Source organism: Leptonychotes weddellii, chromosome 1 (assembly GCF_054177405.1).
Source record: "Leptonychotes weddellii isolate Sample4059 chromosome 1, ASM5417740v2, whole genome shotgun sequence".
Classification (NCBI taxonomy): domain Eukaryota; kingdom Metazoa; phylum Chordata; class Mammalia; order Carnivora; family Phocidae; genus Leptonychotes; species Leptonychotes weddellii.
Genome location: NC_138369.1, coordinates 126,454,634 through 126,564,533, shown reverse-complemented (window position 1 = coordinate 126,564,533; position 109,900 = coordinate 126,454,634). Strand labels below are relative to the sequence as shown.

The following is a 109,900-nucleotide window of genomic DNA, read 5'->3' as shown; positions in this document are numbered from 1 at the left end:
GGGAGGGGAGGAATGAAGCGGGGGAAATCGGAGGGGTGGACGAACCATGAGAGAAGATGGACTCTGAAAAACAAACTGAGGGTTCTAGAGGGGAGGGGGTGGGAGGATGGGTTAGCCTGGTGGTGGGTATTAAAGAGGGCACGGTCTGCATGGAGCCCTGGGTGTTGTGCACAAACAATGAATCATGGAACACTTCATCTAAAACTAATGATGTAATGTATGGGGATTAACATAAGAATATAAAAAAAAAGAAACACAACAAAGTTGGAATCAGTGTGCCATCTCTCTTCAGTTTGTCACTGTGGCCCTGTGGCCCCTGCTGCGGGGAGCAGCTTTCAACTTTGAAATTTACCTGAAATAGTTGATTCCTAATTTGTAAGACCAATGATATGACTTAGCACCATGCCTTCTCTTCTTCATCTTCTTGTGTCTTCTCTTCATCTTCTCTCTTCCCTTTACTCTCCTTTCTTCCTCTCGGCCTTTTTTGTTTCCTCCGTCCCTTCTCCTGTGCCGTTGTTTCCCTTCCTCCCTCTTCCTTCCCACTCAACATCCTCACCATCATGGAAGTGGTCAGCATTTCGCCCCCAGAGCAGGCAAACAGGAGGAGGAGGAAGGGCAGGGGACAGGGAGGGGGGACGAGGAGGCGAAGGAGGGGGAGGAAGAGGAAGGGGGAAGGAGGATGGAGAGCGGAAGGAGGAGGGGGAAGGGAAGGAGGAGAAGGAGGGGAAGGAGGGGAGGGGAAGGAGGAGGGGGGAGGGGAAGGAGGAGGGGGAAGGGAAGAAGGATAAGGAGGGGAAGGAGGAGAGGGGAGGGGAAGGAGGAGGGGGAGGGGAAAAAGGAGAGGGAAGAGAAGGAGGAGGGGGAAGGAAAGGAAGTGGGGGAGGGGAAGGAGGAGGGGGAGGGGGGAATTGGTGAAGGAGCCTAATGATGATGGTCACAGCTTGGGTTTGGGCACACCTGGGTGGTGGTCTGGGATGGTGTGGATCCACTATTTGAACTGCTTAAGCAATGTGCGTTTTCCTGGAACACCTTACTGCCACTTTCCATTTGATGTGGGGAAGCTAAGTAAAGGTTACAGTCCATTTTGAGAAGAGAGTGAATTTGGTGGTCTCAGCATTGAGCCAAAATTCTCACCACACAATCTCAGAGATTGTTTTTTATTCCTACACTAGATAGCCCTCAGTGGCAGCTTGAGGGGTCTGAGCACCTGTAAGAGCCAAAATAACATCCACCAACTTCTACCCCAAACCAGTTCCTTCTCCCACTAAGTTTTTTAAGCAGCACAATTCTATAACCTAGGGGTCAGCCTGCACTGAGTGCCTTGCTGAGCCATATTGCACAAAGAGGGCAGAAATAAAAAATTAGTAAACAAAGACATCTTGTCTTTGTTTAAAAATTTAATATTTTCTATATCATGAATGTTTTGCCTTAATTTTTATTTTTAAAAATATTGCATTAAGGGGCGCCTGGCTGGCTCAGTTGGAAGAGCATGCAACTCTTGATCTCGGGGTTGAGTTCAAGCCCCACATTGGGTATAGAAATTACTTAAAAAAATAAACTTAAAAAAACACATTGCATTGAAATATTTATCCTGATTCCTGAGTTTTTTGACATCCCCTTCAATTTTGCAGGCTGGTCTCAGCTTTGCCTGAGCCCCTCCCATCTCTCCCAGTACAATTTAATTGGTGATTAAGTCCTAAATCCTCCGTCTGTCTCTCTGTTCCTGTCTGTCTCTCTTTTTTAAAGATTTTACTTATTTATTTGAGAGAGAATGGGGGGGGGGGAAACGAATGGAGGAGGGGCAGAGTGTGAGGGAGAAGCAGACTCCCCACTGAGCAGGGAGGCTGATGTGGGACTCAGTCCCAGGACCCTGGGATCATGACCTGGGCCAAAGACAGACACTTAACTAACTGAACCACCCAGGCCCCCTGTCCCTGGCTCTTTTTTTCTGCCCCGTCTTTCTATCTCTGTCTTTCTGTCTCACTCTTTCTCTGTCCCTGGCTCTTTGTCTCTCTATGTCTCTGTCTCTCGGTCTCTGCCACTGTTTCTTATGAGGACCCCTGTCATTGCTAACCAGGACTACAGCAACAGTCCCTTACCTGTCTTCCTGATTCATCCACCCTTACTCCCTTCAGTCCTTTTTCTGCAGTGAGTCCAGGGTGACTTTCTCTCTCTCTCTTTTTTTAAGATTTTATTTATTTATTTGACAGAGAGAGACACAACGAGAGAGGGAACACAAGCAGGGGGAGTGGGAGAGGGAGAAGCAGGCTTCCCGAGGAGCAGGGAGCCCGATGCGGGGCTCGATCCCAGGACCCTGGGATCATGACCTGAGCCAAAGGCAGACGCTTAATGACTGAGCCACCCAGGCGCCCCAACCAGGGTGACTTTCTCAAATGCAAAGCCTCTATTTGACACCTTCCGGTGTCTGCGCACTGCGAACCAAATTCCATCCCCTCATTAGCTCAACACCGAAGGTCCTCTGATGTTTGGCCGTACCTTCACTCCCTCTTTTCCTTCTACTGCTTCTTAATGCATGAAATAGTTGCTTCTCTCTTTCTTGGTTAAAGAGGATGGGACATAGCAAGGAAATCTAACAATAGATCTCTTGAATGAAGAGGTATTTTTGAAAAAGCAGATTAATGGTCAGATAAGTTTGGAACTGGTTTACTATTTCCTCTTCTTGGCAATTCGATATGATTATTAGCATATGAAACCCTCTGAGAAGACTAGATAAAGGAACTCTTTACCTGTAATGTGGCATTTCCCCAAAATTCGCCCATGGAGCCTCTTTTTAACATTCAGAATTAACCTTTTAAGAAGAGATGTTTTGCAGAACAGTTTGGAAAAACAGAATTGGTCTAAGTGTGAAAAAATTTTGGACGACTGATCTAAAAACCAATGTTTTAGGGTTGCCACTGGGGTATCTCTTCATTTATTCCATCGCTCATATTTCATGCATTCAGTTCTGAGTAAACCAAAATGAATATGACATTAAGTTTTTGTCCCCAAGATGTTCACTGGGAAAATTGACCAAGCAATATGATAAGAGAGGTGATAGTGGTAGGGTCAAAAATAAAGGAACAAATTCTGCTGGGGAATCAGAATGACCTTTGAAGAACAGAGCTATTTGAATTAGGTCTTGAAAGAATAAGAGATTGTGTATAGAGAAGGCAAAGAGATATTTTCCTAAGAAAGGGACCAGAGTATATAAAGGGCACAAAATGATATCTTGTATCCCGGAAATGGTGATTATAGAGCATGTGATGGCATGGGGTTGGAGGCGGGGAAAAGAAGTCCTGGAGAGGATGAGGCCCATGTTTCACAGTGAAGAGGGCCCTGTGTGAATGGTTCCCCCTTGCACTGTACAGCCTGATCATGGTGGTCCTGGGGCAAGTGTTAGTGAGTTGAGCAAGGTCACATCCTAGAGGGATGGTAGTGTTGGGACTTGAGACTATGGGTAGCTACGGCCTACCCAGGTAACATTGCTTTTCATTAACTTCTTTAAACCTACAGAATATATGGATTATTTTTGATTTTTAAAAAGTTCAAATGAAATATAAATTCAGAGTTAAAAGCACAAGCCCCACCCTTTCTTTACCCTTACCCTAACCACAGTCTGACCCTCCTTGACCCGCTCCCAGATGACACCTCTGTCAATGGCCGGTATATCCTAGAATCTACATGCATACGCTGGTACACTTATGAATATGCTCGCTAGTAGGTTTTCTACTTGAGTGGGATCATATCCTGCATTTTGTTCTGCAGCTTGCTCTTTTCACTTAGTGACGGGTTATGAAGAGCTTCCAGTCTCAGTATAAGTGGAAATTGATCTCGTTCTTTCTCATGGCTACCATCCTGAATACTGTGGCCTCTGTCGTGGGGCTTTTGTGAATGGGCACAGCCTTCAGGGGAAACTCGTGCTGATTATTTCATGTTCCTGCTGCTTACAGACTTAGTAAATGTAATAAGATAATAGTAACAGTGGTTCTGAGTCCTTATAGTCAGTGTTACTAGGTGACATTTGGAGACATTATTCTGTAGAAGAAGATCCCCCTTACCCCGCTGTACAGTTGACTCTTGAACAACACAGGTTTGAACTGTGTGGGTCCACTTACACACAGATTTATATATATATATAAATATAGTACAGTATTGGAAGTACTCATGATTTTCTTCTTTTCTTTTTTTTTTTTTTTAAAGATTTTATTTATTTATTTGACAGAGAACGAGAGAGAGAGAGAGATCGCACGAGCACAAGCAGGGGGAGAGGGAGAAGGAGGCTCCCCGCTGAGCAGGGAGCCCGACTCGGGGCTCGATCCTAGAACCCTGGGATCATAACCTGAGCTGCAGATGCTCAACGGACAGAGCCACCCAGGTGCCCCTCCTCATGATTTTCTTAACATTTTCTTTCCTCTGGCTTACTTTATGGTAAGAATGCAGTGTATAATACATACAACACACAAAATGTGTATCAATCGACTATTTATGTTATCGGTAGGCTTCCAGGCAACAGTAGGCTATTTGTAGCTATGTTTTGGGGGAGTCAGAAGTTATATGCAGATTTTTGACATTGCAGGTGCCCCTAACCCCTGAGCTGTTCAAGGGTCAATTGTCTCTTCTTCATATCGCCACTATCCCCTGGAATATTATTTATTTATTTCTCTTTACCATCTGTCAGGCTCTCCCTCTACTGGACCAGGAGCTCCACATGGGCAGGGACTCTGTGACTGGGTCGCCACATGCTAGAACAACACCCAGCACATATGGCCTGCTCAGGAAATGTTTGCTGGGTGACTGGAGGCACTGAGGGACTCTCTTAGTTTGGCTGCTTTCACAGAATACCACAGACTGCGTGACTTATAAACCACAGAAATGTATTTCTCACAGTTCTGGGGGCTGGAAATCCAAGAGGTGGTGTCTGGTAAGGACTTGCTTCTGGGTTTATGGAAGATCATCTCCTTACTGTGTCCTCACATGGCAGAAGGGGTGAGGGAGCTCTGGGGGGCCCCTTTTATTAAAAGCACGAATCCCATGCATGAGGGCTGCACCCTCACAAGTTCATCACCTCCCAAAGGCCCCATCTCCTGCTACCATGACATTGGGGGTTAGGGTTTCAACATACGAATTTTGGGGGACACATTGAGACCATAGCTCTTATAGGTTTGTAGTGTGTCTGATCTGCACCCCTTGAAGGTGCAGATCAGGCTGGAGTGTGGTGACAAATAGAGATTGAGGACCGTCTCAGGGTCCTGGCACCAGGGCACAAAGACCTTATCCAAATAACCCTGGGGAATTTAAACAATTCTTTTCATCATTCATTGAACTTCTTTCCAAAAACTTCAAATGCAGAGGTGGAACAAAAGTCGGGGGATTGTTTATAATCTCTGGTCCTTTTTTTTAAACCTCGAAGCCGAGTGAACAAAAACAATGGAGCTCAGCCCAGAAGAATGTCGGAAGTTGCATTTGGCTGTTTCACCTAAGTTCATGGGGCTGTTTAAAACTGAAGGAGGAAATATATCATGGAGTGGCATTAACAAGCACTGGATTACTGAGAGTTCGGCCAAGTTCAGAGGGTATTTGACACGCATGGCTTGCCACCCTCTTCTCAGGACCAGGACAAAGGAACCACAAATATCTCATCACTAAGCCTTAGTCTCCTCATCTGAAATGGAGTGACAAGACCAACCTTGGTGTTTGAGGGTGAAAGGAGCGGGTGAGTCTGAAAGTGCTGGGTAGACCGCCAGGTGTTGTTGGACCAAGTGCATCACTGCATCATTATAAAAGGATCTGAACTCTGCTTGGTAAGGGTGGTATATACCAATAGTGGGAAAATTCCCTGAGATATCCATTTGGAATTTGTCCTTATTGTATTTTCCCCTTCCTCGATCTAGGTAGATAGGCCTTTTGGGTTTCCTTGTTTTAAGACTCCTTGGGCACAGGGTTGAAAGCAGGAGTTCTTCAAGATAATTCTCTCTCCCTTTCTGGCCTGGCTTTGGAGAATATGGTGCTAACCTGGGAAGGAGGCAACTGAGGAGGCTGGGGAGCAGGCACAGAGAGAGAATTCACGGGAGTGGGAAGAAAGTGGGCTGAAAAGGTCCTCCCACCTTAGAAGAGAAGTGGCTTGGGTTCCAGGCCCTGACTCCCTTCCCTCCCAGGGCCCCAGAGTGGAGGCAGAGCCATGGTGAGCCCAGGAACCCGCATCTTCTGCAGATGCCGCAGCCCAGGAGTGGGTGAGCTACTGGTCTGGATAGACCTTGAGGTGCGAGGACATCAAAAGCCAGAGGCCCTTACAGCTACTCCATTCGCACACCTTGGGCCCTTCCATGTCCCCCCTGGGGGGGGGGCGGTGGCGCTGCAGCTTCTTCCCGGACGAGCCCCCCAGTCACTTGTGACTGAGCTGGTGAATTTCTCCACCGACCCAGGCGGGGCACTCCTAATCAGAATTAATTTATTTACAGAACAATCATGTGGCATTTCTTTCGTGCCCACAGTTATGGAATAGCACCCATTACCTGCCCCATATAGATCACAATCCCAAATAAATGCATCTGGAAGAGACATGTCCTGAAAGAACCAGATGACATCAGGAAATCATTGTCCTATTTTCACCTCTGGCACTAACAAGCTCTGTGACCTTAAGTAAGTCACCTCCCCATCTGGGCCTCCATTTAGGTGTTGGTTAAATGAAGGGAACTGGACTGAATTTTGGGTCCGTGTTACTGCAGATTTGGAATGGGTTTGGGCAACACGAAATAGTCATGAAACCATATTCTTAACTAAGGGTACAGTTTAGAAGCTGCTCTGGTACTGTTAATTTCCACTTCAAAAGCAATTGACTTTTTGGAAAAGCACCTTCTGCAATTGCAGAAGAAGGCCCAAATAAATGTGACATTATGTCTGTTACCTGCGTAAGCAACACTTATTCATGCTCTTATGGTCTCTCCATCGGGATTTTGCTCTTCATGGTAATGTGTGCTTCCTGGGATTTTCATTAAAAAAAAAAAAAAAAGTGCCTTTGAGAAAAACCCATCCTTCCATAACCAGCTCATCTTTCACCGGGGCTGGAGCAGTGTAAACATGACCACATGAGGCTCCATGTTTATGTTTTCTCAATGACTTCCAGATCAAATTTGCTGTGTTTACAAGATGGAGACACTTTTTCTAACCGCTAGTACTGCAAATTCAGATAGGGGGGTAGGTGGGGGTGATGGCCCAGCTGGGATCTCTCTGCTTCCAGTTATCCTTGTCTCTGACAATGTCTCCATCGATGCCCCAGCAGGATGAACGCCTAGCTCAGCAGCCAGCCCCCCGTAGACACTGGCTTTTCATACTCAAATCGAACCAACATGCTCGATTATTATTATTTTCAACTTTAAGCCTCAGGCTCAGAGGCCTGACTACAGAGGTAATCTTCCCTGACCCATGCTTGACAATTGCTTTACATTTTCCCTATGTCTCTCTCAATCCTTGCCTCATCCAAAGCCCATGAACCTCATTTTGAAGTTTCATAACAGTGTTAACCTAACTCCCAGAAGCCCCTGGGTGACCATGAGGTTTGCAGGTCATCTGTTGAGGTATCCATTGGTGACCTGCAAAACTTCAAACGTGAAGCCTTTGAATCTTTTATGTTGAAATAGATATATATCCCTTTAAAACAAGCATTTCACTGAAATCCCCTATGTTAGATGTTGAATGCTTATAAGAGATGGCACTTTGACCATGGAGATGGCACCCCGACTAGCTGTCACAGTGTCCTTGTAGGGTTTTCATCAGTGGGCAGCGGGACACACTCTCTGCCGCCTCTCGGGGGTGGGGGGGCACAGCACAGAGAGGAAAGAGTGGACTTGCCATCAAGAGCCTGATTCACAGTCAGGAGCTGATCCATCAGCAGCACTGCCCAGCGGTGTGACCTTGGCCCAGTCTGACTCTCTGAAGCCCAATTTCCTGTTCTGCCCTTTGCCTCCCAGGGATAAGCTGCAGCACCATGGGACATGCCAGGCACAAAAGGATATTGTACCTCATAAAACACCATGGAAGGAAGTTCTGTGACCGTCAGGCTCAAGGTTCTCAGGGAGGTGGCTAAAGAGGATCAGGGATGTTGGCTGTTGCTATGCAACTGAAGTATTTGTAAAAACAAGTTAAATTTTTTTTTAATCATTGACCATCCCTGAAACTCAGACATGAGGTGTCTGGTGTCTCTCCAGCATTCGCCCTTATCTTTTCTTGGACTCTGCCATTAGGTGGCAATTGACCTCTCTCTCTCTGGGGTTTGGTTGTCCTTGTCAACTGGACGGTTGGGCTCGGTGGTGGCTGGGGAGCCTTCCAGCCCCAGAGGGCTGCAGTGTTGCTCTGTGGTTCTCAGGCTGGTGTGTAGGAAGATGTGATAGGATGAGAGGCGAGAAAGGGAGACTCTCTCGTTATACCTTTGCTGCAGGGTTTTTCGGAAATAAATAAGCAAATGAAAATTTTATTACCAGGACACGCAGATCTAAATCAATTTTAGTGACTGTTTTTACTAGAGGTTTTGATTTCACCCAACATATGTATTCTTTGACTAACCCCCCCACAGACCACACAGATGCGCACGTGCACATACACTTACATGCATCATGCATGCATTCTTATTTCTGCTTGCCCACCTTTGTTCCTTCTTTCCTTTATTCCTCCCTCCCTCCTCTCTTCCCCCTCCCTCCTTTCTCCCTCCCACCCCCTTCCTCCTTTCCTCCCTTCCTCCTTTCCTCCCTTCCTCCTTTCTTTCTTTCTTTCTTCTTTCTTTCTTTCTTTCTTGATAGCAAGTGTCTTATTGTATGCCATTTAAAGATTTTTTTTGAAATTGAGTGACAATATTATATTTTTAAAAGCAAAATAAAAGACTTATAAAGGAAGTAGACTGTGTTCCTTTGTATTTTCATTACTGTAATCTTGTTCCTGCAACTCACAGGGCAGGGAGTTTAATCAAATAATATTTTAATCAAATAATGCCTTGACCTGGATCCGGAGACGTTTTCATAGTTCTAGCTCTGATGTTAATTGCTGTGTGACCTTGGGACAGTCACTTCCCCTTTCTGGACCACAGCTGCCTCATTTGGAAAATGAAGGGGTTGAACCATAGAGTCTCTAAGGTAACTTCCAGACTTAAAGCTCTCCATATAGGTGTCTCTCACTTTATGAAACCCAATATCTGAAACAATAAATAAAATCTACCCTCCCCAAATATCTTTTTACTTATGAGAGAGGCCAATAAAGGTAGAACTGCTTGTATTATACAAACGAATTTTGAAAAATAACTGCTTCATTTTAGAAATAGTTTGATTTACATGTAGCACTTCAAATTCTCCTGTACCTATAATTGGTAAAATTCTGTCTAGTTGGACATTTCAGGGATGGTTCTTTATCCCTAGCAGCTGACCTTGCCACATCCATCAGACAAATTCAGCAGAAACATCCCTGTAATGTTCAGCTGCAATCTCTAATGGGTGTGATCAAATCAGGCTTAATGTTCGCTTTGGCGAACAATCACTTGGAAAGCATGTGTTGCTTTCTCATTATCATTTTATTTCTGCCATTAGCCACATTTAAGAATATAAATCACTACTAATATCTTTTCACAATGAAGGTTAACCCTCTCACCTCGGAGCTGATCATCAAAGCAAGTGAGGAAGTGGGCCATCATGGAGGGAGGAGGGAACACAGAGCCAAGGGAGCATTTGTGATGTGACCTTGGGTAAGTCACTTCCCTCCCTGGGCCTCAATTTCCTTATATGTAAATGTGGGGTGTGTCTAGGTCTGGCTCTGACGTCCGTACGAGGCTGCTGTACAATAATCTCAGCAGTCACTGGGCTGTCGTGTGTGAGAAAGTTCTCCCTCCCAGCGTTTCTGATGACTGCCCCTCCCTCAGTTTATACCAGGGGATAGTGGATGTACCCACCGCGTCAGGGAAACGTGGGTCCTCAAACCCAGGAAAGCCACCGTAAGGCAGAGAGGTGGGGAGTCAGCAAGGCTTCCTCCCGACAACCTCAGCTCAAGAGCTTCCTGGGTGAATCGCCTTGAGACCTGGTTTTCCTATTTGGTCCCACAAGAATAAAGACACGTCTGTGGGCGGGCGGGTCTTGGGGTCCTGACGGTCCTGGGCAGCTGGCCTGGCAAGAAGGCTCAACCTCCCTTTAATGGTCTAGGGAGGGCCTTCTAAGCTTTCAGAGACGCAGAAGTCCTTTTACAAAATGAAATTTAATGTGGAACATCATATGTAAAACAAAGAAAAGCAGGACCTGGCGGGCATACATTTATTTTGTAGGTTCACATTTATGACATTTATCGTAAACTCCACAAGAGTGACAAACACAAAATTCTGATATCAGAGAAGATGGGTGACAGTGGCCGTCCTCCCAGCCTCTGCATCTGCTCAATGGCTGTGATTTATTTTGTTACGTGGTTTCCTGGTTGCAAATAGGAACTTTTTTCTGAGGGTGGCCCTGCCGTCGGGGGACACTCCTCAAGTATACAGAGAGAGCAAACGTTTTGTTCTGAGGTCGACCCTAAAATGAATTCCCTTTCTTTTCCTTTTTTTTTTTTTTAAAGATTTTATTTATTTATTTGAGAGAGAGAGAATGAGAGACAGAGAGCACGAGAGGGAAGAGGGTCAGAGGGAGAAGCAGACCCCCCGCTGAGCAGGGAGCCCGATGTGGGACTCGATCCCGGGACTCCAGGATCACGACCTGAGCTGAAGGCAGTCGCTTAACCAACTGAGCCACCCAGGCGCCCGAATTCCCTTTCTTTGAGTGGTCGGTGATGTGGTGAAGTAGTATCATTCCTGCAATAGCATGCATAGGATTTCTTGTTTTGCTTTAAGAATATTCCTAACGATGTCATAAAAATATAGATTTAACTTAACTTGTAGAATTTCTGAGTCACTGCGTGGAATGCCTTTGGGCAGTGGACACGGAGAATCCTGGAGGCCTGAGGCGGCCTTCCTGCGGACATGGTGAAATCTATAGTCTGCCACACAGAGGCCGGGCAAGGGGCCCACGGTGAACCGCAAGCTGCTCATGTGTAAAGCCCCGTTTTAAAGCTCGGCTCTCAAATCTCCCTGGATCTCTCCGTTACCTCCCTCCTGGGGTTTCCTAGTCCCTTGGCAGAGTCTTTTTTTAATGCTCTAGCCCCCTTCAGCAGGCTCCAGACCTTACCTGGAAAGATGTGTGAGGGGAAATGCAGCCTTCCCCTGGGACCACCATGGAGGGAGGCTTTGTGGTGGTCTTCAGAAGCCTCCAAGGAGAAGGCGAATCCTAGATAGGGCTGGAAGGTCCCTGGAGCTGCCTTCCCCAAGCCCCCATTCTGCCCCGAGCCAGTCTCTTTCCAGGGCCAACCCTAGAGCTTCTGGACTTTATTTTTAGTAATAAAGCCAATATTTCCATAATACTCCAGGGTGCCAAGTTGTATATTAGGTGCTGTGGGGACACAGGGATGACTTGGCCGGGGCCAGGCCCCCAGCAGCTAACAGTCAACAGAAACGTCAGCTCCTCGGCCGGTTCATCTGAAAGAGAAGCTGGGTTCATGGTGCTCCTCAAATATTATTTTCAACATTGACTCGGCTTGTCTCAAAGATCTTTTGATACATTTTAATTCATTTTTTAAGTTCCAGTAAGATCTATTTAAATGTTCACATTCTTCTGCCCCGGCCCCCCTCCTACCTCTGAAGTGGGAGAAAGCACCCTTCAGGCCCTCGGCTCATGATTGATGGCCCGGCTCTTGCTTTGTATCCCTTGGCCTGTAGGTTTAGATCCCAGATTGTTTCAAAATGGCCAGAAGCAGTCAACATGTGGTATCTCCAAAATCTTAAAGACACTAGGTCCCATGCTGGTAATATCATACGACTGAAGGAATTATTTAAGAAAAAATAGAATTTTGTGCTATTTGTTGGTCAAGCCTGAAGGCTTTGCTTCTCAGGCAGTGAGGGATAGAATCCCAGGAAAGCCAATTTGCGAAGGAAAAGAAGGAGAATATCTTGTTTAAGCCCATGTACTGTTTCTCCCTTCCCCGGGGTCTCCCTCAGCGGAGGGGGGCTGGAAGCCTGGTACATATATCCACCTCACAGCCCTGACAATCAAACTGTCTCTTAGATGAGGGGGTGGAACTTAGCAAGTGATTCTCTATCTCTGAGCCCATAGACTTGTAGGGATAGTTATAGGTGTTACAGATGTGGAAGATGAGAGGAGGTCTGTGAATAATTTTCAATATTTCAAAGAGCTTAATGGGAATTCTGCATCTGCTCGGATATGTGTTGTAGTCTCACCGAGAAACGCCCCCCCCCCCCCGCCCCCGCTTCTTTTTGCTTTGGCTGTGTGGTTATACCAGGGACTACCTCCTGCAAACCAGGAGCTCTGCTGGCCAAATGGAAATGTGATGAATCACCTGAGCTTTGACAGCAGACAGATCTGGGGTCAAGCCCATGCTCAACCACTTCCTCGCAGAATGACTTTGATGGAGCTACCCAATGTCTCTGAACCTCTATTTTCTTGTCCGTAAAATAAAGACAGTAATAATACCCGCTTCACAGAGTTGTTGGGGTTGGTCCCTAGTAAGCCCTCGATTAAAGTTAGCTGTTACCATTAGTAGCTTTGATTAATGAAAAATGGGAAACTGAATTATTTAATAAAAGTAGCACATTGGTGCACGTGGCTGGCTCAGTCAGTAGAGCACACGACTCTTGATCTCGGGGTCGCGAGTTCAAGCCCCATGTTGGAGGTAGAGATTACTTAAAAATAAAATCTTAAAAAAAAAAGTAGCACATTGATAGGCAAAAATCTTACAAAACTTATAGCTCAGAAGGGTTGATTCTTTACACCAGGCGACAGCAAGTGTTTTGATTTTCTGTGCGACAGTGGAGGGGACCTATGTGTATGATTAAAATTTAACTGGGACACTTTCATTTCATTCCCTTGGGCTGACTATGCATGTCTTCTGGTGTCATAAAACAAACTCAGGACCGTAGTGCAGGCCGCATGCCCCGTGGTGACCTCTTTCTAAGCCACCTCTGTGTCCTCTAGATGGGAAGCTGTTGATTGAAAAGGGCAGAACAATCCCCTCTGTCCTGATGCCTGCAGATCACATTCAATCAGGACAGCATCCTATTGATTCAAAAGACACACACACACACTCACACACACTTCCCAGCCGGTGACATCGGTGACCTGGGGAGAATGGGGGAGATCCGAGGCCAGGGTACCTGGGAAGAAGGTTTCAATCACACCACCACCCAGTGGTGGGTGGAAGTAACGAGGGCAAATGAAGCCTGTTCTAGGATTTTGCTTAATTCTCAATAATCTCATTGCTACTCTTTATTCTTGGAGGTCTTTCTAGGCAATACGTGGAGACCCATGGTTTTTCTTCTTTTAAAAAAAATACCATGAGCCTAAAACTGCTCAAAAAATAAAGACTGTAAAAAAAAAAATATGTGTGTGCATGTGTGTGTGCTGAAAGCAGCACCAGGAAAAGTAAAATTTGGTTCCCAACTTTTCTTCGCGTCGATGTTACGTGACTTGAAGGCTAGAGCTTCGGATTTCCCTATATATCGAGTCTGTGTGGAAATTTCCTGAGGAATGCCAGGCCTCCTCCCCTCCACCCTGACCCACACGCTCCCCAGGCTCCCTTTGCAGTAGATGCTCTCTAGAAGCTCTCTCTTAGACTTTCTTTTTTGCTGCACAAGGACGTTGCCATGAATAACAAGGTCTTTTTTCCTACAGTTGAAGGCTTCAGCTTTATGACAAATGGGATAAATTCATTTTCTCCTCTAGAAGACACCGAAATGTAGTTGTTCATTGAAAGGGGCGGGGGAAATGCCCTGTTGAAATCCATTTAGTTTTAGTCCTGACTAAAATGAAAGAAATGGAGATTAACAATTCAAAAATGGAGCTGGTTAATTAAAATGAACTCCAATTATACAACTTGCCATGCCTCTCACAGGGAATCATTTCTTTTCTGCTTGATTATGATGATGAAGACGTATTTTTTACTGGGATAAAATGAAGTCCTTCTTATCAGAGAGAAAAACTGTTTCCCAAGGCTGGCTGTAGAAGTGTTTGCTTTTCTAGAAATAATAATAACAGAGCTTCTCAAGTGACACATTAAAGAAAGTTGCTCAACAGACCTAACTATGTATTTGTGTGTGTTTGAATATGGGGGAAATTTTCTCACATAGCAATCTAAACTTAATAAGCCAAATGCATTTAGATTTCTACGGTGGGAACTTTCAGAATTGTAAATACCTGAACAGGTACACAATTTCTAAGTAATTCTGATTTACTGAAGACGTACTCAAAAAGTTCTGTGTCTGTGTCACATGATTTATTGGATATGGCGATTAGCATGCTCTCGAATTCCCCTCTTCCCAAAGGAGATGATTTATCCTTACATGGCTAGTGCTACACAGTCATGTAGATATGACGCTGTTACTAAGCAAGACATCACCTTTTAAGAAGACCTCCCAGAGAAATGAAGTGATCGTAAAGGAAGTAGAGGGGCTGGGGCAAATAGAACTATAGGTTTTCATCTCTGGAATGATTCCAGCTCTGCAATAGGAGAGAGCAAGACTCTGTCCTAAGAGCAAACTCCACGGGCTCCCGTGATTACAAGGGACACTCTCCAACAGGGAAGCCATTTGCTCCTGGTGCAAACCATTTTGCCCACCACCGGCCTTTGGACAACCTGCTAGTAAGGGAAAGAAAGGTTCTTTTATGCTTAAATCTCACTGCCTCTGAAACTGCCCTTCAGAAACCCTATCTTTCCCCTTCTTTCTTTTCTTGGCAACACTAAAAATCCTTTGTAAACATCCTCCCGGAAAAGTCTCTGTAGATCTGTCTGATAAACTTCGAATGGGGGAGAGTTTAAACTCCTGTCTGAGAACAGATTAGATGGAGAGCTTAAGAGATTATTCCCTTCAGAGAAGTAGCCGAAATCACCAAGCATGAAAAGGTGTCAAGGAGAAATAGAAATGATGTAGTCCTGGTCTTTCTACACAGGGCTTTTTTCTGTCCCCAGAACCCAAAGTTCTTATGAGCCTTGATGCTGATCAGGAGGAAGGAAGGTCCAGGATCTTGATTCTAAATGCACAAAATTGGGAAAGCCAAGGTGATGAAACACTAAGAGATGGGCTCAAAGTTAGAGCTAACTAACATAAAAACCACTCCAACCAAACAGAAATAGCCCATTGAGGGGCACCTGGTTGGTTCAGTCAATAGAGTATACGACTCTTGATCTCGGGGTCGTGAGTTTAAGCCCCACATTGGGTGTAGAGATTACTTAAAAATAAAATCATTAAGAAAAAAAAGAAATAGCCCATTGGGTCAGAAATGCAAATTGTTTTTTTGTTTTGTTTTGTTTTTTTAAAGAATTTGTTGGTAACCCAGTTTTTTTGTTTTTTGTTTTTTTAACAAATCTGCCTGTCTCTCCTTCCTCCCATCCTTCTTCCATCATGGGCCAAAGAAAATGTATTTGTCTCTTGAAAACACTGATTTGATTTCTTCCTAAATGTAAGATTCCTAAGGAACCACATTGAAAGAGGATATGGATCCTGGCTGGTTTCAAGGACAGCTCTTTCACTCCCTCTTGTCCTACTCCTGTTCCTTCCCCTTGGGCTATGGCTGGTTGCTTTATAAGCCGTCAACCGTGGGAGTTTCCAATCCCAGGAGACATTGTCAGAGACTAGATGGTGGTTACTTCAAAGTAGGGGAGATTCCTGCATTGGTTGGAAGGGGGACCAGAAAACCTCCAAGGCCTTTTTCAGTTCGAAGACCCCTCAGTCCTGTCCTAGAGGGCCCTTGTGGTTCAGAAGCAATTGGTATGAGTCAAGAAGTCAGACTCAGATCTTTACCCCTCTTCTCACCCAGAAGCTCAAACAACAGGTGTGGGGACAGCAGTACGTGGGCAGCATGGTAGGCCAGGTGTTGAGTGACTGTGGAGAAGGCTGGTCTAGACAATATTAAAGCAAAATAGACAAATTGAAACCCTGCTTTTCTTCGAGTGCTGTCTCTTCAGTGAGACTGTGATTCTAAGTTCCTAAACGACAATGTCTATTTTTTAAAAATTAAAGCTTTCTTGAGGTATGGTTGTCATAAAACCAACTGCATATATTTAAAGTGTAGAATTTGATGTTTTGACATATGCATGCACCCATGAAACCATCACCAGAATCAGATAGTGAATATATCCATCACCTGCAAAAGTTTACCCGTCTCCCTTTGCGATTCCGCTCAGCCCTAGGTGCCCTATCTGCCCCTCTCCCCCATCTCTAGACAGCTAGATGATTTGCCTTATGTCCCTGTAGATTAGTTTGCATCTTGTAGAATGTCATATAAATGGAATCATAAAGGAATTACTCCTTTTTTTTTCTGGCTTCTTTCACTCAGCATGATTATTTTGAGATGCACCCTTGTTGTTGTATATATCAGTAACTTATTCCATTTTATTGCCGAGTAGGAATCTATTGGATAGAAATACTACAATTTGTTTATACATTCACTTATTGATAGACCTTTCTACTGTTTCCAGCTTTTGGCTCTTACAAAGAAAGCTGCCTTGAACACTCAGGTATAAGTCTTTGTATGGACATATGCTTTTATTTCTTTTGGGTAAATACCTGGGAGTGGAATGGCTGGGTCATATGTTAAGCATATGTTTAAGAAATTGTTTTCTAAAATGTTTTTACCGTTTTACATTCTCACCAGTGGAGTGTGAGAGTTCTGGTTGCTCCACATCCTTGCCAGCACTCGATATAGTTAGGTTTTTTTGGTTTTGTTTTAGACTAATTTTAGTGGGGTGTGTCATGGGGACATGGTATCTCATTGTGATTTTAATTTTTGTTTCCCTAATGACAGATGATATATATCTTTTCATGGCTTGCTTGCCATCTATATTCTTCTTGGACAAAGCGTCTGTTTAAATCTTTTGCCCATGGGGCACCTGGGTGGCTCAGTCATTAAGCGCCTGCCTTCAGCTCAAGTCATGATCCCAGGGTCCTGGGATCGAGCCCCACATCGGGCTCCCTGCTCGGCGGGAAGCCTGCTTCTCCCTCTCCCACTCCCCCTGCTTGTGTTCCCTCTCTCACTGTCAAATAAATAAAATCTTTAAAAAAAAAAATTAGAAAAATAAATCTTTTGCCCATTGGTAATTGGTTTGTTTGTTTTCCTATTATTGAATTTTAAAAGTTTTTATTTTTAAATTTTTAAAAAAGATTTTATTTATTTATTTGAGAGAGAGAGCACAAGCGGGGGGACGGTCAGAGGGAGAAGCAGACTCCCTTCTGAGCAGGGAGCCTGATGCAGGCCTCGATCCTGGACTCCAGGATCATGACCTGAGCTGAAGGCAGATGCCCTACCAACTGAGCCATCCAGGCACTCCGAGTTTTAAAAGTTTTTAAATATAATTTGGATACAATCCTCTTTTATCAGATATGTGATCTGCCAATCTTTTCTCCAAATTCTTTTTTCTTTTTTTCTCCAAAGTGTTTTTGTTTATTTATTTGTTTTTTATTCTCAAAACATTGTCTTTGAAAGAGCTCTTAATTTTGGTAAAATCTAATTCACTAAATTTTTGTAAAGCACTGTGCTTTTTGGTGTTGTATCTAAGAAATATTGGCCTAATCCTGGGTCACAAGGATTTTCTCCTATGTTTCTTGGAGAAATTTTGTAGTTTTAGGGGCACCTGGGTGGCTCAGTCAGTTAAGCGTCTGCCTTTGGCTCAGGTCATGATCTCAGGGTCCTGGGATCAAGCCCCGTGTTGGGGTTCCCGCTCAGTAGGGAGTCTGTTTCTCCTTCTCCCTCTGCCCCCCTCCCACCCTTGTGCTCTCTTTCTCAAATAAATAAAAAGTCTTAAAAAAACCCAAATTTTGTAGTTTTACATTTTATATTTAGGTTTAAGATCTATCATGGGTTATTTCTTGAATATGATGTGAGGTACAGATTGATAGATTGAAGTTCCTTTTTTTTTTTTTTTTGCATTGTTTATCCAATTGTTCCAGCACAGTTTGTTTAAATCACTTTTTCTTCACTAAATTTTATTTCTGCCTCTCTGTCAAAAATCAATAGACTATATACATGTGGTGTCCACTTGTGGATTCTCTGTACTGTTCTATTGATCCATTTGCCCATTGCTACACCAATATCATATTGTGAAGATTACTGTAGATCTTGAAATAAGATCGTGTTAAGTCTCCAATTTTGTTCTTTTTCAAAAGTGTTTTGGCTATTCTAGTTTCTTTGCATTTCTAAATTGGACAGAACTAGCCTTGTGTGGGACATACAGACGAGAGTCTAAACTTTAAACCACACTTGCCATCAGCTCCTTATGAAAGAGGATTCAGAGATAGATACTCAGTCATTATCGCTTCATTTAGAAGTACAGTACACAAGTATCTTGAAGGATAGCTGTTTAAATAACTTGAAAGACAGGAAGCGAGGGAGGAGGGAAGATAAGCTTCATGGAAGAGATGAAATTTATTGGTAGAAATTTGATAAGTAGGGAGTAGATGGAAGATGAGTTAGCATCCAGAGAGAATAATATAAAGTATGTTCAGCAAGAATTCCAATTAGATTGTAAGAAAGTGTGCATAAAGAATACAATGGGAGACAAAGCTGAAAAAGTGGGTTGTCTTCAGACTATAGAGAGTCTTGAAATGGAGGTTGAAGAGTTTGTGCTTAATTTTCTGGGTGATGAGGAGCCATGATGTTTTTTTGTTTTGTTTTGTTTCAGAGAGAGAGGGTTTTTAAGAGGGAAGGGATTGTCATGAGAGTTGAACCAACAGCATTAACTGAACCACCTCAAGCTCACATCCTGTTACAGATCCAATCACATCTCACCTGCTGGCCACTGGAGGCAGGAGGAGGAGGAAGAAGAGGAAGGGAGGGCTAGGACTTGTGGGAGAGGCTGGTTGGCCACAGGGCTTTAATTTCAATGGAATGTTTTCATGGGCATTGCCTTTCCCTTCCTGGATGGGTGAATGAGTAGTTTCCTTGGGAGTGTTTTTCTTGGGCACTTTCATTGGGTTTCAACTAAAAACACAGGATATTGGTATGGATCTTCATGGTTTAGGTTGAATTGCAGGCCACTCCCAAAACTTCCTTGAGGTTACATTTTATCCAACCCTTCTCACTGTTCAAATGCCTACTGAGCACAGATTTATAGAATGCCAAAGCTGGAAAGGGCCTCCGGGACCATCTGAACCATCCTTCTCCTCTTACTCCCACTGTTCTGTGAAAAAGTGAGAGTGGGAGAGTAACTCGATTCCAGTAACATGAATCTGATGGTACCATTTACTCTGTAGAACACTTCAATGGCAGCCCAAGGTCTTTAGCTGGTATGACCATGCATCCTGGTCTTCCCAGAATAGTCCTAGTTCTTCCTTGTTCCTCTGGTGCGATTATTCATAGTGACCCCAGTCACTCTCCAAAGTGAACCAATCTGCATGAGAAACTGTACGGTCACCCTAAGTAATGCTTTCCAAAGTATGGGCCATCGTGTGGAGTCAGGCATGGGGGTGGGGGGTGGGCTCTTAGAGTTACTGTAGAGGGTTTGAGTCCATCATGCTTCTAGAGTTTCTCAATCAGCAGAGCAACAGTAAGACTGCTTCATTTTAATCGTCTAAGATGAATGTTGAAGTCAAGTATAGGAATCCCTGGAGAATCCCTGGGGACATAATGACCTAAGGGATCCAGCCCGCTTTATCTGGCCCTTCCCCTCCCTGCTCATCTCCTAACTGCCTGTGGGACTGCCCTAGGGATAATTCTTGGTGACAAGACTCTGCCACACTGTTCAGGACTCAGTGCTCTCGAACACGTTTCCGTCTTCTGGAAGACACGTGCCGCTCCCACCCGTCTTGTCGGACTCATGAGCGCCCACCCTTCCTTCCACACTCAGAGTTGCCACTCTCCTGTCCCCCTTCCCACACAGGGCAGAGCTGAACTCTCTCTTCTGAGCCTCCCTGTGCCCTGTTCTCTTCTGTCTTCTGTCCTTCCGTTAATACTCTATAGGGGCTGTATTTGTTGACATGCATGTCTCCCTCCTGGTCTGTGAGCAGCTCAAAGAGGACTGTCCCTAAGCTTTGAGCATGGTGCCTGGCCCAAGGAAGGGATGCAGGAAACGTTTGCCAAGTGCATTCATTCAATCAGTATTTATTGAGCATTAACTTTGTTCCAAACACAATACGGCAGGGGACCCAGAAGGGCATGCAACAGTATGCCTGTGACTGGGCATTATAGCCCAATCCCTGAGCCCACGTGGCCCAAGCGTGTGGACCAGTCTGCATCGTGCATGTGTGCATGCGCATGTCTGTGCTGGCTGGAACCTTGGGCTCCTCTCAGGAAGCCAGAACCCTTCAGAACAAATCAGTCTTTTTCCGTGCAGTTTCTTTGTGAATTAAGAAGCATAAATCTCTGATCTATTTAAAAACAGGGAAAGGGAAGTCTGTGGAGGCTAAAATAACTTTCTCAAGGTCACCGAATTGTGTGGTTGGTCCCCTGGGAGAGAAGCCTTGTGCCTTGGACCCGGCTTCAACCAGGGGGAGGGGTGACTGGGATCCCACCAAGCCCTGCCCACTCACATGGGAGGTGGGGGGAGGTCCCCAGGGTTGCGTGTAGGGGACAGGCCGGCTGTGTCAGTGCCTGTCACCAGGCAGGGGCCCCTCCCAGGAGCTGGTCCAAAGCCTCAGAGGCTGAGCAGAAGCCCAGCAGAAGCCCAAGTGCTGTTTGTGGTGGGGAGGACTCTGTTCTCAGTGGTTTATTTGTCTAATTCCTGGAGTGAGAGGGAAGGTTTGCAGCTGGGGCTGAAGTAAATACCAGGTCCTGAGGAGCTCCACAAAGGATAATGCAAAGTGCTAAAGCAAAAGAAGAGGGAGATGCAGAGGGAGAGAGGGAGGGGGAGGAGGAAGGTTGAGGGGAGAAGGAGGATGGGGGAGGGGAGGGAGAGAGATTGAAATCTGGAGACCCTCAGGCTGAGCCCTGATTCAGCTGTGGAGAGGGAGGAAAGATTCAGTTTGCCCTCAGAATTCGGTAAATCTGTCTCCTCTCTCTCTCCCCACACCCACCACCCCACTTTGTCACCCCAATTCATTTCTGCCTTGAAAGAACCCTCCCCACCCCAGCTCAGAGAATTCTTTCTCCTTGCAGTCGGAGGTTTGACAACTTTGGGCTGCCCCTGGGTTCCTAATTTGGGCCTCCTCCTCCCTGCTTTCACCACCTCCTGAATTCCATATTTGAACTCTCTTCAGGACAGAGAAGAGTGAGGCTAAAAGGGGACCTCCCAAAGGCCCAAAGGGAAAGGTGACAACTCCCGCGGGAGGTGTCAGTCTCCAGGTCAGGCTGGGGATGGTGGGGGGGTCACCCTGGCAGAAACCCAGGCCTGCCTACTCTGTCCGTGGCCTGGGAGCTTGCCCAATCTCCCTTGAGGTAAGGACTCCAGCTCTGAGCCTCTATTAAATTCCATAACAGGCTCTTCCAGTTCCAAGCAAATAAAGAGCCACAGGGAGGGGAAAGAAAGTGACTTGGAGGTGGTGGAGAAATGCCAGGTGCTGGCATTTTTGAACCCTGAGACCTGGATTCCTCAGCAACCCTCAGGCTTTGCCAGGGGCCTCCTTCCGGCAAGCCCCAGGCCTTCTCCCACCCCCCACACTGCGTCTCTCTGCTGCTTGAATCCTCAGCTGGACGCCCAGTGCCTCCTTGTCGGCATGCCACGCATGCCCTTCCACTTCTTGGGGTCACTTGCCTCCCCTGTGGGCCCATCAACACACCCGAGTATAGCTGAGTGTAAGGAGGCCAAAGGGATTGAAACAGCTTTCACTGGAGAGAAAAAGAAAGGGTATTCCCGTTCACTGAGGGGTTGTGATGTGAGGGGGATGCAGTCTTGAGCTTCCGTCTGGAAGGCTGTCTGCAGTGCGGTGGGACACCCTGTGCAGCGACTGCCCTCACCCTTCTGGGAAATCCGGCAAAAATCCAGAAAGTGGGTGCTGCTGCAGGAGGGCCCGGCAGGGTGGCCAGAGCCCTCCCCAGAGCCTCCTGGGACCAGCCTGACAGCATGGGAGGGCCCAGTGTCCTGGACACCCTCCTTGCCTTCCCTTCCTCCTTTCCCACTTAGCTCCCTCGAGTCAGGAAGGCATAGACTTGGTGCCTGTTCTAGTGCTCAGCACATAGTAGGTGCTAAACATATTCATTGGATGAATGAATGAATGAATGAATGAATGAATGATGAAAACATGAACCAAATAGAGAGTGGAGTAGTGAGAGACAGAGGAGGTGGAAATCGGGAGTGGGCAGAGCCTGGGGACAAGGGTGGAAAGATGAGAGATTGAAAGGGAGTTCTGTGTTCTGGGGCAGATAATGTGCACTTGCAGTCCATGAGTCACACCCAGCTAACTGTGAGGCCAGCATAAATAATTCCACAGTTCACACTGTCTGCACACACTGACCCCCCATTCGGCAGTAGGCCTATTGGGACTGTAATTCAGGGATTCTGGTCTCAAAGCTGGAGGACCCCGGGACCGTGGGATCCAATGCTCCTAAATAACAGATAAAGAAATGAGTTAAAGGCAGGCAAGTGACATTGCCAGGGTCATTCTGAGTTGGGGCGGGGCCCATACCATCTCCAGGTCACATTCTTCTGGTTCCACCTGTCCTCCTCCAGGGGATTTGAAGAGGCAGATTTTCCTGGACAACATTGATTGATGGTTGTGACTCATGAGCACATGGAACCAGTCAGTCCTGGCCTTTCTCTGCCCTCCCTTTTGAAATCACCTCCATCCCTGGAGCCTCTTGTAACCTCTCTTCTACCTCGCCCCTGCTCTCACTAACCAAGCTGCCTGCAATCCCCAGCCTTTAAAAAAAGAAGCACACATTTTGCTTGAATCATCTCAGGGGGCCCCTTATAAGAAATTCTTTGTTTATATCTAAATTCCCCAGATATTGGGGGTGTCTCACTCATCTGTTTCTCCACAGAGACAGCACATAGTAGGTGCTCAGTCAGGGTTTGGTGTTGGGAGGAGGTAGGGAAGAATGGAGACCAGAACTCTAGGCAGCCTGGGGAGTCATGAACTTTATGAGCTTTGTTAATGGGTCTTCTCAGCAAAGCCCTGCCCCTGTGGTGTGGCCAGGAGAAGTGCTTTTATGTGCCTGTTAGACAAGCAAAAAATGCTTGCTATTAGTCCTGCATTTATACTTAAATATATGCAAAGGACTGAAGTCGGCTCCCAAACCAAATTAAAATCAAAGCAGATCATGTAGGTAATGGGGACTGTCGCTGGAGTGGGCTTGTGAGCCCCTTGCCTTTGCACATGAATTTCCAGAGATGCAAGCACAAGCTTCCTTCAATAACAATTCATGACTCAGTTCACTTGCAGTCTAATTCCGGCGTTACTATCTCACGGCCGTGAGTAGTCAGGAGCAGCTGTGGGATGGGCACTGGCAGAGGACACATCATGTGAATTTTGTTTTGATGGCTCTTTTGGAGTGGGGTCTGCAAGATTACATATTCAGTTACTTAAATATTTCAATCAAGGGGGAAAAGAAAAACACGAGGAATGGCTTTCAGCCATACTTCAAAGATGGCAGCTAACATGCTCTTACAAGGTCATAACCAAAGTCAAAGAGGAGTTTAGAGATTCCCAGCCTGGACTTGTCATAACCGATAGTGTTTCTTGTAATTTCAAGTGATGTCACAGGTGGTTCGAAATACAATTAAGTATACTTTAGCCTAGAAATTTACACACACACACACACACACACACACACACCAATGATGCTTGATTATGTACATTTGCCATGTAACACTTTTGCTTAGAGTTGGGTTGTGGGACAAGAACAAACAAGAAATCAAGCAACAAGCAGGCAACCCATATCCAAATGTGGCAAGGCCACTGGAATTGCCTTTAAAAGGAAAGAAAAAAACTTTACAAAATAAAAACTCTCAAATAAGAAAAATATAAAACTTCGGAGAGGGAAATTCCTATTAAAGGGGAATAATAAATGGAAACAAATCCTGAAAACTTTCAATGTTTGGCTACCATCGTTCCGTGGTGGTTAGGAATATTTTGGGAAATAAAATTAAAATTACTTTCGTAAGTTACTGGAGCAAGTGTGTTGAAGTGGACCAAACAGGGCCCTAGGTTTTAACTGTATTCTGTAAAGGGCACAGAGGAAAAGAAGGCTAAAAGGAGGGGTGGGACTGGGTTTTGAGGGGTCTTGTAGGCCTTCCCAAGGAGTCTGAACCTCATTGGCAATGAGGGCTACAAAAGATTTTGCAGGGGAGAGGGGAGAAGGTGGGAGTTGTGTTTAGCAAAACATGTCAGTAGCCTCGTGGAGAGAAATGGGTGGAGGGAGAGGTAAAAAGCCCAGTTGGGAGGATGTAGCAATAACTGATGTGGGAAAGAGGGAAGACACTTGAGCTGGGGTAAAGATGACAGGATAGTATGGTGGGTGGTATTTAGATAGAATTATCCGAGCTCTTGGTGGACAATGATGGCAGGTAGGCGTGAGGGGAGGAGAGGAATAAGAGAGAGCTCTGAGCCTGGGGATCTGGGAGGACGATGGTCATTAGATCCTCAGGTGCTACTCCGGCCAGAATCACAGCCACTGGCCACAGGTGTCTGGTGAGCCCCTGAGATGTGGCCAGTCTGAATTGCGATCTGCTGTCAATACAGCACATACACCTGTTTCAAAGAGTAAGTACCAAAAAAAAATGTCAAGGGGCGCCTGGGTGGTTCGGTCGGTTAGGCATTTGCCTTCGGCTCAGGTCATGGTCCCAGGGTCCTGGGATCGAGCCCCGCATCGGGCTCCCTGCTCCGCGGGAAGCCTGCTTCTCCCTCTCCCACTCCTGCTGCTTGTGTTCCTGCTCTCACTATCTCTGTCTCTCTGTCAAATAAATAAATAAAATCTTTTAAAAATAAAAAGAATGTCAAATATCCCATTAATAATGTTGCTTGTGGATTACATGTCGAAATATTATGGATATATTATAGGGTTAAATAAAATATTGAAATTAATTCAACTTTTTTTTTTTTAACTTTTAAACAATGTGGCTACTAGAAAATGTTAAATTGCCTACGCAGCTGGCGCGCGATCTCTCTCAGACAGTGCTGCTCCTGTGGCTGCCCATTACACTTCGATTCACATCCAAATTTCTCACCATGACTGTCAAGGCCAGCTGACCTCTGCCAGCCTTGCTGGCCTCAGTGTGGGCCACACTCCCTTCGGTCAGCAGGTCTCAGGCACGCTGGCCTTTCTGGTCTCCCAGCATGCCAGTGCTCTTCCCAGCCTCGAGGACTTGGCCTTGGCCGTGCCCCTGCCTGTACCTTCTCTCCCCAGATCTTAACCTGTTGGATCCTTCCACCATTCACACACCATCCAGCACAGATCTCATCTCGAGAGTGCTTCTTTGGACCACAGCAGTTTCTAAAACAGTTTTATCTCCTTCCTGCAATACCACTCTATCCTCTTGCATTTTTATTTTCCTCAGAGCACTTCATCTGTATGGAAATTACCTTGTTAACTGTTTTGTTTAATATTTTCCTATCTCTTCCTGATTACTATGTAAGCTTCTAGAAGGCAGGGACCCTGTCTTCTTCCCCTCTGTATCTCCAGTGCCTGGCACCGTGCCTGGCACTTACGGGTGTACAATCACTATTGATGAATGAATGAATGGAGAAATGCAGAAACATTGGAAAGCGGAAGTTTTGGGGAGTGTCTCAATTGTTATTTGCTGTGTTTTACACCATCCCCAGACTTAGTGGCTTGAGAAAGGACACTGGCCGGCCTGGACCCTGAGAACAGAAGCCACATCTTACTGTCTGAATTAGACTGACTTCATTCTCTTCCTCTGTCTTCATTAGCAGAACTTTAGTATTCCTCTCCGTTGGTATGACCGTAGCTCTCCAGGAGTCTCCCGCCCAGGGAAATGGTTCGATTGTTCATTAAAGGAAATTCCCGTCCACTCTTCAACGGGAGATAGCGACAGACAGTCTGTGTCCTAAGATTCTCTGAATTGCTCAGCTGGAAATCCCTGCCTTGATGTTTCCAGCAATCTTGGATTGTCACGTGGTGATTCTTGCCCAATTCTAATTATACCCCCCTACGGAAAGACTGTCTTAGACCAGGCTTCTAGTTATCAATACATTCTGACCTTACCTCCCCTCTTGGAGATGCTGACAAAGCTCTGCTAGGTGTTCTCCCTTACTACAGCAAGCAATGAAGTTATTTTTGTCTTATCCACAGGTCGTGCTCATTTTACTTGGGGCCAGCTTTATAGGCTTAACAGAACCACTGTCATCGTGTGGGGTGACAGGGCTCAGCCGGCCAACTCCTCGGTTCCACATGCTATGGGCTGCGCTGCTTTCGTCTTGGGCCTCCACCAGCTGAAACATCCAAGATGGCTCCCTGGAACGTCTGGTGTGTTGGTGGTGACGCCCGGAAGGCTGGCCTTGAGCTATGATACTGGGATGGCGGGACCCCTCTGTCTCTCCAGGTAATCTTGAGGCTTCTCCCTCTCCGTGTGACCGCTCCACCAGATCTCTCTCTCCATCAGTGTAGCTGAATTCTCACAGTGGCAGCTCAGGGCTCCCCGGTGTGCAAGAGCGAGGCTGCCAGCCCTTCTTAGGGCTTAGGCCTTGAACAACAGCACCTCTGTCACCTTCTGCTCATTAAAACAGACACAGGGCCAGACCAGAATCAAGGGAAGGAGGAAAAACTCCACTTCTCCACTGCGGATCTCCCAGAGAGCTGAATTCAGAGACTGAGATGCTTGTTAGCCATCATGATTGGGGAGAAGAGTGGAACCAGAGGCTGGGCAGGGCTGAGAAGGTGGGGAGCCTTCTCCTCAATCCTCAGGCTGAAGCCCCAGGGCCGAGTCAATCCTGTTGCATGAGCAAAGGAGCCCAGCAATGTTTTCTGAGCAACCCCAGTATGCCAGGCAGGCCCTGGGCTGATCTTAGCAGAGGGATGCAGAGAAAAGCATCCAATTGTCTCTGTGTGCCGGTCTAGCAGTGAGAGACCCAACAAAGACACTCAGGACTCCGGAAGATAATAATTAAATGCCGAGCGGAACTGTAATGATTATTAGCATTGCTGGCATTCAGAAAAGAAAAATAGTTTCTCTAAGCTGTTGTCAAAGACTCATTTTCTTAAAATATAAACATTCCAGTTATAAAAGTAGCATACCCACTTTGCAGAATATTCGGAAAATGGAGAAAGGAAAAGCCCCATCCATATTCTCCTTTCCTAACGCAGCCACTCAGACAGTGCCGGCGTGCTCCCTCCCAGCCTCGTCCTGTGAGTGGGTGCTGTGGGTATGCTTGGGAACTGTTAAGGAAGGGTGGCTTTGTGGGGCTTACTCACGGGGTTACAGAGAGGACTTCTCGGTCCTTTACAAAGGACCCACTGGGAGAAATGGCTCGGTCAGGGCTCTTCCTGGGTCTCCTGTCATCCATCAAACCAGGACGGCCAGAGGGAGCGGCAGGCAAGGACAGTATAAAGAGTCTCCTGGGAACTTTGGGGAAGGCAGGTCTTGGTGGATCCCTGGTAGGGTAAGCAGGTGCACTGGGGTCTGAGGCTGTGCCTGGAGGTGGGAAAAAGACAGAAGGAAGGAGGCAAGGAAGGAGGGAGAACATGCCAAGACAAATGTTGCCTCGGGGTGCAGGGTGGGGGTGGCATGGGCCCTCTTTGAGACCCTGGGTGCCATGGTCAGCCATTCATATGCCTTGCCCAGGCTGGCCAGAGGTAACATCTTCTGTCTTCACTGACTGGGTCCACAGAACTGGGCTGGGCTTTTTGTTTTACCGGCCTTCGGGGCTTCAGGGGTCACCTCCTCAGTGAAGCCTTCCCTGATTACCCATTCTAAATTAGACCTTAACCCCACTTCAGTCCCCTTCTACCCTGAGTCCTATTTTAGTTTCCTCTTAGTATCTACCACGAGTTGACATTCTCTCCTTCATTTATTTGTTTCTTTTCTTTTTTATTGTCTTCGGCACATGGGAATAGAATGTGTGCTGAGAGCCACAGCCTGGCCTATCCTGTTCTCTGCAGAAGCTCTGGTGCCTGGAACAGAGTAGGCACTGCACTAATCCCTAGTGATTGACTGACTAGCCAGTCCCCACCGGGAGCTGCTTCGTTGGCCAGTGACCCACCCTGGGACAGGATGCCCCTCCCTGCGGGTACTGGGTCCTGAGCTGCTGGTGACCCAAACAAACACTAGCGTCTCCTCTAAAGAAATCCCTCAGGTAAGAAATGCTCATTTTGATCTACCACAAAACCGAATGCAAAACACTGGCAGTCACAGACAGGAGAGAAAAGCCCAAACATATTGTATCTAGAAAGTCAGCAACCGCTTCATGCCTAGGGGACATTCAGCTTACAGGGACCATAAATGCAAGAAGCATTTTTTTCTGAGGTGGCCTCATCCATAGCTGGTGCTCTAGAATCACGTGTTACACCCTTCTATGTTTTCCCCCACTGCTTTCCCTGGGTCCCAGTGTGACTCATTCACCTATTACAGGATGGCTCTTTTTCAAAGCAGCCATGCACATAAGATCTTCAAAATCGGATGCTTTTCTTACTTCTTAAAGTTTGGGATTTACTTTGCTATTCCCTCTGTAGAATTTTTGATTCTGAAAAATTCCTGGTAATTCATTTGTGCTAAGGATCATTAATCTTTATGTTTAAAAAAAAAGCTTGCCTTCGATTGCATTCATTCTCTGACACTTGGGAGACAAGAGGAAGGAAGGAACCTGCAGTTCTCGTGCCCTGAGAGATTTTAGTTATGCGTATTAAAGCAGCAAAGCAGGACTGAGAACAGATTTCTGGCTGCTCCAAATTGGTTCTGGTTACGTATGTAGCAAAAGTGCATGGACCGTGGAGACTGAATTTAGGCTTCCCTTGGAAGTCAGCAGGAAAGTGTTACTCATGCAACCACGGAGACAAGCTTTAGAGCGGGGCTCAGTCCCCTCTGACGCTGCAGAGAATGAGGGAAGGAGAGTACTCCAGCCAGAAGATATGGGTTCCAGAGACCTACTTTCTAGCTGCCTCCTGGGCCAAACCAACTACTCTCTTTGAAACTGATTATCCACATTTGCTACCGGGTGAACATTACCAGTCTTACTTACCTACATGAATTGCTTTTGGGATCAAATGAGGCGGTGTTTGTGAAAGCGTTTTGTGAACCTTGAAGTATTATTCAAAAGTCGGTTGTTGTTTTTACTAATATCCAGCCTCTTACTATACTGGTGTATAGCTTTCTGAATGCTTCTGTGTGGCAGGCACTGTGCTACATGCTGGGAGTACAGAAAAATGTGTTATTTTTTGCCTCCAAAACTTGCCCAGTCTGGGTTGGGGAGACAGAGAAGCAGACACTCTAATCCAGTAGCATCCGGGCCGTGTGCGAGGCCTCAGCATGGGACAGGAGGGATGAGGAGGGGTCATAGCAGGGTACTGGAGGCAACAGGTTGGGCTTCTGGAAGCAAGTGGATTGAGCAAAGTCTTGCAGGACACGTAGGGTAGGAGGTCCCTAGATGGAAAAATGGAGGAGACACAGCCCAGCAGAGGACAGCGTGTGTAAAGGGATAGAAGCCAGAGGGAGCTTGGAGGGCTTGAGCCACAGAAGCAGCTTTGCATGTGGGGGGTGCACGGACAGGATGCAGCTTTCTTATAGACAATGAGGCAGGTGAGTAGGCTGGGAGCAAATCACGCAAGTTTTTGAGTCACAGAGGCGAGAGAAAGCCTTTGGAAGTTTTCTCCCAGAGATATGATTGCTGGGATAGATGATGGAGTATAGGTTGGAGGGGGACATGAGTGAAGGCGAGGAGCTCAGGCTGGAGAGGGGAAAGCAAAAGCTCCAAAACTCCCGCGCGCAAAGGCAATGACAATGGGGGTGGAGATTCCTACGATAGGGAAGCCTGAGGGGAAGTTCCTGGTGACCCCTGACACTCAGGGAGGAGATGGGTGGGGTGGAGGAAGTCACCTTGAGCCTGGGGAAGACAGAGATAGGCATCTCGTAGGCGCAGGGTTTGAGACCTACTGACTTCCATGGGGAGATGTCCAGTGGGCAGCGGGGTTCTGGTTTGGAGCTCAGGAAAGAATTCTAGATGGGAGACAGCAGATTTGATGGTCTTCCTGCAGATGCCAGTCACTGTCCTGGGTGGCTCAGCAACAAAAGAAACAGGACATGGATGGAGTTTTCAGGGGCAGTGACCTTCACAGGGTGGGTAGAAGGAAAGAATCCAGTGACGGATGTTGAGAAGTTGCCAGACAGGTTGGAAGAAGTTAGGAGGAAGAGGTGCCCCAGGGGCTAAGGAAGGAGAGAATTTCAAGGATGGAGTTGGCACCTGATCAAAACCTCACGAATGTTGACAGAGGGAAGGACAGAAAAGTGACTTTCTGGTTTGTTCACTGAGTTGCCCGGGCCAGAGCATTCTGTGGAGAGGGGGACACAGAAGCCTGGTGGCTAAGGTGGCCATGAGAGGACTGAGACAGGGGAGGCCACGAGGGAGATGTCAGGAGTTCTCGGTGAGAAGGGAGAGAAGTCGCAGGTGGAGAGAGCTACAGGCTTGAAGTTGGTTCTGTGGAGACTGTGGAGAAATAAATGTGCTTACAGGCTGGGGGAATAAGTGAAAAAAGGTAAGGGAGGTTGAAAGTTAGGAATAAAAGCAGATGTTTTCGTGGACCACACCTTCCATGGAGGGGAAAGGGGTGGCATCAGAACCTGTCCCTGAGAAAGGAGGGAGAACCACCCAGGTGAAGGTGAGCTTGAGGGAAGATGTCAGGAGATGAGGAGGAATGGAGATTAAAGAGAGCTGGATGCCACCAAGGATAGATCTTTACCCGAAGAAGGAGGAGCCATGGTTTGGCAAGGGTCTGGGGAGGCAGAGATTGTGTCCTCTCTCATAGCCCATGGCATCCATGCTCCCTGGCCCAGGTACAAGCCCTGACTTCCGGGACCCCACTCCCCAGCCCAGGTGCGCACACTCATCCTCCGCACCCCACCCCACTTCCCGCCCACTGGCACCCTGGGTGGGGAAAATGAAGAGTCATTAATCCAGCAGGCTCAAAACAAAGGCAGAACCAGGCAACGAGGGGGTTCATACCCAGGCTGCAGGTAGAGGGGCATCCACTGAAAACAGAACAAGTTTCCAGGGAGTACAGTGGAGAGGCTGAGGATGGTCCCAGCAAAGGAGGAAAAGCACAGAGCCGAGGCTTGGAGCCCTGGCGGGAGGCTGTGTGCTAAACGAAAAAGCTGGCTTTTAAAAAGAGAGTTGAATTCAGCCCGCCATCAGGTTAGACACTGATTGCTAGATTTCAAGACGATGAACTGCTTGAAATGCAACTTCTCTTTTTAAACCAGTGTGTTTAAATATGACTATGGCCTTCCTTAGGTCTTTGTGACTGTGTGAGGCAAGAACAGCATTTTAAGTTACCCTTTTTGAAAGGCTCCCAGCATTAAACTGTTTCAAAATGCCTCTTCTTTGGATGGGTACTTTCTGTTTTGAACTGACAATGGAATCTCAAAGACATCACACAAAAGTAGTTTCAGAGTTCTCTAGAGGATCATATATTAATGCTGCCCCTCCAACCTCGGCCTCCCCATCTTGCCCTTACCTCTATCCCAAAACAACAAAACAAAGAGCACGAATGAGCCGGTGCACTGGGAGGTTCCATGGATCTGCCTCTTGCTTCAACAGAGTTTGGACGGAACAGACTCAGAGGCGCCCCTTCCACCAGCCTCTGACCACCCTCCAACCTTTGTTCCAGTCGCAACTTTGGGAGCCATCTTCTTGGCCACCCTCTGCCTCTGGCATGGCCAACACCCTTTCTTGAGCTTAGCTCCTTATTATGGATCAACCACGATCTCCCAGATTCGTGAGAATTATTCCGCTGAGGTGGAGGCTGCTCAACCACCTGCTCAACATGCATCCGCAGGGTCCTACACCTCCCTCTGTCTGGGCTTCTATTTCTACCACGACGATGTGGCTCTGGAGGGTGCGGGCTGAGAAGAAGCGTGAGGGCACCAAGCTTCTCTTGAGGGTGCAAAACCAGCCCAGAAGCCATCCCACGATGGCGGTGGGGGGGGACCCTGGATGCCATGGAAGGCGCCCTAGTTCCAGAGAAGAGCTTGAACCAAGACCTTTGGGATCTGCATGCCCTGGGTTCTGCCTGCTCAGACCCCCATCTTTGTGACTTCCTGGAGAGCCACTTCCTAGAAGAGGAGGTGAAAGGCAGCAAGAAGATGGGCAACCACCTGACTAGGAACCTCTGGAGCCCAGCAGTCTTTGAGGGGTCCCCCTAGTGTCTCCCTGGTCCCAGGGCTTGTGCCTGAGCATCTCTCTGCAGCCACTAGGCAGCTTTTTAATCACCCTGGAGCCCTCTCCCAAGCCCTGGATCAAATGGACCACAATAAAGCTTTTTGCCGCAAAAAAAAAAAAAACAAGAACAAAAAGCACACAAATGAGTCTTTAGTTTTGGGGTTTTTATTTTGAGGCTTGGTCTCCTCTGCAAGGCATTAATAGCCAATTCCACAATTACCTTGTTAGGTAGAGTTTTAAGGGAAATATCTGTCTGATTCTGCAAGATTCTATTTTTTTAAAAAAATATTTTAATTATTTATTTGAGAGAGAGAGAGAGCACAAGTGGGGGGGAGGGGCAGAGGGAGAGGGAGAAGCTGACTCCCCGCTGAGCAGGGAGCCTGACATGGTATCAATCCCAGGACCCAGGATCATGACCTGAGCTGAAGGCAGACACTTAAACGACTGAGCCACCCAGGCGCCCCTCTGCAAGATTCTATTTGTATAAAAATAATCATGGGGTCCTAATTATGGAACAGAACACAAGAAAGAATAACTTTGCGTGTTCGAGAGTATTTGTTCTTCACAAATCTGGGGTGTGGGAAGCCTTCCTTTACATTTTGTATCCCATCCCTGAGCCCATATATCTATTGGGCATTCACTAAAATGAAGAAATGCCTTCAGCACTTTCCCACTTAACTTTTACTCCTCAACTCATATATGGCAGTTGCTTCTGAAACTAATTTGACATTGCTTTTGCCCTTTCCTGGCCCTGTTAAGGATTGGTATTCCTGTTATACATTTTGATGCCATAAGGACAGGTTTTATGGCTAAGGGGGAAAACTGATAGAAGAGAAACTACGTTAGCAGGAAACAAGACATTTTGGGTGGTGGTGTTTGTCGACCCCAGTTTTTCTCTAGGCTGGAGTTTTCTGTAAGCTGGATTTACAAAGGTCATGTCTCACATTGGTAACTAAACAAGTGAAATGAGCCTAACATGAAAACAGATCACATGTGTGAATAATAAAATAGTAAGTTACAAGTAGTATTCCTTAAATAACATTGCTCTCATTGAGTGATACTTGTAATTTTAAGGGACAAAAGTGCATAGAACTCTGCTTGCGCAAAGGCAGATTACAACTGGAAACATATCCGACATAGAATAGCTACAGTAAAGCCTTATTATCAATTTAGGTTACAATTATTTACTTGGGTTGCAATCATAGCTCTTTTTCTTACTATAAAGAAAGATTTATACAGTTCACCCTTGAACAATGCAGGAGTTGTAGCACCGATCTCCCCCATCTCCAAATCTGCATATAACTTTTGACCCCCAAAAGTTTACCTACTAATAACTTAGTGCTGATTGGAAACCTTAGTGATAACATAAACAGTTGATTAACACATATTTTGTATGTTATGTGTATTACATACAGTATTCTTATAGTAAACCAGAGAAAAGAAAATGTTACGAAGAAAATCATAAGGAAGAGAAAATGTATTTATAGTACTGTACTGTATTTATTGAAAAAAAAATCCATGTGCAAGGGGACCGGCACAGTTCAAACCTGCATTCCTCAAGGGTCAGCTATAGTTTAAATAATACTGCAAAAGTCATGTTTAACCTGTTTAGGAGAATACGTTCTTTAAATGACTTTAATGCATTCGTTTTATAAGAGCAAGTGCTTTTGTAAACTATGAATTCAGACTCACTACAAGTATTTGCAAAGTTTACTGCTCTCTCTATTGGATATTTAAAATTTAGATTTTTCACTAATTCAGACTGACATTCTTGTTTGATGAGACTAATTCAGTAAGTTTATTTAATTCAGTAAGTGTATTAGTGGGAAAACTCTAGCCAGTTGGGGAACTGTGTTTCCTAAATGGAAGGAGTCCTGATAAACAACCGATCACATTCTTTTTTTTTTTTTTTTTTTTTTCAGAAAAGAAGTGGACAAATGAGAAGGATGGGAAGCAATTTTTTAGGATGAAGAGGGAAAGTGGTGGTATTTTTAACTCTTGTTTTTCAGTTTTCCCAGTAAGATAACAAGATATTACAGTAAAGGATAGGGTCTTAGCAGCAGGTATGTGAGCAAATCCCTTGAGGTGCAGTCTTCCTTTGATGTGCCATGCAGTGGACATAATTCTCACTAACATGGCCCAGCTCCAGAATCTAACGTGTGGCCTATCTGTTTGCCACAGCGGAACTACAATGCCCATCTATTTGGGTCTGTTTCCCCATCTTTCACTGCAGATGAAAATACTGGGTTGTAAAATCATCCCAGACCTATGCCCGATATAGGTTCTTATAGCCATAGAGCCTGTGTCAAAATGTAGAGACACGTTGAAGCAACCTGAGGAAAGAGAATCGCAGACCATGGATTTGAAAAGGACTTTGGAGACTTCTGGTCTAACCTCACCTTGTCCGGGAAGAAACAGAAGCCCAGAGACCCCAGGGGACTCCCTCAGCATTTCACAGGTAGTGGCCAATTTGGAACCAGGATTCCTTGACTGTGCGTCCAGTTCCTTGACTACATCACAGAGACTGTGCTCATTCGAAAGATATTAGTATCATAAGATGATTAATTTTCAAATTAACCATTTGACAATAACCTTTCTTCGGTGGAATTTGACTAGTTATATACCGTGCCAGCCATGTCTGCGGTCACACAAATTCTCAGGTTAATCATAATTTGGAGGATCAAAATCTTGCCTGCTATGACATGTCCCCTTCTTTTGCACCAGCAAGGTACACTACTCCTCTTCTCTGGCACTTAACACAGAGTAACTATTATTATTATTATTATTTTACTGGTTTGTCTTGCCTACTAGACTGTGAGCTTTACAGCTGTAGAGATCATGCCTTTCTTCTCCCTTTATTCGTGTACTGCCTGGGTTCAGTAATTATCGAATGAGTACATGAAATTCAGAAGCTATGGAAGAAGCAGTGGGCCTTTCACACAGGGCCTGATGCAATTAGAAGCAGCCCGTGAAGTCACTGGGCAAAGTTCAGGGTTGGCTTGCTGTTTGGTGAGCATCCCTCTCTCGCTGGGGTGGCTTGGGCATCATCATAGCTGACCATGCATTGAGGTCTCCTGTGCCAAACACCATTCTAGATGCTTTACGTGCATTTACTTATTTTATCCTCACCACCCTATGAAATACTATCCCTTTGAGCCCCAAGTTACAGATGAGGCTCAGAGAAATTAGTTTGTCTTGGTCTTACAACCTAAGCAATCTGAAGCCAGATCCTGTGCTTTAAACCCTTGGGCTATTCTGCAATAAACCAAGGACTGAAGCAGACAGCTTGGTCCTCTTTTTTTTTTTTTTTGGCCTCTAAGCCAAGTTATATATTTGAAAATTTAAATATGACTACCATGGCGAACTTCCTGAAATTTCTCAAACTGGACCTAAATATTTACCCATCTCCGCATTTTCTTTCACCTTCCTATTCCTCCTTTCTCTGCCCGTTGATCTCATCTTTCAGCTCTCAGCTTCAAGTGCCAACTCCCTGAAAAACTTACCTGGTTTCCTCTCAAATCAGAATTAATCTCTCTGTTCTTAGGTGCCCTTTGTTTAAACTTCATTTTTGGCACTTACCCCATCATGCCTGGGATGAGCCACTTGAATGTTTGTCTATCCTCCTAGCTAAACCAGAGCTCTGGGAGTTGGGGGCTGTGTGGGAATTAATATTATCTTTGTAGCACTTGCAGTGGACCTGCTGGGTACTTAGTAGGTGCGCAGGGTTTTTAGAAACGAGATACTTTTTTTTTTTTTTTTTTTTTTTTTAAGGAGTCCAGAGTTGCTGTCTGGCGGCTCTGTCTTTTTTGGGACGCCGGTGTGGGCTGAGATGCCCTTGTCGCCCCCACCCCCACCCCCTCCCTGCCCACTCCTGCCCTGGCTCGGCCTGACGCTTGGCAGTGCTCGGCAGGCCGCGAGGGCCTCTGGTGCCCTGACACTGGCCTCGGCCCAGTTTCCCCGGCTTCTAAATGCGGCCCGGAGCTACCGGGGGAACTGGAAAAACACTGGCAGGCCGCTCCACCCCCAGGCCCTGGCGGGGCCGCGCGGCCGCATTTCTGCGGCTAGGGCCTGCTGCTTGGGAGGCGCTGGGGCCTGGGGCGGGGGAAGCGGGGGGCGGGGGCGGCCGGGCGCGGGCGGCTGCCTGCCTGTCAGCGGGAGCGGGCGCGGGCTCGTGTGTCAGCGGCTCCCTCCTCCCTCTCCCCCTGCCGCCGCCCGCCCGCCCGCCCGCCGGGCCTCCCGGCCTCCCGCCGCCGCCGCCGCCCGCTCCCCCCGCGGCCTGGCAGGTTGCCGGCTGCACAGGCGGGGGTTCGCGCCGTTCTCACGACCTCTCAGGTTGCCTGAGCTCATCTGGGAGCTATTCATTTCCTGCCAGAAAGCAGCCAGGCCTGCTAAGCAAACCACCTTGGCCGCAGGGCCGCCGGGGCTGGCCCGGCGTGGCCGCCCTGGCCTGCTCCCGCCCGGGGCCCCGGGCCCCGGCGGCCTCCCTGGAACCCCCGGGCCGCCCTGGCGGGCGCGCGGCGCGGGCAGCTCGGCGGCCCATCTGGTTGCACTTAGGAGCCGAGGAGGAAGCTAGCAGCGGGTTGTTACCGGCCAAGGGGTGTGGGAAAAGTTAATTGACTTTAATGACAGGTTTCCCGGGACGGTGGTGACGATGAGGGGGTCCAGTTTAACCCCTGGGTCCCCATTCCAGAAACACGTGGGGGTGCAATGGGGCTCGAGGAGGGGGCGCGCCTCGGAGTCGCGCTTATTCATTAGGGAAGGCTCGCGTCTTGACCGGGGAGAGCTCCCCTTCCAGTTCAGCGCCTTCCCGGCTCCGGATGCTGCCAGGGACGGCGGGGGGCCGGGGCCCTGGAGGGTCTCCATTGAGAGGATAATGCGCGCTGCGGCGGAGGCCGGCGTCCCGCATCCGGACCTGGAGCTTGGAGCTGGGCCTTATCTCTCGGAACCATCGGGACTGCCCCGGGCGGGGGAGAGGGGTAGCCGGGTGTGCCCCGAGGTCGTAAAACTAGGCCAGGCCGGGTCGGGGGTGGGTGGGCAAAATTGCAGTCGTTTTTGAAGCTCCAGAAACAGCCTGGGTGCAGGAGGACACAAGGTCTTCGAAATAAACCCACTCATTCTACGGACTTGGAAATGTCCCAGATAAGGGAAATGACTCATCCAAAGTGACACGTCAGTTCAGTGGCGTAGCTGGCACAGGAGCCTGAAAATTCCCATTGGGGCCTAAGGTGTCACCCTTTCTCCCCAAATTGTGCAGAAACAGATGCCTCATCTAAGAGTCTCGACCCAAATTCCAGGAAAAAAGACGATTTTCAAATTATCAAAGGAACAAATGTTTACTTCCTTTCCTTAAATCTATTATTCCCTCCCCCAAGAGATCTATGTATACATTTTTGATGATGTTAATAAAAATTCACTTTTTCAGTCGTTCCCCTTTAGTACAGGGAAAGTACAAAGAGATTTAATTTTCGGTTGGTGTAGAGATTGCACTGGTTTGTGTGTGTGTGTGTGTGTGACTTTTTGAAGAACATACATTATTTTTACAAAAATGAGACCCTGGTGCCTCCATTCTTTATGCCAGGACAGTTAAGGACTTCTAGTGCTCCAGAGGGCAGGTTTACCGAATGAAGCATTTAGGCTTGTGTTGGGTGTCTTATTAATAGACCAGTTGCTATTATGTTTGTGTTTAAACAAGAGGGAAATCATGAAAAAAATGGTACGATAGAGCGGGGTATGGGTATATATGTGTGTATTTCTTGGGGATGGGTGTTGGACACCTTTCACATAATGAGGCAAGTAGGAGCCAAATTTTAAAAAGTATTTTTGAAAACTCTCCCTCCGGTCCGAAGCTGGGTCGAAAGTATTTGGGTAGAAAAGTGCTGTCGGCTAGCTAGATCATTCCTGTGATAGAGCGGCTCTCCACACTGGCCTGTGGGAAAGGCCAGAGCAAGGCGGGGGAGAGGTAAAGCTTTTGAAACAAGACAGAAAATCGTTGGCTTTATCTTTGTTAGGAAGGCTTCAAAGATTGATTTCTCCCGCCTCATCCTTCTCCTCCCAGAAGCCGTTCTGAAAGAAGGGGGATGAGATGAGGCTGGCGGGAGGGGCCGGGCCGGGAGGAGGACTGGCCGGCGGTGCGGGAGGAGGGCGTGCCCGCCAGACCCACAGCGCGGCTGATGTGTCTGGTCTCGCAGGGCTCGTGGTTTTCATTTCCCCAACACCTGGATGCAGTCAAACACCTGGCCAAATCTGACAAAATCTGACAAGCCTTTGTGATGGGATTTGGAAGAAATTCCCTGCAGATCCTGGCACAGTTTAAAGCTGTCCGCTTTGAGTTAGGACTTGTTAAGGAGGGTTATGTGAGCTGAAACCCGAGACAACCCTTTTGCTTCTATCTGGAGCCCACATCTTGCCTGGAAATGGGGCATGACCAAGCGAAGGGGTCGCTTGCTGTTTGTATTAAAGGGAAGATGGCCTGTGTGCCTGCCAGCACGGCCCCCACATGCTTTCTCTATTAGAGCCAAGCGCAGAAACTTATCAAAAACATATGTCTGGTGTTAATCATCTGGACTTGGGCTCCACTTGGGAGTCTAACTAGCTGTCCCTTGGCAGAAGGAATCTGTTGACCTTCTCAGCTTGCTTGAAGAGGGTGCAGAGAGGCATCTGCAAACTTTTGGATGCTGGTACAAGGGAATGCCTAACTGCATCTAAGTATTGACTAATTAAACAGGCTCCCACACTTGAAGGCTGGAGGCTGCCTGTATGCATTTACTTTGGTTGGTGGTGTGCTACCCCAGGGACGTAGTGCCACAGGGGTCTCCCTTAATGTGCGGTGGGCACACATTACTTGATTAACTTCATGACTTCAGTCCAGTTCAACCTTCCTCAGGAGGAGCTAGTAGGAGAACCAGGACTGAATGATTTACCCAAACTGCAACTAAAAAAATGTTTATATTCTTTGAGAGGTTGACCACAAATTGATCAGGGTCGCCATATTAGATGGGTTCTTGCAAATTAAGTGAAATTTAGTTCATGGAGGGTTGGTAAAAGTTTTGATGGATTTTTAAAAATGTTCTTTTTAATAACAAAAGAACCAATGACTGAATTCTCAGATTACATGTAATTCACATTCTGCCAAGGGCCTCCTCTTTTTCTTTTTACATATTCTGAAATAATCAGTTATAAGACATAGAAGCCTTCACTCTTTTTTTATTATATTTTCTCAAATAAACTTCCCAAAAGGAAGATATTTTAAGAGCATTTTCAAACATCTTTGGCATCACATAAAAAAGAAATCTCGTGTAAAAAACGAAATGTCATCTGAACTTTTATAATACAAAGGCGCAATCCAATATGAACATATAAAATATATACAAATATAGTGCATGGTCAGTCACTTAATACAGCTCTCTACAAAAAAGTAACTTTTTTAGAAATTAAAAAAACCACAAAATAACCATTAATCACAAAAGTCTTCTTCTCTCCCAGTGTCCAAGTTCCTGTTGAGTGTCCCGAGGGAAGAGAGGTGGGTTGGGAGTTTAGGGGGAGGGGTGACCTGAGCTCCTCAGTTCCGCCACGGCCTCCACATGGAGTCCGCCGTGAGCGAGGGGCCGCTGGAAGGCGACACTGCGTTCGGGCCCACGGAGGTCCCGCTGTTGCTGGTGTAGACTGGGATGACGGGGCCGCTGTGAGCGAAGGCCCCGTTGGGGATGAGGAAGGCAAACTGGCCGTCCGGAGCCGGCACCACCTGGAAGCCGCCGAACACCTTAGCGGCCTCTCCAGCGGGGCTGCCCAGCTTGCAGGGCGCGCCGCCGGGAGGGGGCGCCGCGCCCCCGGGGATGGGCACGAGAGGAGGTGGCGGCGCGAACGGCGCGTGCTGCGGGCCGCCGGGTCCCGGCGGGGGCGGCGGCGGCGCCTGCAAGGCGGGGTGCGGCTGCCCGGGGTAGGTCATGGCGTTGATCTGGGTCATGCAGTTGGCCAGGTGGCCGAGCAGCCGGGTGCGCACCTCAGTGTTAACGCCCTCGCACGTGGACAGGAAGCGGGTCACCTCGTTCATGCACTCGCTGAAGCCGGCGCGGTACTTCCCCAGCACGCTCGGGTCTGTGCTAAGCGCCGCTGCGGGCCAGAAGGAGACAGACCGGTCACCCAATGGCCCTGGCCCCGAGGCCACCGCCTCCGCCCTGGGAGGTCCCCGCGGCGCCCCTCCCTGACCACCCGCCCGCGGAGCAGTCCCCGGCTGGGGTTGGGGGGAGGGTGGTGGTTTGGAAAAACCGTCCACCTCTCAGCACTAGCTTGGCAACCGAAGCCGAGACGGTTCCTCTCCATTCCCCGCGGCTTTATTTTAACCCATTCAGCCTCACATCTTCCCCACCCTCCGCGCGCGCGTAGTGACCTTGGGCAGTGCCCTTCCCCCCCCTTCCCCGCCACCCGGGCCTCATTTCCCCAACTAATGGGGGAAGTGGGGAAGTGCTAAACCAGATGACCCCCAGGCTCCACGCAGCTCAAAACCGCCACGGTTCTGAGTCTTTTCGTCCCCACCCGCTTCCCCTACTGCCAAGCCACCCGCCACCCTCGCCCCTACAATCTCTCTCCCTCCCTTTCCGGAACAGTAACAACTTGGGAGTTGTGGCTATAAATAAGCCCCAGACCGTGGGAACGCAAGAGTGAGCCAAGGCAGTAAAATGTAGCTGAATGCCTCTCACAACCACGGGCGGAAGTCTGGAAGAAATCACCGCGGGGCGAAGGGGACGCCCGTAGAGGGGGACGCGGCGAGCCGCCCTCACCCGTCATCTGCGCCCGCTGCAGGTTCCGGAGGTGCTTCACTGTCATTTCCAGAATGTCCGCCTTCTCCAGCTTGGAATGCCGCGAGCTCTGCACAGAAGAGGAGGCAAGGCACTAAAGTGAGAGCCCCGCCAGCGGCCTCGGAGTCTGGGGTCCCTCCCCCCCGGCCGCGGCGCCGACATCCCCAGACCCTGGAGGGGCCCGGCCCTCCGGCCTCAGAGAACGCAGTGCAGGCGGGGACCATCCCGCCAGCGAGGGGGGTTTCACGTTTAGTACCTGAGAAATGGTATTTCATTTTAATTAAAAAACAAAAAAAAGCAGCATTACCCACTTACATCTTTCTTAAGAGCATCCAAAATCAGTGTTTTCAGCTGGCTCAGACTTTCATTTATTCTTGCTCTTCGTCTTTTCTCCATGATAGGTTTTGATGACTGTAAAGGGAAAAAAAAAAAAAAAAAGAGCCCTGAGCTCCCATGGGATCTGCCATTTCACCCCGGGGTTTCAAGGGAGAAGGGAGCCCCCCAACCCCGACTTAATTTCTTAGGGCTGCAGAGAGATAGTGGTACTGCCCTTACCTTTCTGTGCTCAGATGCTGTCTTTGGTTTATCCGGTGTCGTGTTGACACTGGCTGGGGTAGCAGCCACCGGGGACGAGGAATTTTTCTCCATTATATCAGCTGGCATTTTCTGTTGCTTTTTTTTTTTAATCCCTAGAGAATTTTATTTTTGGAGTCCTTCACACAAAAAATTGTTTTGTTTATGTCCCTTTCACTTAATACTCTCACAAAACTGAGCAAGTGCTGAGGGTTTATTATAATATCTTATGGCTACTTGGTGACCGGTAGCGCTATTCCAGGACCAAGGAGAGAGGTTAGACGGGGGATTCCACTGTTATCTGCACCAGCTCCGGATCCTGTGTGATCCCCAAGCCCTGGCGGCCTCTATATATATCTGGGACTGCACGCGAACGGCTCGTGTGAAACTTCCCAAACTTTCTTTCCCACAGTAACTTTCAGCCAATGGGAGGAGGAGACACGCGGCACCGCTCGTGGACCGCGCCCCCCCATTGGCCGCCAGGCACAAGGCCTGGCGGCCAATGGCGCGCGCCTGAGCCCGGGGCACCGGAGGCTACAACGTCAATCAAAAGGATTTTAACCCTTTGCTACTCTCCCTGCTGGGCTTTGCTTTAGAGAGGATTTTTCTGCAGGTTTTGCCCCAGTCTAGTTAAGTTCTTCTGGGGCCAGGGTCTTTGCTCTTTATTTACTTTCACATGTGTAATAGAGCTGCTTTGACACTGATAAGAAGTTCATTTGAAATATATTTAAAAAAAAAAAGATTTAGAAGGACAGGGATAAAAGAGGAGAACGTGTGCAAGGGTGTGAGTTACCGAAACATCTAAGTGATTTCCCGCTCAGGAGGATAATGAAAATCGATCATGCAGAAAAGGGACGCAAAAAAAAAACAAAAAAACTTTTTGTATGCAGAAAAAGGAAAAAAACAAAACGCCTCCCACCTTATATTGCGAATTTTCACAGCAAGGTGGTTTTTTTTTTTTTTTTTAATTCCCCTCCCCCCCGCCCGTCCCTTATTCCTCTTCTGGAGTTGGGGCCTTGGATCCCGCGCTTCCCCAGGAAACAATCAGAATAATTTCCAACTGGGCAGAAAGGAAATGAAAGATGAACAAGAGGGGCTTTGATGGCAAGGCCTCAGGGACGCGCGCGCGCCCTCGCCATCCTTTTCCTTTCCACCCACAGACTCTTGGTTCTGCGGCCTGTTGAGGTGGCGGGCCGGGCAGCAGCCTCTTCCCCTCCTTCTCGCCCCGCGGGCGGCCGGGGCAGCTTCGGCACCCGGCGCGCGCGGGCCCTTTAAGAGCTACACCAGCCGAGCTGCAGTTTGACATCAGCCGGCCGGCGAGGGCGCGCCTGGAGCCGGAGCACGTGCCAGGATGTTTTATTGCCGCCGCGGCTGCGGCCGGGCCGGGAGGATGTGTGTGTGCGTGCGTGTGTGAGTGTGTGTGCGCGCGCCCCGGGGGCAGGGAGGCGGGGGGCGGCGGCGGGCGGCGGAGCGCGGGGGCTGGTTCTTGGTCCCCGGGAGAAGCCAAGAAGGTAAATAGCAGCTGCTGTGCTCGAGCCTGGGAAAACCCCGCCCCCTGCGCCTGGCCGGGGCTCATTGGCGCGCGCTGCGTGTGGGGTGTGTGTGTGTGTGTGTGTCCGGGGGCCCCCTCCTCCGGCCCCCGCCGGGGCAGGAATCCGAGGGGGCGGCGGGCTGGGAGCCGAGCCCCGGCGCTTACCACCGCTCCCCCCGCCCCCCCGCCTTTCCCCGGCCAAGGTCAGCCCTTCCGGGCGGGGAACGCACGCCCCGGGGTGGATAGTGGGGAATTATTCCAGCCCCGCACTCCACCCCTGATTTCGGGCTTGGGGTTTTAACTCGGCCGAAAGCCTCACTAACAACAGCCCGGGGGAGGCGTGGGGGCATTCTTGTTTGCTCCTTGCCCCGGCCCTCCCTCCCTCCCTCCCCCCGCGGGGCCCCCGGCGCCCGCCGCGGTCACGAGATGCCTGACCGCACTTAGGAAGCGGCCGGGTCAGCCTCCTGCCTCCGCTCGGCGGCTGCGGTTAAAGCGGCTTCGCGCCGTCCGCCCCTTCCCCGGGTCCAGGGCTGCCGGGCAGCTCCCCCTCGCTGCGCCCGGGCGGCCGCCGGCGGGCGGCCGGGAAGAGGCGGGCGGCGCGGGCGGCTGCGTGCTGCCGGCTGGCCGGGCCGCGCGCCGGGAGGAGCCGCCGCCGCCGCCGCCGGGTGCCACGTGGCGGGCGCCGGGCCGGGAGCGCCAGGGCTCTGGCGGCGGCCTCCCTGGGGGATTTGCCGCGCGGGGCGGGCGACGCGCACTGCCCCAGCCGGCCGGCCGCCACCGCCGCCTCCCTCCCGCCCGCCCGCCCGCCGGCGCGGGTCGCCGGCCCCCGCGCCCCCACCCCCTCCACCCCGCTGCTCGGGAGGCTCGGGGCAGCCCGGGAGCCCAGCGTCTTGTTTGATGTCGCGCTCCCCCCGCCCTCCCAGCCCTTCTCCAGGCTTGGAGGCCGCCAGAGGCCTGGCACACATTTCTCAGACACTTCATTCCTTCCTTCCTCCGAGCTCCCCACTGAGATAATGTTGTAAATGGTTCCACCAGATCTCGTCCGGATGAGATTCAGCGGTTCCTGACTCGGGGTGACCTTGGGCAAGCCCCTCTCGTTCTTTCATTCTGTAGTGCACGCTCTGTGCCAGACACCGTGTTAAACCCTGGGATTACCAAGATGAGAGATACAGTGGCAGTCTGCAAGGAGTTTGCAGTCAACTGGGGACAGACAGACCCTGATTTTCTGATGGATGACGGGGCATTCCTCCATTATTCCTCCCTCTTAGGGCTTAAGATGATGGCCTGACAGAACCTCAGGGAAGCACTAGACCACACTTGTATGGGCAACACTCTTGCCCGACTGGGGGCGGGGATACAGGGGATGAAGAAAATGGTTATTACCCTCAGGAAGCCTACAGCAGAGAGTGCAGCCGACATCTATTTCCCAGTATATTCCTCTGGTCGGTTGGAGAGAGACATCCATGTGTCTAGATAGAAGTAAAATGCTGTGGAGGTTTAGGACAGTTAAATTACTAATAAGTGGGGGTATCCTGGAAAACTTCCAGGAGGAAATGGCATGTGCTTTGTATCTTGAAAAATAGGTAGGATTGGGGCACTGGAAATGTGAGTCATGGGGCTGGGGAGGATGGGAGTACCCATGGCATGAAAGGCCTACAGTCTGGAACTGGAGGTCCTGATTCAGGGAACATAGTCTGGAGTCCAGGCTGTATGACAGGCAGGAGTGTAAGAAGGGACTGAAGGAGGAGCCTCGAGGCCAAGTCACAAGACCTTTAAACATCTTGCTAAAGGACTTTAAGCCTTATCTTCAGACAATGGAGAGCTATGAAATGCTCTTGAATAGGGCAGGGACATCAAGGTTCTCCTTGAGAAGGATGGCTCTGGCAAAAGTGTGGAGAGTGGATTGCAGGATTTAGATGCAGAGAGCCCAGTTAGGAGGATTCAAGCGGGTGAAGGAGGTTCCTAAGTGCCAGGTGTAGACTGATACTCACCCGGAAGCGCCTGCCTAGAACCAGCTCACCTGGGCGTTGACTGCACACCGTCCAGTGACCCAAGTTCAGCAGAAGCCTGTCTACCCTTTCATGCCACATTCCCCCACTATGTGGAGTCTAACTAAAGAGGCATTTGACTCTGACCATATTTACCTTCCAAGCGTCATTTCCATCTTCCAGGACAGCCCTCAAGTCTGCAGCCAAAACTTTACCTCATTGCAGGCTTGGTTTACTCACTCTTGCCCCTCAGGCTACTCTCTGGGATTTTTGTGTGTGTTTTTTTTAACACACTGCAGAGTGGGCTGTGCCCTATCATGTTCTGAAGAAATGATGAACAATGTCTCCTTTGTTGCCCTGCACCCTGAGCCAGTGGGACAGGACTTTTCTTTCTTATTTTAAACAGATGGAAAGGTGGTGATGACAGAAAATTGTCCGTTGCTTTTGAAAAAAAAGGTGGAGTTTTCCTGTGTATTTGAAATCCTCTTGGTGAAAGGTGATGAGCCTCCGAAGTCACCCTCCTTTCTGCCATGCAAACTTTGCAAGCTTCTTAAAATGCTCTACTCAGCATCTGACTTTTTAAAAACTGCATAAATACTCTGACCCAGATTCTTCCAAGGAACTAAACCCTTCCCAGGGAAGCATGTTAACTCTTTCCAGGTTTCCCCCCAAGTCTGTGAGAGCCAGTGACTTCCTCCGCTAAGTTCTGCTATGACATTGACTGCGGTCTGCTGTTGGTCCCAATTAACTAGCTGGGTATGCCACCCCCTGTCCCTTCTAGCCCGAGTCTTTTCTTGTCTCTGCCTCTGTCATCTCTTTGGGATTTGGCACCCTGAAGGTGCGTGGAGAATGTTGATTATAGTCAGGTTAGGGTCTCACTGCTGTGCCTGAGGCAGCTCTCATGGGTCAAATAGTTAATCAGCAACCCTTTTATTGCCACTTTAGGAGTGCTTAGACTGGTAGAATGAGCAAATAACTTAAACACACACACACATTTTTTGAGAGACAGAGGGGTCAGTCAAGTAACCAGAAATGTGCCCTGGATTTGTCTCTGGGCCGAACAGACAAACAAACAAAAAACCTGAACCCATGAAATCTCTGGCCCTCCACCCTAACCATTCAAGAAGAAAATTTTTTTGCAAATGTACTTATACACTGTTTTTCAGTATCCTCACTTATCCTGGGCAGTGAAAATAGGACCAAGCCGACACTCTTCCCACCCCTTCTCAAATGGGGAACTAAGCTCCTACACTCAAGAAAAGACTTTGGGAATTGGAAGCCTCCCCTTAGATAGAATGGCTTTATTTTTCAGTCCTCCCCCCACCCCCAAAGCAAAGGGAATATTGAACCCTGTTCATCAACAGAGGTCACCTCTTTGATCCCACTGTGAGACCAGCAGAACACAAGGAACCTTTCCCACTGTATCATGCCGGATAAATAGGACCAGGGGCTGCTCTGTTTATCCCCGTCCCCCTTTCTGGGCCACGAAGGGTGATTTTCTCTGTCTTCTGACATCACCTGTTTGCTTTAAACCATAAAACAAATAACTGCACCTCTAGTGAGACTCCCCTTTGTCCCTAGGTATCAGAATGGTTTGTGGGTTTGGTTTAAAGCTACAGAAAAGACAGAAAGTGAGAAAAGAAAAAAGGTATTTTGCCTGAGGACTTGAAGCACCCCCCCCCTCCCGTTTTCCTCCGCTTGACTGACTTTCTCACACTCGGATTCCCTGCAGCCTGCCAGAGCCGAGGTAGCTGCCCTGCCAAGAGCTATCCTGGGAGAGCTATTGAAAGAGCCTTGAGTAAGTACACACGGGGCGGATTTCTCCTCCCCCAGTACCTGCTCCGCACCTGTATAGGGAGCAGTCCCACACATATCACTTGATCGCAGCCTTTTCAGAGACCGTGAGAAAAATAAAGCCCGGGCTAGAAGAGCTGTTTGTTGTCTCTCCAGAGCTGCAGGCAGCTCCCCGTAGTCTGAGCGCCCAGCAACCGCACATCGCGGCCGTCGGCGGGGCGGTGCACGCGTGTCTGCCGGTGCGCGAGCCCGGTGGGAAGGGGCGGGAAGCCAGAGATCACCTGCAGGATGACGGCCTCCCTGCCTGCGTTTTCTGCCATCCGCCTGTCCTTTGCTAGAATCATGATGGTGCTCCTTGTAGATAAGAGCCCATATATGCTCGTCATGGCAGAATTCACAACCAGGATTTCTTACCTTAAGGTTCACGGAGGAATGCCCGCCCCCGCCCCCTCTTCCGCGGAACCTAAAAAAAAAAAAAAAAAAAAAATGCCTGGAATGGAATTCAAAATTAAGTCTACATGCATATTTGGCAGTAGCTTAATATATGCTTTTTGACTGGATGGATGAACCAATGGATGCATCATTTTTTCCTGAGAGGAGGGTCCATAGCTTTCAGCAGAATTTCAGAGCTTCTTGAAGGGGACCCAGGAAGGTGGAGGAAACTGATCTAGGCAACCTTCACTTACAAGTGTGTACTCTAAGGCCCAGGGGGGGCAAGGGACTGGCTTAAGGGCCTGCAGCAACACAGGGCCAGAGTGGGAGCCAGCAGCCAGCTCCGAGCTCTTTCCACCACACCACAGTGCTGTGGTCCATGGGAAATTCAGGGTGGGGTTTATAGAGTTGTGCTCACCATGGAAACCTGGATTTAAAATAGACATATTAATAAAAGTACTTTGAATTTCCAGAACTTTTTTTAAATTTTAAATTCTGAGGCTCTTGAGCTGTTCGGCACCCAATTTTTGGATGGAGAAAGGGACAGGCAAGAAAGCCAAATGTTTATCAAGAGAAGAGGATTCAGAAATGTTTAGAACAAGAGTCCTGGTTGCCATGAAGAGGCATTAGAAACAACTGCAACTCTGCATTCCATCTTTGATAAAAATAAGTGGCTACTTCTGAACGAAACTGCCTGGTTGGGTTCTAGCCAAGCGGGGACCTCAAGGTGCAAACGGGGTGGAGGCAGCAAGAGAAGCTTTCAACATTGGCTAATAGCAACCTGTAATGCTTTCTGCTCCCCACTCCCCACCCCGCCCCCCTTGGAAAACTTGACCAAGCCAGTGAGACCAGGGGAATGTGCACTTTTCTGACAGGCCCCCGGAAAGGAAAGGATGGTTGCCAAGAAAGCCTTTTCCAAACGGGTGGGGGGGGAGGGGAGGGCGCTCTGGAATGGCTTACCTCCCACATCTGGCCCAGTCACAGCAGCAACAGCAGTGCGGTGGGAAGCCTCTAAACTTGCTTTTAGCTGACCTTTACCCTCTGAACAGGGCTGCAGTGAGTCAAACCTGCAAGTGCAGGGATGAGGAGGGCATTCCCCAGGGAGCGCAGGGTGGCTAACTTGCACCCTTGTGTGTGAAAGGCTCGGAACTGCACAGGGGCCCGTGGCTGTGGGGGGTTTCTGGAAGGCTCAAGAAGGTGGGGTGAAGCCTAGCCCTTTAAGCCCAGGCCATGCATTTGTTTGGCTTGCTAATAATGGCTGCTCAAATTGTGACATCACGCTAAGTTGCTTAAAAAAATAAAAAAAAAACCCTTCAGCTAGCCAGGAAAACCATTAGGATAAAACTTAGGGCCTGAAGATGGTACGGGATGAATGTTGCAACATTTTTTAATTCAAGGGTCAGGGGAGGCAGGGGAAGAGACCTAAGAGGTGGTATAATTGAGCCCAAGAGAACGTGACTTACCTGAGGTTCAGCAGCCTCTCCAAGAGGAAATAGCAAAGCCAGAATTAGGCTTAGATTTTCTGCCCACCAGTCCAGAAACCCACCTCACCATATCTGTCTAAAAACATTTTGAAATGTCATTTACAGCAAGTGTGGATTTTCCAATTGCGAGCTTGAACTACCTGCTGGTGAGTGAGTTGGTCGTGTGACAGACTACGCCCGCACAGAGCATGGGTGAACTCCAGGCTTGCTGCACTGTGATCTTCTCTCGGATTTGCCCATTACCCTGTAATCTCGTGAAAAGAAAGGATCTTGATTTCTGAGTTCCAGCAGATAGGAAGCCACTGGCAGGGCTTAAGTCGGCCTGCCTCCCAGTCAGCCAAAGTGAGCCAAGCCACACACCATCCCTCCTTTCTTCGGATTGCCAACCTGTTTCCCTTATTTGTGCTCTAGAAGGAAGATAGGGGGGGCGGGGAGAGAATATGTCCAGGCCCTGAATCTGTGCTTCATCAATACTAGGCTTTTATCGGGACCAGAGAAGACGTGATGATGTTGGAGCACAAAGACATGGAGCTGCTGGCTGACGTCACATGTAGCAGAGGGAGAGGTGAGAAATATAATGGATTTTCCAAGTGGTTGATAGATGGCACTTGCATGTGAAATACATATTTTTCCTTTGAGAGATCAGGCTTCGGGAACAAGAGAAGATGGTTTAGGCAGGTGCCAGAGCCACAGCTTAAGACTCTGGTGGTTTCCAGCATGGTTGGGGTCTTCGGGTCTCATCCACAGAGTTGGCGGTAACTGTTCCCTGCTGGTAGATGACAGGGCACTTTCTAGTCCATTACGGCATTTTGTCCTCATATATGGTTTGATGATCTAGAAGGATTTTGGTGGGAGGCTTAGGGAGGGAGAGAACATTCAAGTGGTCAGTGCAGGAGGCATTTGGCTAGGCCATGGGTTACAGGGGGCACAAGATATAGGATAGGTAAGCTTTCTGGAAAACAGTACCTTTAAGGAGACAAGGCAGGGCAGGGAGCTTAGCAGCCAGGGGAGAATCAACTTTTCTTTCTCAGCCATGGACAAAAATAGAGTGTGCAGAAAAATGGAACAGAGGGAAGAAGAGAGGTGTCTGTCAACTTGGTATAGAATGTTGGTAATCCAGAGGACACATCTTTGGGAGTGTGTGCGTGTGGTGGGGGGAGGCAAGGGGCCAGGGAGGGCGAGCTCTGTTGGAACACGTTGGCGTGGAGCAGGCCTGCCTGAATGACGGAGGTCTCTAGATAAAGTCCCGGAGCGTTGCCGGCTCCCGGAGGAGGTTGCCAAGCTGCGCGTGTATCCGGCACGTATCCAGCTGTGGCCTTTCTCTCTCTAGCCTTCCATAGCCGTGGAGTGGGTGGGGGGCAGCACTCACGGGCAAGTATTTGATCTCCTTGTCTTCGGTGGTGATTCACCCTCCTCACCTGCCCTCAAAAGTCCTGGCACTTGGGACAGACTTAGACTCCGTGTCTAGGACTACTCATTATCGGGATGGAAGGATAGAGTCCCAGCTTGTTTTCTTTGAACCGAGTGAACCTGTGTTGGTGGTGGTGAGGTAATTTAGTCAAGGATTACAACTGTCCAATTTCTAATTGCCTGTTTCACCGAATTCAGTTCTGTGACTGTTTGTGAGTCCCTACTATGTGTAAGGCAGAACTACACGCCTCTTTTGACAGATCACTTCCATCCCTGTTGCTATTTGAATGCTGGTCATCTGTGCAGAGTGGTGAGATTTATATTATAAAATTTTCCCCTTTGCCTCCCACATTCTTCATTTCTATTGCTTCTCTGATAAAAAAAAAAAAAGGCTCTGAAACTCCTTATGGTGTCTGGCACCCCCAAATCTTTGGAGAATAAATGCATGACTGAACTTTGACTTAAGGAAATAGGTTTATCGGCAATTGGGTGAAACCCTCAGAGGGTCAGTGTATTTTTCCAAATTTACTGGATTGCGGAATCTAAGAGGTGGGTTTACTTTGACCACTCGTGGTGGCCACCTCTGGCCAGCTGGGCTGTCCCCTGCAGACAGCTCTACTCTGTTGCAATCAGGTGAATTTAGAGGAGTCTGTGGCTGTCCATGTTTTCCCAGGCCTATCTTTATTGATGGTTATTAAAGGCACACCACCACATGGCAATATGAAAGTACAAAGCAATTCCCGGGGTAAGGTGCGTGGGAAGAAGTGAGATACTGAGCTCCCAAACCGTTCTACTGTAATCATAGTCTGCCAAATTGATGTATAGTTAATCAGTAAGATTCAGGCAGCCAGTTTCTACCACTGGGCAGCAGATGGGAAGGGGGAAAGGGCTGGTGGGGAGATCACTGTTCCTTCTGGAAAACTGGGAAAGAAATTGAGAAGGAGGTCACATGAGAAAGGAGAGGCTGGTGGGCAGTCCCCCAGGTGGAGCAGGAACCCTCAAAAGGTCAGAGGAAGGACCCCTGCTGACTTCTTCGCTGGCCTTCACGCTCTGTTCATGCCAGCCCCTCGCGGAAGATTCTGTGTAACCAAGAAGGACGGCGTAATCGTGCGCAGACACGCTGGGTTTAGTACGTGTAAACACAGCACACAAAAACACCAGTTTTTACAGAGCACCCCAACACACCTGTTGCTTTACGATGTTGATGATATTGATAAAGGGGCTGTAAAGTTGAGGTGAAATGGCCTCATATTTAAATAGGAACTTCAAGTGTTTTACAGCTGAGATTTGACTGAGCTGGTGATTATTTCTGTTAGGAATGTTGCACACATATCTCTATACGTTCAGGGAAAACGATAGCAGTGTGGCTAGAAAGCAAGGACAATGGAGCCAGACTGCCTCGGTTCATGTTCCAGCTTGTTTCCTTTCTAACTATGTGACCTAACTCTTCTGTACCTCGATTTCCTTCCCTGCTCAATGGGGAGAGAGTCGTAGTGCTTATAGGATTGCCGTGAGGACTAATATATACGTGCTTAGAACAGGGCCCGGCATGTCACAAATTCAATGTAAGTTTTCAGCCACTTCTCTCAGTGCTCTCTGTGTATCTCCAGCATGTAAGATAGGTAGCCTCATTTATCGGGGAAAAGAATCATAAGATGTTAGTTAATATTTTCAAAGAAATGGATGGGCAACCACTGTGGTAAACTGGTCCATGAATATTTGGCAAAGCCAAGGCTTCAGCCAGTCTTTTTTGAGTCACAGGCTGGGGGACCAGGAGAAACCTAAAAAATTATCTGGCTCCGGCACGCCCGGGTGGCTCAGTCGGTTGAGCGTCTGACTCTTTATTTCGCTCAGGTCGTGATCTCAGGGCTGTGGGATCCAGCCTGGTGCCGGACTCCATGCTGGGCGTGGAGCCTGCTTAAGATTCTTTCTCTCCCTCTCCCTCTGCCCGTCCCCCCCACCCCCTGGCTCTTGTGCACGCACACGCTCTCTCTCTCTCAAAATAAAAAAAATAAAATAATAAAATAAATAAATGAATATCTGGCTCCTTCTCCTTTTCCAGAGAAGAGGGTCTCTACCACACAAGTAGCCCTGCTTTGAGTAATGGAAACAAGCCTCAGGCCCACAGAAGGGAGAATTCTGGTTGCAGGCAAGGGCATCAGCGTGGGCCTGGTGCGCAGGATGTGTGGGAGGGCCCAGCCCTGCAGGGAGGAATGGGAAGCGCTGCAGAGGGGCACTTAATGCGCAGGAGCAAACCCGGGCAGGCCCTCGCTGGATCCAGTCACACTTACGTGAGATACGATTGGTGGAAAGATGAGCGTCTGAGGCCTTTCCTGCCCCAGGGGTGCTTGTAGATGACCATATAGTTTATGGAGAGTGAAAGGTAGTGTTGTTCACAACCAGGTCGGGACACTTGGTGTAATTTGGGACTCGTGGCCATCCTACTTCTGTGGCCTGTGGTGACATGTTCTCCACTGTTCCTCTGGCCAGTCAGCAGTCTTTTCATCAGAGATGCTTCTTGAGGAGGAATATTATTCTTAGTCACTGATGTCTTAGCACTTCTATGTCTCTGGAAGGTGATGCCATTGATCTACCTTCCATAAAGGGAGGAGCCCCATTGTTGAGCCTAGAGGACCTTATTCGGGGTATCTAGGAGAAGGGAGGGTCAGAGGGAGGCCCTCTGACCCTCCCTTTATTTATTTTTATTTTTATTTTGGTCGGACTGTTGCTTACAGTATGTGTGACAGGACTTGGTCTCCTCTTCTGTAGAGCAGCCAAATACGTCTGTCCACCTTCCGGTCTGCACCAGGCTGTGGGCTTTCATAGCAATGCCACCAGCAACCCTTGCACCAGCCACCATGGCCGACGACATCCGTGTGTCTTGGGCATGTGTATGCAAAGAAAGCAAGTGCTGTAGTTTGAAATCCAGGCCCTTGTTTAATGGCAGAAGGAAGACCCCAAAGGAAGGAGCTTTTCCCCCACCTGACATATTTGTATTTGACTAAGTCTTTTATGGAAGAAGAAGAAGAAGAACAACAAAAAAACCCCAAAACACTTCCCCCCCCCGCCCCCCGAATAGGTCAAAGTCAAGCTTTGCTCTTTGTTATTTTCTTAAAAAAAGACAAGAAAGAAAAGAAAACTGGGTCCCTTGCCTGAGTGTTCTCCTATGTGCCTATTTAATGATTAATAATACCTTGTGGGCTATTGTTTGATGTGGCCTCTGCTGGTTTGAACAGGAGAATACTGATTCACTCTTGAGGCATTTATGAATCACAAGTGTTTACCCTGAGACAATAAACGAAAGGGGGAGATTGGAAAAAAAAAAAAACCCACCCAAATATGTTGAATTCTTTGAGCAAAAACTGGAGATAACAGGAGATCTTAGTCTTTGATACCCTGTGTGGGGCCCATTGCTTTCTCTCACAGAATAAAGACCATGTCAAATGACCAAGATGAGGCATTTGAGTTTTATAGATTTTTCCTTTCACTTGCTGATAGGGTTGAGGCGTTTCCCCTTGTTTTCCAGGTCACATGCATCCCTTGTCTTCCCACCTGTCTGGTCCCTCCACGTCAGTCGTTTAGAAGGGAGTTTCTGGATGGTTCTTTAGGGGCACTATTTCCCCCCGAGAGGGTGGATTCAAGAGATGGAGAGACCCGACAGGCCTCGGTGACAGACCGGACCAGGGCGGCTAAGGAGGAGCCGCTCCCTCGATGACACCTGGTTTATCACAGTTGCACTTGCAATAGTAGGTCCTAGACTTATATTCCCTTCTTTCTGTCCTGAAGCCTAGAGTTGAGTGAAAAAAGATTGCTACTTTTGCCCCTGATGGCCCTTTACATTTTTTTTTTTTGAGATAGTTTTAGACTTACAGAAAAGTTGCAACAATACTAAGAAAGCCCTCATACCCTTCACCAGCTTTCCCTGTGTTCATCATCCTACCTAACCACGGAGCAGTCATCAAAACTGAGCAAATAATCTTGGTCCAGTGCTATAAATGACTGACTTCCTTCCCATTTCATTATTTTTTTCTATTAGTTTTATTTTATTTTATTTTTTTCTTTTCCAGGATCTCATCCAGGATTCCAGGCGCATTGAGTTGTCTGATGTCCTCAGTCTACTTCTCTCTGTGACAGTTCCAAAGTCTTTCCTTGTTTTCATGATGCTTTTAAGAGTACTGACCAGTTGTTTTTACAGAATGTCCTCCTGGGGTCTGTGTGATGTCTTCTCACGTCTATGTCGGGGAGCCGCGCTTTTGGGGTGTATGTGTCAAGGTGACGTGCCCTTCCCGGGGCAGCAGGGAAGGGGTGACATGATGCTGCCCTATTTCACTGCCGCTGTTAACCATGATTATGAGGGCAAGTTAGTTTCTGCCAGGGTTGTCCACTGTAACGTTACACTTTCCCCCTCCCTCTTCCCTACATGTTTTGGGGCTGATACTTCAAGATTCTGCAAATATACTGTTTCTCCAAATTCAGACTCTATCAAAGGATCTTGCCTGTGGCAATCACTACTGTAGCAAGCTAATAGTGATTTTTGATCTCCCTCATTCTTTGTACATTTATCAATTGGAACTCTCCTTAAGGAGGAATTGCATGATGTTACATGTGATAAAACAGAAATAAGAAATCCATACTCCTTTGGAGCCTACATTTTCGATGGAGAGAGAGACAAGCAAAATACATGGAGTGGGGTAGGTCGCATATTAATGGGTGACAAGTACTAGAGAGATACGTCAAGTAGGGGAGGGGAGACGGGGCAATGCCGGGAGCAGCAGGTTTAAATTGCATGATCAGGGAAGGCCTCTGAGGGAAGACTGGAAGCAGGGGAGGGAACCAGCATTTGAATATCTGGGGGGAAGCTTTCTAAAGAGGAGAAAGCGCCAGTGCAAAGGCTCTGAGGCAGGACCACGCCTAGCGATGGGCCCTAGGAGGGTGAGGAGGCCGGAGGGGCTGGTGGGGCTGGTGGGGCTGGTGGGGCTGGTGCAAAGCGAGCAAAATGCAAAGGGGAGAGAAGGGGGAGAGGCTGCAGAGAGTGACCGGCCAGATGCTGCAGGCTTGGGCCTGTGGGCTGTGAGGGAGGCTGGAGCCATGGGGATCACAGACTGTGCTTCATGTTACTAAAAGATCACCTTGGCTGCCCTGTGGTGGGCAAGGAGGGAGTCCAGGAGACCACAGGTAGGAAACCATAACATTCATCCAGGAGGTGGTTGCACTGCGGATATATTTTGAAGATAGAACTACTGCTGTCAGGAAGGGGCTCCTTGTGGCCAGCAGCTTCGGGCTACCTCCAGAACCCCCAGGGGGCATGTCCTCCCTCCCCGGCCTTGAAGTGGGGTTTCAGGCCCACGTCTGAGAAGTGCTGGCTGGCCACGTTGAGTCCAGGCACTGTGGCCTGTCCTGGGAGCCTTCTGTCACCTGGGTCCACCTTCCGTCTCTCTGCACAGCAGGACTCTCTCTGCCCCCCGGGCCAAGCTTCTGCTCAGGCCCACCCACCACCTCCCATCTTCCCAAGATCCTTTCCATCTTCCAAGGATGCAGCTCTGCCACCTCCAGCCCCGCTCTCTGAACACCTCCCTCTTTTTTTTTTTTTTTTAAAGATTTTATTTATTTATTTGACAGAGAGAGAGACACAGTGAGAGAGGGAACACAAGCAGGGGGAGTGGGGGAGGGAGAAGCAGGCTTCCCGCCGAGCAGGGAGCCCGATGCGGAGCTCTATCCCAGGACCCTGGGATCATGACCTGAGCCCAAGGCAGACGCCCAACGACTGAGCCACCCAGGCGCCCCTGAACACCTCTCTCGGTGTGGGACACTAACCAGGTCTGCTTCATGTGTGCAGCCCCTGGAGACAGAGACCACAGACGCGTCCGTAGTCTCAGGGCCCCTTAGACACCAGGACCGGCCCCAAGTGCCTCGGCAGCCTGTTAGCTGGTCTGTTGGTATATGGCATACCTTAAGAATGAAGCAATTATGTTTCTTCGTAATCATGTAAGTACATTTTGCATTATACTCCACATATGTTCATATTTCCTTTAATATAGAAATAATGTTTCTGCCTCTCCCTCTGGCTAACTCTTCAAGTCAAATGGAAATTCCAGATTTGCTCTCATTGGGCTCCTCCGTACCTGTAGAGGGGTACTGTAAAAAAATAGTTTGAGAAGTCAGGTGAGGGGTGCAGGGAGAGGTCGATGTCACCGAGGGTTCATTTGCTACTAAGAGATTTCTCTTTATCTAGTGATTGATTTTATCTTTAAAAAATGCATATGGTTGGGTGCCTGGGTGGCTCAGTCGGTTGAGCGTCTGCCTTCAGCTCAGGTCATGATCCTGGGGTCCTGAGATCAAGCCCCATGTCAGGCTCCCTGCTTGGTGGCGGGTCTGCTTCTCCCTCTCCCTCTGCCTGCCACTCCCCCTGCCTGTGCTCTCTCTCTCACTCTCTCTCTATCAAATAAATACATAGAATCTTAAAAAAAAATGCATATGGTTAAAAATTTCAAGCAGTACAGAAAGGTAGATCCTGAAAAGTCACCCTTCCATCTGTGGCCCCCAGCCCCCAGGCCCCATCTTGAGGGCAGGCACTCTTACTCATCCCTTCTATACCAATCCGGGGACTGCTAATGAACAGTCAATGGCTGATAGCAGAAAGTGATGACCAGTTGAAGGTAAACTGAGGCACCGTGAAATGCAGCCCCCAGCAATGTCCTTCTCAGGGCTAAGGCGGCCTCCATGCCATTTCTATTATTGTCTTTGGTTCAGGCCCCCTAAGGGTAAGTTTGCCAAGACCCCACGCTAGAGTGGAATTGGGGCATTTGGCACTGCCCTCTGTGGCTGCGGGTCTGTGCCCTCACAGGGAGATGTGCTGTCGTTGGGATTGTCTCTCCCGCAAAGCCGACCAGAGGGAGGGGCGCCGCCCAAAGCTACCTTGGGAAGAAAGGCAGGTGGGGGGACAGGGGACGCCAGCCCCTGCGCTGTGATCACAGCCATGTGAGAGATGACAGTGAGGTTTCGGGGGGCTTTCTTGTTCCTCCCCACTCCTCCTGCGCCTCAGAGGCTCACCTGAGAAGCAGCAGTCTTGGCTACCTTTCCCGTGGGAATTCAGCGCAGCCAACAGAACCCCTGAACTCTGCTGGGCTACTGCCAGCAACCTTCAAGCCTTTCCCCCCTGCCGCTTACAGTGACATGATGTCATTTTTATTGAGGCAAGATTAGATTTTTTTCTGAGTTTTCAAAAGTGTGGTTCACATGATCTCTAGTACTTTTCCTATTGAGTGAAGACCACAGAGCTGCCAATTCCAATTTTCTTCAGCTTTTATCACTAGAAGAAGCTTAAAAGAAAAAAGGAAGGGGGAGAATGGCTGAATGAAAATATTCCCCTTGGCCCCGGCTGTGAGCGTGAGGGTGGCGGGGGACACCCGCATCGCCCGCCCCCTTTGTGTGACTAGTGCAACAGGAAGCTGTCAGAAGACTGGAGTCGGCCCTGGCTGCTAGACGACACACAATGTCCCCTAGCCTGAAGGGTCTTCCTGCCAGGAACCGGAAGAGAGGGAAGGCGCAACCTCGGGTCAGTCACGGTCGTCAGGAGAGTATCGGAGAGGATGCTGATCCTTTGGGAGACTATCGGGTAAAATAAACTCTAGGAGAAGTTTCCTCCTCTTAATTCTAATTTTACTAAGTCTCCTCTCTGGGGACAAAATTTCCCTATTCATGCATTCATTCAGCAGATTTACTGAGATTCTACTAAGTGCCTGGCTCTGCTGCAGATATGGGGTGAATAAGGGAAAGTACATGCCATTCACTGTTGGTTTTTTTTTTTTAAAGATTGATTATTTATTTACTTATTTGACAGAGAGAGAGCACGAACAGGGGGAACAGCAGAGGGAGAGGGAGAAGCACGCAGGGCTCGATTCCAGGACCCTGGGATCACGGCTGGAACCAAAGGCAGACGCTTAACCGACTGAGCCACCCAGGCGCCCTGCCATTCACTGTTCTTTAAGGGAAATTAAAGAATGCCGATTTACATGGATCATGGTTTTTCAGGTGCCAACTCAGCCTTCAGAATGAGTTGGTGTGATGGAAAATCGTGAAAAACATGAGATCCAATCACATTTTTGGGGCATAAAATGAGAGAATGAGGTCTGGAAGAGTAAAGGAGATGCCAAAAAAATACATGTCTCGGGATGCCTGGGTGGTTCAGTTGGTTAAGCGTCTGCCTTCGGCTCAGGTCATGATCCCAGGGTCCTGGGATCGAGCCCCAAATTGGGCTCCTTGCTCAGCGGGGAGCCTGCTTTCTGCCTCTGTCTGCTGCTCCCCCAGCTTGTGCGCTCTCTGACAAATAAATAATAAAAACTTAAAAAAGGAAAAGAAATAAAGAAATACATGTTTCCCTGTTTCCCACTCCATAGGAGTCTTAGAGTAGAAACAACATTTACATGACACCACCACTGATGAGCCACATTTTCCTGCAGGTCTGTTCCTCACCACAGCCTGTGAAGTAGGGCGGGGCAGAATTTACTACAGCTCTGTACTGCACCTGGCACGTGGTAGGTGCTCAGTGAGGGTTTGTTGAATAAATTTTGAGTAAACCCCCAACTTCCAGAGGTCAAACAGGCTCACAAGTAATCAAGAGACTGGTCCCAAGTCACTTGGGAGTAAGTGGCAGAGTCAAGACTTGAACTTAGAGGTCTTGAATTCACACATCGAAGCTCATCCGTACTCGGTACTCCTAGGGGCACTGTCTCTGGAGAATTCTCTAAACTACTGGCCTTTCTTTGGCTGTCAGGTAGGTGACTCCGCAGGCAACCTCCTTGCAGGTTGCAGTGAGTCTTTGAAGAGTCATTTCAAAAGGATGGAGGCCAAGGTGACTTCACACGTGGGCAAGACATCTCATGAGGAGACCCTGCTTGGTTGGAATGTTCTCCCAGGGTTGACTTGGTTGTGCTAAGAAACGTGGGCATCAGGTGTTGTTCTTCAGGTATGGATTTCTAAGCGGTCCCAATATGGGTAGGACTATCCTTGTGGAAGTCTCTGCAGCTCTCCAACTCACTCTGTCTCTGTCATTTATGTGGAATAGAAGACGGGGGGTTCAGAGCAGACTTGTGCAGGAATTCTCCCCATTTGTGTCTTGTGAACCTTGATTTTTCTCCTCTGCAGAGGGAGAGAAGGACTGTGTTGGGAGTGAGGTAAGTCCCAGGTAGTTTAGAAGGCTTTGTCAGGGTGACAGGGCTAGCAGCTACAGTATCACTGGGCTGGAAGAGACCCAGAAAGGGACTGAGCCCCTTCTCCTGCCTCCAGAGGCTGGTGCTGGTTATGTCCTGTGGAAATATGCAGTGTGGGGACAAGGAGGAGGCTGCAGGAAAGGAGGGTCTGTCTGGATAAGAAAGGAGACCAGAGTGTGAAACTTCATCTTTTTGTCTAATCTGTGCTAAGGGCATGAGGTAGTACAGAAAGCTTTGTTCTAGAAGTCAGAGAAGAATCCGGGTTCTAGTCCTGCCTCTGCTGTAGACTCATGGTGTACGTCCCTACAGATGATATTCATTGCTGCCTCTCCGGGCCTCAGTTTCCCCATCAGTAGTCTAATGGTTTTCAACCAATGCCTTGGGAGGTGTTTCCTTCCCAGGGAGTGCAGGGTCTGAATGTGGAGGTGATGCTGGGCAGGAGGGGCTCCTGTAAGCCCTCTGATCCTTCTACCAGAACGATCTGGCTTTTGCTTGTTCACACATTCCATGGTCTTCATACGATTTTGTTCAAAGAAAGTGTTCCATTGGTTTTGTGTTTAAGTTTGAAAACCACCAATTTAGAGACTCTCAGAAATCCTTCCCAACACGAAAATCATATGATTCTTCCCTTATGCCTCCCTGACTTTTGGACTTTGTCTCCTCTACCCTGTAGCATGGTCTGCGTTAACCACTTATATCCTTGTTTTTCTCTTTCCAAAGGCTCCTCGCAAGCCAATTCCACAAATAATTATGAGCATGTGGGGCCTGCTGCAGAGGCTGCCTGGGACAGGGCACCCGGCCCTCAAACTGCTCACACTGTGTGGTGGGCTGGGGACAGTTGAACCAAAAACTACAAAACTACACTGTGTCTTACTCCTCATATTCTTCTCCCATAACTGGGACCTCGTCTTACATCTCTCACCCACGGACAGCACATGGAGGGCACGGAGTAGGTGCTTAGTAACTATCTGCTGAAAGGATTGATGAATGAATGGCTTGTTTCCCTCTTTGGGAAGAATCACAGATGTCTCCGTAGCGAAGGGCCTTCCCAGGACCGACTGGAGCTCTGTGGATGCTGTGAGCTCCATGTGTTCCCTTTATGAGCTGGGTTGGTTACGGCTCTTGGGGGTCATCCCCTGTAACGGGTTAAACTGTGTCCCCTTAAGAAAGGTGGCGAAGTGCTAACCCCTAGTACTTCAGAATGTGACCGTATTTGGAAATATGGATTGTTAGAGGTTTGTTGGTTTGTTGAAGGGAGGTTGCGGATGTGATTAGCTAAAATGAGGTCATGCTGGATAGAGTAGGGTGGGCCCTTAATCCACTATGACTGGTGTCCTTACAAGAGAAGAAGACACACACAGACACACAGGGCAAGGATAGTCATGTGATGATGTAGGCAGAGGTGAGAGTGATGGACTCAGAAGCCAAGCAGTGCTGAGGAATGCCGGTAGGCACCAGAAGCGAGGGAGGCAAGCCAGGATCCTCCCCTGTAGATTTCAGAGGGAGCGTGGCTCTGTTGACTCCTTCATCTCAGACCTTCAGCACCCAGAACTGTGAGACAATACATTTCTGTTGTCTTTTTTTTTTTTTTTTAAGATTTTATTTATGTATTTGTCAGAGAGAGAGAGAGAAAGAGCACAAGCAGGGGGAGCGGCAGAGGGAAAAGCAGACTCCCTGCTGAGCAAGGAGCCTGACCTGGGGCTCGATCCCAGGACCCAATCCCAGGATCATGACCTGAGCTGAAGGCAGATGCTTCACCGACTGAGCCACCCAGGCGCCCCTACATTTCTGTTGTCTTAAGCCACCCAGTCTGTGGTACTTTGTGAGGGCAGCCCTAGGGAAGGAATACATCACCCTACCCCCAATGTTATGCTTAAAAGGAAAAATCTACAACCTCTTTTTCCTTTAACCTCTATGAAGTGTTCACGGGAAAATATGTTTGGCTTGAATTTACTCTTTTGAAGCATTAATTACAGTCTCTCATCAAAATACTTCATGTATTTAAAGCTCTAAAAAGTCTTTGTATATTGGGTCATAGGTGTGCATATATTGGATAGTAAAACAGACAAATCAAAAAGCAAATGACTTCCCCTCCCCACCCCCCGCAACAAACCAAAAACTCCACTCCTAGCCCTCATCTCTTTTTTTTAAGGCAAATTTGCTGAGAATTGGCTGCTTCATTTGACTTGAGAATTTGAACGCCAGTTGGGTCTGCAGATGAGTCTCACTTTCCTCTCTAGGAGCTGGCCCTGCTTGTCTGGATTAAATGGGAGGCAGAATCACTCTTCATCCCTCTGCAGAAGGGATACTACTTGGTTCTGAATATTCTTCTTGAGTTTTGATTCCCTGGCCATCTTCCTGGGGGCAGGTGGCCAGCTCTGGCTTCTCCTGGGTGCCCTTGATCAGGCAAGCATAGCCCCTCCTCCACCATCCCCAAGGAGATTCAGGAATTTGTAGGACCCACCTCACTTCGGGTTATTGAATAACTGGTGGGGCATCGAATGTCATGGCTAAGAAAACAAAGCTGCCTCCCTGTTGGGCCAAATGACCTCACAGCCCCAGCTGGTCTCATGGTCCTGGCTTGCTTGGCCTTCCCTCCGTGACACCTTCCAACAAGCCCCGCCTACATCGTACTGTTCTAAACACCTAACTGATGACTCTCACTGTGCTCCAGCCCAATGACAGCAGCTTAAGGTTCTGACTAAGCCTCCGGCAGTCTTGCAGGAGGGCGAGGGGGCCTTTCTTTACAGCTTCAAGAACAGAAGATGGGAGTTGGAAGGAATGAAAGGCTTACTGTATTTTAATTCAAAATCCACCGTTAACCTCGCAAACTGGATTTCCAGCCCCCCGTAGGTGTGGAGAAGACCAAACCATCACCACCACCCCTCTCCCTCCCCCAAATCCGACCTGGCTGACCAGGGCTTTGCTGCAGGAAAGAGAAGTTTCTGGTGCCATTTGTCCAGCGTAGGTACCACAGCAACAATAATGTGGGAATCTTTGAGCCACAAGTCTGGTGGGGAAAACCATCTTCCCCGGGTTTCAGCAGATGACCGGGGGCCTCCCTGAGGTTGTATCTGCGGAACTGCTTTCATTCACTGCTGCTGGCTTCCCAGTCAGTGTCTCTGACAGATTACCACAAAGACCAGGAGAACGGGGAATGGTCTCCAACAGCAAGGCGTGGTCTCCTCAAGTTTGGGTTGGAAGAACTAGGGGAAACTGAAGGGGAGGTAATTACTCTGTGGTGGCATTAAATTCATGCATTTGCTCCCTCATTCATTCACTTATCCATTCATTAATTGGACATTTTCTGAATTCGTTCATTACAGGCCATGCACTGTGTGATGTGTTGGGGAAATAAAGACCATGTCGCAGTTAGTGTTGCTAGTGTGACTTGTGCCTGAGGAGAAGTCTGTCCAGGGGGCTGAGAAAGTTCTGGGGAAGAAGAGATCAACCAGTGGTCCAGGGGAAGTGGGGCTCGCTCTCCTGCGCTGAAGATTACCTGGAGAGGAGCCTCCAGGGGGAGTGTCAGTCGTCCCCAGGCAGGCGGCGGCAGGGCGGGTAAGAGAAACAGTTCACCCCAGTGGTCTCCTTGGAATTGTCCTGTGCCTTCCAACTTCCTTACATGAAGGCTTTCTTTAGAAAAGACAGGGAGAGGGGCGCCTGGGTGGCTCAGTTGTTAAGCATCTGCCTTCGGCTCAGGTCATGATCCCAGGGTCCTGGGATCGAGCCCCGCATCGAGCCCCGCATCGAGCCCCGCATCGAGCCCCGCATCAAGTCCCGCATCGGGCTCCCTGCTCCACGGGAAGCCTGCTTCTCCCTCTCCCACTCCTCCTGCTTGTGTTCCCTCTCTCACTGTGTCTCTCTCTGTCAAATAAATAAATAAAAATCTTAAAAAAAAAAAAAAAGAAAAGAAAAGACGGGGAGAGACATCGAAAGAAAGCAGATTCCCAAACTTTTTTTTTAAGATTTTATTTATTTATTTGTTTATTTAGTTATTTATTTAGAGCTAGTGCGTGCACAAGCTGGGGGGAGGGGCAGAGGGAGAAGCAGGCTCCCCACTGCGCAAGCCCATTGTGGGGCTCAATCCCAGGACCCTGGGGTCATGACCTGAGCCGGAGGCGGACGCTTAACCCACTGAGCCACCCAGGTGCCCCAGATTCCCAAATGTTTTGAGACAAAATTGGTTATGGCACATAGGACCCAATCCTTGCATTTGACAAAAAGATGTCATAGACTGTCCTTTGGTCAACTCTAGGTCTCAGTTATAAATGAATTTATAAGTACATGGAACTCTGGGCCTCTCTCCCAAGGTCAGACTTCCATATTCGCTTGTCTGAGCACCGGCTCCAGATGGCATTGGAACCATGCTGTTTTATGTACTGGCCTGACACATCCTAAAGCAGACATTCTCCAACTTAGCACCTGAGAACATATTGCCAAACTGTTTATCAAAGGGTCATGCCCATTTTTATTTCCGTAGTATATGGGAGTAAATGAGTTTAATTCTAAATTATCTGCTATTTGTGTCTTGCCAAACACATGATCGAGAATGAATTTAGCCCTGTCCTTGTATCTGATAGACTCAACACAAAGAAATAGGTTTGCATTACATGAGTTTAGTTCCTTTACACTGAATTATAAATTAAACCTGACCTTAGCTTTTCTTATGTGTCATTACAAAACAAAAAAGGTCCTTTTTGCATCTTCTGCTAAACCATCATTGAGAACCCCAGCCACTGGGCCACTCAATGTCCCTTGTATCAGGACATATTAACTCTTTCACTTCAGCCTTGGTTCCATTTGTGTATCAGATGATGATACCTTGGCTCTTCAAGAGCTCAGAGTTTACCTTGGTGCTTGTGGGAAGTAAAGGTCTCTGAAACCACCTCTTCTCCTCTTTCGGGGAGATTGAAAACAGGCTCAAGGACCACTAGCCAAAGGCGCATCAGGTATCAGGGTAATTCATGAGGAGGTAGGCTTCCAAAACTGCAGGCTCTCTTTAACCTCTGTATTGGGGAGTGAGGTGAGACTTCTGGCTTCTTCCCTGTGCTAGACTTTGGGACCTGCCTGTTCGCCCAAGCAGACCCTGAGTCCATGTGTTTAAGCTACTGCAAGGAAAGACTGTGAGCTTGCTTCTAGAAAGCTGGGAGAGTGGTAGCAGCAGGAGACTGGCAACCGTCCTGCTTGGTGGTGGTGGTGGTGGGCATCGAGGGGTGAGTCCCTGTGCAGGTGGCTGAGGACAGAAGTCTGGGAGGGGGCAGAGAACAGGCATGAGACCAAGGTGCAAAAGGTAAGGACTGCATCACAGTGCCCCCTGATTCAGTGACCACCTCCTGGTAAATGTGGTGCTCACCAATCTCATTAGCTACCCTCCTCCCCAGGAAGAGAGCTGGGAAAGTTCCACCCCAAGCCTCCCCTTTTGTGGGCTGCAGCGTATAAGTCCCTTCTCCATAGCAGCGTGAAGAAGAGAAAATCAGGTTTACTCCCCAGGGTACCCTACTGCAGCAGCCCGCTAACCTGGCTGTCTACCATAATTGCACCTTTCTTTCCTCAGTGACGTTTGGGATTTTCCCCTCCACTTGTTTCTTGAGCTTTGCTATTATAAGCATATTTGTTTTTTAATTGTAAGCAACCTAAATTTTTGTATGATATTACCTACAAGGGAATAACCAAATGCTTGGAGTTCTAAGGCTAACATGTGCAAGACAGAGTGAACAAATCAAGACACTTTGGGGGTGAGGCCTTGAGAGCTAGGACTCCAGCAAGAACTTAAGTCAGCAGGACAATTCTCTGCAGGTGACAGGGCCTGAGTTGGGTGTGACTGAGCCCAAGAGTCAGGAGATCAAAGGCAGTGTTGGAGGTGGGAATAACTGTGAGTAGATATGAACAATTGTCATTCCTTTAGCCCTTTACAATTTGTAAAGTATTTTAACATCCATTATACCCCTTAATCTTCACACCAAGCCCACGAGTGCCTATTATTATCTTCCCTGTTTTAGCCATGGGAAACTAGGTTCAGAGAGTTCCAATGGGTTGGATCTGGGACTCACACCTGGGTCTTCTGGCCCCAAATGTCATCTTTACCCCACCCCCTCTCCTACACTGTCTGGGCTGGGGGAGGGGACCAACCCAATTAAAAGGGAAGAAGTGCTCTAGAGAACAGTGGAAAATTATGGTACTGAGTTAAGGCTGAGCCAGACTGAGGAGGTCCAGTGCAGATTTCACGCAGAGGAAATAAGGAGCCGTTGAAGGCTTTTGGGCAGGAGTGTCACATGATACAAGTGGTAGGACCCATCAGTCCATACCTAGTGTTCACAGAGGCTTGGGAGGTGGAAAGAGGAAATATGGGAGTAGAGATGCTGGGAGGGGGCTTCGGGAAGAACCCTGGGTCTCCAGATTCTATTGTTAGTACCCAGGATGTTGCTGGCTTTTTTTCTTGGGATTCACTACTGTGCCATGGATTTGGAGTTAACCACAACTGAATATTCTGTCCCTTTCATTCACTGTCTTTATTAATGAGCCAGTATCTTTGACGTTTCTTCCACATGATTTTCAGCATTTCTGCTTTACCCCACCTCAGGGCTCCCTCTCTCAGCAAAGCTTCAATTAAAGCCATGCACTAACATGATTTAGAATTGGAGCAAACATCGACTTTTATTAGATTTCATGAGTATTTACTGAGAACCAACTATGTGCTGGGTGCTGTGCCAAGTTCCTCCGTCTGGGAGGCGGAAGGAATGGGTTGCCGAGCAGCGTGTTCGGGCGCTCCGGGGCTCCAGGGGGAGAGTAGGCAGGGAGAGAGGGCGTGGGGGAGGGGGCCGGGGAGGAGCTTAGACCGGGACACAAAGAATGCAGGAGAGGGCTACCAAGACTGGCTCCTTTTCACACCAGGAGGACCGGGATTAGGCACGGATCCACCTGCAGCCATGAATGTCCCACTCTGAGGTTGCCTTTGTCGGAGGATCAAAGGGTGTCTCGGAGCCGCCAACAGCCCCAGCCCCAGCTAACTGCTCCTTTCTGCTCTGCGGCTGGCCAGCCCTCTGAAACTGGCTGCTCCAGAATATCGAGTTGGGAGTCTGTCTCCCCCCCTCCTCCCTCATATCTGCTCCCCTGGGGCTGCAGTAGAGAGCCCCACCCTCGAAGGGGAAGTCTGTGCTGCGAGGTGCAACAGGACACCTGAGTCCAGCGTCACCATATGCCCTTGGGCAAGTTATTTCTTCTCTTCGGTTCCTTCCTCTTTCAGAACTGGAGCAGCTCCGGGAGCTCTGAAGATAGGATGGTGATTACTGCAGAATTGCAATGTGCGTGCGTGCGCGCGCGCGTGTGTATGTGACTTGCTGTTTAATAGGGTGCTAAGACGGCAGGGGGGCTGGCCTTTCCGTCCCCCACCCCCACACGTGTGGCTCTCATTACTGTCAGGAGGCCTTAAGTCGGGCCCCATGGAGATGAGAACAGACCCCTTAATTAGGCACCGTTCCCAGAGCAAGAGAGGGAGTAGCCTGGGCCTGGCTGCCCTGGCGTCGCGGGGAGCCCAGCCTGCAGGGCTGAAGGGGGGTGGGAGGGGGAGGCGGAGGGCCGGGGCATCTGAAGGACTCAGCAGGTTTACACTTCGCTGACCCGATGGATGAATGGGGCCCTGTCCACCCACATGGGGGCCTGGAATCTTCAATTATGGCAATTACATCAACAGGTCGGAAGGGCAGCACTTTCCACTGAAGAGGTTCAGGGCTTAAAAGAAAAATCCTAAAGCCACTGTTTTTTTCTTTCCCCCCCCTCTTTCTTTCTTTCTTTTAAAGGGATTGGGTTGATGGAAGAAGACCCCCATCTGCAGTCTAATTGGGCTGTGGGGAGAAAACAAAGATGTGGCACATTTTGGGGGGTAAAATCTGGCTGGCACGTGTTCACCTGCTTCTGGACGCTCTTCTCTCAGTCAACTTTGTGTTAGAGTTCCCCGTGCACTTGTGTCTCTCCTGTCGTCTTCCTGAGCGAGGGACGGGTGCCTTCATCTCTGAAGCTTCCTGGCATGCAATGCAGTGGGAGCCACTCAAGGCAGCACCAAACTGGCCTCCAAGGGTTGGATTAGACCTTGGAGAAGTCATGTCTCTCCGACCCTTGGCTTCCCTAGCTGTAAAATGGGCATAATGCTTTCTATCTTTTCTCCTTCCTAAGCTCTTAAAGAAGACTTTAGATCCTGCTCTGTACTCAAGCTAATTGGATGGGTTTTTTTTCTCTCAGCTGCCCTGCTGCTAGGTAGGTGAGACTCAAGTGAGACTCTTGCACCAGCAGCATGGGAGTCACCTGGAGCTTGTTAGAAATGCAGAATCTTGGGTTCCATGCTAGACAGACTGAATCTGCATTTGACCAAACTCCCCAGGAAATTTGTGTGCACGTTACAGTTTGAGAAACCCAACTCTAGACTGAAGCTTGCATACAATAAACATTAGTTGAGTGAGACTGAGCCTTGTGGCCTGGCCTTGCTCTCATCTATAAAATGGGGATAATGATATTTGTTCTTTCCCATGGGGGGATGCTGGGAGAGCACATAAAGTACAGCTGACCCTGGAATAACACGGGTTTAAACAGCATGGTTCCGCATATATGCAGATTTTTTTTTCAGTAGATACAGTACCGTACTGTAAATGTATTTTCTCTTCCTTATGATTTTCTTTTTTTAAAAAATTTTTTATTTATTTATTTGAGAGAGAGAAACAGCATGAGAGGGGATAGGGTCAGAGGGAGAAGCAGACTCCCTGCTGAGCAGGGAGCCCGACGTGGGACTCGATCCCAGGACTCCGGGATCGAGCCCGACGTGGGACTCGATCCCAGGACTCCGGGATCATGACCTGAGCCGAAGGCAGTCGCTTAACCAACTGAGCCACCCAGGCGCCCCCTTATGATTTTCTTAATAACATTTTCTTCCTTCAGCTTACTTTATTGTAAGAATACAGTATGTAACAGATATAACACACAGAATATGTGTAGATCGACTGTTTGTGTCATCGGTAAGGCTTCCGGTCAACAGTAAGACTCTTAGTACTTAAGATTTGGGGGAGTCAAAAATTATACTCAGATTTTTGTCTTCGAGGGGAGGCAGTGCCTAACTCCTCCATTGTTCAAAGATCAACTGTACTTTGTAATTATAAAGGTATTTTATCCTGTCATTCACTGGACCATTCAATAAACATTTGCTGAGCAGCTATTATAAGGCAGGCTTGAGATTCATACAATATCATTCCTGTTTAGAAAAAAATTTGCAGTCTCCTAAAAGTCTGATTTTTAAAGGAACTAAGTACAACAAAATGTGGTAAGTGCTATCAAATAGCTATGCTCAAAATAGGAGATGGTAAGGGTGAGCGATAATCAGTTCTGATGGAAGTTCAGGGCTGGGTAGGTCAGAAGAGGCTTCACCGAGGGGGTGGCATTGAGCTTATGTGGGCATGAGCCAGGTGAGGGAAGAGAAGGGCCTTCTCGATGGAGGCTTTGAGACATGAAAGAGGGTGGGGGATTTGGGGTGGCCTTTGGTCCTGAGGTCTAGCGAGAGTGACTGGAGTGAGAGTGTATTTGCAGACAGTCGCATGACTTGCTTGGTGAGTATGGACAGGAGAGGTCCTGCTGCCTGTTTAGTTTCTTTGGGGCCCATCATCTGGTTTACTTTAGCTTCCAGGCCTGTGTTGGGGTTATCAGCCTGAAAGTTATAGTCCTGCCTACACTGTTAACTGCCTAAGAGGAAGACATCATTTTTTGGTCTGTTTGTTTATTGGTTTTTCTTTTTATTGCTCATCTGCTCTGATAGGTGGGTAGAACACCAGTGTTCTACTTCTTAGGATTTTAACATAACACGGAGTAGTGGGGGATTAGTGAAGGAGCGGAAGTAGGCTTCCAGATATGTCATTTATTTTTACCACCCAGTTGGAAAGGCAAGTTGGCACCTAGGCTGAGAATTGAGATGTCAGCATGTTTAGGAAATGGCCGAAGCCCTCCTTCAGCTCCAGTGAGATGTGTCGCTGCCCTGCTCCCCTGCGACCATCCCACTGTGTCTACCGGTCACAGTGGTCACAGGCTCAGGGCGCTGTGGCTCTCAGCCAGCCTGTGGGTGACAGGAGAGATAGCAGAAACTGATACATATGGGAGAGGTGGCTCTCATCCAAAGCAGGCAGCCATGCCTCTGGGCTCTGCCTGGTCCCAGTGGGTGAGACCAGAGGGGAGAGTGGGTGACACCATATGGGTGTGGGCAGAGGGAGGCACAGCACAGAGCAGGCACGGGGTGTGATTTCAGTTCTCCTGAGGCTCAGGAGACTTGCAGCTTGACACGAGGCTTGAGCTCTCTTTGCTCATCCAGGCCAGCAGTGTGCGTTCGTATGCCGTGCCCGAATGCAACTCCACGATGGAGGGGGACGGACCCCAGCTCTGGGGGCTCTGGCCACTCCTCAGTATGGCCGGAAAGTGGCTGGATGCTTGCTGGGCCTCCTTTTTGCTCAGTTCAAAGCTAAAGGCAAGGACTTTGTCTTGCTCGTATGGGATAGCGCCCTTGGGTGCTGAGTTAATATGTAACCAAACTTGCAGAAAGGTTTATCTGTTTGTCTCTGGCAAGGACATTTGGGCAAACGGCTTTCTGCACCACTGCCCTCAGCGTTAGTGTTTATTCTCTTTGGGCTAGGGAAAGAGAGAGAACCTTCCCGTATCACTGGTCCCTTTTAGTTCTCTGTTGACATATCCGTGGTGAACTTTTTCAAGAAAACGACCCCAGGGGCTTAATGCTCTGGGTGGAGCTTCACTGTAAGCTTGGGAAGTGGCACAATGCAGAGAAACTTTCTGAGATGTGCAGCCAGGTAGGACTGGACTCTTGCACTTAAGAACTGTGAGACTTAGGAAAGTACTTTACTGCCACATGCCTCAGTTTCCCCAGTAGTACCACAGGAGTGAACTGCTCTTCTTGCTGGATGGGGGGTGGGGGTGGGCAAAGGACACAGCACAGGGACAGCTGCCGTGCTGGGAATCTGGATGTGACCCAGCCCCCGCTGGTCTAGAGAAGGAGAATCGGAAGCCTTTCAGTTCATGTGCGGGCAAGCAAAGGAGCCCAGTGTCACCCCTGAGTCAGCCAGAAAAGGAAACTGCGGCCAGGAGCGCCCCACCCTGCGGGGGCCCCTGTGACCACCACACCTGTCCTCAGACCCACACAAACACCACAGAAGGGAGCCCCACCGCCCTCAGGCTTCCTGATCTTACTCTCCACACCCACTCTCGCTCCACCTGACCTGGCCTTTGCTCTCCCAGCTCCGGTTGCCTTGCCTTTTTGGATCTGACCCTTGCCAGGTCCTTGCTATCGCCTCGAACCCGCTCAAAAGTGACGGATCGAACATGCAGGGCACGACTCCTGCCGCCTCTGGTGGGCACGCCTCCCTCCTCAGCGGGGCCAGCAGCTCCGTGCCGCCGAAGCAGCCTCCTCCCTCCTCTGGGTGCTCTCTTGGTTTCCGGGGTGCCATTTCCTCCTGCCTCTCTAGCTCTATCATGTTTTATTTTTTATAGCTGTGGGGAGCAGTCTTTGAGGATTTGGGGGGTGAACATGCCACGGGCCCGCTTCATCAAGAGTGGAAATCGGCAGGAGGAAAAAGGACGTCCTTAAAGTGACGTGAGGAAGTCTTCAGGTGAAGAAGCTCTCAGTGTCCCCTTCGGAGGGCAGAGGGGAAGTCCTGAGCAAGTTCCTGATACCAACGACCGGATCTACCTCCTCTAGATGCTGCAGAGATAAAACGTTTCTCTCCCTGCCCTGAGCCTCGGTTTCTTGTTTTGTAAAATGACGACAATAATGATTCCAATTTAGGCAACTTCATGGGTGGCTATGAGGACCCCAGCAAGTACTGGAGGTGGAAGTACTTGGTAAGCTCCGCAGCCCCAGGCACTTGACAGGGGCTGCCCACGTCGGTTCTCAGCCCCGTTCTGGGTGGAGGCCTGAGCATCCTCAGCCGGGGGCCGTTCCTGCTTGTGCTAAGCAGCCCCCTGCCAAGGCCCCTGAGTTTCCGGGACTGGAAGACAGATGAATTCCATGTGATCCCTTTCCTCAGGCTTTTCTCCCAGATGGAGTGTGCCTTGTGGGTGGTGAGGAGGCTGGAGGAATTCGCAAGGGTGACTTTGCGGGAAGCCTCCAGATGGGATCTCCCGTGGCAAACACGCCTGAGTCGAGGACCCCAGCTCCCATGGGTCCCCCCGCCCCAGTTAAGAGGGGGCAGAGCGTGGCAGATGTGTGGGGGATGTGTGGGGCTGCATGTGTGACATGGCATCCCCACGTAGGCAGGGAAAAAGTCATAAAGGGCATGTCGTTATTCTGATTTCATACATGAAGAAACCGAGGGTAAGAAGGGCCACGCTCCTCCTCCACAATTGCATGGCTCATAGAGGGAGATGTGGCATTTGAACTTGGGACAGTCTGGCTGCAAAGCCTCCTTACATCACCTGTCATGTGTGTAGTAATGGTGATCTCACAGGGTCAGTGAAAGAAGGATGGGAACGGTGCTGTGTAGGGATAGAGGAGGAATCACTTCCAGCTGGAGAAATCCAGGGAACCTTCCTTGAGGAGGTGGCTTTTGCCTCCAGGGTTTGAGGAAGAGGCCAGCTTTGGACGTTCAGAGATGTTTTTTCTTTCCGTTCAGTTGTTCAGTTGTGCTGTGTGGGTGGCTTCTCACGTGTGGTGCATCTTCATAAAATCCACTTAGTTCACGGCCTCGGCGTAGTTCAGAGACTCTCCCCGCACAGGAGAAGTCCCGGAGAACTGGGGATGGGAGAGGAAGGCGCTCTGGACTGGGTTCGACCCAGGAGCTTTCCTGGAACAGGCCATGGGGAGAGGTCTGATGCAGTGGGTCAATTAAGAACTGGATTTTATTGCAGATTTATTGCAGCCTTCCTTCCTTCCTCCCTCCCTCCCTCCCTCCCTCGAGTCCTGAGTGCCTGCTCTCTGCCTAGGGCAGTGCTGAGTGCGGGGGAGGGGGGGAAGGGGAGGTGGGGGCCCACTCTGACACAGTTTGGGCCCCCTGGGAGTCCAGTGTTTAATGATGGGAGGGATAAGGTTGCAGGGCCCCAGGGTCCCAGTGTTTGCCTAGAAACTCAAGAAGCCCCCAGCGTGGGGCAGGGTGACCCCATTGAGGGGTGTGGGTAACTAGAGTAAAAGAAAATAAGCTGGCCATACAGATGGGGGGGAGGGGTGTTGGGGCGAGGGCGGGGGAGGGGGAGAAGCTTGCAGGGCAGCCGGAGGGGAAGGCCCAGGCCTGCCGCCGGGAGGGCTGAAGGAGGCAGGAGCTGGGCAGCTGGCCCACCAGGGGCCGTCCCCCGCAGCTGGCCTTGCCCACAGCTGTGCTCCAGCGAGCGGCCCACGCCAGAAGCCAGCTTTCATCAGCACAGCAGAGCAGAACTCGGCTGCTTCACTGATTTTCTTCTACCGCTCGCCGCCCACTCGGAGAAAACTTGTAGAAACTCTGCCTATAGCAGAGGTGGTTGGGTAAACCAAGGACGGGAGACGCTGCAGGACATCCTTGCACGCCCTTCCATCTCAAGTTCGTGGGCCGCGAGCAAAGGGCCTGAAGTTTCGCCGTGCACGTGGGCCCGCCAGCCGCAGGTCCTCGACCTCGAGGTCTCTGCCCGGTCACACCATCGAGGGGTCTCAGCTCTGGAAGGATCTGAGGGTAGCGAGGCCAGTGGTTGCTAAACTGACAGATGGTCACCTGGGAAGCTTTTAAAAGTACCCATCGCCAGGCTCTGAGCCCAGACGTATGGCTCAGTAGTCGGGGCCCGGGCCCTGTCCGGTTGTTGGTTCTGTAGGTCCCCCCGCTCAGAGGGGTGGTCCCCGGGGGCCAGTGAGGCCCGGGCAGCACTTCCTTGCTCTTGGCAACTGGCCTTTTCTTGTGAATTTATCGTTCTCATTAAGGGAACGGCTCTACAAAACCTGCTGAGAGGACCAACACTATTGTGCTCCTGAATGCAGGGCTGAGCAGCCAGGAGAGGGGTTCTGGGCTGGCTCTGTTCCATTTCATCAGGGAGAAGGAGCCCTTCCCTGGGGTGGGGGAGCATTGTCTGTGCCAGGCACAGTTGCCTCGAGATGCTTTCCCTAAGCTGTGGGGAGAGCTGGTCAGCCAGAAACGTCCTCACCAGGGCCTAGCCGAGAGGAGGGTGCGTGGAGCAGCGCTGCTGACCGCCCCCCCGACGTACCCCCATCGCACCCCCACCCCCGGCCTGGCTGAAGAGCAGGTTGTCTTCTGGAGGAACTGGGGCCTTGGGTGTTTCTCTGGGAAAACCAGAGTTTTCATTTCTAAAGCCCGAGAAGTGCTCAGCAAGAAGATAGTAATGATTTTACTCCACGTGCCTGGGATGTGCTCACACAGGCTTTCACGCGCTCCTCGTAGCTGCCCTGGGGAGAGAGGACAGGGGCCACCTTCCCATGCTGAGCCCAGAAAGGGATGGGCTTCTGAAGGGTTTAGTCCTGAAGGGCCATGGTGCATGTTAGGCACTGTCACCTTGTTGAGAAAGAAAGTGAGAGAGAGAGAGAGAGAAGAAACAACTGACAAAGCCAATGGGGTAAAATGTTAACAATAGTGAATCAGCTGCGTCAAAAACATATGCATGTTTTTATATTAATTTTATTTTTACACTTTTTTGAAATTTTAAATTTCTTTTTTTTTTTAGTCTTTTTCTTTTTTTTTAAGATTTTATTTATTTATTTGAGAGAGAGAAAGAGAGATAGCAGGAGCAGAGGGGAAAGGGAGAAGCAGGCTCCCCCGCTGAGCAGGGAGCCCGATGACATGGGGCGCGATCCCAGGACCCTGAGGTCATGACCTGAGCCGAAGACAGAAGCTTAACCGACTGAGCCACCTAAGCTTAAATCTATTTTCAAATAAAAAAAACTTCTGGGGCGCCTGGGTGGTTCAGTCGGTTGAGAGTCTGCCTTTGGCTCAGGTCATGATCTCGAGGTCCTGGGATCGAGCCCCACATAGGGCTCCCTGCTCAGCAGGGAGTTTGCTTCTCCCTTTCACTCTCCCTCTGTGCTCTCCCTCTCTCTCTCAAATAAATAAATAAAACAAAACTTAAAAAAAATTTTTTTCAAATAAAAAAACTTCTTTAAAAAGGGGATGTGGTTTATTCAAGGACACAGCAAGTTGATAGTGGGGACCCTCTGCATGTAAGGCTCACTTGTCACATCTTATTATCTCTGGATTTATTTAGTTCTTTGACTTGGCTTAAATGCCAGTTCTCGAGTGAGCCTTCCCTGGCCTCCCAGACTAGGTCATGGGCCCCGATTTCATGTACTTTTCCTTCCGCTTATCACCAACAGTTCAGAGTGAATTATTTTTGAATTTCATGCCTGTTTCTGCGGCAGGACTGTAAGCTTCTTGAGGGCAGGATCTCATTTGCCTTGTCCCTGCTGTATCCCAAGGGTCTAGCACTGTGACTGGAATGTAGTAGGTGCCCAACTCGTATTTGTTAAAAGCGTCAGTGAACGAGTGAGTGAATGCCAGAGCGTGGCCCCAGATGTGCACAGGCGGACACACACCCGTGCGACCATGCTCATGCTCTGCTCTCTTCGTTCCATCGCTCTGTATCATATGCAGGCTGGAGATGCCAGGATTACAGGGCAGCTGGTGGGGTGGCATCATGCCTCTGGAAATGACATCTGGGAATGAATGACATCCTTTGGGAAGAGAGGATGACGCTCCTTCCCAGCCAGCACCTCCCTCCCCTCTGCACCTCAAACCCAGAGGCTCTTGCGTGGGGCGGGGGGGAGGGAGATGATGCTCTCGTAGCAGGTGGTGGAGGGATCCCAGAGACAGCAGGCTCCAAGAGGGGGGCAGGGATGCAGGGTGGAAACCGCTGCCTTTCTGGAAACAAAAGAGCCCTTTAAAGTCACTTGATACCATGTCTTCCTGCCCTGGGCCTCTGCCAAGCCTCCCTCTTCCTATTGTGGAGCAGCAGGAACAACAGGGACCTGCATTTGCTCCTGCCCGTGCACTGCCACGAGGAGCGGGGACCAGTGCTGTGCCCGAGGGCGCCCATTAACCGAAGAGTTTTGATTTTCAATTTTGAATGAGTGATACATCCCCATGTTTCGGAATTCCAAAGTGTTAAGATACACATGCAGTGAGCGCCCCACGGCCCCCTCTGCCCTCCATCCATCCAGTACCGAGGTTTTAGTTCTTAGGAACCCTTCCAGAGATAGTTTGTGCACAGACAAGCAAATACACAGATTCCCTGCAGGGGCAGAGTTCCACATACACTGTTTCCATTTTGCCCTTTGCCCTTACTGATAGATATTTTTTCTTTCTCGGTTCCATAGTATTCCACGGTGTCAGTGTACTGGGGAAAGTGTGGGGCGGACTTCCGCAGCCAAGCTGTGTGCACGAATCCCACACTTTTCTTCCTGGATTGTATTGACTATTGAGGAGTGATGGAGGGTTACAGAGGAGAGGGACCTTACTCCTTGTGCTGCCCAGGATAGTAACCACTGGCCATGGGTGGCTATCGGACATTTGAAATATGGCCAACCCGACTGGGATGTACTGTAAATGTCAAATGTTCCCTGGATTTGGAACATTTAATTTTTAAAATGTCAAATATCTTATTAATTAATACATGTTTATATTTATTACAAGCTGAAATTATGATTTTTGGATATATTGGTTAAATAAAATATATCATTAAAATAAACGGCACTTAAAAAAAAAAACTTTTAACAACATGGCTAATAGCAAATATAAATGATATATGTGGCTCGCATTCATCTGTGGCCAGCATGTTTCTAATGGGCGATGCTTCCTTGGAGACTTGGAGCCCAGGGAGGGAGTTGGGGTGGGAAGGAGCTAAATAGATCAGAAGGGGAGAAAGCAAAGGAATTGAAGCAGGTTTAGCTGGCAGCAACCTGTTGAAGGCTCCTGGGCTGGGGGTCAGGAGACTGGGTTCTCCCCTGTCTCGATGTGACTTTCTGGGGGACCCCTTCTTGGTCTCCGTTTCCTTCTGTGTGCAAGATGATGGCTAGGATTTGAGAATGTTGCCTCTCTTCTCTGTCCCTAGAGCAAGGACAGTGCCCAAAACAGAGTGGGTGCTTGCTGAATGAATGAATGATTGAATGAATGAGAATAGAAAGTGGAATGGAAAATTGGAGTTTTCCTTTCTAGGTTAAGTATTAGACTCATCAAAGAATCAGGACCTGAAGTCCCCTAGAGATTGCAGGATGCCCTGGACTATGAAGCCAAGACTCAGAATTAGGGGAGTGACTTGCCCAAGGTCTCTCTGGGGTGTTAATGGCAGAACCAGGCCCACAACCAACGAAACTTCTTGAAAACAGGTTCTGTTATGAACTAGTATCTGCTCTTGGGAATGTCTGCTGCAAATGCAGCTTGGCCCTGGCACCCCTCCTCCTTCCCCTCTACCCATTTTCAGGGTGTGGGATGACATGTCCTACTGTTGTGAGGCAGAAGGCCTGAGGAAGAGTGGGGTCAAGAGGAACCCACTCATAACCAAGGGCTAAGCATTTTCCAATTCCCTTGGGCCAGAAGGGCCTTGCTCCAGCACGAATCCCCCGGCGGAGGCCCTGCTGCCGCCCTGGCCCCCTGGCCCGGCCTGGAGTAGCTGGAGTCCGGCCTCCCAGCGGGTAGGAGCCTGCAGGCGGCTATCAGCTGGGAAGCAGCCTCTAAATCATTCCTGCTCGGGTGGGAGGGGTCGGCGAGGGGATTTTCAGAGATTATATTGAAAGAATTACAATGGTGAGGGAAAGGAGCCGAGTTCCCACAGAGTGTCCGGTCACTCCTGTGGGGGGCTGTGGGAGCCGGGCCCCGCTGCTGCTTTCTCTCTGGGCAGCACACACAGTTTTTAATAATTAAGTAACTTTAATTGTCCTGGGAAAGCCGAGCTCGCCTTGGGGCGCGCTGCACAAACTCATAATTAATGTTACCAAGAGAGATTAGCAAAGGAGAACTGAGAAATGATTCACTTTTTTAAAAAGCACCTCACTGTTAAGCCTTATTATCCTAAGTTTAGAACCTCATTTATCTGCTTTGAGGGGAAAAAAAAAAAAAAAAAGACCCGAGACCCAGAAACTAATGCATGTGAAGTTAAAACTCCATGTGTTTGTAATCTCATTTAAAATCATCAGATGGGAAAACGTTGCCATTCATTGATTCCATTCTGGTGACTGAGGGAAAATTTAAGACAGAGGAATATAGTTGATAAATAATAATGCTCTAATACAGACTCAAGCTTTTTACTGCTATCCGTGTTGCTTAGAAATCATTGCATTTTAGGACTTTTTGCCACAGTTTTTTTCTCTCTGGCTGTCTATGGATGACATCCCAAATTCTGCGTAACGGTCAATGATGAGTCAGTCATATGCAGTGATACCTGGGGGCGGGGGGGTGGCGCTGTGTGGCCTGTCGGTGTTTGGTACATATTTGATGAATGAATGAATGAGTGAGCACATTCATGCAACGTGGGGGGACTCCAAAAAGGAAAGCTCTGCCCTTGCACGGACATGCCTAGTCCATAAGAAGGGCAAGCCCAGCCCGTGCCTGGGCCCTAAGGAGTGTGCGGTGCTGACAGGGGTGGAGCATAGACAGAGAGAGAGGGGGAAGTCAGGTAGCAAGGATACAGCTGGGGGAGGGGAAGGGGGGAGAGAAGCCATGAAAATCAGGAGCGGGTAGAAGCACTGGGGGCATAGGGTGCAGCCAAGCACAGAAATCAGCCCTCCGGTGGCCCTTATGCATAATTAGTAGCCACAAATAGGACCTGATCTGTGGCCCTAAACGAGCGAGTGTGCTTCCGTACGAGGTGCTCATGTATCCACAGCACTGCCCTGCTTTCTTCTTCCATTCAGACCACAAATATTTGTACCCCAAGTGGTGGGTATCCCACTCATTCCAAGCACCATTTTACATGGATGTAGATGGAAACAACTGGAACGTCGGTGGGAGACCTTGGCTCTAAACCTAGATATAGGATTCTCTTCTTCCCCCTGAGCCTCAGTTTCCCCATCCACAAGATGGGAGCCATATTTGGGCTCTCCTGAGGCTTTACCGATGGTGTGGATGGCAGCTCCTTGGCAGGTGAGAAGATACTAGCAGTTCCTGGAACCACTTTTGCAGGTAACTGTGGGGGAGTTTTCGTGGTGTGTGCTTCTTTCCTCCTGGCTCTCCACAGCCTCGGTCCTAACCCAGACGTCTCTTCTCACCACAGCCCCACCAGATCCGGCTCAGACGGCCCCTGCTGCCTCATCCTGGAGTGGGAGCTGGGAGAGGATTAGCTTCATGCCACCACCTGTGAGGGCACTTTTCCTGAGAGCTTTGCTGTCCCCTGAATGTCACTTAATCCTAGGAGGGGCTGGTGGGTAAATAATGAGGTGGTGGCTAATTCAGCTCAAGGGGTGACTCCTCTCAAGGTCTCTATCTGTGACCAGACAACTTACAAAGAAGGAAAGCTTTTAAGACCTGAAGGGATGAAGCCATTCTCTTCCTGGGGCTGTCCCTTTGTGACCTCAGGCAAATTGTGTCCGAGCCTTTGTTGCTTGAGGGGAAAGGGTAGAAGGGGCAGCAGGGAGGCTCCCGCGGAACTTTTCCTGAACATGTAGAAACTGAGGCACGGAGCACTGAGGTGCCAGAGGCTGGGAAAAGCATTCAGACCTGTAGGTGGAGAGGTGGGGTCCGGGGGAATCGGGGCTTGCCATTGTCCCTCAACCCGTTCTATATGTTAGATATGAGGAAGTGCTTTTCTGCCCATCAGCACATTTGATCTGCACGAAAATTCCAGAGAGGAGATATCTGCTATTTTGCAGATGAGAAAACTGAGGTTTCTGAGATTTTAGTTGACCAAGGACTTGAACCCAGGTTCTCCGACTCTATCACTCCGCCCAACGAGAGGCTGCCTATCATAATCCTGATGCTTCCTTCTGGCTCTTAAGTACTGTGACCTATGTTCCTTGTCTTTTCCAAAATGTGATGCCATATATTTAATTATTGCCTTGGAGCTCAGACAAAATTTTTTTAAATTCACTCATCTTCTAATCATCAATCCATTGTTTATTCAGCGTATATGCTTATGGGTCCTGAGAAACTACTCCATGTTGAAGCTAATCAGGATTGCTGACTCCCAGTCTTGCGCTGAGTACGATTTTTAGATTTTAATTAAATTACACAGGCTAATGTTAAACAATCCAAGTTATAAGAGAAAGAGCAAAAAGTAGGCCCCTCCCCTCTTGTTCTTGATACTCTGCCCCTCGGGGTTTCTCCCAGAAATAACCACTGCTACCAGCTTCCTATGCACCCTGCAGAGACAGTTTATGCAAAGGGGAGCACACACACACACACACACACACACACACACTCACTCACCTATGTGTATGTGTCTTTGTGTTTCCCTTCTTCCAAAATTGGTAGCATACTATATGTACTGTTTCTGAGTCTTGTTCTCTTGCTTATTAAACTGTATCAGGGAGATAGCTCCTTATCAGAACAGAGAGAGTCATGCCAATCTTTCTAAGTGGCTGATTTGCATTTCATTTTATTTCACCTACATTTCATTTTTTTTAAACTGCTTGTCTACTGATGGACACTGGGTGGTCGTCGTTACTTTGCCATTCACGTGTTTCCTTAACATCCAAGCCTCAACGTGATGTTGGAGTAATTTGGTGCAGTGGAAATTGCTGGGGACCCAGTACTGAGAGATGAGAGTTCTAGCCAGTCTATATTAATTAGCTATTTGACTTGAGGCAAGCACCACTGCCTCCTTGGGCCTCAGTTTCACCATCTGTCAAGGGGGACCCTGGGCTCTGGCTGGTGTCTGCTGTCCTTCCCGGCCTGTCTCTGGACTCTCGAGTCCCCCCCACCCCCACACACCCCAGAAGTAGCAGAGAGGCCCATCGAGGGTCAGCCCGGGCCATGGCTGTAGGGGGGGGTCGCTAGGCTTGGTGACCCATGAACCTCTCTTGAGCTGATCTCAGTGATGCCATATTGAACTCAGTCAGGCAAGTTTGGCCTTGCTCTCCCCTGGATCCAGGGTGATTCAGGGCTGGTAGCGTGGCTTCCCCACCAGCAAGTGAGCTGCAAGACACCTTTCTTGGCAATGGGCTTAACCAGGGCTCCGGGAATGTCTGATTACTCATCTCTTTTGCAACGGCAGAAAACTCCCAGGGAGAAGGGGAGGCAGCTAGCGTGGCTTCCTTCCCGAATTAATGATTTGAGCGTTAGGAATGACTAACCAGTTCAGCTCTGAGCAGAACTGGGTGGTCGAGTCCAGCTGGGGCGGCAGCAAAACAGATAGGCTGGGTGTTGAGTGGGCTTTAGCCTCTCCTGCTCTCCACTTGAATGCCGGGGGTCTCCGTGCTCTCCTTTTAAGGGGGCAGAACTGGGGTCAGATATCCTGCCCAGAGCCAGTCTCCACCGTCTCCTAGAGTCTGTCTAGCTGGGCTGTGGTCCATGTAAGCTGATTGCAAAGTTCTCCAACCTCTGCTTCCATCCTGCAGAGGTAAAGCTAAATGCTTATGGTGAAATCCAAGGCAGGATGGCTGAATGCATCATTTTGTATGCTATACTGTGTACCTAAGAAGAAATTGTGAAATTAATCTGTTACTGGGAGGAGGCACGGGGTGGTGGGAGTCTTCTTTTTGCTACACTTCTGGGACAAGGGTCACAGATGGATGGCTCCCTGGTTTCTTTCCTTGCTTCTCATCTCTGACACACCATACTGCAGATTCTAGGATTCGGGGACTGGAGGGAGTCTTTCTCCTTTAAAGCAAAAGGTGTCCAGCTTCAGAGCCCACCCTCCCTCACTCTACCCCCTTTCTTTCTTCAAGGGTCGCCTTTCAGGGCCCAGTGGCCCAGCCCTCTGCTTTCCAGCAGTGATTAGGCAACTGCCCTGTGTGGTGGCCGGGGGCAGGCCTGGACTGTCGCCGTGGGGCAGCACATGTCCCAGTAGGGCCTCCTGCCCTGGCCTCACCTCTGGGTACCATGTCCTGTGACGAGTGCCCCTCCTTTTCTCCTCGGCCAGCTTGAGCTCCCCTCCTCAACTCCCTGACTCCTTGGAGAAGAGGGGTCCTTTCCCGCTGGCTTCTCTTCTTTGGCTTCATTTTGAAACTGCTCTCCTGATGGGCACTCAAGATGTGCCACCTCAGCCTGTGCCATTTGGAACTCAGGCCAAAGGAGATCCCTGGGCATCCTGTGCGTGTCGGGCCACCTACGTCCAGCAACATGGGCTGGGCCCCGTCTCCTCTGGGCTTCGTCCTGGGACGCTTGCCCTGGCCCTTCCACGGTCAATCGACTCATTGAGGGGTTCTCTGAGTTTTCCTTTCTTCCCAGCATATTTCCTTTCCAGGGCTTCGTGGGCCAACATGCCCGCTGGAAGTTGGAAGGAGTCAGCATTTAACCAGTGCTGTGCCCAGTGTAGATGCTCGATCGTTGAATGAATGGATGGGGGGATGGTTCTTACCTTGGGCAATGTCACATTTCCTTCACCTTCAAAACCTTAAAATTGCCTTTTGCTGCATCTGCCTGGACCAACCGTTCAGTCCTCAATCGCTTTCTTGGGCACAACTCTGCCTCCCTTGGGGCAACGGCCGCCAAGTTCATCATGTCAGAGGGGCCCTGTTGCTAATAAGTTCACCAAGTTTCCCAACCTGATTGAGAGGAGCTGGCTTTTGTGGAAATCACCTTCAGCGAAAATCCTTAATAATTTAGGATGAGCCACCCTACTTGGCCTTTTTCGAGGCATCTCCGCCACAAACTCACTTTATATGCTCAGAGTAGCCAGAGAGAACCTCCCCAAACGGAGGCACATGGCCGAAGTGCTCTCTTGCCTCCTCCTCTGCTCAGTAGCCCTGGGCCTTGATTTCTGCCTCTCCGCCTCAGTAGTACTGGGGCCCTGCCCTGCCCTGGGCCTATGGGAGCTCAGACCCTGCTGCCCAGGGAAGGGGTCATGTCTAAGGATGAAGCACACACCAACCTGTGTATTTCCTGAGACTAGAGAGGAAACCTAATGCATTGCCCCTTTGAAGATTAACAAACTATTTGACTAAAGAGATTTTTTTCTTTTTCTGTTCTCTACCTCATTCCCTTTCTTTTGGGTGCCTTTCACACCAAGTCACTGAAATCACAGGGTATGGGAGGTATTTTTCTCTTTAGAAATCCTTTTTCAGGCAACTATGTCAAGAATGTTTTCATACTTGGGATTGGATGGGGAGGGAGGGGAAAAAAAAAAGGCTTAATCCCCCCCAGATGGGTATTTCTCTGAAAAACAGACATGCAAATGTTGGGCTTGTCAAACCCTAATATGTTTTCTTTATTCTTGAGAATTATGGCCGACTGCCTGCTGAGCCTGGGAGATCGGACGAGGGAAGGAGGGAGCCCTGGTATGGAGCAAGCCGAGTGTGGGAAAGGGCGGGCAGTGGAGGCAGACTGTGCCAGCTACGCGAAGACAAGGGACAGACACTCTACACCCTGCACATCAGACTATCCCTTCTGCCCCCGTCAGGTTCGGTTGGCTGGAAGCTCACCTTGCAGGATCTGGAGATGGGGATGTAGGGAAAAGCCAGGATGCTCACAAACATCCTCATGGTCGGTCTGCCTGTGGGAGGCCAGCCTGGGTCACCTGGGTGCTCCCACCGGGAGCTGATGCTCAGGCCTGCCAACCTGAGTGTAGCACAGAGACTTAGACAGCGATCATCATGCATGAGATGGCCACCGGAGGCTTTTCCTGAGCAATCTCTAGAATCTTTTCCACCAAGAGACCTAGGGATGGGACAGGAGGCAGATTTAGCAAATGTTTCCTCTAGGCTACTAAATCATTGCAGAGCACTTCACTGAGGCCTTGCTACCCCTAGGTGATGTGTTCACAGCTCTGTGGGAGAGAGAGACAAGCAAACATGCATGTTAGCACAAGGCAGCCCGGGCTGAATGCACAAAGAGAGGTGCAAACCTTCCCTGCCCCCCACACCCCCAAATATGGTTATACCATTTATAGCAGGTGAGAAAATGGCTTGAAGATATTTTACTGCATCTGGAGCTCTAGAGAAGAAACGTTCTAATTTCTTTAGGCTTTGGGTTCTCATTCCCGGGCCCTTTGCCTAATGGAAGTGTGGACACAGGGCAGGAGGCAGCCTACTCTGCACGGTTGGGGGTGTTTGGATTGGGCCCAGGTCTCCCCAAGGCTACAGGAAGAACCATGGAATGGGCTGCTATCTGACCCAGCTCTCTGGGTGGTTTTGAGAATCACATGAAGTAATAGTTATGATTACAGTTTGTATATTATAAATCAGTAAATAACTAAAGAGTAGTGTTATTTCCTTGAGAATTACTGCCTTTTTTTTTTTTTTAAAGATTTTATTTATTTATTTGACAGAGAGAGACACAGCGAGAGAGGGAACACAAGCAGGGGGAGTGGGAGAGGGAGAAGCAGGCTTCCCGCCGAGCAGGGAGCCCGATGCGGGGCTCCATCCCAGGACCCTGGGATCGTGACCTGAGTGGAAGGCAGACGCTCAACGACTGAGCCACCCAGGCGCCCTGAGAATTACTGACTTGAAAATCCTAATGATGTCTTCAATTTATGGAGCAACTCTTATGTGCCAGGCATTGTCCTGGGCATTGGCCCTGCCGGATCTGGAGGCTTGGAAAGGCTGAGCAGTCTTTCCTGGGTGCCACAGCTAACTAGTTAGTGAGTTGGGATCAGAGCTCAGTCCATCTGCCTGTGAAGTTCAGGCCCTTTCCACGTAAGGCCGCCTTGGGGCCCCTGGGTCTTCTGTCTCCTGACTTTATTGGGTTTAGTTGCCCTTGGCAAAGTCGGCTATTGTGCCAGCAGGACGTGGGGGTCCTAGGGACAGCCTCAGGGACAGGCAGGGTCTCCCCTCCTGGCTCTAAGGACCATGACAGTCAACCCAATTAACTGCATAAATGCCCCGAGCTCCTCTTTTCAGGAAGAGATGGAACAGTATCTGTGGTAGGTGGAAATGGTCCCTCAAAGATGTTCACAACCCAATCTCTGGAACCTGTGAATATATTATGTTCTATGTCAAAGGGGAATTAAGGTTGCAGGTGGAATTAAGGTTATTAATCACCTGACCTTGAGAAGGGGAAATGGTCTTGGCTTTTCCAGGGGGGGCCCAGTGTAATCACAGGGGTCCTTTTAATGGGGAAGAGGGAAGTAAGGGAGTCTGTCAGAATGATGGGATGTGAGAAAAACTTGCCTGGCCACTGCTGGCTTCGAGGATGGAGGAAGGGACCACAAGCCAAGGAATGCAGGCAACCTCTAGAAGCTGGAAAAAGCAAGAAAACAGATTCTTTCCTCGAGCTTCTAGAACAGCCTTGATTTTAGCCCAGTGAGACCCATTTCAGACTTCTGAGCTCCAAGTGCTGTCAGAAAATACATTTGTGTTACTTTTGGCACTAAGTTTTTGGTGTTTTATTACAGCCCCCATAGGAAACTAATACAGCATCTTAGGGAGGAGAAGTCCTCAGGTGGGTTGAGTCTGTGCCTCGGACTTAGGGACAGACGTGGTAGAAGCAGACACAACTCTCTGGCTTTCCAGAGAAGCCCCGGTGCGGCCTCCAGGTGGAGGTGATCTGGCTTCACTTCACCTTGGGCCACCTCACGAACCTCTCCACTCCCTGTCCTGGGACTTGCCGCCGTGTAATACTGACATTCACCAATGTGTAGCCTGGAGCTGCATGGCGCTGCCCTTGACCCGTAGTGGACAGGACCCTGGAGATCAGTGCTCAGTGCTCAGGTGGGCAGTCCTGAGATGCTTTTCGCAAAGCTTTTTAGGAGCGCCTGAGGAATGGAGCACTCTCCCCTCTTCCTTGTCCTCCTCTCAGGAGGACCTCACTCCTGCCCCCTGGGGTCATCACCGGAATGAATACCTGGATGGCAACTTCTGTGTCCAGCCCTGCTTTGGGAGGAAACTGCTACGACAAGATGCAGAAGAACAGCTGTTCATCTGGCATTTGCTCAGAAGTATGTCCCCCGCCCAGTGTCCCAGAGCTGGGAGGAGCTCATGTGGGCCAGGGGTGGCGGGTGGGAGGCCACCGCGGGACACGTGGAGAGCAGCCCAGCTGTAGGCGAGCCTGCCTGGGGTCTTGGCTGAGGATCTTTCCTGGTCTAGTTAGAGACAGACAAAGTCTGGAGGGGTCAGACTCCAGTGGGCTCTTGGGGATACCACAGGCCCTGCTTGTTTGCTCACCCAAGTCCTTTAACTCTGGTAGGCTTCGCTCAGAACATACCCACTGTTCCTATCCTTCAGGACAGATGTTCTTGTGATGAAGTGAATGACATCATCAGCAAGCAGGCCTCAGAATGGGTGATTTGGGTGCGGCTGGGAAGCTGGGAGCCTCCTGGCCCCTCGGCTGGGCAGCTGTCCCCAGGGCTGGCTGAGTATGCCTTTGCGGTGGGCTCCTTCCCTGCCCCCACCCGAGGCGGCCTCCGTCATGCTGATAGGCCAAGCGACCTCTTGGATCTGAGGCTTTCCTACCAACCATGCCCAGAACAGATGGAAACCGATCTCCTGGACATCTCCAGCTGATGCGGATTTCATAGCAGGCAGAAGAGGGGGGGGGAAGCAGACAACCCAGCCCCTTCCCACGGCCACTTGGGAGGCCACAGTGGTTGTTCAGCTGTCCACCCTCTCAACCTGTGAAAGAGGCGGGGCTTGAGATGGGGGATCCATTTCAGCGGCAGTGAGGCTGGCAGCTAGAAGTTCAAAGCACGCCAGTTCCTTATGGCTTTTAACCAGAGCTCCAAGGAGACCCCTCACCTTGCCAGAGCCATTTCTTTCCAGCCTCACTGCACAGCACTGCCGCATAAAGGGCTAGACTGGTCTCTAGTCCCCCAACGTCCCCTCTCCCTCCCCTATTTCCTGCCTTGTAGCCTCTGTTCTTTGCTCCCATCTGCACAAGCACATCCACGGTATCCCTCTAGACCTGGCCCAGATGCCACTTTCTCCAGGAAGCTGTCCCCTTCTGCCCCCAACCCCCATCTTAGCAGTAATCTATCCCTCTTTCCCCGTTCGTCCCCAAAGGCTCCGTCTGCATCACTCAAATGAAACCAGTGACTTTATGTCTGGGATCACAATTGCTCCTGGTCATTTCTCTTATTGGACTGGGTCCTTTTCAGAGCAGGGCATGGCTCTTTTTTGGCTTCATAGTCCCCATGGAAGGTGCCTGGTAATGACTTATTTGGTCGGGTTGGTTTTGTTTTTATTTTTGCTGAGTGCATGTGAAATAGCTGATGTCAAAAGCTGCTTTTCCCAAAAACCCTGTCTTAGTCCGCTTGGGCTGCTAGAACAAAACACCGTAGACCCAGTGACTTAACCCATGAACATTTGTGCCTCACGGTAAGGCTGGGAAGTCCAAGATCAAGGTGCCAGCGTATGGGTGTTTGTTGGGAATCCTCCTCCCGGTCTGAAGGCTACTGCCGTCTTGTTGTGTCCTCACGTGGCAGAGAGAGGTGTCTTCCTTATAAGGGCACTAATCCCACCATGGGGGGCTCCACCCTCCTGACCTCATTGAAACCTAATTACCTCTCAAAAACCCCACCCTCAAATACCATCACATTAGGGATTAGAGGTTCCACGTATGAATTCGGGGTGGGGGTGACACAAACATTCAGTCCACAGTCTATCTTGTAATCATAAAACCTCTGAAATAAATACTGAGAATTCTGTTCAAAACGACCCTCTTTGGGGTACGAGCTGTGTGACAAGCATGGGACTGGGAGCTAGCGGGAGGGAGGGATTCAGTGGTGGGGGAGACCCAGTCCTTGTGCTCCAGGAGCTTATAGTCACCCAGACAACCTGCCTCTTGTCATCAGCACCAGGATGGCCCGGGATGGGCAGGGGTCAGGGAGTGCCAGGGGCCACAGGAGGGAGAAGAGGCATCCTGGAGCGGGCATGCCAGCCCCGGCTGGCTCGGGGCAGGCTCCGGGACTGACTCTGGCTAGATCCCGAATGGACTTGAAAATGTCGTCCTTCTTAGCTTCTTAGCCAAGTGAGAGCTAAGACGCCTCTTCCTCCTGTTCGTTCATTTACTGTCTTATTCAGGCCTTTACGATTTTACAAGTCCCCAAATACTTGAAGTCTTGTAATGTTTTTGGATGATGCAAGTGAGTATAGAACTGTGCTGTCCAAATGGTAGCTACCAGACACATAGGGCTACTCAAATTTGTTTAAGTTAATTAAATACAATGCAATTTAAAATGCGGTTTTTCCAGTCCCATCGTCCACATTTCATGTGCTTGGTGCATGTGGTTAGTTGCTACCACATGGGTCAGTACAGAATAGAACGGTTCCATTGTCCCTGAATGTTCCATTGGATAGCTTTGGTAGAGAAAGTTGCTTTTTAGCCACTAGTTTTTAGTGTTTTATTTTTAAAGCGTTAGCTACGTCTTGTCTTCTCTTTCTAACTTTCTTCCTTTTTTTTTTTTTTAAGATTTTATTTATTTATTTGACAGAAAGAGCAAGAGAGCACAAGCTGGGAGAACAGTAGGACGGTGAGGGAGAAGCAGGCTCCCCGCCAAGCAGGGAGCCCGATGCGGGGCTCGATCCCAGGACCCTGAGATCATGACCTGAGCCGAAGGCAGACGCTTAACCATCTGAGCCACCCAGGCGCCCCTTTCTAACTTTCTTCTTAAATGACCTCTCTCTTTGGTCTCTTCTCTGATACTTTTTTTTTTTTTTTTAAGATTTTATTTATTTTTATTTTGAGAGAGAGAGAAAGAACAAGCAGGGGGAGGGGCAGAGGGAGAGGGAGAGAGAGAATCTCCAGCAGGCTGTGTGCTGAATGCGGAGCCCGATGCGGGCCTCGATCTCCCGACCGGAGCCGAAATCCAGAATCAGCAGCTTTACCAGCTGAGCCACCCAGGCGCCCCTCGACTACTTTTCTGAGGGACTCAAGTTGCTAGTGTGGATGCTAATTCCTTGCAGGTGCAGCCCCGCGTCCGCTGTTACTCATTTCACCAGCGCGAACAGCTTTGCTTTTCTGTGCCCAGTTTCCCCCTGGCCTGGTAATACTGTCCCTCTTGCCCCTCAAGCCTCTGTCAGAACAAATGCAGAGGGCTTTAAGCTGGCCAGAAGAAAACATAGCCAAGATCCCAACGTAATAATGGTCTTTTTGTCCCCGGGGAGAGGCTCCCCTTGCTCAGGCTGGATCCCACTGACTGGCGCCTCCCCTCGGGAGGGGTTGCAAAGGAAGCCGGGTTGTCTGGGAGCCAGCTTTTCTTCATTTAGGCCGGAATGCTTTAAAACGCAGCACCTATCCGATGAGTGGGAGAGAACATCAAGACAAGCTTCATCTGAGTTATAAACATACTGTTACGATAGTCCATGTTATTGTGCTTTTCCTCCAGACGAGTGTAAATCCCTTTCACATTCGCTACTATGTTTATACTTCTGACATCCCAGGAGCAAAAAAAGGACATCTTTGGTGTGACAGCCAACGCATTTTCCACTGTACTTTGCGGCCTGCAGGGATCCCATGCTTATGTGACGTCGCCGGGGACAGTGTGCAATGGCATTCACCGCAGGGCAGGAGCGGCCCACACGGACAGGTCTCCCAGGGCAGTCCCTGTGTACACAAGCCCCTGTGCCAAGGGACAGAGCTGGCAGACCAACGAGGAAAACCTCAGTGGGTACCATCATTCACCAGTAACATCCCTCTGACTTTACTGGCTCGCACACCTGCTCACTGGGTTAGTAGTGGGCCCAGAACGAGGGTAGAAACAGAGTCTTGTCCTCCAGGCATAAAACCAGTTACCCAGGGGCGCCTGGGTGGCTCAGTCGGTTAAGCGACTGCCTTCGGCTCAGGTCATGATCCTGGAGCCCCGGGATCGAGTCCCGCATCGGGCTCCCTGCTCGGCAGGGAGTCTGCTTCTCCCTCTGACTCTCCCCCTCTCATGTGCTCTCTCTCAAATAAATAAATAAAATCTTTAAAAAAACAAAAAACCAGTTACCCAGAACTTAGTGAAGTGACTATTTTTGCTGAAATAAAAACCTCAGTTTTGCACGGAGGTGATTCATTGGCGCATCCAACACCGACAAGCTTCCTGCTTCCCCTTGTGTCTTTAAATTCAGATGTTGGCTTAATAAGCATCCACCGAGCACCTCCTACATGCTGGTGCTGGGCTCGGAGCTGAGAGGGATGCTGGGATAGGCAGTGAGTGCTGAGGGCCCCGGGAGCTCAGAGTCCACCTGCAGCCATCGACAAAGCAGACGTCCATCAGCCCTCTCGGTGGGGCCCCCCAGACCAGAGCCACCGGGGAAGGATACAGACTCGCCGAAGAACCCCCAGAGTCAGAGCGGGCAACGTGGCTTCAGAGCTTTGCTCTCCAGTGGGTTGGGCCAACCCTCTCACACAGTCCTGGCCCCAGGGCTCCCTCAGGGTTTGAGCGGCCTCGGGAGCCAGCGTTTGACACACACGTGTGGGGAGGCCCGCTCCTGCTGTCCCAGAGTCCTGTGTCCCTCTGTCTCCTCGGCAGGGTCAGCAGGCAGCAACCGTTTCTCATGGCCTCAGTAAACGTCAGCCCCGGAGAAAGCTGCAGAGAGGGTTTAGTCCGATTTCTCTCCTGTGTGGAAACTGAGGCCCCCAGAAGGCAAGCGGCTCCTTTTGGGCCCCATGGAGCAGTGACGCAGTCCGTCTTGGAGAGCTTGGGGTTGGCATGACTGCCCTTAAGGGATCTGAAGGAACACAGAGCAGGGGCAGTACCCTGCTGCCTACGCCACATTCCCAGAGATAATCCGTCAAGGGAAGGAAGGAGAAAAACAACAGCGAACAAGCCATCTATTCTTGTCTGCGCCATTTTCCCACGTCAGGAGAGACTGTGCTGAAAAATTTAGGTTTCTCCTTTCATGTTTCCTTTCAGTGCACTCTCGACAGAACGCCTTTCTTTTCCCCCTTTTCTTTGGCAGGATCCTGACCGAGGCTGTAGAAAAAGAACCTTTTAAGAACATATATATCTATCTATCGATATACATTCAGTCCCTAACAGTGACACGGAACTGTAGTGCCTCTTAATTACCCAGGAAGTGACAAGGTCAAGAGGTGTCTGAAAGCTGCTTTGGGCTTCTGCGCATTGATTTCTCCCCATTGTCGCCGCTTCCCCAGCCGGAGTCCGGGGGGGCCACGGCGCCTGGGTTTTGTCCACTCTTTGGACTTCTTCCTTTCTTCCTTCCTCACTTTTTTTTTTTTTAATTTGAAAAGAAACTTCTGGCACTTGGGGTATTGATTGAAAATTCATAAAAGCAGGACGCGTTTCGGGTTGGCTGACCAGTCATAATTGCTGCTTGCGTGCTTGAGGAGGTCAGCTTCTTGCAGAGACACCCGCCCCTGAGGCCCCCATTCTCTGGCTACTCTCCCACTTTCTTCCTATTTATCTTTGGGCTTTCCAGGGGAGAATGGCAAGGAAAGAAAAATGTTCATGCCCACGCATCGTCACTGGCTATATTTACGATGAACACGTAAGTTGTGCTCTTTGCTTTTCATGCAGAGTCTAGGGGCAGCTAATTTTTTAAAGGAGGGGAGCTGAGGTTTTGAACCATGGTCACCAAGAAATGATATTATAATACAAAAATAGAAACGACGGTGTTTCTGAAAACTTTGGATCGAAGTTTTAGAAGTTCCTGGGAAGTGTTGTTGACTTGTATTTGGGGGATTAGGGAAGCCAGAGCCTTCTCTGGATAACTCAAGAGAAATTAGGAGTGTACAGAGGCTTACCTGGGTATTTTGATCTTCAGAAAAACCTATGAAAAGGAATTATATTGCCAGAGCAGAGAAATGGTTAATTCTTGGTCTGGTAACAAGAGTTCTTCAAAATGCTGCCATGTCCTACCGGATGTCAGATTTTTTTACTAAGAAAAGTCGGAGCCTACAGCATGCAGGTCTCCAAACCTTCTTTTTCCTTGTCAGGGGAGCTTACTGTGTAAATATGACTCTGGAGTCCTCCACGGCTCTCAGGAAGGAGTCAGGGGCATAGCATTTTTCTTTTCATCGTACAAATGACCCCTTGGAAAGTGAAGGCCCCGAGTCTAATGTTAAACATAGAATCTATAGTGAGAGAAAGCTTATGTCCCTTCAGAGAAGTCTTGGATTTTCTTTTAAACCTTCCTGCTTTTCATCAAGGTTTGAAACATACCTAAAAGAGATAAGCCAATCCACTGGCTCTAACTTTTAAGGTATAAAGGACTGAGTGAGAGGCCAGAAGTCAAGGCAGAGTTTTAGTCTCACTTCACATGTGATCTTGTGCTGTAGCCACGTTCTCTCTGCAGACTTTTGTTTCCTCATCTGAAAAATGAGCAGTTGGACTGGTTGACCTGGGGCCCAAAGGTTCTGCTGGGACCCAAAGAGCAGAAACAAGAAATATATTGACATCTACTCTAGAATGCCAGTAAAAACTCATAAGGCTTCAGCTTAGGGACAGATTAAAATATATCTGGCTCTTTGTCATCTGTAAATATCGACTGCACAGGCCTTGGGATTCAGCCTGAATTAAATATGCCCAATGTGTTTTCCTGAGATCAGAAATACATCATAGACAGAGAGACAAGACACAGAAGCTGCTGAATGACCACTGAACAGGTAAATATATTAACATGATGCAGACGCCCAGATATGAGATGTCTCATAGCTCTGGGAAACGCTGCTGGCCTGCTATACGTCTATCCATGCAAAAATTCATATATCCATTCATGCATCCATCCATATGCATTCACCCACTGATGCATCCATGCATGCCTGCATCCATCCATCCATCTATCCATCCATCCATATATCCATTTATCCATTTATCCATCTACCCATCAACTCACCAGTCTGCCCGTCTGTCCCTCTCACTCACCCATACACTACATGAGACACGGGGATGAGCGCCATAACAAGGAGGCCTGGAAAAGTGTTGTGGGGCTTGGATGACGGGAGACACCCCTTCCAGCTGGAGACCTCAGAGAAGGCTTCATGGAGGAGTTGGCGCTTGAACTGAGTTTTGAAGGATGGGCAAAGTGTAAAGAAAGCAGCATGTGAGCAAAGGCCCCGAGATAGGGAAGTACTGTGCTTGTCTGGGAACACAATGACTAGTCAAGAAAGAAGGTCACGTAAGAAAGAAGATTGAAGAAACATTAACTTTGGGCATCAAGGCAATTAAGGAGACTTTGGAACCAGCTAGTTTTACAGTAGAGGGAGCGGGAGAGAAGGAAGTGAAGAAGGCGAGAGGGGTGGGGAGTCCCTAGACATTAACTGGGCGAGTTCTGTTACGGGAAAGGGTGTGAATAAAATATGGAAAGGCAAAAGGAAACCCTGCATATTGCGTGAAGCTTTACAAGTGCTTCACGTTCGGTCTCTAAGAGTCCTACAAGTAACTCTTTATACAACTTTGAAAAGTCAAGGAGACTTTACGTTCCTAAGAGACTCATTAAGGACTGGGAGGTAGGAGGGTGTGAAAGGGATTGTACTGTTTTTGTGTGAGACAAGAGCCTTTCTACCTTCCTGCACCTGGCCCTCTTAGGCTATTTTTCTGGAACTGCAGAAATGGAAGGTCGAGTGGGAGGAGTCCACTGCTGTGCACTGAGCCAGACGGTTGCGCCCTGGGCGTGGAGGACGAGAAGACGAGTGGACACCTGGGCTGGAATCCGTCTCCGCTCCTCTTTAGGTGCGTGACTCGGGAGAGTTGTGCAGTCTCTTTCCAACGGTATCATTAAAATGTTTATAGTAAGGATTGATTATAGTGAAATATGAGAAGAGAAACAAACCCTAGACTTTAAGCCCCCCAAACATGCTGACTCTTTCACAAATTATCTCATTTTATCGCTGTAACCCACTGGGGGAGGAACTGAGTCCCCTATCTTGCAAATAAGAAACTGGAGACCAGAGAGTTTGAGTAATGTCCCCAAGATCACACAGCAAGTTAAGCGGTGGCAGAACGATGTTCCAAACTCCACACACAAGTTCCTTAGCGATTTCTATGCTTCAGTTATTGTAGAACTCTTGGAGACATGGCTTCCTGACTGCCTTGAGCTGTCAAATAATTAGCATCTATCTCTGTAACCGGGTTTAAGTGGAAGAAGGATGGAAGGGTATGGGAGGGAGGCAGGGAGTGTTAGAGGAAAATAAAAAGGAGTGGAGACAGTTGGGAGGCAAAGTGACATTCAAGTTCCCGAAATGGATTCTTCAAAAGTGGGGGAAGGAGAGTGGGGGCGGGAGGAAAGAGGAGCCAGGCAGTGGGGATGACTAGGCCGGCTGACCTCAGTGCCCTGCGGCTGCCCAGCACATACTCTGCCCCGGCTAGGGGACCTAGTAACCACAGTGGGAGGCAAAGCAAATAATGCTTTGTTGGTTTTGCTAAAAGAAAATAAGAGAAACACGATTTACTCCCTGAGGCCCATGTGCTGAGCCAGCTGCTTCTGGGGGCCCCCTTGCTGGGCTGTGGTCCTCTGCCCCTAAGATACCTTGGGCGTTCAAGTGAAGGAAATCCAGGCTTTTCAGCGGTGGTGACTTTTCCTTTTCTTATAATCTACAAACAGTACAGTGCTCAGATCCTAAATGTTCTGTTCTGACCCATGCATGTCAAGGCCCAGTACATTTCTGTCACCCCAGAAAGTTGGCTCGGGGTCCTTCCTAGTTAATCCCTGCCTCCCCCAGCAACGGTGATTTGACTTCTGTGGGCATTGTTCAGTTTTGACTATTCCGGAGTTTCACATAAATGCAATCGTACCGGATGTTGTTCTCATGTCTGTCTTCTTTTACACAACGTTGTATTTTCGAGATTCATCCATGTGGTTGCGTGTCTCAGTAGATCATTTTTATCCATCAGTAGTATTCCGTTGTATGAATACAGTGCAGCTTATTTGATCTGTTCTCTGGTGATGAGCCTCTGGGTTCTTTCCAATTTTAGCCTATAGTGAAAAAAGCTGCCGCAGCCATTCATGTATGAGACTTTTTGGAGACATATTTTCATTGCTTTTAGGTGAATACCTGCCAGCAGAACTAGTGGGTCACGGGGTGGGTGTGATGGTGTGCTGGAGGGGACTGGAGCTGGCTAGCAAGGGCTCATTTCTTCCCAACGCTGCTTTCACTCATGCCATGTTGGCAGCTCGAAATCGGCCCTCGTAGGAGTATTTCTACCAGGGAGATCAGCAAATGCCACAAATCAGGCTTGCTTTTCTTCTGGGGAGCCCAGAAGCATTAAACGCTTACCAGTATACCACTGGGTGGCTGTATGTTTAAATTTTTAAGAAACTTTTTCAAAGCGGCTGTACCATTTACTATTTCTACCAGTGATGTATGAGGGTTCCAATTGCTCCACATCCTCTCCAACATCTGCTGTTGTCAGTTTTTACTCTAAGCCCTTCTGGTAGGTGTGCGGGGGTATCTCACTGTAGTTTTAATTTTCATTTTCCTGGTGACTGCTGATGTTGAGGGCTTTCACACGTGTTTATTGTGGTCATTTGTGTGTCTTTCATAATGGTCTGTTTAGCCTTTGGTCATGTAAAAAAGTTGGGTTGTCTGTCTTTTTATTATTGAGGGGCAGGAGTTCCTCTTATATTCTGCATGTAAACCCTTTGTCCGATTTATGTTCTGAGAATATTTGCTCCTGGTCTGTGGTTTGCCTGTTTATTCAGGGTATAATTTTTTTTTTTTGTGAGCAGACATTTACAATTTTGATATTACACAGTCTATCAGTGTGTTTTATTTATGGCTCATATTTGCTGTGTGCTCTCTGAGCTATCCCGTCCGTCGTGCGTCCTCTGCCTGGAGTGGCCTACCCCGTTGCCTCTGTCTGGGGAACCCCTCATTTGTCATCTGTCATAAATAGGGCACCCTTTCTGGATTTCAACTAGCAGCATTTCTGGACACTGTACCCCCACTTAGTTCATACCTCTTTGATCATGCTACAGTGTAACTGTCTCTTTCTGGGTCTTTCCAACTTACCTGATGCGGAGCCCCAAGTGGGGATTGCAGGTCTTCTGGATTGTACTCTCGTTTGCACCTTCCCTTCCTCCTTCTCTTCTGCTCCTCGACCCTTCTCTCATCTCCCTCTCAGCACCCTGCTGGGAGGAGGCCCAGAGCAGGCTCACAGGGAATGCTAACTGATGGAGTGAATTAACTTGAATGAACTCAGGACCTTGTGAGTCTTCATGGTTGACCTCTTTGTCCTTCGGTTACGTTGTAATGGTCGAGAATATATTGGGGGTAGTTTATGTCACAGAACAAAAGCGAGTTTGAAAAGCTCTATCAGGTTCTATCAAAGGTAGAGCCATTGAGAATCCTCAGTGAGGAGTCACTGAGGATCAAGTGCGATTCTTCTGGGAAAAGGTTAAGGCTGGGCAGCTCTGTGTTCTTGTGTGTGGTATGGGGAGGTGGCCGGAGCAGGTGTGTGCATGGAATCTAATCTGTCCTGCATCTAAACTTTGAGACCCGGTTAACAAAGCACTGGGCTGGTGGTTAGACAAACCTGGGGTCAAGCACATTTACAGCTACGCGACCTCAGGCAAGTGACTTCAGCTCTTAAATCCCTGTTTCTTTAGGTATAAACCGGGGGTAATAACAGCACCAGTCTCACTGGGTTGTTGTTGGAATTGAAGGCAATGTACATAAGACAGCTCTGGAAATAGTGAAGTTTCCAGAACAGTTCCTGTCCCCTAGGATTTGGGCAGCCCCTCTGAAGAATATGGAGAATGCTTGGTGGCTTCCCTACTCTGTGGAGTTCTGTGAGCTGGAAAGCTCCCTGGGATCTCCAGCTTCAGGGCCATATCTGACCTGGGCAGTTAGATACATTTCTGGAGCTGAGGGAATTAGAGGGGTCATGGGGAGTCCACACAGACGCCCAAGTGAAGCAGAATACAGGAATGCCCACCATCCCAAAGAAATGAATGTCCACTCCAGATTCTGAGGGCCCATTTTTGAGGTGTGTTCTACTTGTCTGTTTTTGCATCTCTCAAATGGTCGCTGGAGTGGGCTGATCAAGGCTTCCACAGCCCATCAATAAACAGGGACTTGTGGGAGGGGATTCTGAGCAGAGATCGGCAGCCCCCACGTTACAGACTCAGGGGTAGAGGAAGGACATGATAGTGTCCCCCACCCCACATGCCTTTGGCAGTTCCCACCTGAATCTGGAGGCAAGAACAGTGCTGCCTCCAGCGAGCCCCGCCTCCCTGAGTCCAGTACAACCCCTCCCCCCCCCGCCCCCCCCCCACCCCCGTGCTGACCCCAGGGTGCAAATAACCCACTCTCCTTTTCCTCTTGGTCTTTTCCAGAGAATGGCCTGAGAAAGTGGGAGTCAGCTCGTGTGCATGCCAGGAGGGGCTCCCTTTGGCCTTCTTTCCTTCCATCACTTCTCCGGGTCGCTGTCCCGCGGGCCTTCAGCATCAAGGTTTGCCACGCCCGGCTTGCACAGTGCCCGCGCGGTGGGTCCGGACGCCGGCAGCCCTGGAGAAGGCGGAGCGGCGGGCGGGAGTCAGAACCTGCGGGCGGCCGCTCGGCGCTGCCTTGACTCTCGGCCAGGCCTGGCGCGGCGGCGGCTGTGGAATGTGTGAGCGCCATGTGTCACCGCCCCAGACTGTGGGAAAACGCTGCTCTGCTCACCTCCCAGAAGCTGCCCCGCGCCCGCCCGAGCGGGAAACAGGAGCCGCCCGCCGCCCAGGCCCGGCGCGTTTCCCAGCGGACCGCCTCGGGGCCCCGGGAGGGCCCTCCCCCACAGCGGCGGACCCATCTAGTCTCCGTGGGCTCCACCAGGCTAGCCATGGTGGATGGAGCAGCCTTCTAGGCGCAGACCCCACTCAGAGAAGGGCCTGGGGAGCAGGCGGGGCGGCTGTGGCTGGAGGGGGGTGGGGAGGACCCACCCCACCGCTGGTGTCAGACGGGCACACCTTCCTGGTCCCCCACCGGGCACCCTGAGGTTGGGCCCAATGACCTGCAATCTCTGAGCCGGAGGCCACACTGTGCCTACTTCCCCCAAGTAAAAAACAGCTTCCTCCAGGGCCAGGCAGGTGATCTGGGGGGCCTTCACTTTCTAAGGGACCCACAACTCCAGCCCAGTGCCTGGTTTAAGTGGCAATCAGGTGGGCCTCAATAATCCCCCGGACCGAGGCCTTCTAAGCCCAACCATGTTGGGGGACTTATCCAAGGCCAGCCTGCTGGGTAGCCCCAGAGTGACTTCTAAAGGCCTAGTGCCCCTTCTGCCACACCCTGGTGCCCCCCCCCCCACCTCAAGGCATCATGCTCCTTCTCAGCAGCCTGGTGCCCCTCATTGAGTTCCCTGCCCTAACTAGAGAAGTTGGGAGTGAGGCACATGGGGATGAGGGTAAACCAGACATCCTGGGATTCCAGCAGCTTGGCCTCAGCTCAGCCTCCTGCTACCAGAGGTCCTCTTCCTGTGACCTCGGCCTGTGTGCCTTGGGGTACCTCACCCTACAGGCCTGTGATCCTGGTTAGTGAGCCCCCCGACTGCATCTCTGCACTGGATGGGCATCTTCCCATGTCTGCACCTCGCTTTTGCTTGTCCTTCAATGTCCCATCCTGAGGCCGGGGTGCAACCCCTCTCCCCTCCCCTGGAACTCCTGAAACACTTGATTCCTGGTCCTTCCAAGGCCGTTGTAGAGCTTAGAGCTCGTGATCTTCTCCTCCCTTCTACAATTTCTTTCTTTCTTTCTTTCTTTTTTTTTTTTTAAGATTTTACTTATTTATTTGACAGAGAGAGACACAGCGAGAGAGGGAACACAAGCAGGGGGAGTGGGAGAGGGAGAAGCAGGCTTCCCGCGGAGCAGGGAGCCCGATGTGGGGCTCCATCCCGGGACCCCTGGATCATGACCTGAGTGGAAGGCAGACGCTTAACGACTGAGCCACCCAGGCGCCCCTCCCTTCTACAATTTCTTAAGGATAGAGACTATGTTGCCGTCCTTTCTATATCCCCACAAACAGTAGTTTGGGGGTTTTGCTTATGATATCTGCTCTGTTTGTTGGCTGAATCAACTAGCAAATTAATGCTTTTCAAATGCAATCTATCACTGGCTCACAGTCTCACTCACCAAGTGTGCGACTTTGGGCAAGTTACTTACCCTCTTTAAGTCTCAATTTTCTCACTTATAACATGGAGATAAGCTCAACTGGTATTGGGTCTGAAGCGACTTGTGTAGTGAGTGGTTAGCACAATGCAGATGCTTTATAATGTATGTATATATATACACACACATATATATAATTATAACATATATATGAAATTGCTGAAATATTTAGTGCATGGATGCTTTTCAGTATGCATATAAAATATGCAGATAAATGACAAGTATTTTCAGTGGCTACTCAATATGAATACACCTGTCTCTTTGGCAGCTAGCCTGCTGGTTGGGGAAATTCCCTGTTTCATTAGTGTGAACCATCTTTTGTGCGCTTGCCCCTTCCCAGTGCCCTCCTGTGGGCCGTGGTGGCAAAGCCAAGATTGGACGTAGAGAAGCAAATGTCTGGGGGTGGTAAGTCCGTGCCTCTGAAGGCACCCACGGCCTACGAGACTTCTGTCCCTCCAGGATTGCTGCTCCTTCTCCAACAGTGCATGACTTTTTACCAGCTAAGCATGTCTTGAGCATCTGCTGTGTGCAGTGCTTTGTGTGGGGCCTTTGGGTGATACAATCTTCCCTGCAAAGAGCTTTTTTTTTTTTTCCGTATTGGAGGAGCAAAATGGGCACACATAGGGAAAATTAGGGAGTCAGCAGGATAGAGTGTCACTCATTTAGTGCTAGCATGTGAGGGGCAGGTGACAAGGGACACAAGGCTCGGAGGAAGGAGAGAGCAGTGACGGTGGGAATTATTAGTCAGCTGGGGCTGCCGTAACAAAATACCATAGACGGATGGCTTAAACAACAGAGGCTCATTTTCTCACAGTTCCTTCTGGAGGCTGGGAAGTCCAAGATCAAGGTCATGGTTCATTTGTTTTTTGGTGTGAGCTCTCTTCTTGGCTTATAGCCGCTACTTTCTCACTGTGTCCTCATGTGGCCGAGGTGGGGGAGAGAGCGAAAGAGAGGGAGAGAGAGACAGCTCTCAAGTGTCTTTTCTTATAAGGACACTAATGCTATCGGATTCGAGTAGTACCGTTATAATCTCATTTAACCTTAACTACTTCCTGAAAGGGCCTGTCTCTAAAGGCACTTCACACTGGGGGAGTCAGGGTGTCAACATATGAATTTTGGGGGGACAGACTTCAGTTCATAGCAGTGGGGTAAGGGTGACTCAGTCTGGAAAGAGACCTCTTTGGATAGGCAGGCAGAAGGCATGCCTGGTGAAGGGAAGAGCGTGCGCACAGGTGCAAGGACAGAGCTGAGTGCGCAGTGAGGAACCTAACATGGCTGGTACCAAAAGCATGTGCCAGGTGGGAAGTAAGTTTGAGAAGCTTGGGGTATGGCCAGATGATGGAGAATTTTGAAGGCTGAGTTTATGCACGGCGTGCCTGGAAATAGGAGCTGAAAAAGGTGTGGGGATGGAGGAGTAAACGCGTGTGAAATGACATGGCCACAAGAGGCTTTAAAAGCTTCTCACAGGGAAAAGTTATGGGAAACCTCACCCTAGTCTTCACATGAGGACACTGAGGCTGAGAAAGGCCAAGGGACCAGACTAAGGCCAATAGCAGGTTAGTGGGATGCCAGCTTAGATATGGTGCTTGGCTGGCTCCGTAGTGGACCCACCTTCCATTGTCTACCTCGGCGTCAGAGCACCAGGTGGGGAGAAGGGCTCAAGGCAGGGTCCACTTGCTGGGCTGGAGACTGGTGACCAGAGGGAGGAGAGAGCAGAGGCAAAATCAGCTGGAGCCTGCAGCAGTGATGTGGATGCCCCCCACCTGGCTGGGGCAGGAGCAGCCTACGGGAACCTGTCGGCAGCCGTGGGGAGTGGATTTGAACCCATCTTGAGGGGTGAGGAGAATCTGGAATGATGGGCAGGAAGAAAGACGGGCGTTGTATATGTGTTGGGCTATTTCGGTGGCTGTTATCATAGCCGTTCGAGATGGCACCCTGAACTGTACATTTCGGTCAATGCTTTAAATAGTAGCACACTAGATCTGACCAAAATCCAAACAACATGACAGGACAGACAGAAACATCTGGAAGATATTAAGTGTCTGTGAGCCGGGTTTATCTGATAAGTCAAAATTCATGGCTCTGACTTCTAGGGAAACTCATTATTTTCTAGACGAAGAAACTGAGGCTTAGAAAGAATAAAAGCTGCCTAGAGTCTCACAGAGAGTAAGTGGCAGAGCTGGTTGACCCAAGATCCATCTGGCTCCAATATCTGTCCTCTTTCCACCCCCATGACGCCAACACTGGGTCTGTTTGACACTTGGATATCAGGTATCCACGTGGTAACTATATTTTCCAAACCCCAAACAAGGACACATGGTCGGACAAGTGTGAAGCCACTTCTGGGGACAAGAGACCAGAATGTTTTAAATTAAGACCATCCTAGCAAATCCAGGACATCTGGTCATCAGAGATATCTAGGGGCTGCCCACACCCTTGGCACGAGGCTGGCTTTTGCCATTTAATATCCTTTTCCATCCTGAATGCCCAAGATCTATTTTTTGGTTGGAGCATATGCCACGGACAAGTGAGAGATACTTAAAAAGATCAAACAGCTGGAGAGAGATTGCAAGGGACATTCTTTTTAGGGCCACCTAAAAGGGGAGATAGCAGGAGAGGGCAGGGCGGTGGCAGAGGCTCAGGAGACTAACCCACGGCTCTAACTCCTGGGAGGTGTGAGGCACTGGAAACTGAGGGCTGGAAGCTGGGGGCAGATTAATGCTGGCAGATTTTCCCTGCTGTCAGGAATGCAGCCCCTCCTCCCCCTCGCCCTCCTCTTTTCTCATCTCTCCCCCTTGCTCTTCTTCTTGAACTTCAGCCGCTCCCTTCCTGCCTCCCACTCGCATCTGCAGCTGTGCGTCTGGCACCCAAGGGAGGGGACGGCTGGCTTCACTAGGTGCTGAGAGGACTGGAGAGCCTGCTTCTGGGAACCCGACCCAGCAGTGGCAGGATTGTAGAAACGCACCGTTCTGTATGCGGGTCGTACGTGAAGCTGTTCTGTGAAGAATTGGGCCACATGTGTTTTGTATTCAGTGGGAGTTGGGGTCAATGTCATGTTGATGTTGTTAGGATAAAATGCCAGTCTTCAGAGCAGTCATCTGGGGAGGCCTAATGGCCGTAATTTGAGGTTTGTGTATCTGAGGTTGTGTGTTTGTCTTATTTAAGAAATGAAAAGTGGGGGCGCCTGGGTGGCTCAGTTGTTAAGCGTCTGACTTTGGCTCAGGTCGTGATCTCAGGGTCCTGGGATGGAGCGCCGCAGGGCTCCCTGCTCAGCAGGGAGTCTGCTTCTCTCTCTCCCTCTGCCCCTTACCCGTGCCCCCCACCCCCGCTTGTGTGTGCAATCTCTCTCTCAAATGAATAAATCTTTTTAAAAAAGATTTTACTTATTCATTTGAGAGAGAGAGAGACGGAGACAAAGACAGAGATAGTGAGAGAGAGCACAAGTGGGGAGGAGAAGGAGAAGCAGGCTCCCACTGAGCAGGCAGCCCGACGTGGGGCTCCACCCTGGGATCATGACCTGAGCCAAAGGCAGACACCCAACCAACTGAGCCATCCAGGCGCCCCATCAAGTAAATAAAATCTTTAAAAAAAAGAAATGAAAAGTGAGGTGGGAGGTGGTGTGTGAGTGTGCGTGTGTGGGGGCGGGGGGAGAGAGAGAGAGAGATTTGGCATTTGCTAGAAAACACATGATCGTAGAGTATTAGGGGCAGGCCTCAACGAATGTATGGTCCATCCTCTTCACTTTTTTTTTAAAAAAATATTTTATTTATTTATTTGACAGAGAGATAGAGAGAGAGTACAGGTAGGCAGAGAGGCAGGCAGAGGGAGAGGGAGAAGCAGGCTCTCCGCTGAGCAGGAAGCCCAATGTGGGGCTCGATCCCAGGACCCTGGGATCATGACCTGAGCCGAAGGCAGACGCTCAACCGACTGAGCCACCCAGGCGCCCCTATCCTCTTCACTTTATAGATGGGACACTAAAGTCTAGACAGAAAAAGTTACTTTTCTAGGGTCAATAGCCAGTCAGTGGTTGTACTGGGCATGGTCTCCAGGTCTTCTAGTTCAAGTATAAGGCTTCCCCTTCCCCTGTCAGGCCATGTTCTGCCATCTCATACACAAGCCCTAAGACAGGAGCAGGGAGGTGGGGGAGGGGAGAGGGGATGTGATCTCTAGTGTCAGGGTCTCACAGGCTACTTGGGAAGGTCATGACCCCACTAGAGAACAGCTCCAAACTGTACTGGCTGGGATGTCAGATCCAGGGAGACAGCCCAGGGGCCTGGAGAATTGAGATGCAGGTACAGCCATCCAGGCCCAGAAGGTTGGGGAAGGGGGGGAAGGGCTGCAAGGAGCCACATCCACAGCTGCCATGATGTGACATTTCCTTCAGTGACACTTTTTGCTTCAACTCTTGTCTGGAGGTGGCTTGTTGAATTCCATTGTACCAGTACTTTGCTTTCCCTGAAAAGCCCATTAAATTACAAATTGATGGCTCCTAAAACTTCTTTCTCTGAAGAGAGTTAAATGTCTGTGACAGGCACAGAGAAGCTACCAGTTAAGATCTACTTCTTAGCCCGATGTGCTGAAGGAAGACCATTAACTAAGTGGCTGGCAAGGCTAATTTGTCATTCCAGTCTTTTAACCTATTGTGCCTTTATAACGTTATTCTTCCAAAGCATTTCAGAAGTTTCTCTGTCTGGTTTCCCTTGGGGAGAACCAATTAGCAAGCAGTCCTTACCTGCCCGCAATGAGTTATCATTAAAGTTACTCATCTAGTTTTCCTTTTTATCCGGAAACTTGGTTGAGAGCCTCTGGAAGGCGAGGATCCTGACTTACTCATCTCTGCATCTCCATGATGGTTTCCATGAGCTCCTGCCCAGGGCTGGCTCTCAGGGAACTTCTGTTGGATTAAACTGGTGATCAAAGCTGGTGGCATGTTCAAGTCATTCCTCCAAGCCTTGAGATGTGCACAGCTAGATCTATCAGCTATGAACCCATGGTCATACTAACACCTTACATGAATTTCCGCTGTAAGCAATGTCACCTGATGGTGAGCGTCTTGAGGAACTGAATGGAGTTTTACTCATCTTGGGATTTTTTTTTTTTTTAAGATTTTATTTATTTATTTGAGAGAGAGAATGAGAGGGGGAGGGTCAGAGGGAGAAGCAGGCTCCCTGCTGAGCAGGGAGCCCGATGCGGGACTCGATCCCGGGACTCCAGGATCATGACCTGAGCCGAAGGCAGTCGCTTAACCAACTGAGCCACCCAGGCGCCCCCATCTTGGGATTTTTATGCTTAGCCCAGTGCCTGGTACAAAGTAAGGGCTCAATAAATGTTTATTGGATTCTATAGAAACAAAACACATTTTTTTAATTAGACAGCTTCTGTCCCCAGACTTAGACTACATACCATTACAAGTAAAAGAGATTAAAAAAATCATTGCCTCCTTTGGAAACTGTGCTATTAGCTTCTTTTTCAAGGTCAGTAATTCTGATCTGATCCCTGTCGTTCACACAAGAAGTCACAACTTCCCTGATACTTCAAAGTCCCTTTCTCTTACCTAGACTGATTTTTTTAAATTTTAATTTTTTAAAGCACAGACCCATCTTTCATCTATACAGGACAATGTATCTGGGTTGACAAGATGTTTTCTCAGTTTCCTCATCTAAGCAAGCTTTAATCAGTTTGTTCCTGCCTTGTTCTAATGCTGAAACACTTTTTTTTTGACCCAGAGTTTATGACAGAAATTTACATTAGGGAACATTTCTGCTTCCTTCTGGGATTTTCATCTTTAGATCATTAGGATAAGCACCCCCCCACCACCCCATTCTTTGGATGATCACTTTATTTAAGAACATGATCTTGGGCTGCACATTCATTCATGTGACTACCAACTGATCCAGATGAACTTTACTGGAATGTAAATACTGTAGCTGGAAGGCAAGATCAAAACCATTCCCTGTACAGAAATGTTAATCTTTCTATTGCCGAGGGGGAAACACAGAAGTTTAACTCGTAAGGCGATTTCACGCATTTTTACATTAAGTAGAATCTTGTGTCCATTTGAATGGTTGCGTTTGTTTACAAGTGATAGGTAAAGGCCAAAGGTCCACAGAATCACCTGATGTTCCTGTTTGAATGTCAGTCCCACCATAGATGTTTGGAGAAGTCACCGTTCTGACCACAATATCAACTAACACCAACTACTAGTATTTCATCCACCTGAATTGTGTCACCAGAGATTAAATCAAAAGACTACATTTCCATTTCCATTTGTGTGTGTGTTTGTGTGTGTGTGTGTGTGTGTGTGTGTGAGATGTGGTGGTTGCCTGGTGGGTCTTGTAGGTTCATGCGAAATAGCAAGAGAGAAGTTAAACTTAATGAACAAACTGTAACACATTATTTTTTTAATGAAACAAGCTCTCTAGATTTCTTCTGTATATTACAAAATCAGTAGATCTTTCCATAAAGAAAGAGTAAATCTTTTTTGACTTATGTTTGTGTCATTGGATCACATTTAGATGGAACACTTTGGGAAGTTTGCCTCTCTGAAATCGATGGCAAACGGAGAGACTAAGAGTACATAAAATAGCCTAGGACCTTTCGGGATTCGAATGGCTCCAGGCTGTCCTTGCATGCAGACTTCCCTACTTCTGCCACCTCCAGCTCAGGCCCTCTCTTAGGCCAGGCCTAAAATAGGCTGTTTGCAAAAATTACCCTTGGGTTGAACGAATATTTCATGCAATTTCTTTCACCTGGCCAATCAATTATTGGATCTGATTGACCTAGAACCTTCTGGTTAGTATAACACCCTTCTATCTCTACCCCTGAAGAAAAAAAAATCGTCTATTATCTCGACAACAACAGCAACCGCACACATGCACACACACACTCTCTTAGAGCATTTTGAAATTTCAGTGAGATGCCTTCACTTATTTAGGCAAATTACACAAATAAAGTAAAAAGTTCACATCTGTTTTCAGCTTGCCTCTGGTAGCACTAGTGTTATTGGATTTTATAAAAAGGAATTCCAGTTACAGCAAGTACATTTATAAAAGCACAACCGGGATGGATGAAATTGAAGCAGTTCAGTAGGTTAGATCAATAGTCAATCCTGGCTGCATGTTCACCTGGAGAGTCTCGGACAAACACTGATGCCCGTGGCCAGGGTTCAGACCAATTAAACCAGGATCTCTGGGGGTGTGGCCTGAGCATCTGTCCTTTTAAAGTCTCCTCCAGAAGATTCTAACATGCAGCCAGTGTTGAGAACCACAGTTAGGTAAATGACACCAGGGAATTAGCAAAGTAGTGATTAATATCACGCCACGTCCAGTAGGAAGCTGAAGAGTTCGAGCTTTTAAATTTAGGATAAATCTTCAGATGTCCGAGCTAGATGGGACTTTAGAGATAATTTTAGAGAGAGGGACTGAGGCTCAGAGGCGTATTAAGTTTGGATGGCGAGATGGTAACCCGTTCTCCAAATCAGTGCCTTTCACTGTGTGCCTCTCCTCCTAAAAGTTATGTTGAAAATGAAGAGAAAAGATCAGATCCCCCTTTCATGTTCCTGACCGTCCATTGACTTAGAACTCTTTAAACACGAACTGGTTTTCGGTGGTGGAAGGAGCCCAGCTCTGCAGCTCTCAGACCTGAGCGGAAGGCACATAAAGTTTTCATCACTTATTAGCTACTGTGGGCTCTCCCTGAGCCTGTCTTCTCCTCTGTAAAATAGAAATTAAGAGTAACTACTTCTCAGTATTGTCCCAGGCGAGGTGACAGGTCAAGCATATACCTTGTGCCGTAATATGTGCTCAGTAAATTAAGTGGTAATGATGATCATTAAGTGCATAAAAAAAAAAAAATCTTGGCCCTTCTTGTAGAAATAGCTTCAGAGGGGATAAAAGATGTCCTGAAGTTTCTTTGCCTGAAATATCTTAATCTTGCAAATCTTCCACTGATTGAAAACACAAACAGATCCCAACTGAAGCCTTCTTGTGAAGGAATGAATGGATTTCCAATCTGTGTTTTCTTGTTTACCACGGAAAATATGCAATCCAAGGGAAACACAGGTGGTCAAACTGTACGGTGCCTCTATTTTTATCATACGCATAGGGCTCTAAGCATTCACACGCAAATATTTTAAGTAATACAAAAGGAAGACTAACTTTTCAAGGTTACAGGGATTTAGGTTTCCTAGGGCAAATTTCGGTTCTTCTCTTTCAGCCATCTACTGAAAAATAACTTCTGATCCAGTACAGACTGAATTCCAAAACAACTGAAAAACAAAGAAAGCTCACAACTGGCGCTGAAAAGCAGCATTTCTCTTCACGTAGGGTCTTTCTGTTTTGCTTTTGCATTCCTTTTGTTTTGCAAAAAAAAAAAAAAAAAAAATGCCGTCTGGGTGGGGAGAGGGAAGCCAGCTCCCCGGCTGCTTGATTGGGAAACGGAGCTGGGGACGGAGACGCGGCGCGCCCCCGCGTCCCCCGGCCCTCGCCCCCCAGCCCCCCAGCCCCCCGCCCGGGCGTGTGCGGACGTGTCTCGGGCGTGACCTCGGAGCAGCTGCGCCACCGCTCAGCCTCGCGGCGGGAGAAACCCGAGCTCCCAACAAAACAGCTCCATCCTTGGCAAGTCCTCCGGTATTTAAGGCGCTGCCGGTCGGGAGAGATGCCGCGTGCCTGAGCCGCTCTGGGAACTCAACGAGCTCTGCTTGCCCTGGTTTTCCGTTTCTGAAGCGTCTGAACATCTGCAGGGACCTCCCGTGGGTGGCGGGGCCGGGGCGGGGCCGGAAACAGCAAATGCATCTATGGGGAGACGCGGGGGAGCCTGGTGCATCCTCAGCCTTCCGGGCGGTGGGGGGGGGGGCGCCTTGGTGTTTCTTTTCTTCTTTCTTTTTCCCTTTTCTGCAGGAATTAGGGGGTGCACAAAGGCTTGAGGATATTTAAACCCCTGCAAGACGAGCTCGCCCTCCCCAAGGCTGATACAAGTTTTCATAATACTGAGCTGCCTGTACGTGCGCGAAGTACCGGGGTGCAAAGCTGGTGGTGAGGGAAAAGTGGTGGATTCTTTTCCGGGAAGAAGTTTCAAGGCCATGTAATAGTAACTGACATTGATTGCCTACTCTGTGCTAAGCATTTTCATACAGTGACTCATTTAATCCTCGCAATACCCTTTTGAAACCTGTGAAATAGGAATTCTTACCATCCCTGCTTTACAGACCACGGAAGAGGCACAGAGAGGTTCAGCAACTTGCTCAGGGTCACACAGCTAGTAAATAGGGTAGGGCGGAGTTTAAATTATTGCCCCAGGACCTGTGCTGGTAACAACCGCTGCGCTCAACAGATGAAAGATGCTGTGGTCTAGAATTCCTCTCCGAGGGCATCAGATGTCAAGGAGGTGGAGAAACAAGCTCTGGAAAGTCTGGACGTAAAGGCAAGTCAGGACCTTCCTAAATGTTCTGATTTGGTCAGAAAGAGCTGGGGACAAAGGGGGTGGTGTAGCCAACCCTCACTAGGAATGGTGTACGTGCTGGCTCTTTTGGATAGGTGGCGGTTGGGTACGCTGTCCTGTCACTCTCAGGGAGGGCTCCCTGTCAGTCGGACCTACTGGGAAGGGATAAGGCAGGCAGTGACAGGAGGTCAGTCTGCTACCGTCTGAAAGGAAAAGAGAGGGGTTTGAGAGGACATACCACCTAGCAGCCCCGCCAGGGCCTTCCCTGAGAGTGCGGGGAGGGGCCGGGTTGCACCTTCATGGCCCCAGGAAGTATGCCAGGCACTCGGAGGCCTCCTCCTCTGAAGTCTGGCAGGCCGATTTATTGATAGCCAAGGTCGGCTAGACCGGCAAGGAGTCAGAAGTTGTGCCCCACGCAGGACATCCCCCTCCTGGTATGGAGGTAATGGGCAGTGGAAGGAGTCCCTAGAGGATGCTCTTGGGGAGGAGGCAGGGAAAAAACCCAAGTTTCTAGGCCAGTTTGAAGGCTCATTTGTTGGGGTGTGGAAGAGCTAAATGCAGTGTCTCCCCCATACACAGACCACAGCAGGCTCACTTCCCATCGATTTAGATGTCTCTCTAGGCTAATTCTTACTTGTGGATTTCACTACCTTTGTGTGAACAGCCCCATGGGTGCCATTATACCAGCAAAAGTGGCCAGCGCGTTTGCCTTCAGGCAGGCAGAAAGAGCCTTCCCCCCTGCCCCCCCCCCCCGCCAGTACCTTACCCGTACAGCCAAGGGCCTGACTCCGAGCAACACACAGAAAGTGCACCCACGCCCCCCTTCAAAAGACATGGATAAGGGCACAGAGCAGTCCTGGGACCATACCTGGGTCCCCTGGACTGTGTCCGAGCGTTCCCAGGCTAACCCACAGAGACAGTTTTCCTTCAGATGGAGAATGCAGCAGGTGACACGTGCATCGCTTTTGTGGATTCCTCTATGGCTGTGCCACTGACTTGCTATGTGACCTTGGGCAAGTCACTTAACTTCCCTGGGCTTCGGTCTTGTCGTCAGCAAAATGGTGATAATGCCAATAATCACTTCGGATGTTTAAAACGAGTGAATCAGTGTAAAATGTCTGGCACATGGTAAGTGCTTAATAAACATCGGCTTCTGCTTTTGCCACAGTTCTGGTTATTATGCAGCTCTAGGCAGCTCACTTGACCTCTCTGAGTCTCATTGTCCTCCTATGTAAGACTGGTGTAATCCTATCTGTTTTATAGGATGGTTGTGAGAATTAAATAGTGTTAATGACTATTGTAAAGTTTGTAGTAGGTGACTATTCTTTACGTGTTGGGGGGATGACTTGATTTTCAACTCTGAACAAGTTTCTTGTAAGAGCTTCAAAATAGTGACCGTAGCTGGCAAGGGTGCTTGGACACTGTGCTTAACGTCAGCCACATCCCTTTTCCCAGCTGTAAAATGGTATGATAATAACCACCCCTAGGAATCTCAAGGACATTACGAGGGAAAAAATATACAATAATATACAAAGCACTTTGAGCTCCTCTGAAGAGAGACGCACATAAATGGAAGGTGGTGTTATAAGGTGGAGTAATCACGGGTTTCTCTCCCCTCTTTTTATTTAAATAGGAGAAAACTAGTCATTAGGAAGCCTGGTCTTGTTAAAGCTGTGGCCTGGGAAATTGTTTTCTTGGCACCTAATCAGGACTTGTGACATGGCAAGTTTCTGCAAAATGTGGGCAGCAGGGGACCTTCCCCCAGGCTCAGTGACAGGTCTTCAGATGGTGAGGAATTCGCTGTCTGAGGGCCATGGCCTGAGGTGGCTGATGCAGGGCTGGCTGGGGAGCCTGCCTGGTCTCCTGCTCCCAAGGAGCAC

General features: G+C 49.1%; 1 protein-coding gene and 2 long non-coding RNA genes across 6 annotated transcripts; 2 read left to right on the top strand and 1 right to left on the bottom strand.

Moving 5' to 3' along the window:
* Nucleotides 1–39,504: 39,504 nt before the first annotated feature.
* Nucleotides 39,505–42,022, bottom strand: HES1 (hes family bHLH transcription factor 1). Its single transcript, XM_081831634.1, has 4 exons — nt 41,668–42,022; nt 41,428–41,523; nt 41,095–41,182; nt 39,505–40,426 (listed from the first exon to the last, which is right to left on the bottom strand). The coding sequence occupies exons 1-4, from the start codon at nt 41,773–41,775 to the stop codon at nt 39,876–39,878; spliced, it is 843 nt and encodes a 280-aa protein (XP_081687760.1). The 5' UTR covers nt 41,776–42,022; the 3' UTR covers nt 39,505–39,875.
* Nucleotides 42,023–43,127: 1,105 nt separating this feature from the next.
* On the top strand, nt 43,128–92,100 carry LOC145723592 (uncharacterized). Of its 4 annotated transcripts, XR_014148813.1 has the most exons (6): nt 43,128–43,196; nt 46,937–47,002; nt 49,392–49,479; nt 88,938–89,224; nt 90,921–90,989; nt 92,050–92,100. It is a non-coding gene; the product is annotated as an uncharacterized LOC145723592 (long non-coding RNA). The 4 variants fall into 4 exon arrangements; XR_014148806.1 differs by lacking the exons at nt 88,938–89,224; nt 90,921–90,989; nt 92,050–92,100 and adding an exon at nt 71,060–71,304; XR_014148807.1 differs by lacking the exons at nt 88,938–89,224; nt 90,921–90,989; nt 92,050–92,100 and adding an exon at nt 54,392–54,974.
* A 383-nt stretch (nt 92,101–92,483) lies between these two features.
* Nucleotides 92,484–105,061, top strand: LOC145723596 (uncharacterized). The gene is made up of 2 exons (XR_014148814.1): nt 92,484–93,172; nt 96,777–105,061. It is a non-coding gene; the product is annotated as an uncharacterized LOC145723596 (long non-coding RNA).
* Nucleotides 105,062–109,900: the final 4,839 nt, after the last annotated feature.

What these genes read in the sequence shown, in the direction of transcription:
- HES1 (XM_081831634.1), bottom strand. Translation starts at nt 41,775, where the DNA reads ATGCCAGCTGATATAATGGAGAAAAATTCCTCGTCCCCGGTGGCTGCT. An exon ending in TGGATGCTCTTAAGAAAGAT is followed by an intron (nt 41,183 to 41,427) that starts GTAAGTGGGTAA and finishes TCTTCTGTGCAG; the next exon opens with AGCTCGCGGCATTCCAAGCT. An exon ending in GCAGCGGGCGCAGATGACGG is followed by an intron (nt 40,427 to 41,094) that starts GTGAGGGCGGCT and finishes TCTGGCCCGCAG; the next exon opens with CGGCGCTTAGCACAGACCCG.